Consider the following 117,500-nt stretch of genomic DNA (forward strand, 5'->3'; position numbering starts at 1 on the left):
CTTACAGGGACTACCAGACCTGCTGAGATTTTCCAGCATCCTCTGGTCTTATTCTGGAGTTGGATAAATTCCTTCTCTGAAGGGCATCGGTGAACCAAATGGGTTTTAACGGCAATGGTTTCATGGCCATCACCAGGCCTTTAATGACAGATTTTTATTGAATTGAGATTTCACTATTTGCTGTGGTGTGATTGGAAGCTGGCTGCCCAGTGCATTACCCTCGGACTCTGGGCTCCCAGCCCAGTGACAATACCACCACACCATCAGATTGAGAGCATTTGTGTGATAGTCCCCAGTCTACCACTTTCAGGCCGGTCTCAATATGTTTAAAATCAACCGTTTTAAAATAAATCAATTCAAGTCTACATTAAATACCAGTTGGAGGAATTCACAGTTGCCTGGGGCAGTTTTCTAACACATTACCATCTTTCTATAGATAAGGAATCAAGTATTGTACACAATACTCCAGATGTGGTCTCTCCAATGCCTTGCACACTGGAAACATACTGGAATTTAGAAGAATGAGAGATCAAATTGACAAGATGATAAAAGGTGTGGATAAAGTAGACGTGGAGCGGATGCTTCGTCTTGTGGGACATTCTAGGACGAGAGGTCATAGTCTTAGGATAAGGGGCAGCAAATTTAAAACAGAGCTGAGGAGAAACTACTTCTCCCAAAGGGTTGTGAATCTGTGGAATTCGCTACCCCAAAGAGTGGAGGATGCTGGGACAGTGAGTAAATTTAAGGAGGGGTTAGACAGATTTTTAATTGGTGATGGGTTGAAGGGTTATGGGGAGAAGGCAGGAAAATGGGGATGAGGAGCATATCAGCCATGATCGAATGATGGAACGGACTCGATGGGCCGAATGGCCTAATTCTGCTCCTATATCTGAGGAATTTCTGACCCTTCCTATTTAATAATTCATTCCCTCGTAATAAATGGTAACATTTTATGACATTTCTAATTAATTGCTGTACCTGTATATTAGCCCCTTTTGATTCATGCCCAAGGACAGCCCAATCCCTCTGTCCCTCAGAATGTTGTGATCTCACACCATTTAGTTATTAAGTGTATTTTATATTCATCAGGCCAAAATGTACATTTTCACATCCGCCCATTAAACACAATTTGGCGAAGCTTTGCCAATTCACTGAACTATTTATGTCCCTCCATCGTCCCCTTACATCCTCATCACCATTTATTTTCCAATCTATTGTTGTGTCATCAGCAAACTTAACATCCATATCTGCTCTGTGACATATCACTGTGTAATCTAACAACTAATCCAGTTCCCCTGGATTCCTGCTCTGTAACATATCACTGTGTAATCTAACAACTAATCCAGTTCCCCTGGATTCCTGCTCTGTAACTTGTCACTGTGTAATCTAACAATTAATCCAGTTCCCCTGGATTCCTGCTCTGTAACACATCACTGTGTAATCTAACAATTAATCCTGTTCCCCTGGATTCCTGCTCTGTAACATATCACTGTGTAATCTAACAACTAATCCAGTTCCCCTGGATTCCTGCTCTGTAACATATCACTGTGTAATCTAACAATTAATCCAGTTCCCCTGGATTCCTGCTCTGTAACATATCACTGTGTAATCTAACAACTAATCCAGTTCCCCTGGATTCCTGCTCTGTAACTTGTCACTGTGTAATCTAACAATTAATCCAGTTCCCCTGGATTCCTGCTCTGTAACACATCACTGTGTAATCTAACAATTAATCCTGTTCCCCTGGATTCCTGCTCTGTAACATATCACTGTGTAATCTAACAACTAATCCAGTTCCCCTGGATTCCTGCTCTGTAACATATCACTGTGTAATCTAACAATTAATCCAGTTCCCCTGGATTCCTGCTCTGTAACATATCACTGTGTAATCTAACAATTAATCCAGTTCCCCTGGATTACTGCTCTGTAACATATCACTGTGTAATCCAACAATTAATCCAGTTCCCCTGGATTCCAGGGACCCAGGTTCGAGTCCCGGCTTGGGTCACTGTCTGTATAGTATTTGCACATTCTCCCCGTGTCTGCGTGGGTTTCCTCCGGGTGCTCCGGTTTCATCCCGCAGTCCAAAGATTAGGGTTAGGTGAATTGGCCATGCTAAATTGCCCCTTAGTGTCAGGGGAACTAGCGAGAGTAAATGCATGGCATTATGGGGATAGGGTCTGGGTGGGATTGAGGCCGGTGCAGACTCCATGGGCCAAATGGCCTCTTTCTGCACTTTAGGATTCTATGTACTAATCTTCACCACAAAAGTGATGCACAATCTCCAAAATAATTTGTACGGTGCTGTTTATTCTGAAGTGATTGTGGATTTGAAATTGACTGCAGTAACAGCTCTTTTAAAATGGTTTGGAAAGTAATAGTAACCCCTCGCACAAAACAATTCACTTCTAATTCTTAGCTATCGGCATCGTTGTACGGAACAGGAAGAGGATGAAGAGCTACTGTCAGAAAACAGCAAGACAACCAATGTCTGTACAAGGTTTGAAGAATCCCCATCATGTGTGTAAAGCCATTTTATTCATTATTTCACACATGAGTTAATGTAGCTCAGTTTTCACTACCTTTTCCCAATTGCTTTCACATTTTCAGTCACCATTCATCGATGTGCAGTGTTCAATTTTGTCAAAATTAGACTTGTGGGACATTTGAGACTGTTGTAAATAACTCTCCAAAAACAGCACCTCCCGTTCTCCTGGTTTAATTGGCTGTATTTATTGGCATAAGGGGTCTTTTTAATGGAACAATCTACTGATGCTGAGAGACACCACGGACTCACTCCAGCCTAACTTGTAATCTGACATCATATTTTCTGACTGGATATTGTGGATATTGAGTATTTTGAGGTCAGATTCAGCATGAATAAAATGCAGGGTAAAGCTGAAAGATCTCCCTCATGCCAGTATGACATGCCGGAAATCAAACACTGGTCCCTGTTGCTGTGAGGCAGCAGTGCGAACCGCTGTGCCATATTCAACCAAATGACTCCAGGGGTTCAGAAACTTCTGGGAAAGTTATTGCACCATTAATTATTGAGGCTCGATAGTTAATCTCTGGGTTTTAACACCAGTGGAAGAGTGGAGTGGAAATATTAGAATTGAAAATCAAAGATCAGATCTGCTTATTCAGACCGTAGTGTGATCTTGTTTTAAAAGCTTTTTAACCAGCTGCTCCTTCCACAACCATTGCTTTTTAACCAGCTGTCCCTTCCACAACCATTGCTTTTTAACCAGCTGCTCCTTCCACAACCATTGCTTTTTAACCAGCTGCTCCTTCCACAACCATTGCTTTTTAACCAGCTGTCCCTTCCACAACCATTGCTTTTTAACCAGCTGCTCCTTCCACAACCATTGCTTTTTAACCAGCTGTCCCTTCCACAACCATTGCTTTTTAACCAGCTGCTCCTTCCACAACCATTGCTTTTTAACCAGCTGCTCCTTCCACAACCATTGCTTTTTAACCACCTGCTCCTTCCACAACCATTGCTTTTTAACCAGCTGTCCCTTCCACAACCATTGCTTTTTAACCAGCTGCTCCTTCCACAACCATTGCTTTTTAACCAGCTGCTCCTTCCACAACCATTGCTTTTTAACCAGCTGCTCCTTCCACAACCATTGCTTTTTAACCAGCTGCTCCTTCCACAACCATTGCTTTTTAACCAGCTGCTCCTTCCACAACCATTGCTTTTTAACCAGCTGTCCCTTCCACAACCATTGCTTTTTAACCAGCTGCTCCTTCCACAACCAGTGCTTTTTAACCAGCTGCTCCTTCCACAACCATTGCTTTTTAACCAGCTGCTCCTTCCACAACCATTGCTTTTTAACCAGCTGTCCCTTCCACAACCATTGCTTCGATTTGAAAGAAATGCCATTCAATTGTGGACGGCTCTGGAAGTTTCCATATTCGCGTCTTGCAAGTTATCGATAACCGTTTGTAATCTTGATGTACTATTACTACACTTGCTTTTTGCTTCCTAATGCAAAGCATTTGGTGCCACTATATCTGAATTAATTGGAGAAATGACAGACACGAATAAACACCTAAAAGATTAGCGAACTTTTAACTGCAGTCTGAATCTACAGTTGTGCCAGGAGTATGATTCAAACTTGTACCCAGTTTGTACAGTCATGTTTTTAAATCTGCTAAATTTACAGCTCTCTGAAATAGTGAGAGAATTCAAAACAACAAATGGATTATTGCTCACGGATTCACCACTTCAGAACAACCTGCACGAACTCTGGCTCTGCTCAACTTCCTCCTCCTGGATGTCTTCAATTCGTCTGCAGTAAGTAATGAGAAAAGCAGCTTGACAGAGACTGTACCGTTTGTCTAAGGTTCAATTACAGTGTTTCAACCTATTTCTTTTTGGAAGGCATGAGAGAATGCTGCAAAGTTGTGTCTTTTTCATTTTTGAAGCTCGTGTCAGGGGAAGCTGTCCAACTTGCTGGAGGGTGTTGTGTGACACCATTGTTCCTTGCATTGGGAGCAGCCAGGGAGCTAAATGGCCGCAGTCTGTGTATTAATTTGTCCACCTGCCCACATTTTGTGAGCACTATATTCACCATATGTGTGCCGATGCAGAGTCCAATTGGTGATGTCTGCTCCTCTAACCCTTCAAACTGCTATTGACCATTCCTGATGCTCAATGTCACATCTGCCTTACACTGCGAAGCGGATTTAACATGCTTGATGTTTCCTTGAGCAAAACTGTCACCTTGTGTCACAATTCCAAACTTACATTAAAAGCTTGCTGGGGTGAGAGCTTACTTTATCCATATCTATCTCAATCCACAAATTAGCTATCAGAAGTATTTTAGTATTTCTTTTTTTTTGTTAAAGTAAGAAAAGCTATGTTTCTAACTGAATGCCTAACTGCCCATTCTTCCTGTGTGGGTGTCCTGTAGCTTGTTACAGAGATGGGAGTAGGTGGTCCAAGGGAAAAAATGATTTTTTTCCATGTTCAATTGCTCACCTGCCGAACAGCTGAAACTGATTTGCAATTGTTATGAGCAGCTGGGCATGTGTTTTATGATATCATTTGTGAACGATCTAATTTGGATGCTACCTTTTTAAATTGCCATTCTTGTTCTTCTAGTGATAAACAATGTAATCATTGAAACCATTGGATGAGGCGTTGATGGAAGTAACACAATATGCTAAAACGTTTGGGGTTGGCATGACTAGAGCCACTTGTTGTTCTTTGCAGGACTTTGATTCTTGGTTTGACACAAACAACTGCTTCGGGGACCAGAAGCTGGCTGAGCGATTGCACATGGGAAGCTTCTTATCTTATCTGTATTCTGATGCTGGGACGTCATTAAAATGCAAAGCTATTTTGGGCCCATCGCCCTCAGAAATATTATTCACAAAGTTGTATATTTGTGTGATGAAGTGATGTGCCTTGAGAGTGTTTGGGGCTAATTTGAAGAAACAGCAAGGTTTCTTTTCTTCATTTACTGGGTGTGGATGTCGTTGACTAGACCAGCATTTATTGGCCATCCCATGTTGCCCTTCAGAAGGTGGTGGTGAGCTGCCTTCTTGAACCACTGCAGTGCCTGAAGTTCTAGGTACATCCACAGTGCTGTTAGGGAAGGAGTTCCAGTTTTTTTGACCCAATGACGGTGAACAAGCAGCGATATGTTTCCAAAGTCAGGATGATGAGTGACTTGGAGGGAAACCTCCAGGTGGTGGTGCCCCCAGGTACCTGCTGCTCTTATCCTTCTAGGTGGCAGTGGCTGAGAGTTTGGAAGGTGCTGCCTAAGGAACCCTGGTGAATTCCTGCAGTGCATCTTGTAGATGGTACACACGGCTTTCACTGTTCATCGGTGGTGGAGGGAGTTTGTGGAAGGGGCAGCAATCAAGTGGGCTGCTTTGTCCTGGATGGTGTTGAACTTCATGACTGTTGTTGGAGCTGCACTCATCCAGGCAAATGGAGAGTATCCATCACACCCCTGACTTATGCTTTGTATCTGGTGGAGAAGCTTTGGGGAGTAAGGAGGCGAGTTACTCACCGCAGGATTCCTGGCCTTTGACTTGCCCTGGTAGATTTAGAACTGTTAATTCATTGATTAAAAATGTGATGGCAAAAACTGAGGATCTATATTCTACTAACTGTTTATCCCGAGCAGTGTTAAATTTTGAGTTACTGCGTGTGAATTACAAATTAATTTGACTTTTATGAAGTGATAAAGAACATAAGAACATAAGAAATAGGAGCAGGAGTAGGCCATCTAGCCCCTTGAGCCTGCCCCGCCATTCAATAAGATCATGGCTGATCTGAAGTGGATCAGTTCCACTTACCCACCTGATCCCCATAACCCCTAATTCCCTTACCGATCAGGAATCCATCTATCCGTGATTTAAACATATTCAACGAGGTAGCCTCCACCACTTCAGTGGGCAGAGAATTCCAGAGATTCACCACCCTCTGAGAGAAGAAGTTCCTCCTCAACTCTGTCCGAAACTGACCCCCCTTTATTTTGAGGCTGTGCCCTCTCGTTCGAGCTTCCTTTCGAAGTGGAAAGAATCTCTCCACCTCTACCCTATCCAGCCCCTTCATTATCTTATAGGTCTCTGTAACATCCCCCCTCAGCCTTCTAAATTCCAACGAGTACAAACCCAATCTGCTCAGTCTCACCTCATCATCAACACCCCTCATCTTTGGTATCAACCTGCTGAACCTTCTCTGCACTCCCTCCAAGGCCAATATATCCTTCCGCAAATAAGGGGACCAATACTGCACACAGTATTCCAGCTGCGGCCTCACCAATGCCCTGTACAGATGCAGCAAGAGATCTCTGCTTTTATATTCTATCCCCTTGCGGTATAGGCCAACATCCCATTTGCCTTCTTGATCACCTGTTGCACCTGCAGACTGGGTTTTTGCGTCTCATGCACAAGGACCCCCAGGTCCCTTTGCACAGTAGCATGTTGTAATTTTTTTCCATTTAGATAATAATCCAATTTGCTATTATTTCCTCCAAAGTGAATAACCTCGCATTTGTCAACGTTATACTCCATCTGCCAGATCCTCGCCCACTAACTCAGCCTGTCCAAATCTCTCTGCAGACCTTCTATGCCCTCCACACGATACGCTTTTCCACTTATCTTTGTGTCGTCAGCAAACTTTGTTACCCTACACTCAGTCCCCTCCTCCAGATCGTCTATATAAATGGTAAATAGTTGAGGCCCCAGTACCGATCCCTGCGGCACGCCACTAGTTACCATCCGCCAACCAGAAAAGTACCCATTTATTCTGACGCTCTGCTTCCTGTCGGATATCCAATCCCCAATCCACGTGAACACCCTACCCACAACTCCGTGTGACCCAATCTTCTTCAGCAACCTTTTGTGAGGCACCTTATCAGACACCTTTTGGAAATCCAAAAACACCGCATCCACCGGTTCCCCTCCGTCAACCGCACCAGTCACATCTTCATAAAAATCCAACAAGTTCGTCAAGCACGACTTTCCCCTCATGAATCCATGCTGCGTCTGCTGAATCGAACCATTCTTACCCAGATGGCCTGCTATTTCTTCTTTAATGATGGATTCCAGCATTTTCTAGTTCCACCACTTCTTGCAGACATGACTTACCTGCGATCCACTGGAATTAAGTGGTGGCTCTATTCGTGTAACGAGAATGGTTTCTGCCCAGTCCAGCTGCATCCCACTTAGAATGGATTAGAAATGTTAAAGGGCACAAAGCTAAATGAACATTTACCAGGTGTTCTTGCATTCAGTAAATAGTGCCTGAAGTAAACATGGCATTTAAGGTGCTGGAATAGGCAACTTAGAAATTGATGAGACGAATAGATAATTATTGCCTTTCACTCGATGTAGGCAACTACCACAGGTGTTTTTAATTAGGGTGGACATTTTACCCAGATCTGAATAATTTGAATCACTTCAGATATTACATAATATGGTGAAGGGGGAGAGATTTCTTCCGCTTCATTTACTCTCAATTATTTATTCTGTGGCCATATATTGAACTCCTCAGTTGACCTTGGTAACAAGGCCCATTCAGCATCCCCACGGGCTGTTCCAATTGCTGATCCCGACCTTGATAAGAACATTTCAATTGATGCTGGATCTCTAGTAGAACTGCTTCCTGATCAGGAAGACTTGCTCAATTAAAGTGTTTTTATCACATTTTGGGAGGTGCAGGGTAAGGGAAATAGAATAATTTTTATTTGCTGAAATGTCTATCCACTATTTGAGAAGCTGAAATGGGTTGGGGGAGAGGAGGAATGGTAGGTTACAATTACTCTGATTTATCTCCTCTTCTGTTCACACTACAAGCTCCATTTCCTAACCATTCACTCCAAACCTCTGTCTGGTTCCTGTCTGTCTGAGGCTGAACTAAACTATTTGCAATTGTGATATCCTAATTGAGCCTGAACTACATTTCCAACCCCATATTCTTAATATTACCAATACCACCACCATAATATCGCCCGCCCTTGTTCAAACCCTTAATTAGCACGAGGTTTTCCTAAACAGCCTCCCACCTTGCACCACGTGGAAGATTCAATTCATCAGAACTGCTGCTGACATGAACCAAGTTCTGTCCACTGCTCCATTTGTGCATCGCTGATGGTCAACCTTCAGCTGTTTAGCCCAAAGCACTGGAATTATTTCCCTAAATCTCTCTGCCTCTCCAGCTCATCCTTATTTAAGACACTGCTTTAAAAACTCCTTGGTCACCTCTCAATGGGTTTTTTGGTAGCTCGGTGTCAAATTTGTGTGATAATTGCCCCTGTGATGATCCTGTAGACATCTTATTATCATAGAATCCCGACAGTGCAGAAGGAGGCCATTTGGCCCATCAAGTTTGCACCAACCCCACATATTTACCCCGCCAATCGCACTGACACCAAAGGTTTATTTAGCCTAGCCAATCAACCGAACCCGCACATCTTTGGAATGTGGGAGGAAACCGGAGCAGACACGGGGAGAATGCGCAAACTCCACACAGAGAGTGACCCGAGGCCAGAATCGAACCTGGGTCCCTGGCGCTGTGAGACAGGAGTGCCAAACACTGTGCCACCATGCCACCTATGTTAAAGGCGTTGTAGAAATGTACATTGTTGAGGAATGAAGAAAGTGAATTTAAGGTTACTATCCCCTTAATCCCACTTAGTTACCCCACCAACCTACACATCTTGGGACACTTAAGGGGAAATGTAGCATGGCCAATCCACCGAACCTGCACATCAGACTGAGAGGGTAAACTGGAGCACCCAAAGGAAACCCACGCAGACACGGAGAGAACATGTAACCTCCCCAAAAACAGTCACCCAAGGCCAGAATTGAAGCCGGGTCCCTGGTCTGTGAAGCAGTAGTGCTAACCACAGCCACCATACCGCCCTGATCTAGTATTGTGCAATGAGGTAGGGTTAATTGGTAATCTCATAGTAAAAGATCCACAGGCAAATATTCATATCACAATTGAATTCCATATGATGGTCTGCAAGTGACATATTTCCACAATCATCAACAAGAATCTTGTCCCTATCTAATTGGTTTTAGGTTTGAGAGGAGAGCCTGCTGAGGTTGATCGTGAACATTGAAAATTTTGATTTCTTTCTTTAAATGTTCATCAATGAAATTGGGAAATAAACGCTCTGCAAGAAACATCCATCTGTGGCTTATTGAGAGCATTAACGATTGTGTTAGATTAAGAGAAGAGGCTTATCATATGACAAGGAATAGTAACAAGTTTGAGCATTGGGAGTGTTTTTGAAACCAGTAAAATGCCACAGAAGATTGATTAAAAATGGAATATGAGGGTAAACTATAAGAGCTTTTACAAGTATATACAAAAGAAGATCACCAAGTTACAGGAAGGATTTAAATAAGGTTCAAAGAGTGCAGAGAAGGTTCGCAAGGATGTTACCGGGACTTGAGAACCTGAGTTACAGAGCGAGATTGAATAGGTTGGGACTTTATTCCCTGGAGCGTAGAAGATTGAGGGGAGATTTGAGAGAGGTGTATAAGATTTTGATGGGTATAGATAGAGTGAATGCAAGCAGGCTTTTTCCACTGAGGCTCGGGGAGAAAAAAACCAGAGGGCATGGGTTAAGGGTGAAAGGAGAAAAGATTAAAGGGAATATTAGGGGGGGCTTCTTCACGCAGAGAGTGGTGGGAGTGTGGAATGAGCAGCCGGATGAAGTGGGAAACATTTACCATTTAAGAAAAACTTGGACGGGCTGATGGATGAGAGGGGTGTGGAGGGATATGGTCCAAGTGCAGGTCAGTGGGACTAGGCAAAAAATGGTTCGGCACAGACAAGAAGGGCCAAAAGGCCTGTTTCTGAGCTGTAATTTTCTATGGTTCTATGGTTACTGTATTTTCTCATGAAGGGTTGGATTCCAAGGTCTGATCTGTTCTGTTGCAGAATAAAGCTGTTGACAATCTAATCTGAAGTTGCAGGTGTTTTCATCAAGTGAACATTCAGCCCACACCTGTAGATGTGCTTCAACCCATGGCTTGTTCAGCTGTTTTTGTTGAACCTGTGCTTCAGTCCACAGAACTGTTCAGTGCAGCTTTTGTAACATTGCATTATTTTGCTTGACCTTCTTGGGCATCATCAGTGTGTAAAAAGCATGTATTCTCACCTGAATTAGGTATTGAGACCCTTCCTCCTCCCACATATTAAAGCTGAGGTAGAAAAGAGCCTGCCGCCAAAAAAGGAAGTCAAAATGTATGTCGGCCTGAGCAAAATGCAACGGGAATGGTGAGTGCACAACTTGTGAATCTTAATGTGTTGCATTGTGAAGTACGGCATCATCTTGCAACAACTCATTGAAATTGTCCTGCACTTCAATCAACAATTAGAGCATTTGTAGAACGAAGGGAATAGATTCACCAGTGTAAGCGAGTGTGATTTTACCCAATGCATCAATAATAGGCTGACTCCCTACTATTGACCATCTTGCTTCCGTCTGATCTGTAAGATTTTTGTGTTTGGAATTCTAACTTCCCTCAATCATTTCCATTATTTTTTCCCGAAACAGAAGATCATCATTGAATTCAGATTGGACGATTGCCATTCAAGTGTGATTATTACAGTGCTTTCAAACTACTTTGCTCTCAGCTTTGGGCTTTCTTCTTTCAAACCCCAATGCAGCCCATTATTGATACCCACCTGATCAGGTACTAGTGAGGTGTCCCCTCCAAACTTATTAACCATGTCTATCATGGTTGGTCAAGGAGAACGCTGCAAAGCCCTTCAAAATAAGACTGCACCCGATGTAACACAATGTCATTGCCTCACGATGATGCCAGGATCGCTGCCACGAATATAAAACAGTCACTAATAAATCAAACAGGAATTTAGGAGAAGATTCAAAAAAGAAAGTGGCAGAGTGGTTAGTGTGGAACTCACTACCACATGGAGAGGCATGACATTGATGCATTTTAGGGAAGTTTGTTAAACATAGAATGGAAAAAGAAATCGAAGGTGTGAGGAGACTCTTATCATGAACACTGATCTGGAATTGTTGATCGAAGTGGCCTGTTTCTGCGTTACAAATACTTAATCCCAGAGTACTTCATATTGCTCGCATCCAAGTTAGATGAAAAGGAATATTCCCATCCCTTCAAACCCTGGCCACCTGGAATGAATTGTACTTTATATCAATGAACAAAATGTCGAGTGTGTATTAGTCGTAAGATATGGGTTTCTATATCTGTGAGGCTTAGATGGAGCACCCTGTTCCCTGGTAGGTGAGAGGGGTTGGAATGTGGATCCTAGACTTTGTCCGAGGCACCTATAGAACAAAGCATTCATTTTAGGTTGTAATTGCTTTCTGTTGAGCTCCATTAAAAAAATGAATTTATCTCCAAGTTGGTGTGATGAGTTTTAATTCTGGCCTTGCTGACAGGTACACCAGGATATTAATGAAGGATATTGACATCCTGAACTCCTCAGGAAAATGGACAAAATGCGTCTATTGAATAGACTGATGCAACTGCGCAAGTGCTGCAACCACCCCTATCTGTTTGACGGAGCTGAACCTGGCCCACCTTACACCACTGACACTCACCTGGTAGTTAACAGTGGCAAAATGGTGGTACTGGACAAACTGCTGCCGAAAGTGAAGGAGCAAGGTCAGCCGCAGGCCTGGTCAAGGCTTTTGTTTCCCTTTCTGTCTTTCAATCTTTCTATCGGAAGGAGACATGGAGTGATTTGATAGTTTCGTGGATACTTGAGTAGCTCGGACGGGGTGGGGGTGGCCAACATAAGGCATAAGGCCCAAATTAACGATTGTCAGACCGTAAAGGGAAATTAATTGAAAATATTCCAAAATGTGTTATAAATTAATATGTAATAAACTCTGGAATCAGCAATGGTTTTAGTTATAGTAGGACAGGCAAAGAAGCTTACTGAGATCTCCTTGAGGAGATAACCAAACAAAAACACAATGCAAATTAGGTTTTAGAATATGTTCAACAAATCTGTGATTAGAGAGTAAATATAGTAATAAAGTTCACGCTTTGTGAAATAGATGACATTGTCTCAATGGATTAAGAATTAGCTTAATGTTAATGTTCCTACTTTGGGAGGATGTAGGTTTGGATTCAGATTCGATTGGAAATTCAAAGAGCATGCCAGTCACTCGAACTCGAATCCATGACCAAATTAGTTGAGACTCTGGAGACCAGGAGGAATTGAACAAAAACTACTGTGTAGTCCAATCCATATAGAAGGAAATCGGGTGGAGTGGAAAATCAAACATCCTGGTATATCGATTGGCTGTAAACAACCGCCTGCATGGTTATTTGTGCATTTCCGAGTGCGATGTCAGACTTTGTCATGCTCTGGAGCACTCCTGTACCTGTGCTGTAGACTGATCAAAAATAGAACAGGATTTTTAGTAAATGAAAGGGGTTTGTGATGTTTAGCCTTCGTAAGCATGCAAGGATTTCCACGACAATGTCTGCAAAAGAATTTGAAAATGATCACTGATGACACCATGGCAGCATTTGACCTGTGCAGCAAGGTACAGCAGATTGCATGCTGTGATGTTATGGGTTACAAATCAGCACAGGTTTTAATGAGTTAAAAACTGCTGAAAATACGCAACTAATCTGGTAGCATCAGCGAAGGGTCAACTATGATTCTTCAGAACTCCCCTCTCCACAGATGCTGCCTGACCTGCTGAGTATTTCCAGAACTTTGCTTCCATCTATTTAGCTTTTATTTCACAAGTTTTAGTGACTGTTTAAAACAATGGTGTGTCTTGATCTGAAATCGCATTCTGTTTTAGTCATTCTGGCCTGCCACACGCCATCCACTGGGGCTGGGGGCTCCCAAAAACTGGCCGATTTACCATCAAATATTCTTCATGAGGAGAGTTGGATCACAGGCCTCTGCAATGCTTGATGGGCCCCATCCTCCTTCCGGGGGAATAGTTACAGGAGCCAAATATTCTGAAAATTGGGGGCTAACGTGTTGGGAGAAGGTGAAAGGGATAATTACATGGTTTGGGATTGCAGCTATTTTTTGATTAGGGTTTAAGTTTTGCTGCCCAAACTGCAGCACCGTCTGGAATCCACCTGGAATATAAACCCTTCGAAATCATTCCCATCAATCATGGCAGCTGGGTCACATGGACAGTTCACATTGTATGAATTATAAAATTGGAGTTGGTTATGTGTTCATTTATGCCTCCTGTACTATAACGAGTTTACGAGATTACTCTGCATCCTGCAAGTTACCACTGAAATTTGTTTTCCATTATCCACATCAGTAGATGTAGGTTTTTGAAGCATTTGTGTATCTGCGCTGTGTTCTTGGCTACCGATCAACCGATTACCCTGATGATTGTTCTTCTTTTCCACAGGTTCTCGGTGTTGATCTTCAGCCAAATGACCAGGGTACTGGATATAGAACATAGAACATAGAACAGTACAGCACAGAACAGTCCCTTCGGCCCACGATGTTGTGCCGAGCTTTATCTGAAACCAAGATCAAGCTATCCCACTCCCTATCATCCTGGTGTGCTCCATGTGCCTATCCAATAACCGCTTAAATGTTTCTAAAGTGTCTGACTCCACTATCACTGCAGGCAGTCCATTCCACACCCCAACCACTCTCTGCGTAAAGAACCTACCTCTGATATCCGTCCTGTATCTCCCACCACGAACCCTATAGTTATGCCCCCTTGTAATAGCTCCATCCACCCGAGGAAATAGTCTTTGAACGTTCACTCTATCTATCCCCTTCATCATTTTATACACCTCTATTAAGTCTCCCCTCAGCCTCCTCCGCTCCAGAGAGAACAGCCCTAGCTCCCTCAACCTTTCCTCATATGACCTACCCTCCAAACCAGGCAGCATCCTGGTAAATCTCATCTGCACTCTTTCCAGCGCTTCCACATCCTTCTTATAGTGAGGTGACCAGAACTGCATACAATATTCCAAATGTGGTCTCACCAAGGTCCTGTACAGTTGCAGCATAACCCCACTGCTCTTAAACTCCAACCCCCTGTTAATAAAAGCTAACACACTATAGGCCTTCTTCACAGCTCTATCCACTTGAGTGGCAACCTTTAGAGATCTGTGGATATGGACCCCAAGATCTCTCTGTTCCTCCACAGTCTTCAGAACCCTACCTTTGACCCTGTAATCCACATTTAAATTTGTCCTACCAAAATGAATCACCTCACATTTATCAGGGATATCTTGGAAGATTATTGTATGTGGAGAAACTACGAGGATTGTAGACTGGATGGACAGACGCCGCATGAGGAGAGACAAGTATGTTTTTTGCCCTGTGCTTTCAAAACTGAGTTTGTTTGAGGAAAGTTCTCACCTCTTAAATTGATCTGAGGCTCTATTATCTAAGTAAGAATTCTAGACTTAAGGTTACAAAACTGACTCAAGGTTTTCAAACAAAAAATATGAATATTCAATTTGAATCCAGCATCTATTTGTATTTTTAAAAATGAAACTTTCCAACAATTAGTAAAAAGATTGGTCCCAATCGTTTGTTCAATTCTGGCTTAACTTTTCTCTCTCATCCCTCCAGGATTCTATTTCTGCTTTCAATAGTCCTGGGAGTGTCGTGGTTCCCCAGGACGACAATTCGTTCACATCGGTTTAAAACAGAGAGTCTGAGCAGCGATCTTCCAAGCAATAGACTTTATTTCTCAGCACAAGCGAAAAAGTCGGGATCTCCGGATCAATCCAAAGAGCCCTTGGGCTTACAATCTTTTATGTACATTTCAGCCTCATATCTCAAGATCCTCATCTCCCTTTTACAGCCTGTCCTTGGTTGTTATCTTACCCTACAGCCCGACCTTTCTTTGGCCACCATTAGTTTTAGTTGACCCTTTATCTGTTTTCTTTGCAATTGGTCATTCCCTGTTATATCTCTTTGTCTCTTAAACCATGGTGGTTATAACTCTTGCTCTTATCTGAACTTTTCTGTTTGTCCAATAATCGTGGTTTTGCAGGCTAAGGCCGAATGTGTTTAGAAGAAAAGACATCCTCTCTGCTGATTTATGGTCCACTAATGTGTTTAGAAGAAAAGACATTCTCTCTGCTGATTTATGGTCCACTATTCAGTTGAACCACCGAGCAGTCTTCCTTGTTTTCTTAAGTGACTATTGTTTGCTTTCCTTAATTAGTGATTGCTATATTACTTCTCTAGTTCCTCTAGTTCCTCCACTTTGATCATATCGACTCCACTTGATTATATTAGGTCGGGTCACACGAGGTTACTTTAGGTTATATACCCATCTCACTACTCACCTAAATCTGCTATATCATTTTACTAAAACCTGTGAATCTGAATTTCATACCTAGCTCATACAATATCTAATACAATTTCCCTTACAATCCCCCCTTTGAGGCTTCCCTAGCCTCATCCCAATTATCAAGCTCAAATAATCCCCTTGCTCAATCCCATTTGTATTTTATTTTAATCACTTTTCCCAGGCGATGTGGAGGAGCCGACTATTTTGGTCAGGGATCAGTGTCCCTATTCTAACTTTATCATAATTTGTCTATCCCGGTTCTGATTTTTGGGTTGCTCCTCCAGATTGCCTGCCCCTGACAGTCATCAGCCAAAAACCTTCCCACTCTTGTCTAGGGAAGGGAAAAAGACTGATTCCTGTGTACAGACTAAATTCTCCTGGTTTCCCGCGGACTTCAGCAAGGTGCTATTGTTGTCACAAGGCGATCTTCCACTATTGTAGTTATTTTACAGAGTGACGAGTTTCAACTTCGACCAAGGTCATTGTGAATCCACTCAGCGGGGGCGGCTCAAGATTTTCCCATTCCTCTGTTTTTTCTCTCGAGCGTGAGCTGCTTCGCACCCGCGTCACCATCTGCCGCGCTGCCATTCTGGTAAGGAAGGATCTCAGGGCGGGTAAAAAACAACAAAATATCAATCCCAGAATGATTATTGTTGCGATTGCTACAGCTCCAGCTTTGGCAAACCACGCCCCCCATCTTCCTAATATTCTGTCCAGCCAACTCCATACCTCATGCCCAAACCCAGCATTTTCTTTCACTTCTTTCTTAAGATTTTTTAACTTATTCATGGCTTGTGTAAATGACCCCTCTGGATTAGTGTTACTAGGGATAAATGTGCAGCACTGATCCCCAAACATAACACACACCCCTCCTGTCTCTGCCAGGAGCCAATCTAACGATTTTGCCACGCCATTTTGCTGGTCGCATCCAACTGCTCTCCTAAGGCCTCCAGGGCATCATTCGTATAATTATTAAACCTCTGCTGATTATAATAGATGTAATTGATCCACTCAGTATTCTTGCTGGGTGTGATCCAAACAAAGAGGGATTCAAACCCTGCAGCTATTTCGTTCCTAGCTTTGAACTCATTCGGGATGCCGCGGGGCTGTCCGATTGCGTCCAATTTTATCGTAGGGTCAGGGGTATATGCCCTCTTAACTTTTTGTGATTTAATTTCTCTTTCCACCGGTAGTATCACAATGCTCTGGGCAAGCATAACTCGGGCACATAGTCCCTTCCAATTCTGTGGTAATTTTGCCAATAGCCCTTTCTCCGGGCCACAAAGCCACCAGAGATCGGCCAGTTGATTTTCTTGATAGTCTAACGCATAAGGAGGGGGTGCCCATCCCCCTCCTGAGATGATCAGATTAAGAGCATCGGTTATATTCCAAATCCTTTCACACTCTCCTGTGTAATTTCCCACACTACTTCCTGTGCTACTTTCCCTCCAATAGCAATCTTGGATTTGTAAGTTGGGCTCTGCACTCCATTCCTTTGGGACCGCGTCCACTGCCGTTTTTAGCCACTTTGGACATCTGTGGGTCAAGTTGTAGATGCCCTTTTTTACCCCAGCAAACAGGATGCAGTGGTATTGACACAACGGCGGCTCACCTTTACAAAGGTTATCACATGCGGATCCGGAACAGTTTATCTTCTCATACGAGTAGTTCCGATTCCCTATCATATGATACCGCATATATGTGGTATATGGACGGCAATTTTCCTTTCTCCAGCTTTGTTTCCTGGTTCCACAGTCTCCTGATCCCCATGGTATATCAGTTACTTGGGTGTTAGGTTTCTCTGATGCACATACTACACACTCTTTCCCATCACTGTTTCTCTGACCTGTATACTCAGCCCATTTCCACCATTTGTTTTTCTGCGCTTTTCCCCAAATAGTATTTGTGCTCACTAATCGTTCACGTTTTGTTCGTCTTAATACTCTATCTTCCTGATTCTGCACCCTTATGTCTTCTGTATCCCATTCTCCTTTTCTATGGGTCACGGAAGTCCCTAAGGGAAATAGTTTCCAAGTCCCAGGTGGGGAATGGGGCCCCTTCCCTGTCCTCACCTCCCTCGGCACCTTGACTAATAGGCTCAGGCTGGGCATTTGTATCATCAGCCAGCTCATGTACAGAACTACTTTCATCATCCTCTATTCTTTTTGTTCTTCCTTGGCTCTGTTCCTCCTCCCCACGATTCTCCCCGTGTATTTCTATTTCTTCCTCGCTATCACTTCTGTCCACTCTGTGTACTTCTTCAATTTCCCTTCTCTCCCCCACCCCTGGTACCGTTCTGGTACAATGGTTCAAGTGATACCACAGTGTACTGCCTTCTACTTGCAACGCCGTGGGAGACACTTTGGTGACTTCAAACGGTCCTTCTCGTCTCGGTTCGTTCCAACGTCTCCGGAACTTTCTGATGTATACTCGATCTCCAGGCTTGATCTGATGTTCTGTTACCGGATTCTCCTCCTCCTTGGCTTTTTCCTGTTCAAATATAGTTCTATGTATAACAGTTAATTGTTGTATATATTCTTTTGTGCTTTGATCTAAACATTCTAGCGTAGGACCTCCTGATCCCCTGATCTTAGGTACCGGCATTACTCTTCCTGTCATCATTTCATGAGGGCTCAAATGTGTGATTCTGTTTTCCTGACTCCTGTATTGCATTAGAGCCAATGGCAGAGCATCTATCCAGTTTTTCCCTGTTTCACTGCAAATTTTGCTTATTTTAGCCTTAAGGGTCCCGTTTGCTCTCTCCACCATTCCTTGGGATTGAGGATGATATACACATCCAAACTTCTGCTTTATTCGGAGTGCCGAGAGTGTCTCTCTCAGTGCCCTTCCTATAAAAGCAGATCCATTGTCTGAACTTAATTGCGTGGGTATGCCAAATCTTGGGATAATTTCTTTTGACAGGAAGTTAATCACCGTTCCAGATCCTTGATCTTTGGATGGCGTTGCTTCTATCCATCTGCTGAATCTATCAATAATCACTAACATGTATCTTTTCCCTCTTACCACCTTTCCCATATCCACATAGTCCATGCATAGATGTTTAAATGGTCCTTCAGGAATGGGTATATGCCCTATTGGGGCAGTAATGCCCTTCCTGATGTTATTCTGAGCACACACCTCACACTGACTTAGTATGTAGTCAATCGAGTTTTGCAGGTATGGTGACCAGAATCCTTCCTTCTTGATCTTTCTAGCCACTTCTCCTCTTGCACAGTGGTCCACTCCATGCGCTTCGCTAATTAGTACGGTTAGTAATGATGTGGGTGCTATGACTAATCCCTCCCCATTTCTCCATATCCTGTCCTGTTGTCCCTGTAGTGCTCCTCTATCTTTCCACATTGCCTTTTCAGCTACAGAGGTTTCCTCCTGTAACTGTGCTACATCCTCTAATGTGATGTGAGGTTCGATATCCCCCGTACCTGGCCCTGGGTGCGGCCTTGCTATTTCTACTGGGGCTATCGTAGCCTCAATGCATCCTGACGCTTCTTTAGCTGCCTTGTCGGCTTTGGTGTTTCCCTGTGTGATGCTGTCTGCTCCCTTTTTATGCGCCTGACACTTAATTATGGCTAATTCCCTTGGACCCATCATGGCCCTTATTAAAGCCCTGATTTGACCTTCGTGTTGTATTGGTCCTCCTCCGCTTTTCATAAATCCCCTTTGCTTCCATATTGCCCCGAACAGATGGCAGACCCCGTGGGCATAGGCCGAATCAGTATAAATTTCCACTGCTTCCCCGTTTGCTAACTCACATGCTCTGGTCAATGCTTTAAGCTCTGCCAGTTGGGCTGAACAGGGCTGTTCACATTTCTCTGCTTCTATGACTTCAAGTGTTTCCCCTTTCTGTTCAACTATGGCATAGCCTGCGTGGTTTCCTAAGTGATCCCTGTAACATGAGCCATCTACATACAGTATCCTTTTCCCTTCTGTCACTAGTCCCTCTGCTCTTAAATCTTTTCTCAGTTTCATTAATGTTTTTGCTTCTCTTAAGCATTCATGTTCTTCTCCTTCATGAGGTAATGGCATGTAATCAGCTGGATTTACTCTGTTGCACTTTATAATCGTGATATCTGGAAATGTAGTTAGCATTCGATAATGATGGATCCTAGCAGGTGTCAGCACAAATTTTCCTTGCTCAATCAATTCAGCTACCTTATGGTATACATGTATGTTTATCGGATATCCCATTGTGACCGTGGCTGCCTTTTCGTACGCCCACCAAGCTGCTGCCAGGCCTTGATAGCACGGAGGGTATCCCATCGCTACGTCGTCTAGCTTGGTACTGTAATATGCTACAGCCTGCCTTCGTCTACCCTTGCAATTTTCCTGCATTAACATTGCTGTAGCAAATCCGGCTTCTCTGTTACTCACAAATAAGTCAAAGGGCTTGTCATAGGTCGGTAATGCCAAGGCTGGTGCCTGTGCCATTTCTCTTTTCACGTTTTCAAATGCGTCTGAAGCATCTTTATCCCATTTTAGTTTGGCTTTTAATTCGTCACACCCTGCCTCCTCCATTATCTTTCGTAGTGCCTGCCTTTTTTCGGCATAGCTTTCCACCCATTCTGAACTGAATCCTGTCATTCCCAAAAATGTCATCATTTGTCCCACCGTCCGTGGTTTCGGAACTTTTAGTACTGCTTCTATTTGCTGTGAAGCTATCTCCTTCTGTCCTGCTGATATTTCTCTTCCCAAGTATTCTACCTTTTTCTGGCACAGCTGCAGCTTTTTCCTGGAAACTTTATGACCCCCTTCTGCTAACCTTTTCAATAGTTTTAAACTATCCTTCCTGCACTGTTCTTGTGTTCCTGTGCATAATAATAAATCATCCACATATTGTATCAGTGTTCCTTCCAACTGTATTCCTTCTAAATCTGCTCTCAACACCTGATTGAATACATGTGGGGAATGTTTAAATCCTTGGGGCATCCTATTGTATGTGTATTGTTTCCCCTCGTACGTAAATGCAAAGAGATACTGACTTTCTTGAGCTAGTGGCACACTAAAAAATGCCGAACATAGGTCTATTACAGTAAACCATCTACTTTCAGGTGGTATATTTGTCATCAAGGTATAAGGGTTTGGAACCTCTGCTGGCATATCTTCCACTACCTCATTAATTGCCCTTAGATCATGCACCAATCTCCATTTTTCTCCGTCCGCCTTTTTCACTGGTAGTAGCGGTGTATTACACCTGCTCCGGGTTTCTTTTAATACCCCTGCTTCTATCAATCCCTTAATCGTCCCTCTAATTCCTTCAATTGCTTCTGTCTTGATTGGGTACTGCGGCCTATACGGCCCCTGGCATCCTGTCTTTAATCTGACTTCAACTGGATTAGCGTTTTTGACCCTCCCTACATCCGTGTCCTGTCTGGACCACAACTCCTGCGGGAGGGAGTTCAAATCCTGCTCTAACCTCTCTCTCCACTCCAGTTCCTGTTTCTCGATTTGCACTCCTATTGTTATCTGCTTCGGTTTCCCAAGCATTTTAACATCCAAAATTATTTTCGTCATTTGTCCATTGCTGGACGTCCAAATATCTACATTGTCTGTCTGGACAAATTCTAAATCTTGTGCTCTCAACACCATTGGTCCTAGGTCTTTTGATCTGTATCCCGGATTCACTTTCAATGTGACATGTGGCTCCGCCCCAGATACAGAGAACCATTTGTTAACCCATTCATTCCTAACAATTGTGAGGGCTACTCCCTCTAGTCCGATTAAAATACTTCCTGACTTTATTTCCTGTTCTCGTCCTGCCTCCCTTTCCCATTTCTCCTGTATCTCAGGTTCCTGCCCTTCATCAAATATCATTGTACTGTGTAATTCTGTTCTTGGCCATTTGGCTTGTGGAACCCAAGTGTTTATAAGCTTTCCCCAAACTTCCCATATCTGTTTTTTAACTTGTTCCTCTATATCTCCCAACCAATATACATTAACCCCTTCCTTTCCTGGTATTTCAAGTGGATACATTCCCATCAAATCAATTCCTTGTTCAGTGCATTCTAATTTCAGTCCTAAACCTAGGATTGCATCCCTTCCCAATAGATTTAAAGGAGTTTTATCACATACTAAAATAGGTACATGGGTTGTCTTATTTCCAATGGTAACAGGCACCGGCGTCGTCATTCGAGCTAATGTTACTTTCCCCGAGAACCCCACAGTTTTTACAAACTGGTTTGACAATGGTAAGTGATCCGCATATTTCGTTTGCATGCACGTACATGTGGCGCCGGTGTCTATCATCATGGGGACCTCGATCCCTCCTACTCTAACGTTAACTATAGGTTCCTGCTCTGCAGTTTCTGTTATCTGTACGTACTGTCCTACCATTTCGGGGTTCTCTGGGCCTCCCTATGGGGAATTCTGATGGTTTACCGGCCCTTGAAACATCGGGATGCTGTTTGGCGATCCTTGGATCAGTTGTTGGCCTGTCTGCTGCTGGTTTTCTCCCTGTCTGGGGAAATTCCGCGGGCAATTCCTTTTTATGTGCCCTGCCTCCCCGCACCCCCAACACACACCTGAAGGGCCAGGCAGTGGTCCCTGTCTCGGAGTCTGATGATTAACCTGTCCCTGTCCTCTCTGATTCTGATAGGGTGGCCTACCACCTCCCTGTCCTTTCCCATTTCTATTCCAGTCAGTCTGACTTTGCAGGGCGTATGGGTTTTGATAATTTAGGCCATAGGCTCCTGGGTTCATGGACAGTGGGAAGGCAGAAATGTTATAGGTTATGACGGGCTGGCCTCCATCTCCGCTCCCCCCTTTGATTAGTGCAGGTATTTCCTCTGGCTTTTGCTCCACCATCATTGGTGCTATTTTTCTGGGTGCGAGATCCTCTTTTGCCTTCAGTTTATCCTTGCTTTTGATCTCCTCCAACTGTGCCTGAAGGAGTTTACGTTGTACCTCCTTCAGCTGTTTGTCTGCATTCTTTTCATCTTTGCGATGTCTCTCTACTGCATGGGCAACATAGTCCACAAACTCTCGGTAATTTTTTGAGTCCAAGCCCACCACTTCCTCCAGCCTTGTCTTAGCTGGGGCTGGCAAGCCCTCTAGGATTGCAGCCCGGAACATGGAGTTGGTCAGTGGGTCTATTAGAATGTCCCTCTCCGTGTCCCTTCTCCACCTTTTTAATTGATTCTCCACATACACCGCTGCATTCTCCTCCTCACCCAGTGGCTCTCCCTTTAGGGTTTTTACATCCATTCGATTGGGGTACATATCCCGCAGTGCCTGCCAGATGACTTGGCGGTACTGGTCCATTAGTGTCCCATCCACCGCTGGGTCATAAGCTGCGGTCGGGATGCCAGCACGTCTCATTACTTCCGCCATTTGGTCCATTCCTAGCACCTTTGTCAGGAGAGCTTTGATGTCGCCCAGTGCCATCCTTTTTCCCACCATTCCCGCCTCCAACTGTCCAATCCACCTTCCAGCCCCATCCAAAATATTGGGTAATTCATTAATTAAATTAGGCAAATCCTGACCTGACCAAGGGATATACTGCGGTCTGCCACCCTTCAGAATCACCGGGAATACCCTTTTCCCTCTCCTATCCACATCTGGAAACTTTACAGGTGGGTGCCTTTCCCGCCTTGATTTTCTTTGCACCCCTAACATTGATTGCCTCCCTTCGTCTTCACTACTCTCTTCTGTTTCTCCTTCCGTCTCTCTCGCCATTCTACCTTCCTCTGGGTGCTTCCACCTCCATCCTTGTGATGTCTCACTTGCATACTCGCAAAAATCATTTCCTGTTTTCCCCTCATATTTATTTCTAACATTTTCTCCTCCCTCTTCTCGTTCTTTTTCCTTTTCCATTACCTTCTTTGCCCATTCCAAAAGTTCTACCACCTTTACTTCATCCTCTAACTCCTTCCTCCTGAGATTCAGCTCCTCCAAAACCTCTTCTGTTTTCCTAGCTGCTTCCTCTATACCTTGTTTCTTTTCTCCCTCCTTTCGTGCCCATTCCTCCTTCGTCATCTGTTCTATGTCATATTCTCCCTCAAAATTCATTGTGCCTGATATAACTGGGTACAGTCCCGTGGAGCTCTGTTTCTCTAAGTATGGGGGTGGGGCTACGTTTGGATCTTCCAATTTTGCTTTTTCCTCAAGTTGTACTGGCATCTGCATTCTACCTCCCCTCCATACCCCTCTTCTCTCTTTCCCTTCTTGTTGGAATAGGGCTAATATCTCTAACTCCTTTTCTCGCTTCTCCCTTCTTTTGCTCGATTTATCCTTAATCTTATAGTTCTTTATCATTCCCTTCTGGTCCTCACACCTCTCTATGGACCATGTGCCTTCCTCCGGCCACTGTGTATTGGTCTTATTTGTTCTTTTGGCCCATTTTTTAGAGACGTGTTCTATATCTCCCCTAAGGGCTGGGAACTTATCCCCTAATATCTCCACTGGTGTCTTAACTTGGTGCGCCATTACTCGTCTTTTTGGATCACTGTCGCAATTTTTGTCACTTAGTCCGTCAGAGTTAGGTATCACAGTGATTATTACTTGCTGTATTGTTTTTCCGTGCTCAGTCCCCTGTTTACCTTTCCTTTGGATTTCTTTTGCCAATATCTGTAATTCTAACCGGGGTCCTGATATCCACTTCCCCGTAGTCCCCTGTCCCGGCACTATCTTCCTCTCCCGGGCCAGAGGGTAGTAGGTTTTCACTTGCTCGTCTATGTGTATGAGAATCCTGTATCGGTCAGATCCCTTTATTAATTTCTCTAGGGTTTCCAATTTTATTTCGTCTATCCAATTCCTATCGACTACTCTTTCCCAATTTACATACGGCCACTCATTCTTTATCTCCTCTAAGTTAATTATGTGTGTAATCTTTTTCCAATCCAGTGTTGCTTCCGTTTTTGTTATTTTTCAAAGATTAGTTATTTTCAATCTTGTCACCAGGCAGTTTTGTCAGGGTAATTTTTCAAGTTGTTAGTTATTACCCTACCTATATTCCGACTCTCTCTCTTATTTCTGTCCTTCACGCTGTTTTCTCAGACCAGTTTGTTCAAATTGGTCTTTTACTTCCTCTATTCTAGCTGCTACTCCCCTTTCCTGTGGTTAAAATCCACTCCTGTGCTTTTGGCTACTGTATTAGGTCAGAGAGTGATCTCTCACTGATCTCTCTCCCTCTCGGTTGACGTCCCTTACCCGAGGTCCTGGGTAGGTTTGGACTGGCAGATTTTCCCACACTTACTCTCTTCTGGGCAAGTCGTGACCTGAAAAACCCGCTCCAAACCGCTTGACTTAACCTAATTGCATTACTTTAGCTTTCGGCCTTTTTCCCGTCTCACTTTTTACCCACTCACAGACAATACAGTATTCGCAGCGCGCTTTTGCATGCAAAAATTCTGCTCTTCGGATCAGACTCAGTCTCTCAAAATTTTTACACAATTTGGTTTTACCTGTGCAGGATATCTTTTTGGGTTGGGGAGATCCAGGACCAGCAGAGAGCCGGGCGCACCGGGCCTCGAGAAAACCCCTTTCTGACAACAAGGATTTACATGCATGCAAGTCTGCTTACCTTGTTGACAGAAGGCCGGCTGGGGACTTCTCGGTTCCGGTTGGACCACCGTCTCCGCCACTCCTTCCAGATGCTTTTCTGGGCGATCTCTCACCAACCCTGCTAAGCAGCGCCAATTTTGTCGTGGTTCCCCAGGACGACAATTTATTCACATCAATTAAAACAGAGAGTCTGAGCAGCGATCTTCCAAGCAATAGACTTTATTTCTCAGCACAAGAGATAAAGTCGGGAACGTCCGGAACACTCCAAAGAGCCCTTGGGCTTACACTCTTTTATGTACATTTCAGCCTCATATCTCAAGATCCTCCTCTCCCTTTTACAGCCTGTCCTTGGTTGTTATCTTACCCTACAGCCCGACCTTTCTTTGGCCACCATTAGTTTTAGTTGACCCTTTATCTGTTTTCTTTGCAATTGGTCGCTCCCTGTTATATCTCGTTGTCTCTTAAACCATGGTGGTTATAACTCTTGCTCTTATCTGAACTTTTCTGTTTGTACAATAATCGTGGTTTTGTAAGCTAAGGCCGAATGTGTTTAGAAGAAAAAGACATTCTCTCTGCTAATTTATGGTCCACTAATGTGTTTAGAAGAAAAGACATTCTCTCTGCTGATTTATGGTCCACTATTAAGTTGAACCACCGAGCAGTCTTCCTTGTTTTCTTAAGTGACTATTGTCTGCTTTCCTTAATTAGTGATTGCTATATTACTTCTCTAGTTTCTCCACTTTGATCATATCGACTACACTTGATTATATTAGGTCACACGAAGTTATTTTAGGTTACATATCCATTTTCACTACTTATCTAAATCTGCTTTATTATTTCACTAAAACCTATGAATCTGAATTCCATACTAAACTCATACAATATCCAGTACAATTTCCCTTACAAGTGAATCTGAATTTCATACTAAACTCATACAATATCCAGTACAATTTCCCTTACACACCCTGTGTTACTGACTGTATCTGTACTGATGTTAATCCAGCTCCCTCACACTGTCACTCAGTATCCCCTCTCCCCCAGCACCCTGTGTTCCTCACTGTATCTCTGGGTGTGCAATTCCACAGATCCTTCAAGTTAACGTCACAGGGGGAGAAGCTGGTGAAGAAGGCATATGGCATGCTTGCCTTTATAGGACGGGGCATCGAGTATAAAAGTTGGGGTCTGATGTTGCAGATGTATAGAACGTTGGTTCGGCCGCATTTGGAATACTGCGTCCAGTTCTGGTCGCCACACTACCAGAAGGACGTGGAGGCTTTGGAGAGAGTACAGAGGAGGTTTACCAGGATGTTGCCTGGTATGGAGGGGCTTAGTTATAAGGAGAGATTGGGTAAACTGGGGTTGTTCTCCCTGGAAAGACGGAGGATGAGGGGAGACTGAATAGAGGTGTATAAAATTATGAAAGGCACAGATAGGGTGAACGGTGGGAAGCTTTTCCCCAGGTCGGTGGTGACGTTGACGAGGGGTCACAGGTTCAAGGTGAAGTGGGGGGAGGTTTAACACAGATATCAGAAGGACATATTTTACACAGAGGGTGGTGGGGGCCTGGAATGCGCTGCCAGGCAAGGTGGTGGAGGCGGACACACTGGGAACGTTTAAGACTTATCGAGATAGCCACATGAACGGAGTGGGAATGGAGGGATACAAAAGAATGATCTAGTTTGGACCAGGGAGCGGCACGGGCTTGGATGGCCGAAGGGCCTGTTCCTGTGCTGTTTTGTTCTTTGTTCTTTGTTCAACTGATGTTAACCCAGCTCCCTCACACTCAGTCGCCCCCCCTTCTCCAGCCACTGTGTTACTGACTGTATCTGGACTGATGTTAGTCCAGCTCCCTCACACTGTCACTTAGTAACCCCTCTCCCCCAGCACCCTGTGTTACTGACTGTATCTGTACTGATGTTAATCCAGGTCCCACACACTGTCACTCAGTAACCCCTCTCCCCCAGCACCCTGTGTGACTGACTGTATCTGTACTGATGTTAATCCAGCTCCCTCAGTGTCACCAAGTAACCCCTCTCCCCCAGCACCCTGTGTTACTGACTGTATCTCTACTGATGTTAATAAAGCTCCCTCACACTGTCACTCAGTAACCCCTCTCCCCCAGCACCCTGTGTTCCTGACTGTATCTCTCCTGATGTTAATCCAACTCCCTCAAATTATCACTCAGTATCCCCGCTCCACCCAGCACCCTGTGTTACTGACTGTGTCGCTGCGAATGTTTGTCCAGCTCCCTCACACTGTCACTGAGTAACCCCTCTCCCCAGCACCCTGTGTTACTGACTGTGTCTCTACTCATGTTAATCCAGCTCCCTCAGTGTCACCAAGTAACCCCTCTCCCCCAGCACCCTGTGTTACTGACTGTATCTGTACTGATGTTAATCCAGTTCCCTCACACTGCCACTCAGTAACCCCTCTCCCCCAGCACCCTGTGTTACTGACTGTATCTGTACTGATGTTAATCCAGCTCCCTCACACTGTCACTCAGTAACCCCTCTCCCCCAGCACCCTGTGTTACTGACTGCATCTGTACTGATGTTAATCCAGCTCCCTCACACTGTCACTCAGTAACCCCTCTCCCCCAGCACCCTGTGTTACTGACTGTATCTCTACTGATGTTAATCCAGCTCCCTCACACTGTCACTCAGTAACCCCTCTTCCCCAGCACCCTGTGTTACTGACTGTATATCTACTGATGTTAGTCCTGCTCCCTCACACTGTCACTCAGTAACCCTCCTCCCCAGCACCCTGTGTTACTGACTGTATCTGTACTGATGTTAATCCAGCTCCCTCACACTGTCACTCAGTAAACCCTCTCCCCCCAGCACCCTGTGTTACTGACTGTGTCTGTACTGATGTTAATCCAGCTCCCTCACACTGTCACTCAGTATCCCCTCTCCCCCAGCACCCTGTGTTACTGACTGTATCTGTACTGATGTTAATTCAGCTCCCTCACACTGTCACTCAGTAACCCCTCTCCCCCAGCACCCTGTGTTACTGACTGTATCTGTACTGATGTTAATCCAGCTCTCTCACACTGTCACTCAGTAAGCCCTCTCCCCCAGCTCCCTGTGTTACTGACTGTATCTGTACTGATGTTAATCCAACTCCCTCACACTGTCACTCAGTAACCCCTCTCCCCCAGCACCCTGTGTTACTGACTGTATCTGTACTGATGTTAATCCAGCTCCCTCACACTGTCACTCAGTAACCCCTCTCCCCCAGCACCTGTGTTACTGACTGTATCTGTACTGATGTTAATCCAGCTCCCTCACACTGTCACTCTGTAACCCCTCTCCCCAGCACCCTGTGTTACTGACTGTATCTCTACTGATGTTAATACAGCTCCCTCACACTGTCACTCAGTAACCCCCTCCCCCAGCACCCTGTGTTCCTGACTGTATCTCTCCTGATGTTAATCCAACTCCCTCAAATTATCACTCAGTAACCTCTCTCCCCCAGCACCCTGTGTTACTGACTGTATCTGTACTGATGTTAATCCAGCTCCCTCACACTGTCACTCAGTAACCCCTCTCCCCCAGCACCCTGTGTTACTGACTGTGTCTCTACTCATGTTAATCCAGCTCCCTCAGTGTCACCAAGTAACCCCTCTCCCCCAGCACCCTGTGTTACTGACTGCATCTGTACTGATGTTAATCCAGCTCCCTCACACTGTCACTCAGTAACCCTCTCCCCCCAGCACCCTGTGTTACTGACTGTATCTCTACTGATGTTAATCCAGCTCCCTCACACTGTCACTCAGTAACCCCTCTCCACCCAGCACCCTGTGTTACTGACTGTATCTCTACTGATGTTAATCCAGTTCCCTCACACTGTCACTCAGTAACCCCTCTCCCCAGCGCCGTGTTACTGACTGTATCTCGACTGATGTTAATCCAGCTCCCTCACACTGTCACTCAGTAACCCCTCTCCCCCAGCACCCTGTGTTACTGACTGTATCTGTACTGATGTTAATCCAGCTCCCTCACACTGTCACTCAGTATCCCCTCTCCCCCAGCACCCTGTGTTACTGACTGTATCTGTACTGATGTTAATCCAGCTCCCTCACACTGTCACTCAGTAACCCCTCTCCCCCAGCACCCTGTGTTACTGACTGTATCTGTACTGATGTTAATCCAGCTCTCTCACACTGTCACTCAGTAACCCCTCTCCCCCAGCTCCCTGTGTTACTGACTGTATCTGTACTGATGTTAATCCAGCTCCCTCACACTGTCACTCAGTAACCCCTCTCCCCCAGCACCCTGTGTTACTGACTGTATCTGTACTGATGTTAATCCAGCTCCCTCACACTGTCACTCAGTAACCCCTCTCCCCCAGCACCCTGTGTTACTGACTGTATCTGTACTGATCTTAATCCAGCTCCCTCACACTGTCACTCTGTAACCCCTCTCCCCAGCACCCTGTGTTACTGACTGTATCTCTATGGATGTTAATACAGCTCCCTCACACTGTCACTCAGTAACCCCTCTCCCCCAGCACCCTGTGTTACTGACTGTTTCTCTCCTAATGTTTATGTACTTCAGCAGTCACGGGCATTCAGCCTTGGATCTTCAGGTTAGCGTTCTCCAAGGCGGCCTTCACGACACACGACAGCGCAGAGTCGCTGAGCAGAAAACGATAGCCAAGTTCCCCACACACGAGGACGGCCTCAACCGGGATATTGGGTTCATGTCACACTATTTGTAGCCCCCACAGCTTGCCTGGACCTGCAAAGTTTCACTGGCTGTCTTGTCTGGAGACAATACTCATCTTTTTAGCCTGTCTTAATGCTCTCTCCACTCACGTTCTTTGTATCTTAAAGACTTGATTAGCTGTAAGTATTCGCATTCCAACCATTATTCATGAAAATTGAGTCTGTGTGTTTATAAGCCCTGTCTGTGAACAGAATTTCCACTCACCTGAAGAAGGGGCTTGGAGCTCCGAAAGCTTGTGTGGCTTTTGCTACCAAATAAACCTGTTGGACTTTAACCTGGTGTTGTTAAACATCTTACTGTGTATGGCTTTAGCCAGTGCATTATAACGGTTGGAATGTGAGTCTTTACAGGTAAGCAAGTCTGAAAGGTACAGACAATGTGAGTGGAGAGAGGGTTAAGCAGCGGTGAAAGATGTGTATTGTCTCCAGACAGGACAGTTAGTGAGATTCTGCAAGGCCAGGCAAGTCGTGGGGGTTACAGATAGAAACATAGAAAACTACAGCACAAAACAGGCCCTTCGGCCCCACAAGTTTTGCCGAACATATCCCTACCTTTTAGGCCGACCTATAACCCTCCATCCTATTAAGTCCCATGTACTCATCCAGGAGTCTCTTAAAAGACCCTATTGAGTTTGCCTCCATCACCACTGACGGCAGCCGATTCCACTCGCCCACCACCCTCTGTGTGAAAAAACTGCCCCTAACATTTCCCCAGTACCTACCCCCCCCCCCCCCCCCAGCAACTTGAACCTGTGTCCTCTCATAGCAGCCATTTCCACCCTGGGAAAAAGCCTCTGAGCCTCTCAACACCTTATATACCTCTATTAGGTCTCCTCTCATCCTACGTCTCTCCAAGGAGAAAAGACCGAGCTCCCTCAGCCTAACCTCAAATGACATGCCACTCAATCCAGGCAACATCCTTGTAAATCGCCTCTGCACCCTTTCAATCTTTTCCACATCCTTCCTGTCATGAAGCAACCAGAACTGAGCACAGTACTCCAAGTGGGGTCTGACGAGGGTCTTATATAGCTGCATCATTATCCCCGGACTCCTGAACTCAATCCCTCGATTGATAAAGGCCAGCACACCATACGCCTTCTTAACCACCTCCTCCACCTGCGGGGCCAATTTTAGAGTCCTATGGACCCGGACCCCAAGGTCCTTCTGATCCTCTACCGTACTCAGAGTCTTTCCCTTTATATTGTACTCCTTCATCCCATTTGACCTGCCAAAATGGACCACGACGCATTTATCTGGGTTGAAGTCCATCTGCCACTTCTCCGCCCAGTGTTGCATCCTATCTATGTCCCTCTGTAACTTCTGACATCCCTCCAGACTATCCACAACCCCACCAACCTTCGTGTCATCGGCAAACGTACCAACCCATCCCTCCGCTTCCTCATCCAGGTCATCCAGATAGTGTGACATGAACCCACGATGGCGGTTGGGGCCGTCCTCATGTGTGTGGAACTTGACTATCAGTCTCTGCTCAGTGACTCTGCGCTGGCGTGTGTGGTGAAGGCAGCCTTGGAGAACGCTTCCCCAAAGACTCACATTCCAACCATTATTGTGTAAATTGAGTTGTTGTCTCTGTCGGCCCTGTTTGTGAACACATCTCCCACTCCCCTGATCAAGGAGCAGTGCTCCGAAAGCTCGTGTCTTGTGCTGCCAAATAGACCTGTTGACCTTTAACCTGGTGCTGTGGCCCCGCCCACCATCTCACACCGTCACAATGCCCGGCTGATTGACGGCAGCTCCGGACCAATAGGAGGAGAAGGGGGCGGGGCTGGATTACCGAGCAGGAGGGGCTAGTCCTCCAACCAATCGGAGTGAATGAGGGGCGGGGCTGGGAGTGGAGCATGCGCAGTGTGCGGGATGCCAATGGGTGATTTGATGTGCAGTGAGTGGAATGGCGGCTCGGGGGGAGCGATGGATCCGGCGGGTGGGCGGAGAGGATTCATAACCAGGTTTGTGTACAGCGGAAACTCAGAGAATGAAATCGCCGGTTCCCCGTTTGGACCCAGCGGGAGCCCAGTATTGTTCCCCGTTTCTGCCCCGAGTTCACCGCCGCCATGTTTCCAGCGGGGCTGTGCGCCTGCGCCGCCGCCATCTTTGTGAGGGGCAATGTGAAGTGAGCGTATGCCTAGTGCCATGTTTGTGAGGGGCAATGTCAGGAGAGCGCATGCCCAGTGCCATCTTGGTCTGGGTTTGACCAAAGGGCAGAGGTTAAAGGTGAGAGTGTTTCAGAGGGGATGTGGGGACAATGTTGAGGGGGGGCTGAAGAAGGGGCTTGCAGCTCCGAAAGCTTGTTTGGCTTTTGCTACCAAATAAACCTGTTGGACTTTAACCTGGTGTTGTTAAACTTCTTACTGTGTCTTCCCCAGTCCAACGCCGGCATCTCCACATCATGACAGATTGTTGAGCAGACTGTGTTGCAAATCTGGAACTCGCTGCCTGAGTGGCTGTTGGAGGCAGGGACTCTCTGATTGAAGAAGCTTCTGGACAAACACATCAATACACAAGGTATCGTCGCTGATAGTCCAAGTACATTGATTGGACTCAATTGGTATTGAGGGGGCGAGTTGTGGGGGGAAGTGGGGCAAGGGGGAGGGGTTGAAGGGTGCGAGAGGTTGTGGGGAGTGGGTGAGGGGTTGTGGGGGGGGTTGAAGGTTGTGGGGAGGGGGTGAGGGGTTGCGGGGGGCAAGGGATGAGGGGTGGTGGGGGAAGGTAAGTTTGCTGATGACACAAAGGTTGGTGGATTTGTGGATAGCGATGAGGACCATCAGAGGATACAGCAGGATATCGATCAGTCCAAGACTTGGGCAGAGAGGTGGCAGATGGAGTTTCGTCTGGGCAAGTGTGAAGTAATGCATTTTGGAAGGTCTAACACAGATAGGAAACTTACAGTAAATGGCAGAACCCTTCAGAGTATTGATAGGCAGAGGGATCTGGGTTTCCAGGTACACAGGTCACTGAAAGCGGCAATGCAGCTGGAGAAGGTATTCAAGAAGGCATACGGCATGCTTGCCTTCATCGGCCGGGACATTGAGTTTAAAAATTGGCAAGTCGTGTTGCAGCTTTATAGAAGCTTAGTTAGACCGCACTTGGAATATAGTGTTCAATTCTGGTCGCCACACCAGCACAAGGATGTGGAGGCTTTGGAGAGGGAATAGAAAAGATTTACCAGGATGTGGTCTGGTCTGGAAATCAGCCTCCCACCATTCATTTGTTTATTTCTATGATTCAGGAATCCCAGTGGGTTGTGGCTGAGGCTTTTTTCCAAAGAGTGGGAGCTGAGAACTGAGCTCACACTGGAGACTCTGTGTCTTTTTTCACTGCACCGCCCCCCCTTGCTTTGCTTTGCTTTCAATCAATTTATTGTGTTCCCTCGCACTCTTTCCTGTCCCCATCACTCTCTTCACTATCACTCCCACGCACTCTCAATTTCTCTCTCCAGACCTTCATCCTCCCCCTGCCTCACTCATGCCCTTCAGAGACGGAAATATGCCGTCCTTACCTGGTCTGGTCTACATGCCATTCCAGAGCCACAGCAACATGTCTGACTCTAAACTGTCCTCCCAAATTGCATAGCAAGCCATTTTGTTCAAGGGCACAGTGGGTTAACACTGCTGCCTCACAGTGACACGGTGACACAGTGGGTTAACACTGCTCCCTCACGGTGACACAGTGGGTTAACACTGCTGCCTCACAGTGACACGGGTGACACAGTGGGTTAACGCTGCTGCCTCACAGCGACACGATGACACAGTGGGTTAACACTGCTGCCTCACAGTGACACGGTGACACAGTGGGTTAACACTGCTGTCTCACAGTGAAACGGTGACACAGTGGGTTAACTCTGCTGTCTCACAGTGACACGGTGACACAGTGGGTTAACACTGCTGCCTCACAGTGACACGGTGACACAGTGGTTAACACTACTGCCTCACAGTGACACGGTGACACACTGGGTTAACACTGCTGTCTCACAGCGACACAGTGGGTCAACACTGCTGCCTCACAGTGACACGGTGACACAGTGGGTTAACACTGCTGCCTCACAGTGACACGGTGACACAGTGGTTTAACACTGCTCCCTCACAGTGACACAGTGGGTTAACACTGCTGTCTCACAGTGACACGGTGACACAGTGGGTTAACACTGCTGCCTCACAGCGACACGGTGACACAGTGGGTTAACACTGCTCCCTCACAGTGACACAGTGGGTTAACACTGCTGTCTCACAGTGACACGGTGACACAGTGGGTTAACACTGCTGTCTCACAGTGACACGGTGACACAGTGGGTTAACACTGCTGTCTCACAGTGACACGGTGACACAGTGGGTTGACACGGTGACACAGTGGGTTAACACTGCTCCCTCGCAGTCACACGGTGACACAGTGGGTTAACACTGCTGCCTCACGGTGACACAGTGGGTTAACACTGCTGCCTCTCAGTGACACGGTGACACAGTGGGTTAACACTGCTGCCTCACAGTGACACGGTGACACAGTGGGTTAACACTGCTGTCTCACAGTGACACGGTGACACAGTGGGTTAACACTTCTGCCTCACAGCGACACGGTGACACAGTGGGTTAACACTGCTGTCTCACAGCGACACGGTGACACATTGGGTTAACACTGCTGCCTCACAGTGACACGGTGACACAGTGGGTTAACACTGCTGCCTCACAGCGACACGGTGACACAGTGGTTAACACTGCTGTCTCACAGCGACACGGTGACACATTGGGTTAACACTGCTGCCTCACAGTGACACGGTGACACAGTGGGTTAACACTGCTGCCTCACAGTGACACGGTGACACAGTGGGTAAACACTGCTGTCTCACAGTGACACGGTGACACAGTGGGTTGACACGGTGACACAGTGGGTTAACACTGCTCCCTCGCAGTGACACGGTGACACAGTGGGTTAACACTGCTGCCTCACGGTGACACAGTGGGTTAACACTGCTGCCTCTCAGTGACACGGTGACACAGTGGGTTAACACTGCTGCCTCACAGTGACACGGTGACACAGTGGGTTAACACTGCTGTCTCACAGTGACACGGTGACACAGTGGGTTAACACTTCTGCCTCACAGCGACACGGTGACACAGTGGGTTAACACTGCTGCCTCACAGCGACACGGTGACAGAGTGGGTTAACACTGCTGTCTCACAGCGACACGGTGACACATTGGGTTAACACTGCTGCCTCACAGTGACACGGTGACACAGTGGGTTAACACTGCTGCCTCACAGTGACACGGTGACACAGTGGGTTAACACTTCTGCCTCACAGTGACACGGTGACACAGTGGGTTAACACTGCTGCCTCACAGTGACACGATGACACAGTGGGTAAACACTGCTGTCTCACAGTGACACAGTGACACAGTGGGTTAACACTGCTGCCTCACAGTGACACGGTGACACAGTGGGTTAACACTGCTGTCTCACAGTGACACGGTGACACAGTGGTTAACACTGCTGCCTCACAGTGACACGGTGACACAGTGGTTAACACTGCTGCCTCAAAGTGACACGGTGGCACAGTGGGTTAACACTGCTGCCTCTCAGTGACACGGTGACACAGTGGGTTAACACTGCTGTCTCACAGTGACACGGTGGCACAGTGGGTTAACACTGCTGTCTCACAGTGACACGGTGACACAGTGGGTTAACACTGCTGTCTCACAGTGACACGGTGACACAGTGGGTTAACACTGCTGCCTCTCAGTGACACGGTGACACAGTGGGTTAACACTGCTGTCTCACAGTGACACGGTGACACAGTGGGTTAACACTGCTGTCTCACAGTGACACGGTGACACAGTGGGTTAACACTGCTCCCTCACAGTGACACAGTGGGTTAACACTGCTGTTTCACAGTGACACGGTGACACAGTGGTTAACACTGCTGTCTCACAGTGACACGGTGACACAGTGTGTTAACACTGCTGCCTCACAGTGACACGGTGACACAGTGGGTTAACACTGCTGCCTCACAGTGACACGGTAGCACAGTGGGTTAACACTGCTGCCTCACAGTGACACGGTGACACAGTGGGTTAACACTGCTGTCTCACAGTGACACGGTAGCACAGTGGGTTAACACTGCTGCCTCACAGTGACACGGTGACACAGTGGGTTAACACTGCGGTCTCACAGTGACACGGTAGCACAGTGGGTTAACACTGCTGTCTCACGGTGACACAGTGGGTTAACACTGCTGCCTCACAGTGACACGGTTACACAGTGGGTTAACACTGCTGTCTCACCGTGACACAGTGGGTTAACACTGCTGTCTCACGGTGACACAGTGGGTTAACACTGCTGTCTCACAGTGACACGGTAGCACAGTGGGTTAACACTGCTGTCTCACGGTGACACAGTGGGTTAACACTGCTGCCTCACCGTGACACGGTTACACAGTGGGTTAACACTGCTGTCTCACAGTGACACAGTGGCACAGTGGGTTAACACTGCTGCCTCACAGCGACACGGTGGCACAGTGGGTTAACACTGCTGTCTCACAGTGACACGGTGACACAGTGGGTTAACACTGCTGCCTCTCAGTGACACGGTGACACAGTGGGTTAACACTGCTGTCTCACAGTGACACGGTGGCACAGTGGGTTAACACTGCTCCCTCACAGTGACACAGTGACACAGTGGTTAACACTACTGTCTCACAGTGACACGGTGACACAGTGGGTTAACACTGCTGCCTCACAGTGACACGGTAGCACAGTGGGTTAACACTGCTGCCTCACTGTGACACAGTGGTTAACACTGCTGTCTCACAGCGACACGGTGACACAGTGGGTTAACACTGCGCCCTCACAGTGACACAGTGGGTTAACACTGCTGCCTCACTGTGACACAGTGGTTAACACTGCTGTCTCACAGCGACACGGTGACACAGTGGGTTAACACTGCTGCCTCACAGTGACACGGTTACACAGTGGGTTAACACTGCTGTCTCACAGTGACACAGTGGGTTAACACTGCTCTCTCACGGTGACACAGTGGGTTAACACTGCTGTCTCACAGTGACACGGTAGCACAGTGGGTTAACACTGCTGTCTCACGGTGACACAGTGGGTTAACACTGCTGCCTCACCGTGACACGGTTACACAGTGGGTTAACACTGCTGTCTCACAGTGACACAGTGGCACAGTGGGTTAACACTGCTGCCTCACAGCGACACGGTGGCACAGTGGGTTAACACTGCTGTCTCACAGTGACACGGTGACACAGTGGGTTAACACTGCTGCCTCTCAGTGACACGGTGACACAGTGGGTTAACACTGCTGTCTCACAGTGACACGGTGGCACAGTGGGTTAACACTGCTCCCTCACAGTGACACAGTGACACAGTGGGTTAACACTGCTGTCTCACTGTGACACGGTGACACAGTGGTTAACACTGCTGCCTCACAGTGACACGGTGACACAGTGGTTAACACTACTGTCTCACAGTGACACGGTGACACAGTGGGTTAACACTGCTGCCTCACAGTGACACGGTAGCACAGTGGGTTAACACTGCTGCCTCACTGTGACACAGTGGTTAACACTGCTGTCTCACAGCGACACGGTGACACAGTGGGTTAACACTGCGCCCTCACAGTGACACAGTGGGTTAACACTGCTGCCTCACTGTGACACAGTGGTTAACACTGCTGTCTCACAGCGACACGGTGACACAGTGGGTTAACACTGCTGCCTCACAGTGACACGGTGACACAGTGGGTTAACACTGCTGTCTCACAGTGAAACGGTGACACAGTGGGTTAACTCTGCTGTCTCACAGTGACACGGTGACACAGTGGTTAACACTGCTGCCTCACAGTGACACGGTGACACAGTGGTTAACACTGCTGCCTCAAAGTGACACGGTGGCACAGTGGGTTAACACTGCTGCCTCTCAGTGACACGGTGACACAGTGGGTTAACACTGCTGTCTCACAGTGACACGGTGGCACAGTGGGTTAACACTGCTGTCTCACAGTGACACGGTGACACAGTGGGTTAACACTGCTGTCTCACAGTGACACGGTGACACAGTGGGTTAACACTGCTGCCTCTCAGTGACACGGTGACACAGTGGGTTAACACTGCTGTCTCACAGTGACACGGTGACACAGTGGGTTAACACTGCTGTCTCACAGTGACACGGTGACACAGTGGGTTAACACTGCTCCCTCACAGTGACACAGTGGGTTAACACTGCTGTTTCACAGTGACACGGTGACACAGTGGTTAACACTGCTGTCTCACAGTGACACGGTGACACAGTGTGTTAACACTGCTGCCTCACAGTGACACGGTGACACAGTGGGTTAACACTGCTGCCTCACAGTGACACGGTAGCACAGTGGGTTAACACTGCTGCCTCACAGTGACACGGTGACACAGTGGGTTAACACTGCTGTCTCACAGTGACACGGTAGCACAGTGGGTTAACACTGCTGCCTCACAGTGACACGGTGACACAGTGGGTTAACACTGCTGTCTCACAGTAACACGGTAGCACAGTGGGTTAACACTGCTGTCTCACGGTGACACAGTGGGTTAACACTGCTGCCTCACAGTGACACGGTTACACAGTGGGTTAACACTGCTGTCTCACAGTGACACAGTGGGTTAACACTGCTGTCTCACGGTGACACAGTGGGTTAACACTGCTGTCTCACAGTGACACGGTAGCACAGTGGGTTAACACTGCTGTCTCACGGTGACACAGTGGGTTAACACTGCTGCCTCACCGTGACACGGTTACACAGTGGGTTAACACTGCTGTCTCACAGTGACACAGTGGCACAGTGGGTTAACACTGCTGCCTCACAGCGACACGGTGGCACAGTGGGTTAACACTGCTGTCTCACAGTGACACGGTGACACAGTGGGTTAACACTGCTGCCTCTCAGTGACACGGTGACACAGTGGGTTAACACTGCTGTCTCACAGTGACACGGTGGCACAGTGGGTTAACACTGCTCCCTCACAGTGACACAGTGACACAGTGGGTTAACACTGCTGTCTCACTGTGACACGGTGACACAGTGGTTAACACTGCTGCCTCACAGTGACACGGTGACACAGTGGTTAACACTACTGTCTCACAGTGACACGGTGACACAGTGGGTTAACACTGCTGCCTCACAGTGACACGGTAGCACAGTGGGTTAACACTGCTGCCTCACTGTGACACAGTGGTTAACACTGCTGTCTCACAGCGACACGGTGACACAGTGGGTTAACACTGCGCCCTCACAGTGACACAGTGGGTTAACACTGCTGCCTCACTGTGACACAGTGGTTAACACTGCTGTCTCACAGCGACACGGTGACACAGTGGGTTAACACTGCTGCCTCACAGTGACACGGTGACACAGTGGGTTAACACTGCTGTCTCACAGTGAAACGGTGACACAGTGGGTTAACTCTGCTGTCTCACAGTGACACGGTGACACAGTGGGTTAACACTGCTGCCTCACAGTGACACGGTGACACAGTGGTTAACACTGCTGCCTCACAGTGACACGGTGACACAGTGGGTTAACACTGCTGTCTCACAGCGACACAGTGGGTCAACACTGCTGCCTCACAGTGACACGGTGACACAGTGGGTTAACACTGCTGCCTCACAGTGACACGGTGACACAGTGGTTTAACACTGCTCCCTCACAGTGACACAGTGGGTTAACACTGCTGTCTCACAGTGACACGGTGACACAGTGGGTTAACACTGCTGCCTCACAGCGACACGGTGACACAGTGGGTTAACACTGCTCCCTCACAGTGACACAGTGGGTTAACACTGCTGTCTCACAGTGACACGGTGACACAGTGGGTTAACACTGCTGTCTCACAGTGACACGGTGACACAGTGGGCTAACACTGCTGTCTCACAGTGACACGGTGACACAGTGGGTTGACACGGTGACACAGTGGGTTAACACTGCTCCCTCGCAGTCACACGGTGACACAGTGGGTTAACACTGCTGCCTCACGGTGACACAGTGGGTTAACACTGCTGCCTCTCAGTGACACGGTGACACAGTGGGTTAACACTGCTGCCTCACAGTGACACGGTGACACAGTGGGTTAACACTGCTGTCTCACAGTGACACGGTGACACAGTGGGTTAACACTTCTAACTCACAGCGACACGGTGACACAGTGGGTTAACACTGCTGCCTCACAGCGACACGGTGACACAGTGGTTAACACTGCTGTCTCACAGCGACACGGTGACACATTGGGTTAACACTGCTGCCTCACAGTGACACGGTGACACAGTGGGTTAACACTGCTGCCTCACAGTGACACGGTGACACAGTGGGTTAACACTGCTGTCTCACAGTGACACGGTGACACAGTGGGTTGACACGGTGACACAGTGGGTTAACACTGCTCCCTCGCAGTGACACGGTGACACAGTGGGTTAACACTGCTGCCTCACGGTGACACAGTGGGTTAACACTGCTGCCTCTCAGTGACACGGTGACACAGTGGGTTAACACTGCTGCCTCACAGTGACACGGTGACACAGTGGGTTAACACTGCTGTCTCACAGTGACACGGTGACACAGTGGGTTAACACTTCTGCCTCACAGCGACACGGTGACACAGTGGGTTAACACTGCTGCCTCACAGCGACACGGTGACAGAGTGGGTTAACACTGCTGTCTCACAGCGACACGGTGACACATTGGGTTAACACTGCTGCCTCACAGTGACACGGTGACACAGTGGGTTAACACTGCTGCCTCACAGCGACACGGTGACACAGTGGGTTAACACTTCTGCCTCTCAGTGACACGGTGACACAGTGGGTTAACACTGCTGCCTCACAGTGACACGATGACACAGTGGGTAAACACTGCTGTCTCACAGTGACACGGTGACACAGTGGGTTAACACTTCTGCCTCTCAGTGACACGGTGACACAGTGGGTTAACACTGCTGCCTCACAGTGACACGATGACACAGTGGGTAAACACTGCTGTCTCACAGTGACACGGTGACACAGTGGGTTTACACTGCTGTCTCACAGTGACACGGTGACACAGTGGGTTAACACTGCTGCCTCACAGTGACACGGTGACACAGTGGGTTAACACTGCTGTCTCACAGTGACACGGTGACACAGTGGTTAACACTGCTGCCTCACAGTGACACGGTGACACAGTGGTTAACACTGCTGCCTCAAAGTGACACGGTGGCACAGTGGGTTAACACTGCTGCCTCTCAGTGACACGGTGACACAGTGGGTTAACACTGCTGCCTCACAGTGACACGGTGACACAGTGGGTTAACACTGCTGTCTCACAGTGACACGGTGACACAGTGGGTTAACACTGCTGCCTCTCAGTGACACGGTGACACAGTGGGTTAACACTGCTGTCTCACAGTGACACGGTGACACAGTGGGTTAACACTGCTGTCTCACAGTGACACGGTGACAGAGTGGGTTAACACTGCTCCCTCACAGTGACACAGTGGGTTAACACTGCTGTTTCACAGTGACACGGTGACACAGTGGTTAACACTGCTGTCTCACAGTGACACGGTGACACAGTGTGTTAACACTGCTGCCTCAGAGTGACACGGTGACACAGTGGGTTAACACTGCTGCCTCACAGTGACACGGTAGCACAGTGGGTTAACACTGCTGCCTCACAGTGACACGGTGACACAGTGGGTTAACACTGCTGTCTCACAGTGACACGGTAGCACAGTGGGTTAACACTGCTGCCTCACAGTGACACGGTGACACAGTGGGTTAACACTGCTGTCTCACAGTGACACGGTAGCACAGTGGGTTAACACTGCTGTCTCACAGTGACACGGTGACACAGTGGGTTAACACTGCTGTCTCACAGTGACACGGTGACACAGTGGGTTAACACTGCTGCCTCACAGTGACACGGTGGCACAGTGGGAAAACACTGCTGTCTCACAGTGACACGGTGTCACAGTGGGTTAACACAGCTGTCTCACAGTGACACGGTGGCACAGTGGGAAAACACTGCTGTCTCACAGTGACACGGTGTCACAGTGGTTAACACTGCTGTCTCACAGTGACACGGTGACACAGTGGGTTAACACTGCTGTCTCACAGTGACACGGTTACACAGTGGGTTAACACTGCTGCCTCACAGCGACACGGTGGCACAGTGGGTTAACACTGCTGTCTCACAGTGACACGGTGACACAGTGGGTTAACACTGCTGCCTCTCAGTGACACGGTGACACAGTGGGTTAACACTGCTGTCTCACAGTGACACGGTGGCACAGTGGGTTAACACTGCTCCCTCACAGTGACACAGTGACACAGTGGGTTAACACTGCTGTCTCACTGTGACACGGTGACACAGTGGTTAACACTGCTGCCTCACAGTGGCACGGTGACACAGTGGTTAACACTACTGTCTCACAGTGACACGGTGACACAGTGGGTTAACACTGCTGCCTCACAGTGACACGGTAGCACAGTGGGTTAACACTGCTGCCTCACTGTGACACAGTGGTTAACACTGCTGTCTCACAGTGACACGGTGACACAGTGGGTTAACACTGCTGCCTCACAGCGACACGGTGACACAGTGGGTTAACACTGCGCCCTCACAGTGACACAGTGGGTTAACACTGCTGTCTCACAGTGACACGGTGACACAGTGGGTTAACACTGCTGTCTGACAGCGACACGGTGACACAGTGGGTTCACACTGCTGTCTCACAGTGACACGGTGACACAGTGGGTTACCACTGCTGCCTCACAGTGACACGGTAGCACAGTGGGTTAACACTGCACCCTCACAGTGACACGGTGGCACCGTGGGTTAACACTGCTGCCTCACAGTGACATGGTGGCACAGTGGGTTAACACTGCTGCCTCACCGTGACACGGTTACACAGTGGGTTAACACTGCTGTCTCACAGTGACAGAGTGGCACAGTGGGTTAACACTGCTGTCTCACAGTGACACGGTGACACAGTGAGTTAACACTGCTGTCTCACAGTGACACGGTGACACAGTGGGTTAACACTGCTGTCTCACAGTGACACGGTGACACAGTGGGTTAACACTGCTGTCTCACAGTGACACGGTGGCACAGTGGGTTAACACTGCTGTCTCACAGTGACACGGTGACACAGTGGGTTAACACTGCTGTCTCACAGTGACACGGTGACACAGTGGGTTAACACTGCTGTCTCACAGTGACACGGTGACACAGTGGGTTAACACTGCTGTCTCACAGTGGCACAGTGGGTTAACACTGCTGTCTCACAGTGACACAGTGGGTTAACACTGCTGTCTCACAGTGACACGGTGACACAGTGGTTAACACTGCTGTCTCACAGTGACACGGTGACACAGTGGGTTAACACTGCTGTCTCACAGTGACATGGTGGCACAGTGGGTTAACACTGCTGCCTCACCGTGACACGGTTACACAGTGGGTTAACACTGCTGTCTCACAGTGACACGGTGACACAGTGGGTTAACACTGCTGTCTCACAGTGACACGGTGACACAGTGGGTTAACACTGCTGTCTCACAGTGACACGGTGACACAGTGGGTTAACACTGCTGTCTCACAGTGACACAGTGGCACAGTGGGTTAACACTGCTGTCTCACAGCGACACGGTGACACAGTGGGTTAACACTGCGCCCTCACAGTGACACAGTGGGTTAACACTGCTGTCTCACAGTGACACGGTGGCACAGTGTGTTAACACTGCTGTCTCACAGTGACACGGTGACACAGTGGGTTAACACTGCTGCCTCACAGTGACACGGTAGCACAGTGGGTTAACACTGCTGCCTCACAGTGACACGGTGACACAGTGGGTTAACACTGCGCCCTCACAGTGACACAGTGGTTAACACTGCTGTCTCACAGTGACACGGTGACACAGTGGGTTAACACTGCTGTCTCACAGCGACACGGTGACACATTGGGTTAACACTGCTGCCTCACAGTGACACGGTGACACAGTGGGTTAACACTGCTGTCTCACAGCGACACGGTGACACATTGGGTTAACACTGCTGCCTCACAGTGACACGGTGACACAGTGGGTTAACACTGCTGCCTCACAGTGACACGGTGACACAGTGGGTTAACACTGCTGTCTCACAGCGACACGGTGACACAGTGGGTTAACACTGCTGCCTCACAGTGACACGGTGACACAGTGAGTTAACACTGCTGTCTCACAGTGACACGGTGACACAGTGGGTTAACACTGCTGTCTCACAGTGACACGGTGACACACTGGGCTAACACTGCTGTCTCACAGTGACACGGTGACACAGTGGGTTAACACTGCTGCCTCACAGTGACACGGTGACACAGTGGGTTAACACTGCTGTCTCACAGCGACACGGTGACACAATGGGTTAACACTGCTGTCTCACAGTGACACGGTGACACAGTGGGTTAACACTGCTGCCTCACAGCGACACGGTGAAAAAGTGGGTTAACACTGCTGCCTCACAGTGACACGGTGACACAGAGCGTGAACACTGCTCCCTCGACATGACACGGTGACACAGTGGGTTAACACTGCTGCCTCGCAGTGACACGGTGACACAGTGGGTTAACACTGCTGTCTCACAGTGACACGGTGACACAGTGGGTTGACACGGTGACACAGTGGGTTAACACTGCTCCCTCGCAGTGACACGGTGACACAGTGGGTTAACACTGCTGCCTCAAGGTGACACAGTGGGTTAACACTGCTGCCTCTCAGTGACACGGTGACACAGTGGGTTAACACTGCTGCCTCACAGTGACACGGTGACAGAGCGGGTTAACACTGCTGTCTCACAGTGACACGGTGACACAGTGGGTTAACACTTCTGCCTCACAGCGACACGGTGACACAGTGGGTTAACACTGCTGCCTCACAGCGACACGGTGACAGAGTGGGTTAACACTGCTGTCTCACAGCGACACGGTGACACATTGGGTTAACACTGCTGCCTCACAGTGACACGGTGACACAGTGGGTTAACACTGCTGCCTCACAGTGACACGGTGACACAGTGGGTTAACACTTCTGCCTCACAGTGACACGGTGACACAGTGGGTTAACACTGCTGCCTCACAGTGACACGATGACACAGTGGGTAAACACTGCTGTCTCACAGTGACACGGTGACACAGTGGGTTAACACTGCTGCCTCACAGTGACACGATGACACAGTGGGTAAACACTGCTGTCTCACAGCGACACGATGACACAGTGGGTAAACACTGCTGCCTCACAGTGACACGGTGACACAGTGGGTTAACACTGCTGTCTCACAGTGACACGGTGACACAGTGGTTAACACTGCTGCCTCACAGTGACACGGTGACACAGTGGTTAAAACTGCTGCCTCAAAGTGACACGGTGGCACAGTGGGTTAACACTGCTGCCTCTCAGTGACACGGTGACACAGTGGGTTAACACTGCTGTCTCACAGTGACACGGTGGCACAGTGGGTTAACACTGCTGTCTCACAGTGACACGGTGACACAGTGGGTTAACACTGCTGTCTCACAGTGACACGGTGACACAGTGGGTTAACACTGCTGCCTCTCAGTGACACGGTGACACAGTGGGTTAACACTGCTGTCTCACAGTGACACGGTGACACAGTGGGTTAACACTGCTGTCTCACAGTGACACGGAGACACAGTGGGTTAACACTGCTCCCTCACAGTGACACAGTGGGTTAACACTGCTGTTTCACAGTGACACGGTGACACAGTGGTTAACACTGCTGTCTCACAGTGACACGGTGACACAGTGTGTTAACACTGCTGCCTCACAGTGACACGGTGACACAGTGGGTTAACAGTGCTGCCTCACAGTGACACGGTAGCACAGTGGGTTAACACTGCTGCCTCACAGTGACACGGTGACACAGTGGGTTAACACTGCTGTCTCACAGTGACACGGTAGCACAGTGGGTTAACACTGCTGCCTCACAGTGACACGGTGACACAGTGGGTTAACACCGCTGTCTCACAGTGACTCGGTAGCACAGTGGGTTAACACTGCTGCCTCACCGTGACACGGTTACACAGTGGGTTAACACTGCTGTCTCACAGTGACACAGTGGCACAGTGGGCTAACACTGCTGCCTCACAGCGACACGGTGGCACAGTGGGTTAACACTGCTGTCTCACAGTGACACGGTGACACAGTGGGTTAACACTGCTGCCTCTCAGTGACACGGTGACACAGTGGGTTAACACTGCTGTCTCACAGTGACACGGTGGCACAGTGGGTTAACACTGCTCCCTCACAGTGACACAGTGACACAGTGGGTTAACACTGCTGTCTCACTGTGACACGGTGACACAGTGGTTAACACTGCTGTCTCACAGTGACACGGTGACACAGTGGGTCAACACTGCTGCCTCACAGTGACACGGTAGCACAGTGGGTTAACACTGCTGCCTCACTGTGACACAGTGGTTAACACTGCTGTCTCACATTGACACGGTAGCACAGTGGGTTAACACTGCTGCCTCACTGTGACACAGTGGTTAACACTGCTGTCTCACAGCGACACGGTGACACAGTGGGTTAACACTGCGCCCTCACAGTGACACAGTGGGTTAACACTGCTGCCTCACTGTGACACAGTGGTTAACACTGCTGCCTCACAGTGACACGGTGACACAGTGGGTTAACACTGCTGTCTCACAGTGACACGGTGGCACAGTGCGTTAACACTGCTGTCTCACAGTGACACGGTGACACAGTGGGTTAACACTGCTGCCTCACAGTGACACGGTAGCACAGTGGGTTAACACTGCTGTCTCACAGTGACACGGTGACACAGTGGGTTAACACTGCACCCTGACAGTGACATGGTGGCACAGTGGGTTAACACTGCTGTCTCACAGTGACACAGTGGCACAGTGGGTTAACACTGCTGTCTCACAGTGACACGGTGACACAGTGAGTTAACACTGCTGTCTCACAGTGACACGGTGGCACAGTGGGTTAACACTGCTCCCTCACAGTGACACGGTGACACAGTGGGTTAACACTGCTCCCTCACAGTGACACGGTGACACAGTGGTTAACACTGCTGCCTCACAGTGACACGGTGACACAGTGGGTTAACACTGCTCCCTCACAGTGACACGGTGACACAGTGGGTTAACACTGCTCCCTCACAGTGACACGGTGACACAGTGGTTAACACTGCTGCCTCACAGTGACACGGTGACACAGTGGGTTAACACTGCTGCCTCACAGTGACACGGTGACACAGTGTGTTAACACTGCTCCCTCACAGTGACACGGTGACACAGTGGGTTAACACTGCTGTCTCACAGTGACACGGTGACACAGTGGGTTAACACTGCTGTCTCACAGTGACACGGTGACACAGTGGGTTAACACTGCTGCCTCACAGCGACACGGTGGCACAGTGGGTTAACACTGCTGTCTCACAGTGACACAGTGGGTTAACACTGCTGTCTCACAGTGACACGGTGACACAGTGGTTAACACTGCTGTCTCACAGTGACACGGTGACACAGTGGGTTAACACTGCTGTCTCACAGTGACATGGTGGCACAGTGGGTTAACACTGCTGCCTCACCGTGACACGGTTACACAGTGGGTTAACACTGCTGTCTCACAGTGACACAGTGGCACAGTGGGTTAACACTGCTGTCTCACAGCGACACGGTGACACAGTGGGTTAACACTGCGCCCTCACAGTGACACAGTGTGTTAACACTGCTGTCTCACAGTGACACGGTGGCACAGTGTGTTAACACTGCTGTCTCACAGTGACACGGTGACACAGTGGGTTAACACTGCTGCCTCACAGTGACACGGTAGCACAGTGGGTTAACACTGCTGCCTCACAGTGACACGGTGACACAGTGGGTTAACACTGCGCCCTCACAGTGACACAGTGGGTTAACACTGCTATCTCACAGTGACACGGTGGCACAGTGTGTTAACACTGCTGTCTCACAGTGACACGGTGACACAGTGGGTTAACACTGCTGCCTCACAGTGACACGGTAGCACAGTGGGTTAACACTGCTGTCTCACAGTGACACGGTGACACAGTGGGTTAACACTGCTGCCTCACAGTGACACGGTGACACAGTGGTTAACACTGCTGTCTCACAGTGACACGGCAGCACAGTGGGTTAACACTGCTGCCTCACAGTGACACGGTGACACAGTGGGTTAACACTGCTGTCTCACAGCGACACGGTGACACATTGTGTTAACACTGCTGCCTCACAGTGACACGGTGACACAGTGGGTTAACACTGCTGCCTCACAGTGACACGGTGACACAGTGGGTTAACACTGCTGCCTCACAGTGACACGGTGACACAGTGGGTTAACACTGCTGTCTCACAGCGACACGGTGACACAGTGGGTTAACACTGCTGTCTCACAGTGACACGGTGACACAGTGGGTTAACACTGCTGCCTCACAGTGACACGGTGACACAGTGGGTTAACACTGCTGTCTCACAGCGACACGGTGACACATTGGGTTAACACTGCTGCCTCACAGTGACACGGTGGCACAGTGGGTGAACACTGCTCCCTCGACATGACACGGTGACACAGTGGGTTAACACTGCTGCCTCACAGCGACACGGTGACACAGTGGGTTAACACTGCTGCCTCACGGTGACACAGTGGGTTAACACTGCTGCCTCACAGTGACACGGTGGCACAGTGGGTTAACACTGCTCCCTCATCATGACATGGTGACACAGTGGGTTAACACTGCTGCCTCACAGTGACACGGTGACAGTGGGTTATCACTGCTGTCTCACAGTGACACGGTGACACAGTGGGTTAACACTGCTGTCTCACAGTGACACGGTGACAGTGGGTTAACACTGCTGTCTCACAGTGACACGGTGACACAGTGGGTTAACACTGCTGCCTCACAGTGACACGGTAGCACAGTGGGTTAACACTGCTGCCTCACAGTGACACGGTGACACAGTGGTTAACACTGCTGTCTCACAGTGACACGGTAGCACAGTGGGTTAACACTGCTGCCTCACAGTGACACGGTGACACAGTGGGTTAACACTGCTGCCTCACAGTGACACGGTGACACAGTGGGTTAACACTGCTGCCTCACAGTGACACGGTGACACAGTGGGTTAACACTGCTGCCTCACAGTGACACAGTGACACAGTGGGTTAACACTGCTGCCTCACAGTGACACGGTGACACAGTGGGTTAACACTGCTGCCTCACAGTGACACAGTGACACAGTGGGTTAACACTGCTGCCTCACAGTGACACGGTGACACAGTGGGTTAACACTGCTGCCTCACAGTGACACGGTGACACAGTGGGTGAACACTGCTCCCTCGACATGACACGGTGACACAGTGGGTTAACACTGCTGCCTCACAGCGACACGGTGACACAGTGGGTTAACACTGCTGCCTCACGGTGACACAGTGGGTTAACACTGCTGCCTCACAGTGACACGGTGGCACAGTGGGTTAACACTGCTCCCTCATCATGACATGGTGACACAGTGGGTTAACACTGCTGCCTCACAGTGACACGGTGACAGTGGGTTAACACTGCTGTCTGACAGCGACACGGTGACACAGTGGGTTAACACTGCTGCCTCACAGCGACACGGTGACACAGTGGGTTAACACTGCTGTCTCACAGTGACACGGTGACACAGTGGGTTAACACTGCTGTCTCACAGTGACACGGTGACACAGTGGGTTAACACTGCTGTCTCACAGTGACACAGTGGGTTATCACTGCTGTCTCACAGTGACACAGTGGGTTAACACTGCTGTCTCACAGTGACACAGTGGGTTATCACTGCTGTCTCACAGTGACACGGTGACACAGTGGTTAACACTGCTGTCTCACAGTGACACGGTGACACAGTGGGTTAACACTGCTGCCTCACAGTGACACGGTAGCACAGTGGGTTAACACTGCTGCCTCACAGTGACACGGTGACACAGTGGTTAACACTGCTGTCTCACAGTGACACGGTAGCACAGTGGGTTAACACTGCTGCCTCACAGTGACACGGTGACACAGTGGGTTAACACTGCTGCCTCACAGTGACACGGTGACACAGTGGGTTAACACTGCTCCCTCACGGTGACACAGTGGGTTAACACTGCTGCCTCACAGTGACACGGTGACACAGTGGGTTAACACTGCTGCCTCACAGCGACACGGTGAAAAAGTGGGTTAACACTGCTGCCTCACAGTGACACGGTGACACAGTGGGTGAACACTGCTCCCTCGACATGACACGGTGACACAGTGGGTTAACACTGCTGCCTCACTGTGACACAGTGGTTAACACTGCTGTCTCACAGCGACACGGTGACACAGTGGGTTAAGACTGCGCCCTCACAGTGACACAGTGGGTTAACACTGCTGCCTCACTGTGACACAGTGGTTAACACTGCTGTCTCACAGTGACACGGTGACACAGTGGGTTAACACTGCTGCCTCACAGTGACACGGTAGCACAGTGGTTTAACACTGCACCCTCACAGTGACACGGTGGCACCGTGGGTTAACACTGCTGCCTCACAGTGACATGGTGGCACAGTGGGTTAACACTGCTGCCTCACCGTGACACGGTTACACAGTGGGTTAACACTGCTGTCTCACAGTGACACGGTGACACAGTGGGTTAACACTGCTGTCTCACAGTGACACGGTGGCACAGTGGGTTAACACTGCTGTCTCACAGTGACACGGTGACACAGTGGGTTAACACTGCTGTCTCACAGTGACACGGTGACACAGTGGGTTAACACTGCTGTCTCACAGTGACACGGTGACACAGTGGGTTAACACTGCTGTCTCACAGTGACACGGTTACACAGTGGGTTAACACTGCTGTCTCACAGTGACAGAGTGGCACAGTGGGTTAACACTGCTGTCTCACAGTGACACGGTGACACAGTGAGTTAACACTGCTGTCTCACAGTGACACGGTGACACAGTGGGTTAACACTGCTGTCTCACAGTGACACGGTGACACAGTGGGTTAACACTGCTGTCTCACAGTGACACGGTGACACAGTGGGTTAACACTGCTGTCTCACAGTGACACGGTGACACAGTGGGTTAACACTGCTGTCTCACAGTGACACGGTGACACAGTGGGTTAACACTGCTGTCTCACAGTGACACGGTGACACAGTGGGTTAACACTGCTGTCTCACAGTGGCACAGTGGGTTAACACTGCTGTCTCACAGTGACACAGTGGGTTAACACTGCTGTCTCACAGTGACACGGTGACACAGTGGTTAACACTGCTGTCTCACAGTGACACGGTGACACAGTGGGTTAACACTGCTGTCTCACAGTGACATGGTGGCACAGTGGGTTAACACTGCTGCCTCACCGTGACACGGTTACACAGTGGGTTAACACTGCTGTCTCACAGTGACACGGTGACACAGTGGGTTAACACTGCTGTCTCACAGTGACACGGTGACACAGTGGGTTAACACTGCTGTCTCACAGTGACACGGTGACACAGTGGGTTAACACTGCTGTCTCACAGTGACACAGTGGCACAGTGGGTTAACACTGCTGTCTCACAGCGACACGGTGACACAGTGGGTTAACACTGCGCCCTCACAGTGACACAGTGGGTTAACACTGCTGTCTCACAGTGACACGGTGGCACAGTGTGTTAACACTGCTGTCTCACAGTGACACGGTGACACAGTGGGTTAACACTGCTGCCTCACAGTGACACGGTAGCACAGTGGGTTAACACTGCTGCCTCACAGTGACACGGTGACACAGTGGGTTAACACTGCGCCCTCACAGTGACACAGTGGTTAACACTGCTGTCTCACAGTGACACGGTGACACAGTGGGTTAACACTGCTGTCTCACAGCGACACGGTGACACATTGGGTTAACACTGCTGCCTCACAGTGACACGGTGACACAGTGGGTTAACACTGCTGTCTCACAGCGACACGGTGACACATTGGGTTAACACTGCTGCCTCACAGTGACACGGTGACACAGTGGGTTAACACTGCTGCCTCACAGTGACACGGTGACACAGTGGGTTAACACTGCTGTCTCACAGCGACACGGTGACACAGTGGGTTAACACTGCTGCCTCACAGTGACACGGTGACACAGTGAGTTAACACTGCTGTCTCACAGTGACACGGTGACACAGTGGGTTAACACTGCTGTCTCACAGTGACACGGTGACACACTGGGCTAACACTGCTGTCTCACAGTGACACGGTGACACAGTGGGTTAACACTGCTGCCTCACAGTGACACGGTGACACAGTGGGTTAACACTGCTGTCTCACAGCGACACGGTGACACAATGGGTTAACACTGCTGTCTCACAGTGACACGGTGACACAGTGGGTTAACACTGCTGCCTCACAGCGACACGGTGAAAAAGTGGGTTAACACTGCTGCCTCACAGTGACACGGTGACACAGAGCGTGAACACTGCTCCCTCGACATGACACGGTGACACAGTGGGTTAACACTGCTGCCTCGCAGTGACACGGTGACACAGTGGGTTAACACTGCTGTCTCACAGTGACACGGTGACACAGTGGGTTGACACGGTGACACAGTGGGTTAACACTGCTCCCTCGCAGTGACACGGTGACACAGTGGGTTAACACTGCTGCCTCAAGGTGACACAGTGGGTTAACACTGCTGCCTCTCAGTGACACGGTGACACAGTGGGTTAACACTGCTGCCTCACAGTGACACGGTGACAGAGCGGGTTAACACTGCTGTCTCACAGTGACACGGTGACACAGTGGGTTAACACTTCTGCCTCACAGCGACACGGTGACACAGTGGGTTAACACTGCTGCCTCACAGCGACACGGTGACAGAGTGGGTTAACACTGCTGTCTCACAGCGACACGGTGACACATTGGGTTAACACTGCTGCCTCACAGTGACACGGTGACACAGTGGGTTAACACTGCTGCCTCACAGTGACACGGTGACACAGTGGGTTAACACTTCTGCCTCACAGTGACACGGTGACACAGTGGGTTAACACTGCTGCCTCACAGTGACACGATGACACAGTGGGTAAACACTGCTGTCTCACAGTGACACGGTGACACAGTGGGTTAACACTGCTGCCTCACAGTGACACGATGACACAGTGGGTAAACACTGCTGTCTCACAGCGACACGATGACACAGTGGGTAAACACTGCTGCCTCACAGTGACACGGTGACACAGTGGGTTAACACTGCTGTCTCACAGTGACACGGTGACACAGTGGTTAACACTGCTGCCTCACAGTGACACGGTGACACAGTGGTTAAAACTGCTGCCTCAAAGTGACACGGTGGCACAGTGGGTTAACACTGCTGCCTCTCAGTGACACGGTGACACAGTGGGTTAACACTGCTGTCTCACAGTGACACGGTGGCACAGTGGGTTAACACTGCTGTCTCACAGTGACACGGTGACACAGTGGGTTAACACTGCTGTCTCACAGTGACACGGTGACACAGTGGGTTAACACTGCTGCCTCTCAGTGACACGGTGACACAGTGGGTTAACACTGCTGTCTCACAGTGACACGGTGACACAGTGGGTTAACACTGCTGTCTCACAGTGACACGGAGACACAGTGGGTTAACACTGCTCCCTCACAGTGACACAGTGGGTTAACACTGCTGTTTCACAGTGACACGGTGACACAGTGGTTAACACTGCTGTCTCACAGTGACACGGTGACACAGTGTGTTAACACTGCTGCCTCACAGTGACACGGTGACACAGTGGGTTAACAGTGCTGCCTCACAGTGACACGGTAGCACAGTGGGTTAACACTGCTGCCTCACAGTGACACGGTGACACAGTGGGTTAACACTGCTGTCTCACAGTGACACGGTAGCACAGTGGGTTAACACTGCTGCCTCACAGTGACACGGTGACACAGTGGGTTAACACCGCTGTCTCACAGTGACTCGGTAGCACAGTGGGTTAACACTGCTGCCTCACCGTGACACGGTTACACAGTGGGTTAACACTGCTGTCTCACAGTGACACAGTGGCACAGTGGGCTAACACTGCTGCCTCACAGCGACACGGTGGCACAGTGGGTTAACACTGCTGTCTCACAGTGACACGGTGACACAGTGGGTTAACACTGCTGCCTCTCAGTGACACGGTGACACAGTGGGTTAACACTGCTGTCTCACAGTGACACGGTGGCACAGTGGGTTAACACTGCTCCCTCACAGTGACACAGTGACACAGTGGGTTAACACTGCTGTCTCACTGTGACACGGTGACACAGTGGTTAACACTGCTGTCTCACAGTGACACGGTGACACAGTGGGTTAACACTGCTGCCTCACAGTGACACGGTGACACAGTGGTTAACACTACTGTCTCACAGTGACACGGTGACACAGTGGGTCAACACTGCTGCCTCACAGTGACACGGTAGCACAGTGGGTTAACACTGCTGCCTCACTGTGACACAGTGGTTAACACTGCTGTCTCACATTGACACGGTAGCACAGTGGGTTAACACTGCTGCCTCACTGTGACACAGTGGTTAACACTGCTGTCTCACAGCGACACGGTGACACAGTGGGTTAACACTGCGCCCTCACAGTGACACAGTGGGTTAACACTGCTGCCTCACTGTGACACAGTGGTTAACACTGCTGCCTCACAGTGACACGGTGACACAGTGGGTTAACACTGCTGTCTCACAGTGACACGGTGGCACAGTGCGTTAACACTGCTGTCTCACAGTGACACGGTGACACAGTGGGTTAACACTGCTGCCTCACAGTGACACGGTAGCACAGTGGGTTAACACTGCTGTCTCACAGTGACACGGTGACACAGTGGGTTAACACTGCACCCTGACAGTGACATGGTGGCACAGTGGGTTAACACTGCTGTCTCACAGTGACACAGTGGCACAGTGGGTTAACACTGCTGTCTCACAGTGACACGGTGACACAGTGAGTTAACACTGCTGTCTCACAGTGACACGGTGGCACAGTGGGTTAACACTGCTCCCTCACAGTGACACGGTGACACAGTGGGTTAACACTGCTCCCTCACAGTGACACGGTGACACAGTGGTTAACACTGCTGCCTCACAGTGACACGGTGACACAGTGGGTTAACACTGCTCCCTCACAGTGACACGGTGACACAGTGGGTTAACACTGCTCCCTCACAGTGACACGGTGACACAGTGGTTAACACTGCTGCCTCACAGTGACACGGTGACACAGTGGGTTAACACTGCTGCCTCACAGTGACACGGTGACACAGTGTGTTAACACTGCTCCCTCACAGTGACACGGTGACACAGTGGGTTAACACTGCTGTCTCACAGTGACACGGTGACACAGTGGGTTAACACTGCTGTCTCACAGTGACACGGTGACACAGTGGGTTAACACTGCTGCCTCACAGCGACACGGTGGCACAGTGGGTTAACACTGCTGTCTCACAGTGACACAGTGGGTTAACACTGCTGTCTCACAGTGACACGGTGACACAGTGGTTAACACTGCTGTCTCACAGTGACACGGTGACACAGTGGGTTAACACTGCTGTCTCACAGTGACATGGTGGCACAGTGGGTTAACACTGCTGCCTCACCGTGACACGGTTACACAGTGGGTTAACACTGCTGTCTCACAGTGACACAGTGGCACAGTGGGTTAACACTGCTGTCTCACAGCGACACGGTGACACAGTGGGTTAACACTGCGCCCTCACAGTGACACAGTGTGTTAACACTGCTGTCTCACAGTGACACGGTGGCACAGTGTGTTAACACTGCTGTCTCACAGTGACACGGTGACACAGTGGGTTAACACTGCTGCCTCACAGTGACACGGTAGCACAGTGGGTTAACACTGCTGCCTCACAGTGACACGGTGACACAGTGGGTTAACACTGCGCCCTCACAGTGACACAGTGGGTTAACACTGCTATCTCACAGTGACACGGTGGCACAGTGGGTTAACACTGCTGCCTCACAGTGACACGGTAGCACAGTGGGTTAACACTGCTGTCTCACAGTGACACGGTGACACAGTGGGTTAACACTGCTGCCTCACAGTGACACGGTGACACAGTGGTTAACACTGCTGTCTCACAGTGACACGGCAGCACAGTGGGTTAACACTGCTGCCTCACAGTGACACGGTGACACAGTGGGTTAACACTGCTGTCTCACAGCGACACGGTGACACATTGTGTTAACACTGCTGCCTCACAGTGACACGGTGACACAGTGGGTTAACACTGCTGCCTCACAGTGACACGGTGACACAGTGGGTTAACACTGCTGCCTCACAGTGACACGGTGACACAGTGGGTTAACACTGCTGTCTCACAGCGACACGGTGACACAGTGGGTTAACACTGCTGTCTCACAGTGACACGGTGACACAGTGGGTTAACACTGCTGCCTCACAGTGACACGGTGACACAGTGGGTTAACACTGCTGTCTCACAGCGACACGGTGACACATTGGGTTAACACTGCTGCCTCACAGTGACACGGTGGCACAGTGGGTGAACACTGCTCCCTCGACATGACACGGTGACACAGTGGGTTAACACTGCTGCCTCACAGCGACACGGTGACACAGTGGGTTAACACTGCTGCCTCACGGTGACACAGTGGGTTAACACTGCTGCCTCACAGTGACACGGTGGCACAGTGGGTTAACACTGCTCCCTCATCATGACATGGTGACACAGTGGGTTAACACTGCTGCCTCACAGTGACACGGTGACAGTGGGTTATCACTGCTGTCTCACAGTGACACGGTGACACAGTGGGTTAACACTGCTGTCTCACAGTGACACGGTGACAGTGGGTTAACACTGCTGTCTCACAGTGACACGGTGACACAGTGGGTTAACACTGCTGCCTCACAGTGACACGGTAGCACAGTGGGTTAACACTGCTGCCTCACAGTGACACGGTGACACAGTGGTTAACACTGCTGTCTCACAGTGACACGGTAGCACAGTGGGTTAACACTGCTGCCTCACAGTGACACGGTGACACAGTGGGTTAACACTGCTGCCTCACAGTGACACGGTGACACAGTGGGTTAACACTGCTGCCTCACAGTGACACGGTGACACAGTGGGTTAACACTGCTGCCTCACAGTGACACAGTGACACAGTGGGTTAACACTGCTGCCTCACAGTGACACGGTGACACAGTGGGTTAACACTGCTGCCTCACAGTGACACAGTGACACAGTGGGTTAACACTGCTGCCTCACAGTGACACGGTGACACAGTGGGTTAACACTGCTGCCTCACAGTGACACGGTGACACAGTGGGTGAACACTGCTCCCTCGACATGACACGGTGACACAGTGGGTTAACACTGCTGCCTCACAGCGACACGGTGACACAGTGGGTTAACACTGCTGCCTCACGGTGACACAGTGGGTTAACACTGCTGCCTCACAGTGACACGGTGGCACAGTGGGTTAACACTGCTCCCTCATCATGACATGGTGACACAGTGGGTTAACACTGCTGCCTCACAGTGACACGGTGACAGTGGGTTAACACTGCTGTCTGACAGCGACACGGTGACACAGTGGGTTAACACTGCTGCCTCACAGCGACACGGTGACACAGTGGGTTAACACTGCTGTCTCACAGTGACACGGTGACACAGTGGGTTAACACTGCTGTCTCACAGTGACACGGTGACACAGTGGGTTAACACTGCTGTCTCACAGTGACACAGTGGGTTATCACTGCTGTCTCACAGTGACACAGTGGGTTAACACTGCTGTCTCACAGTGACACAGTGGGTTATCACTGCTGTCTCACAGTGACACGGTGACACAGTGGTTAACACTGCTGTCTCACAGTGACACGGTGACACAGTGGGTTAACACTGCTGCCTCACAGTGACACGGTAGCACAGTGGGTTAACACTGCTGCCTCACAGTGACACGGTGACACAGTGGTTAACACTGCTGTCTCACAGTGACACGGTAGCACAGTGGGTTAACACTGCTGCCTCACAGTGACACGGTGACACAGTGGGTTAACACTGCTGCCTCACAGTGACACGGTGACACAGTGGGTTAACACTGCTCCCTCACGGTGACACAGTGGGTTAACACTGCTGCCTCACAGTGACACGGTGACACAGTGGGTTAACACTGCTGCCTCACAGCGACACGGTGAAAAAGTGGGTTAACACTGCTGCCTCACAGTGACACGGTGACACAGTGGGTGAACACTGCTCCCTCGACATGACACGGTGACACAGTGGGTTAACACTGCTGCCTCACTGTGACACAGTGGTTAACACTGCTGTCTCACAGCGACACGGTGACACAGTGGGTTAAGACTGCGCCCTCACAGTGACACAGTGGGTTAACACTGCTGCCTCACTGTGACACAGTGGTTAACACTGCTGTCTCACAGTGACACGGTGACACAGTGGGTTAACACTGCTGCCTCACAGTGACACGGTAGCACAGTGGTTTAACACTGCACCCTCACAGTGACACGGTGGCACCGTGGGTTAACACTGCTGCCTCACAGTGACATGGTGGCACAGTGGGTTAACACTGCTGCCTCACCGTGACACGGTTACACAGTGGGTTAACACTGCTGTCTCACAGTGACACGGTGACACAGTGGGTTAACACTGCTGTCTCACAGTGACACGGTGGCACAGTGGGTTAACACTGCTGTCTCACAGTGACACGGTGACACAGTGGGTTAACACTGCTGTCTCACAGTGACACGGTGACACAGTGGGTTAACACTGCTGTCTCACAGTGACACGGTGACACAGTGGGTTAACACTGCTGTCTCACAGTGACACGGTGACACAGTGAGTTAACACTGCTGTCTCACAGTGACACGGTGGCACAGTGGGTTAACACTGCTGTCTCACAGTGACACGGTGACACAGTGGGTTAACACTGCTGCCTCACAGCGACACGGTGGCACAGTGGGTTAACACTGCTGTCTCACAGTGACACAGTGGGTTAACACTGCTGTCTCACAGTGACACGGTGACACAGTGGTTAACACTGCTGTCTCACAGTGACACGGTGACACAGTGGGTTAACACTGCTGTCTCACAGTGACATGGTGGCACAGTGGGTTAACACTGCTGCCTCACCGTGACACGGTTACACAGTGGGTTAACACTGCTGTCTCACAGTGACACAGTGGCACAGTGGGTTAACACTGCTGTCTCACAGCGACACGGTGACACAGTGGGTTCACACTGCGCCCTCACAGTGACACAGTGGGTTAACACTGCTGTCTCACAGTGACACGGTGGCACAGTGTGTTAACACTGCTGTCTCACAGTGACACGGTGACACAGTGGGTTAACACTGCTGCCTCACAGTGACACGGTAGCACAGTGGGTTAACACTGCTGCCTCACAGTGACACGGTGACACAGTGGTTAACACTGCTGTCTCACAGTGACACGGTAGCACAGTGGGTTAACACTGCTGCCTCACAGTGACACGGTGACACAGTGGGTTAACACTGCTGCCTCACAGTGACACGGTGACACAGTGTGTTAACACTGCTGTCTCACAGTGACACGGTGACACAGTGGGTTAACACTGCTGCCTCACAGTGACACGGTGACACAGTGGGTTAACACTGCTGCCTCACAGCGACACGGTGAAAAAGTGGGTTAACACTGCTGCCTCACAGCGACACGGTGACACAGTGGGTTAACACTGCTCCCTCGACATGACACGGTGACACAGTGGGTTAACACTGCTGCCTCACAGCGACACGGTGACACAGTGGGTTAACACTGCTGCCTCACGGTGACACAGTGGGTTAACACTGCTGCCTCACAGTGACACGGTGGCACAGTGGGTTAACACTGCTCCCTCATCATGACATGGTGACACAGTGGGTTAACACTGCTGCCTCACAGTGACACGGTGACAGTGGGTTAACACTGCTGTCTGACAGCGACACGGTGACACAGTGGGTTAACACTGCTGCCTCACAGTGACACGGTGACACAGTGGGTCAACACTGCTGTCTCACAGTGACACGGTGACACAGTGGGTTAACACTGCTGTCTCACAGTGACACGGTGACACAGTGGGTTAACACTGCTGTCTCACAGTGACACGGTGACACAGTGGGTTAACACTGCTGTCTCACAGTGACACAGTTGGTTAACACTGCTGTCTCACAGTGACACAGTGGGTTAACACTGCTGTCTCACAGTGACACAGTGGGTTAACACTGCTGTCTCACAGTGACACGGTGACACAGTGGTTAACACTGCTGTCTCACAGTGACACGGTGACACAGTGGGTTAACACTGCTGCCTCACAGCGACACGGTGACACAGTGGGTTAACACTGCTGTCTCACAGTGACACGGTGACACAGTGGGTTAACACTGTTGCCTCACAGTGACACGGTGGCACAGTGGGTTAACACTGCTGCCTCACAGTGACATGGTTACACAGTGGGTTAACACTGCTGTCTCACAGTGACACGATGACACAGTGGGTTAACACTGCTGTCTCACAGTGACACGATGACACAGTGGGTTAACACTGTTGCCTCACAGTGACACGGTGACACAGTGGGTTAACACTGCTGCCTCACAGTGACATGGTTACACAGTGGGTTAACACTGCTGTCTCACAGTGACACGATGACACAGTGGGTTAACACTGCTGTCTCACAGTGACACGGTGACACCGTGGGTTAACACTGCTGCCTCACAGTGACATGGTTACACAGTGGGTTAACACTGCTGTCTCACAGTGACGCAGTGGCACAGTGGGTTAACACTGCTGCCTCACAGCGCCAGTGAATTGCGTTCGATTCTCGGCTTTGGTCACTGTCTGTGTGGAATTTTCACGTTCTCCCCGTGTCTGCAGGGGTTTCCTCCGGGTGCAGCGTATAATGTGACCTCAGTATTGTAATTTTGGAATTCTGCAATCACCCTGTGTACACAAAGATCACCAAAATAGTGGGATTTTTAAAATTCAGCTTTCTCACAGTGGATCTTACCTCTCTCAGTTTCTGCAGGATTGCTGTAATGTCGAAAATGACAGCAGGCATATAAATTGGAAATATTTTATTTTTGAGTAAATGTTTACAGACATCGACAGGCAGAGAGAATGAGGCAGAGAGAAAGAGAATGCGACAAACAGAGATAGAATCAGACTGAGAGAGAGACTGAGACTGACAGAGAATCAGACTGAGAGAGAGACTGAGACTGACAGAGAATCAGACTGAGAGAGAGACTGAGACTGACAGAGAATCAGACTGAGAGAGAGACTGAGACTGACAGAGAATCAGACTGAGAGAGACTGAGACTGACAGAGAATCAGACTGAGAGAGAGATTGAGACTGACAGAGAATCAGACTGAGAGAGAGACTGAGACTGACAGAGAATCAGACTGAGAGAGAGACTGAGACTGACAGAGAATCAGACTGAGAGAGACTGAGACTGACAGAGAATCAGACTGAGAGAGAGACTGAGACTGACAGAGAATCAGTCTGAGAGAGCGTGGGAAAAAGAGACTGAGACACGATCCCAACACGACCCTCAGAATTAATTTGGAGGGTGTGTCCCTCATTGAAGCCCCCTCCCACTAACAGCCTCAGTTTAACCCACCACATCCAGCTGTTTCCACATCCGCCTCGTTTCTCCTCTCCCTCTCTCTCTCTCTCCACCTGTTTCTGCTGCATTTGTTGTCATGTTGGAATCTGTGAAGAAACCACATTTCCACCACTGTTTTCACAATCTCTCTCTCTGTCACCTTTCCTTCATCTCCTTCAATCACAAAGATACACAAAGGGACGCAGAGAGAGCGAGAGAGCGAGTAAAACCCTCAATAACATCCCAAAAGAAGAATTAAAGAGGCTGCTACAGTTTTTATTGAATCATTCATCCCATCCAATTTAGCACAGACACTGTTTGGGGATGAAGCAAATGGAGGAGGCTTCCTGAGGGCCCTGTGAGATTAGAGCTTGAATTGAGGCCTAGTCACAGAGGCTGCAATAAAACTTGGGCCAAAGAGCTGGATTCGCTCCACTCCAGTGAAACACAACAATCCTGAAAGCTGGAGTGACAGAGGCAGTGATATTAAACCCCTGTCCTGACCCCCTGCCCCTGGCAATTCTCCAATTCACACCACCCCATCTAAAAACACAATCCAGACTCTGGAATTGGGAACAAGCCATTTCCAAGGCCGGGGAATTTTAATTTCATCCCTCCCTCCTCCTTCCCAAGTGTTTTACAGTCACTGAGCCAGTTCCATTTTAAATTTGCATGTTTACAAGTTGTAGTTCAGGAAAGGCAGCTGGTTATTGATGCACAGCCAGATCCCATGGGCAATAATTTGACGATATCCGGATGGGACAAAGGGGAGAAATGTAATTCTCCCAGCCTCATGCCTGGTGTAATCCTCCCACCCAGACACTGAACGCCACGTATATTCCGAGTATGAATAGACAACATCTCAGTCACAGAAAGAGATAAACTCCCCTCTTTAAACTGGGAACAAGCTGTGTCCATTCCTTGGAGACTTTTGAAAATCAGCCTCCCAACATTTATTTATTTGTTTATTCAGTTGTTTAATTCTGTAAATCAGGAATCCCAGAGGGCTGTGACTGAGACTTTTTTCTCCAGAGACAGGGAGCTGGGCACTGAGTCCATAACTCCACAGGTCCTTAAAGGTGACGTCACAGGTGGAGAAGGTAGTGAATAAGGCATATGGCATGCTTGCCTTTATTGGACGGGGCATAGAGTATAAAAGTTGGGGTCTGAAGTTGCGGTTCTATACAACGTTGACTAGGCCACATTTGGAACACTGCATCCAGTTCTGGTCGCCACACTACCAGAAGGACGTGGAGGCTTTGGACAGAGTACAGAGGAGGTTTACCAGGATGTTGCCTGGGATGGAGGGTATTAGCTATGAGGAGAGATTGAGTAAACTGGGATTGTTCTCCCTGGAAAGACGGAGGTTGAGGGGCGACCTAGTAGAAGTTTTCAAAATTATGAAGGGCATAGATAGGGTGAACAGGTGGAAGCATTTTCCCAGGTCAGAAATGACAAACACAAGGGGTCACAAGTTCGGGTAAGGGGGGCAAGGTTCAAGACAGATATACGGGCGATGTATTTTACACAGAGGGTGGTGGGGGCCTGGAATGTTCGACCAAGCAAGGTGGTTGAGGCAGACACGCTCGGATCATTTAAGACTTATCTAGATAGCCACATGATTGCTACCTGTGCCACGTGCCAGTGAGGGTAAGAGTAGGATGCTCGGACGGATGAACACGTGGCTGAGGAACTGGTGTAGGAGGTAGGGTTCCAGATTTCTAGGTCACTGGGACCTCTTCTGGGGCAGGTGGGACCGGTACAAGAGAGACGGGATGCACCTGAACTACAAGGGGACCAATATACTTGCAGGGTGGTTTGCCAGTGTTATTGGGGAGCGTTTAAACTAGATTTGCAGGGGGATGGGAACCAGAGTGCCAGAACAGATAGTGGAGCAGGGGTGAAAGTAAATGATGTTAATAGTTCATGAAATATCACAAATAGAAGGGTTGTGTGTGGTGGTAATAATCTTCTGAGGTGTGTCTATTTCAATGCCAGGAGTATTGTGGGGAAGGCAGATGAGCTGAGGGCGTGGAATGACACATGGAATTATGACATTATAGCCATCAGTGAAACTTGGCTGCAGGAGGGGCAGGACTGGCAGCTCAATGTTCCAGGGTTCCAATGTTTCAGGCGGGATAGAGGCAGAGGGATGAAGGGTGGGGGGTGGTATTGCTAGTCAGGGAAACTGTTACAGCAGTGCTCAGGCAGGACAGATTCGAGGGTTTGTCTCCCGAGGCCATATGGGTGGTATGACCACATTAATGGGGTTGTATTATAGACCACCCAATAGTCAGCGAGAATTGGAGGAGCAAATCTGCAGAGAGATAGCAGACAACTGCAGGAAACATAAAGTTGTGATCGGAGGGGATTTTAATTTTCCCCATATAGATTGGGACTCCCATACTGTTAAAGGTCTAGACGGATTAGAGTTTGTAAAACGTGTTCAGGAAAATTTTCTAAATCAATATATAGAGGTGCCAACCAGAGAGGATGCAAAATTAGATTTCCTTTTAGGAAACGAGTTAGGACAAGTGACGGAAGTGTGTGTAGGGGAACACTTTGGTTCCAGTGATCATAACGCCATTAGTTTCAACTTGAGATCCTAAATGAATACTTTGCGTCGGTATTCACAAAGGAGATTGATGTGTTGATTGGGAGTGTCTCGGAGGGGACTGTTGACCCGTTAGAGAAAATCTCCATTACAAGAACATAAGAACATAAGAAATAGGAGCAGGAGTAGGCCATCTAGCCCCTCGAGCCTGCCCCGCCATTCAATAAGATCATGGCTGATCTGACGTGGATCAGTACCACTTACCCGCCTGATCCCCATAACCCTTAATTCCCTTACCGCTCAGGAATCCGTCCATCCGCGCTTTAAACATATTCAGCGAGGTAGCCTCCACCACCTCAGTGGGCAGAGAATTCCAGAGATTCACCACCCTCTGGGAGAAGAAGTTCCTCCTCAATTCTGTCTTAAACCGACCCCCCTTTATTTTGAGGCTGTGTCCTCTAGTTTTAACTTCCTTACTAAGTGGAAAGAATCTCTCCGCCTCCACCCTATCCAGCCCCGCATTATCTTATAAGTCTCCATAAGATCCCCCCTCATCCTTCTAAACTCCAACGAGTACAAACCCAATCTCCTCAGCCTCTCCTCATAATCCAAACCCCTCATCTCCGGTATCAACCTGGTGAACCTTCTCTGCACTCCCTCCAATGCCAATATATCCTTCCTCATATAAGGGGACCAATACTGCACACAGTATTCCAGCTGCGGCCTCACCAATGCCCTGTACAGGTGCATCAAGACATCCCTGCTTTTATATTCTATCCCCCTCGCGATATAGGCCAACATCCCATTTGCCTTCTTGATCACCTGTTGTACCTGCAGACTGGGCTTTTGCGTCTCATGCACAAGGACCCCCAGGTCCCTTTGCACGGTAGCATGTTTTAATTTGTTTCCATTGAGATAGTAATCCCACTTGTTATTATTTCCTCCAAAGTGTATAACCTCGCATTTCTCAACGTTATACTCCATTTGCCATATCCTCGCCCACTCACTCAGCCTGTCCAAATCTCTCTGCAGATCTTCTCCGTCCTCCACACGATTCACTTTTCCACTTATCTTTGTGTCGTCTGCAAACTTCGTTACCCTACACTCCGTCCCCTCCTCCAGATCATCTATATAAATGGTAAACAGTTGCGGCCCGAGTACCGATCCCTGCGGCACGCCACTAGTTACCTTCCTCCAACCGGAAAAACACCCATTTATTCCGACTCTTTGCTTCCTGTCGGATAGCCAGTCCCCAATCCACTTTAACACACTACCCCCAACTCCGTGTGCCCGAATCTTCTTCAGCAGCCTTTTATGGGGCACCTTATCAAACGCCTTTTGGAAATCCAAAAACACCGCATCCACCGGTTCTCCTCCATCAACCGCCCTCGTCACATCTTCATAAAAATCCAACATGTTCGTCAAGCACGACTTTCCCCTCATGAATCCAAGAGAGGAAGTGTTAGGTTTTTTAGGGAACATTAAAACTGACAAAGCCCCAGGGCCTGATGGCATCTATGCTCGACTGCTCAGGGAGACGAGAGATGAAGTAGCTGGGCCTCTGACGGAAATCTTTGTCGCTTCTTTGGACACGGGTGAGGTCCCTGAGGATTGGAGGATAGCGAATGTGGTCCCGTTGTTTAAGAAGGGTAGCAGGGATAACCCAGGAAATTATAGGCCGGTGAGCTTGACGTCCGTGGTAGGGAAGTTGTTGGAGAGGATTCTTAGAGACAGGATGTATGTGCATTTAGAACTGAACAATCTCATTAGTGACAGACAGCATGGTTTTGTAAGAGGGAGGTCGTGCCTTACAAATTTGGTGGAGTGTTTTGCGGAAGTGACAAAAACGGTTGATGAAGGAAGGGCCGTGGATGTCGTCTATATGGATTTCAGTAAGGCATTTGACAAAGTTCCACATGGCAGGTTGGTTAAGAAGGTTAGGGCTCATGGGATACAAGGAGAAGTGGCGAGATGGGTGGAGAACTGGCTTGGCCACAGGAGACAGAGGGTAGTGGTCGAAGGGTCTTTTTCCGGCTGGAGATCTGTGACCAGTGGTGTTCCGCAGGGCTCTGTACTGGGGCCTCTGCTATTTGTGATAAAAATAAATGATTTGGAAGAAGGTGTAACTGGTGTAATCAGCAAGTTTGCGGATGACACGAAGATGGCTGGACTTGCGGACAGCGAAGAGCATTGTCGGGCAATACAGCAGGACTTATCTAGACAGCTATATGAATGGAGTGGGAATGGAGGGATACAAAAGAGTGGTCTAGTTTGGACCAGGGAGCGGCGCGGGCTAATTGTTCCTGGTTTCTCGTTTCAAGGCTTCATTCTATGATCATCTTGCTGGTGCCAGTACAGAGTGAGACTGCGGATAGTTGGGAACCTGTCTCGGGGGCAGGGAATTCATATGGTGTTCGTGGAAGTGGAAATGACTAGGGTTGGGAAGCATTTTCCGATCGGGGCCATTGTGATCTCCTGGACTCGTTTCGATCGCCTCAGGGGGTCGGAGAGGAATTTCCCAGATTTTCTTTCCCCATATTGGCCCTGGGGTTTTTCACTCTGGGTTTTCGCCTCTCCCTGGAGATCACATGGTCTGGAATGGGGGGGTGGGGGTGAGTTAATAGGTTGTAATGAACAAAGCATCGTAGCTGTGAGGGACAGCTCGGTGGATAGGATATTGGTATGTAGATAGGCTGGAAAATTGGGCGGGGATCCTGGATTCAGGATTCAATCCTGGACCGGGGAGCGGCGCGGGCTTGGGGGGCCGAAGGGCCTGTTCCTGTGCTGTATTGTTCTTTGTTCTTTGTTCTTTGATATAGATAGGCTGGAAAATTGGGCGGAGAGGTGGCAGATGGAGTTTAATCCGGATGAATGCAAAGTGATGCATTTTGGAAGAAATAATGTAGGGAGGAGTTATACAATAAATGGCAGAGTCATCAGGAGTATAGAAACACAGAGGGACCTAGGTGTGCAAGTCCACAAATCCTTGAAGGTGGCAACACTGGTGGAGAAGGTGGTGAAGAAGGCATATGGTATGCTTGCCTTTATAGGACGGGGTATAGAGTATAACAGCTGGAGTCTGATGATGGAGCTGTATAGAACGCTGGTTAGCCCACATTTGGAGTACTGCGTCCAGTTCTGGTCGCCGCACTACCAGAAGGACGTGGAGGCATTGGAGAGAGTGCAGAGAAGGTTTACCAGGATGTTGCCTGGTATGGAGGGTCTTAGCTATGAGGAGAGATTGGGTAAACTGGGGTTGTTCTCCCTGGAAAGACGGAGAATGAGGGGAGATCTAATAGAGGTGTACAAGATTATGAAGGGTATAGAAAGTGTGAACAGTGGGAAGCTTTTTCCCAGGTCGGAGGTGACGATCACGAGGGGTCACGGGCTCAAGGTGAGAGGGGCGAAGTATAACTCAGATATCAGAGGGACGTTTTTTACACAGAGGGTGGTGGGGGCCTGGAATGCGCTGCCAAGTAGGGTGATGGAGGCAGGCACGCTCACATCGTTTAAGACTTACCTGGATAGTCACATGAGCAGTCTGGGAATGGAGGGATACAAACGATTGGTCCAGTTGGACCAAGGAGCGGCATAGGCTTGGAGGGCCGAAGGGCCTGTTTCCTGTGCTGTACTGTTCTTTGTTCTTTATGACTACATTAATGGGGTTGTATTATAGACCACCCAATAGTCAGCGAGAATTGGAGGAGCAAATCTGCAGAGAGATAGCAGACAACTGCAGGAAACATAAAGTTGTGATCGGAGGGGATTTTAATTTTCCACATCTAGATCCGGATTCCCATACTGTTAAAGGTCTAGACGGGTTAGAGATTGTAAAATGTGTTCAGGAAAATTTTCTAAATCAATATATAGAGGTACCAACCAGAGAGGATGCAAAATTAGATTTCCTTTTAGGAAACGAGTTCGGACAAGTGACAGAGGTGTGTGTAGGGGAACACTTTGGTTCCAGTGATCATAACGCCATTAGTTTCAACTTGAGATCCTAAATGAATACTTTGCGTCGGTATTCACAAAGGAGAGGGATGTGTTGACTGGGAGTGTCTCGGAGGGGACTGTTGACCCGTTGGAGAAAATCTCCATTACAAGGGAGGAAGTGTTAGGTTTTTTTAGGGAATATAAAGACTGACAAATCCCCAGGGCCTGATGGAATCTATCCAAGGCTGCTCAGGGGGACGAGAGATGAAATCGCTGGGCCTCTGACCCAAATCATTGTCTCGTCACTGGACACAGGTGAGGTCCCAGAGGATTGGAGGATAGCTAATGTGGTCCTGTTATTTAAGAAAGGTAGGAAGGATAAGCCGGGAAATTATAGGCCGTTGAGCTTGACGTCCGTGGTAGGGAAGTTGTTGGAGAAGATTCTTAGAGATAGGATGTATGCGCATTTAGAAAGGTATAAACTCATTCACGATAGTCAGCATGGTTTTGTGAGAGGGAGGTCATGCCTCACTGACCTGGTGGAGTTTTTTGAAGAAGTGACTAGAATGGTTGACGAGGGAAGGGTCGTGGATGTCGTCTATATGGACTTTAGTAAAGCGTTTGAAAAAGTCTCTCATGGCAGGTTGGTGCAAAAGATTGTATTTCATGGGATAAAGGGGGAGGTGGCTCGATGGGTGGAGAACTGGCTGGGTCACAGAAGACAGAGGGTGGTCGTGGAAGGGTCTTTTTCCGGCTGGAGGCCTGTGATTAGTGGTGTTCCGCAGGGCTCTGTATTGGGACCTCTGCTGTTTGTGATTTATATAAACGATCTGGAAGAAGGTGTAACTGGGGTGGTCAGTAAGTTTGCGGACAACACGAAAATGGCTGGACATGCAGATAGTGAGGAACATTGTCAGAGGCTACAGAAGGATATAGATAGGCTGGAAATTTGGGCAAAGAAGTGGCAGATGGAGTTCAATCCTGATAAATGCGAAGTGATGCATTTTGGTGGAACTAACGTAAGGGGAGCTATATGATAAATGGCAGAACCATAAAGGGTGTAGATACGCAGTGGGACCTGGGTGTGCAAGTCCACAGATCCTTGAAGGTGATGTCACAGGTGGAGAAGGTAGGGAATAAGGCATAGGGCATGCTTGCCTTTATAGGACAGGGCATAGAGTATAAAAGTTGGGGTCTGATATTGCAGATGTATAGAACGTTGGTTCGGCCGCATTTGGAATACTGCATCCAGTTCTGGTCGCCACACTACCAGAAGGACGTGGAGGCTTTGGAGAGAGTACAGAGGAGGTTAACCAGAATGTTGCCTGGTATGGAGGGGCTTAGCTATGAGGAGAGATTGGGTAAACTGGGGTTGATCTCACTGGAAAGATGGAGGATGAGGGGTGAACTGATAGAGGTGTATAAAATTATGAAAGGATTAGATAGGGTGAACGGTGGGAAGCTTTTTCCCAGATCGGTGCTTACGTTCACAAGGGGTCATAGGTTCAAGGTGAGGGGGGGGGGGGGGGTGGAGGTTTAACAGGGATATCCGAAGGACGTATTTTACACAGAGGGTGGTGGGGGCCTGGACTGCGCTGCCGGGCAAGGTGATGGAGGCGGACACACTGGGAATGTTTGAGACTTATCTAGACAGACATATGAACGGTGTGGGAATGGAGGGATACAAAATAATGGTCTAGTTTGGACCAGAGAGCGGCGCGGGCTTGGAGGGCCCACGGGCCTGTTCCTGTGCTGTATCGTTCTTTGTTCTTTGTTTTGTTCTTGGTCATGGATGAAGATAGATCTGGTCCTCGGGTTGAGGTTCTAAACCGGAAAAAGGCCAAATTTGAAGAAATGAGAAAGGATCTAAAAAGCGTGGATTGGGACAGGCTCTTCTCTGGCAAGGATGTGATTGGTATTTGGGAGGCCTTCAAAGGAGAAATTGTGAGAGTGCAGAGTTTGTATGTTCCTGTCAGGACTAAAGGCAAAGTGAATAAGAATAAGGAACCTTGGTTCTCGAAGGATATTGGAACTCTGATGAAGAAGAAGAGAGAGATGTATGACATGTATCGGCAACAGGGAGCAAATAAGATGCTTGAGGAGTATAAAAAGTGCAAGAAACTACTTCAGAAAGAAATCAGGAGGGCTAAACGAAGACATGAGGTTGCTTTGGCAGACAAGGTGAAGGATAATCCTAAGAGCTTCTGCAGGTGTATTAAGAGCAAAAGGATAGTAAGGGATAAAATTGGTCCTCTTGAATATCAGAGTGGTCGGCTATGTACGGAACCGAAAGAAATGGGGGAGATATTAAATGGGCGTTTTGCATCCGTATTTACTAAGGAAACTGGCATGGACTCTCTGGAAATAAGGCAAATAAGTAGGGAGGTCCTGGAACCGATACAGATTAAAGGGGAGGAGGTGCTTGCTGTTTCGAGGCAAATCAGAGTTGATAAATCCCCAGGACCGGACAGGGTATTCCCTCGGACCTTGAAGGAGTCTAATGTTGAAATTGCAGGGGCCCTGGAAGATATATTTAAAATGTCGGTATCCACGGGGTGAGTTGTTGGATGATTGGAAGATAGGTCATGTTGTTCCGTTGTTTAAAAAAGGCTCAAAACGTAATGCGGGAAATTATAGGCCGGTAGGTTTGACGTCAGCAGGAGGTAAATTAATGGAAGGAGTACGAAGAGATAGGATCGACAAATAATTGGATAGACAGGGACTTATTAGGGAGAGTCAACATGGCTTTGTGCGTGGTAGGTCATGTTTGACCAATCTATTAGAGTTTTTCGAGGAGGTTACCAGGAAAGTGGATGAAGGGAAGGCAGTGGATGTTGTCTACATGGAATTCAGTAAGGCCTTTGACAAAGTCCCACATGGGAGGTTAGTTAGGAAGTTTCAGTCGCGAGGGAAACATGGAGAGGTCGTAAACTTGCTTAGACACTGGCTCAATGGAAGAAGCCAGAGAGTGGTAGTGGAGGATTGCTTCTCTGAGTGGAGGCCTGTGACTAGTGGTGTGCCACAGGGATCAGTGCTGGGTCCATTGTTGTTTGTCATCTAAATCAATGATCTGGATGATAATGTGGTAAATTGGATCAGCAAATTTGCTGACGATACAAAGATTGGAGGTGTCGTGGACATTGAGGAAGGTTTTCAAAGCTTGCAGAGGGATTTGCTCGCAAAATGGGCTGCAAAATGGCAGATGGAGTTTAATGCAGACAAGTGTGAGGTGTTGCACTTTGGAAGGACAAACCAAGGTAGAACATACAAGGTAAATGGTAGGACACTGAAGAGTGCAGTAGAACAGAGGGATCTGGGAATATAGATACATAATACATAAAAGTGGCGTCACAGGTAGTTAAGGCCGGAAAGAGTGCTTTTGGTACATTGGCCTTTACAAATCAAAGTATTGAGTATACGAGTTGGAATGTTATGGTGAGGTTGTATAAGACATTGGTGAGGCCGAATTTAGAGTATTGTGAGCAGTTTTGGGCACCTAATTACAGGAAGGATATTAATAAGGTTGAAAGAGTGCAGAGAAGGTTTACAAGGATGTTGCCGGGACTTGAGAAACTGAGTTACAGAGAAAGGTTGAATAGGTGAGGACTTTATTCCCTGGAGCAGAGACAAATGAGGGGAGATTTGATGGAGGTGTATAAAATTGTGATGGATATAGATAGAGTGAATGGAAGCAGGCTTTTTCCACTGAGGCTAGGGGAGAAAAAAACTAGAGGATGTGGGTTAAGGGTGAAGGGGGAAAAGTTTGAAGGGAACATCAGGGGGCAGGGGGCTTCTTCACACAGAGAGTGGTGCGAGTGTGGAATGAGCTGTCAGATGAAGTGGTGAATGCGGGCTCACTTTTACCATTTAAGAAAAACTTGGACATGTACATGGATGAGAGGTGTGTGGAGGGATATGGTCCAGGTGCAGGTCAGTGGGACTCGGCAGAACAATGGTTCGGCACAGGCAAGAAGGACCAAAAGGTCTGTTTCTGTGCTGTAATGTTCTATGGTTCTCGGTTCTAACAGACTGGGAATAGATCGGGGCAGGCTTGGAGGGCCGAAGGGCCTTTTCCTGTGCTTAATTGTTCTTTGTTCTGAGCCCACACTGGACACCGCCCCCCCCCCCCCCCCCAGATCCTGTGTCTCATCCCACCATCTCACTTCAACCCTCTGTTTTGCTGTCAATGTCTGTATTCCCCTTACCCCCGCTCTCGATTTCTTTGTTCTGTAATCTCCCCAACGCCCTACCATTAACTCAGTAAATCCTGCCCTGATTCGATCAACCAAAATGCATCATCTCGCATTTATCTAAATTAAACTTCATCTGCCATTTGTCAGCCCACTGGCCCAATTGATCAAGATCCCGTTGCAATCGGAGATAACCTTCACTGTCCACTATGCCACCAATCTTGGTGTCATCTGCAAACTTACTAACCATGCCTCCTAAATTCTCACCCAAATCAATGTAACACGGGACATGGAGAAATCAGACATTGGTATAGTTAATGCTGGTATTTAGCATCATGCTTCAACGCCGCTACCTTTCCCTGACCTGAAATAGATGCTCTATTCAGAAATTATTTAACACTCGGGTATTCCTGGAGGAACAGACGGACGGTGCATAGTGAAACTTTATGCTGTTGATGGCAGCCTAGAATCAGAAAGATTGAAGGAACTCACAAGGTCAATCCTATTTTTGATGTGAGTGGGGTGAGAGAGAGAGTGTTGAGGTGAAGGGGAATTTTGAGGTGAGAGGGTCAGTGTTGAGGTGAGGGTGTTGCTGTGGACGTTGGGAGTGGAGGTGAGAGGCGGTTACTGAGGTGAGAGGGAGTGTGTTGATGTGAGGAGGGAGCTTTCAGATGAGAGGGGAACAACATGGTGTTATATCAATACACACTGATCCAACAAACACTCCCAGGATATTTACTGCAGGGATTAGGTGCGAAGTCAGTCTGTCCCCTCACGCTGCCAGCCAGAGTGCGGAGGGAACGGTGACAGCCCTTAAACACGGAGCAAACATCATCTGCAACATCCCATCAAACACTCCAATGTCAGCGACAGAGGTCCAGTGTCACTCCCACCCCATCTTAACTGTGTGACCAGGCTGTCTCATGGCTGCTAAAGTGAAGGTTCAACTTTGTCAGGCAACCTTCAGGCTCGATATCCGTAAGCTTGCGCCCATCAGACATTTACAAGGATAAGCTGCCTCTACACTCCCATCAAATACCCTCATTGTAGATGCAGCACAGGCCCAGATACACAAACTATCTCCCTCTACACTGTCCAAACACGAATCTCCAGTGCAGGTATAGCAGAGGGTGAGATACACAGTGTGTACAGGTGAGAGGGGGAGAGGGCTCAGGCGAGAGGGGGAGAGGGTTGAGGCGAGAGGGGGAGAGGGTTGAGGCGAGAGGGGGAGAGGGTTGAGGCGAGAGGGGGAGAGGGTTGAGGCGAGAGGGGGAGAGCGTTGAGGCGAGAGGGGGAGAGGGTTGAGGCGAGAGGGGGAGAGGGTTGAGGCGAGAGGGGGAGAGGGTTGAGGCGAGAGGGGGAGAGGGTTGAGGCGAGAGGGGGAGAGGGTTGAGGCGAGAGGGGGAGAGGGTTGAGGCGAGAGGGGGAGAGGGTTGAGGCGAGAGGGGGAGAGGGTTGAGACGAGAGGGGGAGAGGGTTGAGGCGAGAGGGGGAGAGGGTTGAGGCGAGAGGGGGAGAGGGTTGAGGCGAGAGGGGGAGAGGGTTGAGGCGAGAGGGGGAGAGCGTTGAGGCGAGAGGGGGAGAGCGTTGAGGCGAGAGGGGGAGAGCGTTGAGGCGAGAGGGGGAGAGCGTTGAGGCGAGGGGGGGAGAGCGTTGAGGCGAGGGGGGGAGAGCGTTGAGGCGAGGGGGGAGAGGGTTGAGGCGAGGGGGGGAGAAGGTTGAGGCGAGGGGGGGAGAGGGTTGAGGCGAGGGGGGGAGAGGGTTGAGGCGAGGGGGGGAGAGGGTTGAGGCGAGGGGGGGAGAGGGTTGAGACGAGGGGGGAGAGGGTTGAGGCGAGGGGGGGAGAGGGTTGAGGCGAGGGGGGGAGAGGGTTGAGGCGAGGGGGGGAGAGGGTTGAGGCGAGGGGGGGAGATGGTTGAGGCGAGGGGGGGAGAGGGTTGAGACGAGGGGGGAGAGGGTTGAGGCGAGGGGGGGAGAGGGTTGAGGCGAGGGGGGGAGAGGGTTGAGGCGAGGGGGGGAGAGGGTTGAGGCGAGGGGGGAGAGGGTTGAGGCGAGGGGGGGAGAGGGTTGAGGCGAGGGGGGAGAGGGTTGAGGCGAGGGGGGGAGAGGGTTGAGGCGAGGGGGGGAGAGGGTTGAGGCGAGTTTGGAGAGGGTTGAGGCGAGGGGGGGAGAGGGTTGAGGCGAGGGGGGGAGAGGGTTGAGGCGAGGGGGGGAGAGGGTTGAGGCGAGGGGGGAGAGGGTTGAGGCGAGGGGGGAGAGGGTTGAGGCGAGGGGGGAGAGGGTTGAGGCGAGGGGGGGAGAGGGTTGAGGCGAGGGGGGGAGAGGGTTGAGGCGAGGGGGGGAGAGGGTTGAGGCGAGGGGGGGAGAGGGTTGAGGCGAGGGGGGAGAGCGTCGAGGCGAGGGGGGGAGAGGGTTGAGGCGAGAGGGGGGGAGAGGGTTGAGGCGAGAGGGGGGGAGAGGGTTGAGGCGAGGGGGGGAGAGGGTTGAGGCGAGGGGGGGAGAGCGTCGATGCGAGGGGGGGGGAGACCGTCGAGGCGAGGGGGGAGAGCGTCGAGGCGAGGGGGGGAGCGTCGAGGTGACAGTGGGAGTGTGGAGGTGAGAGGGGAATTTTGTGGTGGCGGTGAGGTTCTGTAACACACTGGTTGACGCTGCTGCCTCATGGCGCCAAAGACCCGGGTTTGATTCCAGCCTCGGCTCACTCTCTGTGTGGAGTGTGCACGTTCTCCCCTGTCTGTGTGGGAATCTATCCCAGATTTTGGTAAAGAAAAGTTCAATACAGATACATCTCCTCTTGATACTGCCCTCTGAAACCCTCCCAGAACAGTTACACATGGGATTGCAGACAGAGCAAAGCTCACTCTGCAGTGTCCCATTGAATGGTTCACTGCAAAGGGTGTTTAGTCTGTGTCGAACCCCATTCTGAACCATGTTTCTGTATTTGCCATTGGGTTACTGTAAATTGTGCTTCCATTGAACATTTCCAAGGATAGGGACAGCACTGGGTAAAGTATACGGTCTTGCTGCACTGCCAATTCAAACAGGCTGATAAAAGGGACGTGTATCTTCTGTATCAAACACGTTTCCATCACTGTCCATGAAGTAATCCCAAAACAGCCCCACTGATATTGATATTTTCCATTTGTGCTTTTATAATAACGGTCTTCTGTTAATTTGTTGTTATAGTTTGTGAATTACTCCTTCAGATCTTTCCGAAATACAGTTCAGACATTTGGGAATTCGAATGAATTAATTGCAAACATTTTCTGTTGTATAGAACATAGGAAAGCTACAGCACAAACAGGCCCTTCGGCCCACAAGTTGCGCCGGTCATGTCCCTACCCACCTAGGCTTATATATAGGCTTACCTAGAACCCTCAATCCTATTAAGTCCCATGTACTCATCCAGGAGTCTCTTAAAATACCCCATCGAGTTTGCCTCCACCACCACTGACGGCAGCCGATTCCACTCACCCACCACCCTCTGAGTGCAAAACTTACCCCTCACATCTCCTCTGTACCTATTCCCCAGCACCTTTAACCTGTGTCCTCTCGTAGCAGCCATTTCAGCCCTGGGAAAAAGCCTCTGTGAGTCCACCTGATCTATACCACTCAACATCTTGTATCCCTCTATCAGGTCACCTCTCATCCTTCTTCTCTCCAAGGAGAAAAGACCGAACTCTCTCAACATATCCTCATAAGGCATGCCAACCAATCCAGGCAACATCCTTGTAAATCTTCTCTGCACCCTTTCAATAATTTCCACGTCCCTCCTGTAATGAGGCGACGAGAACTGAGCACAGTACTCCAAGTGGGGTCTGACGAGGGTCTTATATAGCTGCATCATTATCCCCGGACTCCTAAACTCAATCCCTCGATTGATGAAGGCCAGGTGAAAACTGCCCCAGTTAAGTAAATCAGATTGATCAACTGGTTGCAATCAATGCCAAATGGGGAATAATTGTCCCGTGTAGAAGTGAGAACCCGTTCCATATTGTGATTGTTTGCAGTATTGGGACAGTGAGATGACCCGATCCAACACAAGAACACTTTGCAATATCTCCCAGTAACAGTGAGTCTGTGTGTCAGCGTTAACCAAGCGGGGTGACATTCCCGGAGGTGCTGACATCTCACGCAGAGTGAAAACCAGAATTCAATTGGTGGGGATTGCCTTGTTAAATTCAGCTGGGGATTTATTGAGGGAATTTGTGAAAATGCATGTGGAGATCTTATACAATCTAATTGAAAAACATTTCGAAATCCGTTTCTCCAACTGACTGTACAGAACAGAAGAGGTACATTTATAGAGATCTCAAGGTGAATAACATTAGTTCCAGTCACTGAACACTAGCAGTAACTTTTTAATGCATATCATTTTATACATGTTTCACATGCAGTGAATACATTTATTTTAATTCCGGTCTCTGAGCAGTCAGATATTGATACAGATAATTCTGATATTTAGCACCATGCTCCCACACTGCCACCTCTGCTTGACCTGAAATAGATGCTCTGTTCCGCAATTATTTAAACCCAAGTGTATTCGTGGAGGAACAAACTTACATTCTGCATTCAAACTTTATGTTGTTGAGATCAGCCCAGGATCAGAATGATTGAAGGAGCTGAAGGTTTTTGAGACAGTTTGTGTGACGCTGCTGCTGTGTTGCCTTTATTCGTTTTGTAACGTGGGGGTCGCAGGGAATCAGTAGCGACAATAAGAGTGAGGTCAGTGATGTATCTGTTTGTCAGTTGGTAATAAGAATGAAGTTGGTGATACACCTGGAAGGTAAAGACAGTAGGGATGAGGTTAGCCATGCACCTGGATGTGTATTGACACTCAGAGCAATTCAGTAATGTATCTGTGCAGGTTGTGAAAGGAGAGTGCGGTCACTGCTGTTCCTAAATACCTGGTTCCAATAAGAATCAGGTTCTTTCTGCATCTGCAGGGACAGGTGTAGCATCGGGGAAACACAAGATAAAACTCCATCTGCAATTTCCCCAGCAAACACACCCAGGGCAAGGACAGCGGGCGGATGTTTGAGTTGTGTGGAGTGGGGGGCTGTGTGTGGAGTGAAAGTTTATTATGGAAGTGAGGGGGAGAGTGATGAGTTGAGAGGCGGTGTATTGAGATGAGGGGGAGTTTGTTGAGGTGAGGGGGAAAGTTAAAATGAGATGGCGGGAGCTGAGGCGAGACAGAGTGCTGAGATGAGAAGAGAGCTGATATGAGAGAGGGAGAATGTTGATGTGAGACAGAGTGTAGGTTGGCCCCGCGCTCTCCCCAAATTCGGATAATCCCACCAGAGGTAATTGGATCTTGACACGGTTTGTGCCCATCTGCTCCGACTCCCATGTGGTGTGGGACGGGAAATTCATATCTTGGGGATCTTGAGGTGAGGAGCGTCGAGATGAGATGAGTAGTGTTGTGGTGCGTGGGGTAATGTAGAGGTGAGCGGGAGGATTGATGTGAGGGGGGAACATGTTAAGGTGAGAGGGGGAGAGTTGTGTTGATTGGGGGAGTGTTGAATTGAGAGCGCGTGTTCTGGTGAGAGGAATTGATGTTAACCCTCTATGGGACAATGTAAATGTGAGAGAGAGAACTTAGAAGCGAGACGGCTAGTGTTGAGGAGAAAGGGTGTAATGTCTTTGTGATAGAGATTGTGTAGAGAGGGGAAGGGGAGTATTGAGGTGAGCGGGGGTGTGTTGAGGTGAGGGGGTGTGTTGACGTGACAGGATAGTGTTGGTGAGAGAGAGAGAGAGTGTTGGGGTAATGGGGAGTGCTGAGTTGAGAGTGAGAATGTTAATGTTGTCATGTGAGTGGACCTTTAAGCAATTTTGTTTAAATCGTGCAGCTTCCATGGAGGTGTAGATAAGCTGTGGGCAGTCAGGTGGTGGTTTTCTTTTGGTCTTTTAGTTTTGTTTTGGGAAGCAGTTTAGCAGCAAGCTCAGAAGCAATCTCTCTCCCTCTCCCTGTCCTTCTCTTTTGAAAAGGCTGTGTTTTGTGGAACAGACTCGACTGCAACTTCTGCTGAGTTTCTCAAGGGATTTTGAGCATTCAGCCCAGGAGGCTGGACACGTGTAATAATTCGGCATTAACCTCTGTTGTATTGTGGTGATTTGGAGGGTTTTGTGGATTGGATGTTGGCTTTGGTTGGAACACACTAGAGATATTTCCTTCAGAGTTGTACATTATCGAGGTTGTTGTGTTTCTTGTTTGTAATTGTTAAATGTTCTTGCTAATTGTCTTACTATACATGTCAACAATATTCTCAATTAAACTTTGTATTGAATAAGAGTTCTTCCTGGGTCAGGTCACTCCCACCTGAAGTGAAACCTCCCATGCTCCTTCTAGCCAGATTCAAGGTAAAGAGTTACAGGTCACTCGAGCTTCATGGAACAACTGGGAGTATCCAACCTGACTGAGAACAACTGGGGGCTCCGGGATTGAAACCTGTATTTCTTGATTGATTTGGGATTTTTGAACTCAAAGACAGTGAGCGGTGAGCAGATTTGTGTTTCCTTTTCAGGTGTTGTATTCCAGTTTAAATAGGGAGTGTGGTTTGGATTAATGTCTCTTTCAGAGGCTCAGAAGTTTCTGCGGGTGGAGGAAGTCACGCAAGTTACCTGACAGATAGTGACGAAAGCAAAGCTTTTGGAATTGGAAACACATTCCAGTTGACATTGCCTGACAGAGTACAGAAAGGAGAGATAATTGTGGCAATAGCACAACATTTGGAATTGTCAGAAGCTCAGTCAGAACCGTTGGAAATTCAGTTACAAATGAAACTGACTCAATATAAAAAATAATTAAAACTATTTGAATTACAGGGAAAAGAAAAGGAAAGGGAGGAACAGCAAGCAAAATAATTGAATCAATCTGAATTACAGGCAAAAGGGAAAAAGGAGGCAAGGGAAAAATAGAGAGACTTTGAACATTGGAAACTGGCCTTCAAATGTAAACATCGTGTCTGATTGGCGGAGGTAAAGGGTAAAGTACAGTCTGAGGGTAGGGATGAGGATAGTGAGAGAATGAGGGGCAGAAAATACATCAGGAGATAGAAAAGGCAATGTTACAATAATTATGGGGGACTTCAATATGTCGGTTTCTAAGATTCTAAGGTGGACTGGGAAAATCAGGTAGGTCGTGGATCCCAAGAAAAGGAATTTGTGGAATGTCTAAGAGATGGTTTTTGGAGCAGCTTGTGACAGAGCCTACTACGAAACAGGCAATTCTGGATTTGGCGATGTGTAATGAGACAGACTTGATTAGGGAACTTAAGGTGAAGGAACCCTTAGGGAGGAGTGACCACAATATGATAGAATTTACCCTGCAGTTTGAGAGGAAGAACCTGGAATCAGATGAAAAGATATTTGAATTAAATAAAGATAACTACAAGGACATGAAGGTGGAGCTGGCCAGAGTTGATTGGAAAGGGAGCCGAGCAGGGAAGACAGTGGAACAGCAATGGCAGGAGTTCTTGTGAGTTATTTGGGAGGCACAACAGGAATTCATCCCAAGGAGGAGGAAACATGCCACAGGGAGGACGAGGAATCCATGGCGGACGGGGAAGCCAAGGACAGCAAAAACACAAAAGGGAAAGCATCCTTAGTGGCAAGGATTAGTGGGAAGGCAGAAGATTGGGAAGCTTTTGAAAGCAAGGAGAGGACAACTTAAAAAAGCAATAAGAGGGGAGAAGATGAAATATGAGTGTAAGCGAGCTTGTATTATAAAAGAGGAGAGGAGGAGGTTTTCCAATATAAGTTAAGAGAGAGGCAAAAATACCCATTGGATCACTGAAAAATGAGGCTGGAGAAGGAATAATAGGAAACAAAGAAATGACAGAGGAACTGAATAGTTTGCATCAGTCTTCACGGTTGAAGACACCAGTGGGATGCCAGAGCTCCAGGAGAGTCGGGGGACACAGGTGAGTGTAGTGGCCATTACTCAGGAGAAGGTTCTGGGGAAACTGAAAGGTCTGTGGGTGGATAAATCACCTGGACCGGATGGAGTACACCCCAGGTTTCATAAAGACATAGCTGAGGAAATTGTGGTGGCATTGGTGGTGATCTTTCTTTGATAAGGCGCAGCATCGGAGACTGTTATAGAACATAGAACATAGAAAGCCACAGCACAAACAGGCCCTTCGGCCCACAAGTTGCGCCGATCACATCCCCACCTCTAGGCCTATCTATAGCCCTCAATCCCATTAAATCCCATGTACTCATCCAGAAGTCTCTTAAAAGACCCCAACGAGTTTGCCTCCACCACCACCGACGTCAGCCGATTCCACTCACCCACCACCCTCTGAGTGAAAAACTTACCCCTGACATCCCCCCTGTACCTACCCCCCAGCACCTTAAACCTGTGTCCTCTCGTAGCAACCATTTCAGCCCTTGGAAATAGCCTCTGAGAGTCCACCCTATCCAGACCCCTCAACATCTTGTAAACCTCTATCAGGTCACCTCTCATCCTTCGTCTCTCCAGGGAGAAGAGACCAAGCTCCCTCAACCTATCCTCATAAGGCATGCCCCCCAATCCAGGCAACATCCTTGTAAATCTCCTCTGCACCCTTTCAATGGCTTCAACATCTTTCCTGTAATGAGGTGACCAGAACTGCGCGCAGTACTCCAAGTGGGGTCTAACCAGGGTCCTATAAAGCTGCAGCATTATCTCCCGACTCCTAAACTCAATCCCTCGATTAATGAAGGCTAGTACGCCATACGCCTTCTTGACCGCATCCTCCACCTGCGAGGCCGATTTAAGAGTCCTATGGACCCGGACCCCAAGGTCCTTCTGATCCTCTACACTGCTAAGAATGGTACCCTTCATTTTATACTGCTGCTCCATCCCATTGGATCTGCCAAAATGGATCACTACACACTTATCCGGGTTGAAGTCCATCTGCCACTTCTCCGCCCAGTCTTGCATTCTATCTATGTCTCGCTGCAACTTCTGACATCCCTCCAAACTATCCACAACACCACCTACCTTGGTGTCGTCAGCAAACTTACCAACCCATCCCTCCACTTCCTCATCCAGGTCATTTATGAAAATGACAAACAGCAAGGGTCCCAGAACAGATCCCTGGGGCACTCCACTGGTCACTGACCTCCATGCAGAGAAAGACCCCTCCACAGCCACTCTCTGCCTTCTGCAGGCAAGCCAGTTCTGGATCCACAAGGCAACAGCCCCTTGGATCCCATGCCCTCTCACTTTCTCAAGAAGTCTTGCATGGGGGACCTTATCGAACGCTTTGCTGAAGTCCATATAGACCACATCCACCGCTCTTCCTTCGTCATATAAGTTAAGTGCCAATGGTGTTGAGGGTAAGATCCTGGCATGGATAGAGGATTGGCTGACTGGCAGAAGGCAGAGAGTGGGGATGAAGGGATCTTCTTTCAGGATAGCAGCCGGTGACAAGTGGCGCGCCTCAGGGGTCGGTGCTGGGACCACAAATTTTCACAATACACATTAATAATTTGGAAAAACGAAATGAAGGCACTGTTGCTAAGTTTGGTGATGATACAATGATATGCAGAGGGACAGGGAGTATTGCGGAAGTGGGAGGGGGAGGAGGAGGGCTGCAGAAGGACTTGGACAGGTTAGGACAGTGGATAAAGAGGGGGCAGATGGAATACAATGAGGAAAAGTGTGAGGTTATGCTCTTTGGAAGGAGGAATGGAGGCATAGACTATTTTCTAAATGGGGATATGCTGAGAAAATCAGATGCACAAAGGAATTTGGGAGGCCTTGTTCAAGATTCTCTAAAGGTTAACCTGCAGGTTGAATCGGCAGTTAGGAAGGCAAGTCGAATGCTGGCAATCATGTCGAGAGGCCCCGCACCAGGTTCAGACCCACCCAGGTTCAGACAGAGACGCTGTTCAGATTCACACAAGGTTCGGACTCGGATCATGTTCAGATTCACACCGTGTACAGACTCACCTCAGCTTCACAATCATAGAAACATTGAAATATAGGAACAGCAGGAGCAGGCCATTCGGCCCTTCGACCCAGCTCCGACATTCAGTTTGATCATGGATCATCATCAACTTCAATATCCTGACCATCCCTTGTTCCCATATCCCGTGATCACTTTAGCCCCAAGAGCGATACATAATTTCTTCCTGAAATCACGAAAGGTTTTGGCCTCAGCTACTTTCTGTGGTAGCGAAGTCCATAGATCATCAGAGTGGAGAAATTTCTCCTCACCTCTGTTCTAAAAGGTTGATGCTTATCCTCAAACCATGAACCCTAGTCCTCAACTCCCTAATCATCAGGAACATTCTTTCTGAATCTACCCTGTCTAAACATGGTCCAATAATATATGTTTCACTCGAATGAACTGCAATGAATAAAGCCCTAACCGACTGAGTCTCTCTTCATATCACAGACTTGCCATCCCAGGAATCAGCCTGGTAAACATTCGCTGTACTCCCTCTATAGCGAGGATATCCTTCCTCAGATAAGGACACCAAAACTGCACACAGTACTCGAAGTGTGGCCTCAGCAATGCCCTGTACAACTGCAGTGACACATCTCTCTTCCTGTACTCCAATCTTATCCCTATAAAGGGCAGCATTACAGTTGTCTTCTTTACTGCCTGTTGTACATGCGCGCTTACTTTCACTTCCTGATGCATACGGACACCAAGGCCTCTCTCAATTTACACCCATTCAAATAATAATCTGTCTTCCTATTATTGATGCTAAAGTGGATAACCTCACATTTACCCACATTTTACTGCAACTGCTTTGCACATGCCCACACATTGAGCCTGTTCAAATCACACTGAAGCATGTCTGCATGTTTCTCACAGCTCACCCTCACACACCTTTTATCATCTGCAAATTTGGAGATGATACATTTATTTCCATTTTCAGAATAATTAATATATAATGTGAGCAGTTGGGGTCCGTGCACAGATTCCTGCAGAACCCCACTAGACACTGACTGCTAATCAGAAAAAGGCCCATTTATTGCCAACTCTTTGCTTTCTATCTGCGAACCAGCTTTCTATCCGTCTCAAAACATTGCCTGTAATCCCATGTGCTTTCACTTTACATGGCAGTCTGCGATGTGAGACCTTGTCGAAAGCCTTCTGAAAGTCTCAATAAACACATCTGCTCACGTCACTTTCTGAACTGTAATGTCTGGGGGACACCTACCCGCCCTGGACCTGGCCGTAAGGGACCGGGCAGTAAGGGACACAAGACACAGCAATACCTCTCCACCCACTTCCCTAAACTCCCACACTTACCCCAGCTCTCAGTGCTTCACTCTCTGCAGCTTGCACTCTGTGGAGCTCCCTGAGTGGGCACATTTCACAGGCCTCAGTTCGGTAGTTTATATTTGCCCGTGTCCAACACATGAACCTGATTGAAGTCACTGCACCCCCTCCCCCTCTAGGTCTGAGTAACCGCCGAGGGCTGACCACCTTGGAAGCATTTTTTGGAGTTTCAATGCTGGGTCCGGTTCCTGCTGCTCAGCCTCGGAAGTGAGTGGGGTTCAGCAGACCGGAGCTCGCCTCTTCCACCATGAGCGTGTGGCCCGAGTTCCCTTTATCGGGTGACAATGTGATCGAGAGGCTAAACCCACTGTGTCCATTTCAGACTCCGAGGTTCCCACTGGCGGAGATGGGGAACAGGAGCCGGAGAGCCTGGAATTCTTTCCAAAGTTCCCGGTCTGCTGGGAATTGATTTTTCCTGCACGGCTTGGGGCTTCATGGCTTGCAGATGATTGAAGCATTCCCATAGGATGGTATCTCCCAAGCGGACTTGATAGGAAACTGGCCCTGTTCCAGACTCGACCGTGCCTCATAACCACGTGGATCCATTGCCATGATTCTTTAGCAATAACCTATCACCTGCCTTTCGGTGCCTCTCCCGGCTGGTGGGAACGGCACTGGGTGTCAGCTCCCGCCCTCAGAAGGTCAGACTTAACACTGGGTGGAGTGAACTTCCTATGACCAACTCTGCTGGGGCTATTCCAGTTATTGAAGAGGGGAGGTCGGGGGGAGGTTGGAGGGTGTCATTCTGTAATTGAAGATGAAATCTGGATGGTTTGGTGTCCAAAGAGACTGAGGGATGGAATTTTGAACCTGCTTTTACTGTTTGGGCCGCTCTTTCTGCCAGGCCGTTGGATGATGGGTAATATGACACTGCCCTAACGTGTCAAATTCTGTCCAACTTCATCGAATGCACAAATTCCTGACTGATGAAGGTTGGTCCATTTTCAGAAACAAACACCTGCGGGATCCCGGGTGTCATGAAAGAGGTGTGAAGTTTCTCCACTCTTGTCCTTGTGTTTGAGTAACTCACCCTGTGTACGGCCATCCATTTTGAATCAGCATCTACCATTACCAGGAACATAGACCCCATGAACGGACCGGCACTCTCCGTGTGCAGCCACGTCTACGGATGTCCTGGACATTCCCAAGTGTGAAGAGTAGTAATTGGTGGTACTTCTGCCCTTGTTGATATTGCCAACACTGACCCACGGGCAAATATTCGTAGCCATACCTGGCCACCAGACATGGCAACTTGGAGGATCTTCAGTTTGCCACTCCTTTGTGGCCATGGTAATGTTCACCATGGGATGGTGACCCTGGCTCAGGATGACACTCTTGAACCCCAAAGGCGTGTGCCATCTTCCACAGTCAGCTGCTCTCTGCCATTCCAATATGGGTGAATTCAGACTGTAACGGCCTTGTGGATTCCCCCATCAGCACTCGCTGCTTCAATTCATTCAGGAATGGGGAATCTTACGTCCACAGCCGAATATTATTGGCTGCCACTGGGAGAGTTTTGAGAAAGTTCATGATTACCGTCTCTTCCATTGGGAATATGACAAGTGTCTGTTAATCGTAGCCAACTCAAGGCACCTACCTGAACGACTCGGCCTCCTGGAAGGTGTTCCAATCAATAATGGTAGGCGGACAGAAATAAAGCCCACAGCTGGATATGGGCCAATATTATGGGCCGCACCGTCATGCAGGTCCTTCTGGAATTTCTTTGCCCAAACTATCACCGTAGACGAGGTGTCACAGTGGTTAGCGCTGCTGCCTCATAACGCCAGAGACCTGGGTTCAATTCCTGGCTTGGGTCATTGTCTGTGCGGAGTCTGCACATTCTCTCTGTATCTGCGTGGGTTTACTCTGGTTTCTCTGGTTTCCTCCCACTGTCTGAAAGACGTGCTGGTTAGGTACAGTCCATGCTAAATTCTCCCTCAGGGTTACCCGGACAGGCACCAGTGTGTGGCGACTAGGCGATTTTCACATTAACTTCATTGCAGTGTTAATGTAAGCCTACATTTGACACTTTATAAATATTAAACTTCCTCTGAGTATGAATTGTTGAATGTCGCTGGGAAACCTCATCTAGCTGTCAGTATAAGTGCACGTGAATAAGTTCATAATTGGAAACAAGAATCCTCCTGCCAGCTTTGAAGCTAAGTCCTCGATCAGAGGGATTGGGAATTTATCCAGCTGTGAGAAACAGTTTACCGTTTGTTTAAAATTTCCCAGTACAAAGTATTTGTATTCACTCTTGGGACTTGGGTGTCACTGGCCGGCCAGCATTTATTGCCCATCCCTAGTTGCCCATGTTCAGAGGACAATTAAGTGTCAACCATTTTGAGTCACATTTAGTCCTGACCACATAGGGACGACAGATTTCCTTCCCTGGGACATTGGTGAACCAGATGGGTTTTTCCAAAAATCGACAATGCTTTTATGGTCACCAGCTGATTCTGAATTCCAGATATATTTATTCAAATTCCACCATCTGCTGTGACGGGATTCGAACCCGGGTGCACAGAACTTTAGCTGAGTTTCTGTATTAATAGTGTAGTGATAAAACCACCAGTCCATCACATCCACACCCAGAGTGTACACACCCTGAATTCCGGTAACCGAGACACACCATATTATATACGTCTGCAGGGCTCCCGGATTGGACAGCATTAACTGTCTCAAACAGGGAGCTGATATTCCAATAACTCTACCTGATGGTTATCGATAAAGTCATTAAGTATGTCTCTCTCTCTGTCTCTTTCTGTCTTTCTGTGCATCCCTCTCTGTATATCTCTCTCTCTCTCCGCCTGTTTCTCTGTGTCTCTTACTGTCTCTCTGCATCTCCCTCATTCACCTTCTCTCTACACTCTTCCTCTGTGTCTCCTCCCCCCTCAGTCTCACTCTCCATGTCCCTCTCCTTCTCTGTCCCCCTTTTCTTATTTCTCTGTCTTTCTCTCTCTCGACCTCGCTCTGTCTTTTGCTCTTGCTCTGTCCATTGTACTCATTCAGTCTCACTGTTTCAAATTCACTGACGCTCTCTGTCTCTGTTTCTCTCTGCCTCCCTTTCTGTCTCCCTTTCCGTTTTAGTCTCCCTCTCTCGTTACATCCTTCCATCTATATCCCTTTCTCATTCCCTGTCCATCTCCCTCCCCATTTCCCCCAATCTCTATCCCTGTTTTTCTCGCTCTGGGAGAGTCCCTATCTGTCTCTGTTCTTTCTCTCTCTCTCTCTCTCGCTCTCTCTGTTGCTCTCCGTGTATCTGTTAGAAACTCTTTCAAACTGTGTCACGCTCCATGTATTTGTACCCTTCCCTCTCTCTGTCAACCTCTGTCTCTCTATCACTCCCAGTTTTGCTCTCACTGCGCTCTCTCTCTCTTTATCTGTCACTCTCTCTGTCTCTGTGAGGCTGTTTGTTATTTATATTTGAAAGTCCAAAACGAAGATTCAGGGGTCTTCTAGCTGTAGTTTCCTCTCAGGGTCTAATGAGTTGAAGAATTGCAGTAAGGGGAGCTTTCAGCAGATTGATTAGCTGCTGCCTGAAGTGAGTCTGTGTCACAGCATAAATGGCAGTGTTTGTACAACAACTTGTGAGTTGCAACATGAAACCAAATTCCATAACATAGTAATCTAACCATACCGACTGATAGCCCAAATCATACATCCGACGCCATATTGAAAAAACCATTAATGTCGACCATAAGAGGATGAAATTGGCTGAGATAACAAACAGTAAAATGATGGATTTCCTGCGACTCTCCATCTCTGGGTCTCTGGGATTCTCCCCACTGCTGTGAGCCCGGAGTCTCCTGCGGGCTCTGCTGCTCATTAAAATGTGTCTGACGGTGAAAACGTTGAGCAGCAGAATCAGGACGAACGGGACAGTCGGGGTTAGAATGTTGTGGAGGAACTCGATTGTTCCCCAGACCGGAGATTCCACAACATCCATTGTGACATCACAAAACCAGGGGTCGTTCAGCAGCCAATATCTATTTAATAACATAAAATACCAGAAGATGTTCTTTAAACAGCTCAGCACCGTCACTGTTCCCAGAACCACAGCCGCCGATTTCTCACTGCAATATTTACTCTTCAGCTTGGGGCAGCAAATGGCCACAAATCGATCAAAGGTGAAAGTGACGGTGAACCAGACAGAACAGTCAGTGGCTGCATAAAGCAGGACGGCGTGGATGTTACACACGGGGACCGACAGCAGGAAATCAAACTGTTCCCGATAAAGAATGGGAATGTGTCTGAATATCAGGTCGAGGATAACGACCAGCAGATCCCCCGCTGACATGGCCACCAGGTAACGAGTCACACATTTGGACAGACCACAGTTTCTGCTCGTCAGTGTCACAATTGTGATTATGTTCACTGTCAGGAAGGGAAATAAAGAATAAAATTAGACAGGATTCAGGGAAAGAAGTTACCATTTGGACTGAGGATGGGTTAAAATAAAAAAGAATGTATACACATAAAATGACTTAAATCTTTTTTTTAAACCAGCACGTCTTTTGCAGTGTGAGAGGAAAGTGGAGCATCCGGAGGAAACCCACACAGACACGGGGAGAAGGTCCAAACTCCACACAGACAGTGACCCAAGCCTGGAATTGAACCCAGCTCCCTGACGCTGTGAATCAGCAGTGCTAACTACTGTGTCACCGTGCAGTCCATGGTAGCAACACACTGGTATACATTTGGGAGAGAGCTTTCCGGAGAGTCCACAACATTGACCCTCACTCAGCTCCAAGGGTGAGGGAGTAAACCCTGACAGAAAATCCAGACTGGAATCCTGTAGATGGTAATCTGTCGTCTCTCAGACAGTTTACTGACAACCCCTGCAACAGAGCTGGGACCAAAGAGGGCTGGTTTGACCCTTGCCTCTGGACAATACTAACAATTGGCAGAGGGAGATCCTGATGCCTTGACAGCACAGAATCTCTATTATATTTACACAGAACTGTACCCTGGAGAGGAGATCACAGCATTGTGGCCACTGTTAGCACAACACAGGAAAAAATAGTAATCTCACACTCGATTGGCACAGAACACAACTTCCAGTGTTTCTTTCAAGAGTGGGAGAAAGTTTCAGGGTTCAGCGAATCGCTATCGTCCATAATGCTCAGTGCGATTACTGCTGTCCCACGTTGGTCTACTGGACCAGTGCAGCTGCAGTCGTCTCTCGGCAGGAAGGTTGCCAATCTATGCACCAGGTAAAACTCAAACAAAGGCCAGTACCAAAGGAAAAGCCAAGCAGGCTGCCTTAATGCCTATCGTCCGGTGACTCTGATGTCCAATATTATGAAATGCATCAAAAGGTTAGTCATGGCATGAATCAGTTCCGGCTTCCCAGATTGCCTGGATCCACGACAGTTCACCGACATCCACAACAGGTCCACAATGCCATCTCCCGGGCCCGACAGTGAACCCTGGAACACAGACTCGTGTTTATCAACTACAGCTCAGCCTGCAACACCATTAGTCCTACGAAACTCATGTCCAAAGTTCGTGGCGCTGGGCTTGGCTCCTGCCTCTGCAATTGGATCCTCAACTTCCTAATCCATAGAGAGCAAAATTAAGGACAATCAACAACATCTCCTTCACAATCATCCTGAACAGCGGTGCCCCGTAAGGCTGCGTCCTCAGCCCCTTACTATACTCCTTATACACTGGTGACTGTGTGGCCAAATTCCCCTGCAACTCGGTTCCCAAGTTTGCTGATGACACCTGCAGTGGGTCGGAGGAAGAGACAGAGAATCTGGTGAACTGGGGCGACAACAATAATCTCTTCCTCAATGTCAACAAAGCAAATCGACTTCTGGAAGCCTAGTGGAGTACATGCCCCGATCTACATCAATGGGATGAAGTTGAAATAGTCGAGAGCTTCACGTTTTAGGGTCCACATCACGAAAAACCTTTCCTGGTTCCTCCATGACGTCCCTATAATTAAAAAAGTCTCCGAACGCCTCTATTTTCTCAGAGGTTTAGGGACATTTGGCATGTCAGCTGCGACTCTCATCAACTTTTACAGATGCACCATAAATAACATTCTAGCTTGGTATGGCTCCTGCTCTGTCCAAGACTGCGAGAAACTTCAAAGCTTGGTGAATGCAGACCAGTCCATCACTCAAACCAACCTCCCACTCATTAACTCTGTCTCAACCTCCCGTTGCCTCACAAAAGCAACCAGCCTAATTCAGGAATAGCGCACCACGGACATAAACTCTTCTCACTTGTTCCATCAGAGAAGAAGATAGAAAATGTGTGAGGTCATGGACCAACCGACTCATAGAATCATAGAATCACTACAGTGCAGAAGGGGGGCCATTTGACCCATCGAGTCTACACCGACAACAATCCCACCCAGGCCCTATCACCAAAGTCCCACATATGTACCCTTCTAATCCCCCAAACATACATATCCCAGGACGCTCATGGGCAGTTAACATGGCCAATCAACCCAACCTGCACATTTTGGACTGTGGGTGAAAACCGCAGCATCCAGAGCAAACCCATGCCGACACGGGTAGAATGTGCAAATTCCACACAGACAGTGATCCAAGCCAGGAATCGAACTCAGGTTCCTGTGAGACAGCAGCGCTAACCATTGTGCCACCATTCTGCCGACTCAGGAACAGCTTCTCTGCTGCCATCAGACGTTTGAATGGACCCACATTGCATTAAGATGATCTTTTACTACATCCGAGCTATGACTGCAACATTACATTCTGCACTCTCTCCTTCTCTATGTACAGTATGCTTTGTCTGTATGGCACTCAAGCAACAACACTTTTCACTGTATATCCAATGTTATGAAATGCATCAAAAGGTTAGTCATGGCATGAATCAATTCCGGCCTCCCAGATTGCCTGGATACACTACAGTTCACCTACCTCCCCAACAGGTCCACAGACACCATCTCCCTGGCCCAACACTGAACTCTGTAACACTGTAACCCTGAACATAGAGAAGGAGAGAGTGCAGAATGTAATGTTGGACTCAGAGCGAGGGTGTAGAATAAGATCATCTGAATGCGATGTGGGCCCATTAAAACGTCAGATGGCAGCAGAGAAGAAGCTGTTCTTGAGTCGGCAGCATGGTGGCACAATGGTTAGCACTGCTGTCTCACAGGGACCTGAGTTCGATTCCCGGCTTGGATCACATATTTATTATATGTGAAAATAATAAACCAAATCAATTCAAATCAAATCAGTCTTTTGCATCTCAAGCTGAAACATCAGCACGATGTGCCCTGACCTTACCAATGAACTTATGCAGGTTGATGATGTACACGGGACGGCTGTGACCGAGACTGAATTTACAAGGCTGAATGTGGACATTGGGGAGCTGCGAGAAACTGGACTTGCTCACAGTGGATTCTTTCCAGAGGAACACCACACGTTCTTGTAATAGGAGAAATCCCAACAGGCGAGATGTGAGAATGGAACAAAGTTTAAAAAAGAAGCTTCACTGGTGCTGATGGAATCCCAGGAATTGAAATGGGATCCCTGATGCTGTGAGGCAGCAGTGCTAACCACTGTGCCATACTGCCATCCTGCAAGGTGCCCTGGAGATACCCAAGATCACGGCCAGGACACCACCATCACCATATCCGTAATAGGGAAATGATTGGAAAACAATCTGAGGGACACTCTTTCTGTTTCTGTCTTGGCAGAATTAGCAACATGAGTGGATATTTCAAGACTGGATTCACACAATACAGACAGAACGCTGGTGAGCTCAGTACACGTGGTACCTGAATGTTACAATAAGATAGAATCTGTATTCAGACAACTGTCACCCCACAGGGTCCAAACTTCTCAAGCCCATGCTTGTTCTCTTCGGAGCGAGGCGAGCTGTGCCCAGCTTCTAATTTTATCTTTTACTCTTGTTCTGTGCCTCTAAAACTTCATTCTAACTCTTTAAAACTCTCTAACAACGCCTTAATGTAATTTCTCATAGATTTGGCCACACCCTAGCTGTGACTGTAACATTACATTCTGCACTCTCTCCTTTCCTTCTCTATCACAGTATGTTTTGTCTGAATAACCCGCAAGAAACAATACTTTTCACTGCATGTTAATACATGTGACAATAATAAATCAAATCAAATCCAATCTTTTGTTTTACAATTCACTCCCTCCATTTTAATTATATTTTCTTTCTTCCCAACTCTGTCTCTCATTTCGTAAAACGTTTATTGTCATTTGGTCCCTTTGCCTTTTGCACGGTCTCTCGCTCTTTCTCTCTCCCTCTGTTTGTGTATTTTCCTGTGGATCTGACTTGCTCCCTCTTTCTGCTTGTCCCCCGGTTGCCTGTACATCTGTCTTTTTTTCATCATCTCTATCTTCTATTGTTGTTTCCCTTTCTCTATTAATTCCTTGGTCACCTTTGCTGTCAAAATATATCTTTCTCTCGATCCATTTCCCTTTGTCATTCCACTTCTTTCCCTTTCTCCCTCACTTGTTCCCGACCTCAGTCTTTCCCACTGTAGGTGGTCTCTCACCTGCCTTGATGTGGATCTGGGTGACAGATCATCTGTTGCCATTCATGACAAACTGGGATATTTCCACTCATGAACGGGGCAAGGATATAGCCAGAAGATTCTTCCTTTTGCTATCAATTGGCAACTTTGCTCAGCATACAATCCCGACAGTGCAGAAGGAGGTCATTTGGTCCATCGAGTCTGCACTGACTCTCCAAACGAGCATGTTACCCAGACCCAGAATCTGCCCTATCCCCGTTGCCCCAAGCATTTACCTTGCGAATCCCCCTAACCTACAGATCTTGGGACACATCTCATTTTTTGCACATAAAACTGAACATTAGTCCTCTTTAACTCGATACAATCATAGAATCCCCTCAGTGCGGAAGGAGGCCAATCGGCCAATTGAGCTTTAACCAACAACAATCCCAGCCAGGCCTTGTTCCCATGTATTTACCCTTCTAGTCCCCCTGACACCAAGGGGCAATCTTGCACGGCCAATCCATCTAACCCACACAGCTTTGGACTGTGGGAGGAAATCGGAGCACCCGGAGGAAACTCAGGCAGACCATGGGAGAACGTGCAAACTCCACACAGCGCTCCGAAAGCTAATGGTATTTGCTACAAAAAAAACCTGTTGGACTTTAACCTGGTGTTGTTAAAACTCTTACAATGCAAAGGCAGCAGCATTGACTGTCAGAGACATGTCCGTTAGGCTGGCACCAGCATAGCTAGAGCAGGGTTGACCAACATATTCACTGGGCAAACACACGTCAATGTTTTTCTCACTCAAGGGGCCGATGAGTAAATTTCAGAATGATAAAGTTTGGCACAGCAGAAATTTCAATTAAAAACTAAACTGAGATATGAAAAGAAACAACTTGCTGAGCACAATAATGAGTAATAAATAAAGATGATTATTAGAGTTTAATCCTCATCAATCACAAATTGTTTCTCTCCCACATTTACTGCAGATTGGCTCAAAAACCTATCAGCAGCAAACATGGGAAAGAAACGGGATGTGATTGGAGGAGCAGCTCCATGCAGATTCTTCCATTCAAACTGAACTGTGTGACTGAGATTCTGGAAACTCGCTCCGGGGGCCGCATTGAGGGGCTTCGAGGGTCACATTCGCCCCTTGGTCCACACGTTGGACAACCCTGGGCTACTGCATGTGTTTGATGAGTGAGTAACAATTTATGTGTTTGGAAAGAGAGCAAACATCATCAGGGAACGAGTGAAGAAGAGTGGAGACATCCAGGTCTTGCCATCCTTACGCCAATGGAAGATGAAGTGCTGGATCAGGAAGGCCTGGGGCAGAGTGGGTAATTACTGCTGGTGAGATGGGTTGAGTGGGTGGCCTAATGAATGGGCACAGGAGAGCGTCTGGTGAGGACAAAACATAGAGCTTGTTTATCCATCACTGGTCACAGAGAGCAGTCTGAAGGACGTATTGGGATAAGAACAAAATACCTCGGAGCAGCAGAAGGCCATTCAGCCCCTCGAGCATACTCCATCACGGCTGATCTAATTATAGTCTCAACTCTTTTCCCCGTAACCCTTGATTCGCTTCTCAATCCAAAATCATTCTGAACTCAGCCTTGAATATATTCAATGATTCTGCCGCCACTAGTCTCCAGGGAAGAGAATTCCACTGACCAGCCACCATCTAAAAAATAAATTTCTCCTCATCTCAGTCTTAAGGGACTGACAAATACATTTTAAAATCTGTCCCCTTGTTCTGGTTTCTCTTACACGAAGAAACAGCCTCTCAGCAACCACCCTGTCTCATCCCCTCAACGCGGTAACCTTTTAATCTTCTGAACTTTCATAGATATTGCTCCAATCTGCTCAAATTTTCCTCGTAAAATAAACCTCTCCATCCCAGGAATCAGCTGAGTGAACTTTCGCTGAACTCATTCCAATACAATTCTATCCTTTTTTAAGTAAAGAGCTCAACATTATACACATTACTCCAGTTGTGATCTAATGAAGGTCGTGTAAAGCTGCAGCAAAACCTTCTTACTCTTACCTTCCATTCCTATTGCAGTAAGAATGTTAAGAAACAGGAGCAGGAGTCATCCATTCTGTCCTTCAAATCCACTCCATCATTCAATGTGACCATGGCTGATCCTCGGCTTCAACACCATTTCCAGCATTATCCCTGCATTCCTTGATTCACCAGCATTCTAATGGGAAATAAATACCCCTCATCTCAGCCTAAATAACTGCCCCTTATTCTCAGACTGTGTCCCAGGTTTCAGACCCTCCAGCAAGGGGAAACATCCTTTCTACATCTGGCCTATTGAACCCCATAAATTAGTGTAGGTTTGAATAAGTTCAGCGATCATTCTTCTAAAGGCCTGAGAATAAAGTGTTTTTGTTCCTCATAGACAACCCATCTGTCCCTGGACCTATTTTAGTGAACCTTCTTTACATGCCAAGTACATCTTTGCTTCAGCCAGGAGACCAAACCTGTACACAATCCTCCAGGTTGGTCTCAGCAAGGCTGCATTTAATTGCAGGAAGACATCTTTTTCCTCCACTCAAATCCTCTTAGAATAATGGCTAACATACCATGTGTTATCTTAACTGCTCTCATCTTCGCTTTCAGTGCCTCATGAACAAGGACATCAAAATATCTTGAAGTTGTCTTAATGTCTGTTTTTCCTACAAAATTAGATAACCTCACATTTTTCCACCTTGGCGTCCAGCTGGCAATCCTTTGGCCGCTCCCTGAGCCTCTCCACATCCCCTTGAAACATTTTTGCATCCTCCTCACAATTCAGATTTTCACCTAGCTTTCCAGTTATTGCAAATTTGGAAATATTATATTTGATCCCCACATCCATATCATTGATATAGATTCTGAATAGCTGAGACCCAAACACTGATCCCTGCCGTACTCCACTAGTTAGAAGCTGTCAACCCAAAAGTAACCCATTCATTCCAACTCCTTGTTTCTGTCCACTCAATCCACATTGGAGAGCTGGTGCAGACACGATGGGCCAAATGGCCTCCTCCTGCACCAACACTATTCTGTGAAATCTTAGAAAACAGGGAAATGCTGGAATTAAACTCAGCAGGTTCGGCAGCATCTGTGCAGAGAGAGAGAGAGAAACAGAGTTAACATTTCAGCTCTGTGACCTTTCCTGTGAACTGGGGAAAGTTAGAAATGTAACAGGTTTGGAGAAAGGGGCGGGTGGGACAGGGACGAAAGGAAGGTCTGTGAGAGGGTGGAAGACAGGAGAGATTGAATGAGAGAAAAGTGAACCCCCCCCCCCCCCCCAGAGCCAAACTCCCTCAGAGGCTCCCACACTGCATTCCAACAAACTGAACTGGATTGGACTGAATGGGAAGTCATGGGAATGTAACCCTCACTGACTTCATGGATCAAGTACATTTCTGGATGGAAATTAGCTGCATAGACTCCAGCCTGGTTGTTGGTGTGAAACAGGAGCTGATGTCTATCTGTGTGTGTGTGTGTGTGTGTGAGTTCCTGCCTGCAGCTCCCAGAGAGTTTAAAATCCTGCATCTGTCTCTCTGCAGAGCTGCTGGTTAAAGACACATTTCCAGCATTTATCAGACAGAAACTTCACTCTCATTCTCTCCCTCCCCCCCGCCCCCCAGCCAGTGCTTCTGTTAAAAAAAGGCTAAACGCTTTATTTTGCAGCTCTGATCAGTGGTGAGTGATTAACCATGAAGCACAGGGCACACACACACACTCACACACCCGGACACACAGCATTGTAAATCAGAAGTGGGATTTGTAAACGCAGCAACAAAGAACTTTGCAAGATATTGTTTCAGTTCAGGCAACTTAAGGAAAAGTGAACTTTGCAAGAATCAGCAAAGGGTGCAAACCTGTAGCGGATGGAGTCCTGGATGAACAAGTTGTACAATCCACATTCAGACCTGGCCTCTCTCTCTCTCTCTCTCTCTGGCAGTGCAGGGCTGCTGGTTCATTTAAATCCATCTTCTCTCAGCTCCCAGTGCTGGTGATGTGAAGCTGGGATTGGGGGGGGAGGGAGAGCCTTGGGATGAACCATTTGCCTGGTGCTCACTAACCCACACACACCCACACACCCCCCACACACTCAGAGACAGGTTGGTGTTGGACTGGGCCAGGTAGGAGGAGGTGTGTTCAGGTGAGGTGTAGGAGCTGTGGTTGGATGAGGATTGATTGGGGAGGTGTGGGACTCAGTGAGGTTATAAAAAGGCTGGCGATGCATTGTTCTGTCTCTCCACGTGGGTTGGTAAGTATCAGGTAAGCTGTGTCTTTGTGAGTGAGTGAGTCAGTGTGTGCTTGCATGGAGTTCCAGCTCTGATATTGTAACCCCCCCTTTCCCAGCACAAAGCCCCTGTTCCTGGATCTCTCTCCCCACCATGGGAGAGGGGATGGAAGGAGTTGGAGAGATCACCGAGGGAAAACATGTGCGATGGTGAGTATGAACCTCTTCACTTTCTGTCTGCACCTTTCCCGCCTCAGCCCTGCTTTTCTCTCTGTTTGCAGCCTCCTCTCAATCTCCCTCTCCATCTTTCTCTCTCTCAACCTTTCTCTCTCTCAATCTCTCTCCCTCTCAATCTCTCTCCCTCTCAATCTCTCTCCCTCTCAATCTCTCTCCGTCTCAATCTCTCTCCCTCTCAATCTCTCTCCCTCTCAATCTCTCTCCCTCTCAATCTCTCTCTCTCTCAATCTCTCTCTCTCTCAATCTCTCAATCTCTCTCGCTCTCAATCTCTCCCTCTCAATCTCTCTCCCTCTCAATCTCTCGCCCTCTCAATCTCTCTCTCTCTCAATCTCTCTCTCTCTCAATCTCTCTCCCTCTCAATCTCTCTCCCTCTCAATCTCTCTCCCTCTCAATCTCTCTCAATCTCTCTCCCTCTCAATCTCTCTCCCTCTCAATCTCTCTCCCTCTCAATCTCTCTCCCTCTCAATCTCTCTCCCTCTCAATCTCTCTCCCTCTCAATGTGTCTCCCTCTCAATCTCTCTCCCTCTCAATCTCTCTCCCTCTCAATCTCTCTCCCTCTCAATGTGTCTCCCTCTCAATCTGTCTCCCTCTCAATCTCTCTCCCTCTCAATCTCTCTCTCTCTCAATCTCTCCCTCTCAATCTCTCTCCCTCTCAATCTCTCTCCCTCTCAATCTCTCTCCCTCTCAATCTCTCTCCCTCTCAATCTCTCTCCCTCTCAATCTCTCTCCCTCTCAATCTCTCTCTCTCTCAATCTCTCTCTCTCAATCTCTCTCCCTCTCAATCTCTCTCCCTCTCAATCTCTCTCCCTCTCAATCTCTCTCCCTCTCAATCTCTCTCTCTCTCAATCTCTCTTCCTCTCAATCTCTCTCCCTCAATCTCTCTCCCTCTCAATCTCTCTCTCTCTCAATCTCCCCCCTGACATTTTCCCCCCATTCCCCCCCCCGACTTTGCCCTAACCCTCCCCGACATTCCCCCCCGACATTGCCCCCCCCGACATTCTTGCCCGTCCCCGACATTGCCCCCCCCCGACATTGCCCCCCCCCGACATTGCCCCCCCCCGACATTGCCCCCCCCGACATTGCCCCCCCCCGACATTGCCCCCCCCCGACATTGCCCCCCCCCCGACATTGACCCCCCCCGACATTGACCCCCCCCGACATTGCCCCCCCCCCCGACATTGACCCCCCCGACATTGACCCCCCCCGACATTGACCCCCCCCGACATTGCCCCCCCCCGACATTGCCCCCCCCCGACATTGCCCCCCCCCGACATTGCCCCCCCCCGACATTGCCCCCCCCCGACATTGCCCCCCCCCGACATTGCCCCCCCCGACATTGCCCCCCCCCCGACATTCCCCCCCCCCCCGACATTGCCCCCCCCCGACATTGCCCCCCCCCTGACATTGCCCCCCCCCTGACATTGCCCCCCCCGACATTCCCCCCCCCCCGACATTGCCCCCCCCCGACATTGCCCCCCCCCGACATTGCCCCCCCCCCGACATTGCCCCCCCCCCGACATTGCCCCCCCCCCGACATTGCCCCCCCCCCGACATTGCCCTCCCCCCGACATGCCCCCCCCCCCCCGACATGGCCCCCCCCCACCCCTACATGGCCCCCCCCCCGACATGGCCCCCCCCCACCCCTACATGGCCCCCCCCCCGACATGGCCCCCCCCCGACATGCCCCCCCCCCCGACATGCCCCCCCCCCCGACATGGCCCCCCCCCCGACATTCTTGCCCCCCCCCGACATTGCCCCCCCCGACATTCTTGCCCCCCCCCGACATTGCCCCCCCCGACATTGCCCCCCCCGACATTGCCCACCCCCCGACATTGCCCCCCCCCGACATTGCCCCCCCCCCGACATTGCCCCCCCCCCGACATGCCCCCCCCCCGACATGGCCCCCCCCCCGACATGGCCCCCCCCCCGACATGCCCCCCACCCCCGACATGCCCCCCCCCGACATGCCCCCCCCCCTGACTTGCCCCCCCCTGACATGCCCCCCCCCGACATGGCCCCCCCCCCGACATGCCCCCCCCCCGACATGCCCCCCCCCCGACATTCCCCCCCCCCCGACATTCCCCCCCCCCGACATTCTTGCCCCCCCCAGACATGCCCTCCCCCGACATGCCCCCCCCCGACATTGCCCCCCCCCGACATTGCCCCCCCCCGACATTGCCCCCCCCCGACATGCCTCCCCCCCGACATTGCCCCCCCCCGACATTGCCCCCCCCTGACATGCCCCCCCCCGACATGCCCCCCCCCGACATGCCCCCCCCCGACATGACACCCCCCGACATGCCCCCCCCCGACATGCCCCCCCCCGACATTGCCCCCCCCCGACATTGCCCCCCCCCACCAACAGACCCAAAACCCGCTGCTGAATCCCCCCTCCCCTTACTGCCAATGCCCTATAGATTCCCCTCTCAGCTCAATCCCCCCCGAACCCCTCTCCTGAACCCACTCCCAATCCTTTTAAACCCCCCGCCCTCAGTCTCTCACCCCCAAATTCCCCTCTTCCCCCCCCCAGCTTTCCTCCCCGCCTCCAGCTTCCCCCCAAACCCCTCCTTAAATCCCCACTCCAGAAACCCACTCTAAATCCCTCCACTTAAAACCCCTCTAACCCTTCCTGCTGCCCAATCTCTCTGCCCTCCCCCGATCCTCTCTGCCCCTCCCCCCGATCCTCTCTGCCCCTCCCCGATCCTCTCTGCCCCTCCCCCCGATCCTCTCGGCCCCTCCCCCCGATCCTCTCTGCCCCTCCCCCCGATCCTCTCTGCCCAATCTTCTCCAATCCCACTCTAATCACCCCCCACTCGCTCTCTCTCAGGAACTCACCGGCAAAGCCCTCTGAGCCACTCCCAATCCTTCTCAACCCCCCCGCCTCAATCTCCACTAATTCCCCCCCAAAACTCCCCTTTCCCCCACCTGATTCCCTGTCCCTCTGCCCCATCTCCTTTCATCCGAATCTGTAAGCACCCCCTCCCCCCGCTCAATCTCTCTGACACCCACTGCCAATCTGACTCTCAGCCCCCTGAATCCTCCAAGTTCCTGCCCCAATTCCTCAGCCCCCCCCAAAGGCTCCCTCTGCCCCCCTGCCAAACCCAAGCCCCCCTGACGCCTGCACCCAATCCTTCCTCAGTCCTCCCCACCCCAGAATCCCTCTGAGTCACCCCCCCCCCGCTCCGAATCGCTCGACACCCCCCTAATTCGAACCCTGATGCAAGGCCCCACCCTAAATCCCTCTCTGAATTTCCCCCCTCCCAAATCCCTATGAATCCAACCCGCCCTCAACCCTTTCCCTCCACCCCGACTCCCCCTCCCCTCCCGCTAACTCCCTCTCTGACTCCCTACCCCATCCAGACCCTCCCCAGATTCTAAGCCCCTGAGATTCCTCTAGAATCCCCCCTGAACGTCTCCCGAGATCGCCCCCACCCTCGCCACATTCCTCTGCCCCCGAATCCTGCTCCCTCTCCAATCCCACCCCTTCAATCTGTCTGAGCACCAAACCATGTCTTGTAATCCCCGTAAGCCCCCAATCCCTCCTGTATCCCTCAGAACCGCAGAAATCCCCCTCTAAGCCCCCCCTTCCCGAATCCCCCTCAATTCCCCCCGATTCCCTCCCTCTCAGCCCCGCTAAATCCCAAAGTCCCCATGAGGCCCTTAAATCCCCCTGAATCCCTCTAATTCCCTACCACAATCCCTGAGTCTCCCTCTCCACTCTCTCCCTTTAATCCCTCTCAATTCCCCCCCCCCCCACTCCAGCCAATTCTGTCGTCCCTCCTCACAATCCCTCTAAATCTCCCGATCCTTCCCTCTGAGCCCCGTACCCCGCTCCCCCCACTGCCCAAACCATCTTCAAAGCCCCCCAGCTGAATATCCCTCTAAGTTCCCCTCTTTCCCCCCGCCTCCCCTCTCAACCTGGCAAATTCCCACTCCCTCCCTGTGAACAGCCTCTGGACTGACAGATCCCCCCTTTCTAATTAGTACCCCCCCTCCCCCCCCACCGCGCGTCCATCCCCGTCCACCACCCCCCTGTAAACAGCTCCTGGTGGAGTTGGATGTGGAAACTGTGCCCATTTTAAACATTAACGTTCAAATGACTAATTGCCCTGACACTGAGCAGCCTGTGTTATAACATCCCCCACCCCCATCCTGTACAACAGACAGATTCTTCCCCCCCATCTCCATTGCCCCCTTTCTCTGATAACCCCTGACTCTGGTCAGCCTGTGTTATAATATTCCCCCCTCTTGTACAACAGCCTCCCCCACCGGCCCCTTCCCTCTCTGTCTAATAGCCCCTGGCTCTGAACAAGCCCCTGTATTACACACTCCCCCCTTTCAGCAGTGCTGAATCCCTCTGAATTGCCCCCGATTCCCTCCCTCTGCGTTCCTGGGCCTTTGCTGCTTGTGAACAGCAAACCCGTGATCTGGCCCGTCCCCCTCGAGAGAGAGAGATATATAAGAGACAGAGAAGTAGAGATGGAGTTAGAGAGAATGCTGCTGTAATTCAGACGGAATGATTCACAGAGAGGGGGAAGCAGAGATCAGAGAGATGGAGATGGGGAGGATGCGACTGTAATTCAGACTGATTCACAGAGAAGGAAGCAGAGATCAGAGAGAGGGGGAAGCAGATAGAGAGAGTGAAGGAGATAGGGGAGAGATAAGAGACAAATAAAAGCAGAGTTAAAGTTAAAATTTTATTTGTTAATCACAAGTAGGCTTACATTAACACTGCAATGAAGTTATTGTGAAAAGATATAGAGATGGGGAGTGAGAGAGAATGCTGCTGTACTTCAGACAGAATTTTTCACAGAGAGGGAGCAGAGATCGAGGGGGGAGCAGAGAGAGAGAGAGAGACGGAGAGGAGGCTGCTGTGATTGATAAAATGATCCACAAAGAGAGAGAGAGAGAGATGTCCAGAGAGGCTGAGATACAAAGTGAGATGTCGAGATAAATAGAAAGGTGGGCTTTGGCAAGACAGTGACAAAGTTTCAGAGAGAGAGTGAAAGATAGAAGGAGAGAAAAAGGGAAAGATGCTGCCATTGTGAGAGGCTGAGGTATAAAGGATGGGGAGAGACAGGGATTGGAAAGATGTGGAGAAACAGTTCTGAGGATGGGGAGTTGCACAGACAGAGCTTCAGGGAGAGGGATTGAAATCTGTGGGATTACATTGGAGCAGGGATCACTGGGAATACCCCCTCCCCCTGACACACAGACCACTAACCCTCAGTGTAAAATCCCCACCAGTCTATCTGTGAATAAAAATGAACGACAAAGACACGGGGACTTTTATTAATATTTTTCTCTCTGGTTATAGCTCTTGTCCGAGGATTCCTCACGGCAAAACTATTCGCTCTCTGCATCGCCAAAGTTTCCAAAGGAATTCTCCTTGGAAGAGAGAAAGAGAAAATAAAGTCAAATTTGATTAAACACAAAACAAAAGCTGATTATAAACAATAAAAGGCACAGCAAGATCCCAGGACTTGCTGAAATTCACAATCTCACTGGGTGGGTGGGGGGGGGGGGGGGGTGAGGGAAACATTCAGTTTCACCTCCTCATTATTAAACCCTGACAAAATGGGAACACGTTTCAAATGCAATGAACTTCCAACTGCCTCCTGACTGTCCCGATATTGAATTTATTAAACACGTCAAAGCATTCTGGGGGCTTTACTCCAGAGACAGGCCAGTGAATAAACACAGGAGGCCCCAATGAAGTTCCCACTTCTATCAGTCACCTCTCCGCCCCCCCGCTCTGTTTCTCCCTCTCCGTCTCTTACACACTTCCCCCAGATCTATATCTGTCCAATACCCCGTCTCTGCTCCTGTCTCTGGATAACCTGTCCTGATCTCTGCTCTGTTTCTCTATCTCAGGGTGAATCTGGATTGAAATGCTCTCTCTTAAGTTTCTGTCTGACCGTTTAAAATAAAACTCACAATCAAAAGGGAAATGAGAGGGGGGGCGGGAGCAGGAAAACCCACAATCCCACCCTGAAGCGGCTGCTTCACATTTTATTGAACCATTGAATTCAGCCACTTAAACCCTGTTGGGGAATTAAGCGAATGCAAAAGTGCTGCTGAGATTTAGGCCGTGAAGTGCGGCCTAGTCACAGAGGCTGCATTATTCCTCAGGTAGAAAGAACAAACCCCCCTCTCTCCCACCGCCCAGTTAAACAGAACAATCTTCTCCATCCACACCCACAAATCCCAGCGCCCTGTCTGAAAACACAAGCAGGACTCTGGGATTGAGAACAAGCCTTTCCCCCAGGCTCAGGAATTTGAATTTCAGCTCCCTCTCCCTCCCGAGTGCGTCACAGTGAGAGGGAGAGAGAGAGACTGGGAATGCTGCAATCAGGATCCCACAGGGAGTCCCACACTGCAGGAGGACACCCCCCACCCCCAGAGCCTCTGTCTCTTTCCCCCACCCCTCCCTCCACTGACCCCCAACACTCCCCACCCCTTCTCTGTTCACCCTGTTTCTCTCTCTCTCTACCCCACCCTCCTTCCCCTCCATCTTTTTATGTTTAAAGCATGGGGCTCTGTCATAGTGTGAGGAATATGGGGCAGGGGGACAGAGCATGAGTGCACAGCAAGATCCCACACACACAGCTTGAACAGGGCCAGATACAAAGTGATTTTGAAGTGAGGATTGGGGTAAAGTGAGTGGGAAATGAGGGAACCACACATCTCCCTCTCTCTCCCCTCCATTTCTCCCCCCCCGCAAATGAAAATAATAAGTCACTCCAGCATTGGTGCTGTTTGTACATTCGATCTGAACAGGGAACCTTCCACTTCGAGCACAGTCACACCCTTCTCTGATTCCCTCTTTCTCGTGCTGTTTCTCTCTTTCTCTGCCTCTATCTCTGAACCTGTCCAGCCCCCTCTGTGTCTCTCTTGCTTTCCCCCCAGATCTATATATATATCCAATACCCCATCTCTGCCCCGGTCTCTCCTACTCTGGATAATCTGTCCTGATCTCTGCTCTGTTTCCCCGTCTGGGGATGAATGGGGATTAAAATGCTCTCTCTGATAAGTTTCTGTCTGACCGTTTCAAATAATGACGTGTTGTGGGCCCACGTTTGCTATTTCTCAGGGATTTCCATGGGGAAATGGGGAGGGAAGCTCCTCCTGCAAAGCCACATCTCTCTCTCACTGCAATTTGGTAGCAGCCACATTCCAATATCTTCACAACACATCAAATATGAGGAAAATATATTTTCAAACACAACAGCACAGATTCAGCCTCAGTTACACAGTCGCTGCTTATAAATCCCACCTTCTGGGAGGCTGTGAGTGAGGGTCTTTATCTCAGAGTAAAGTAAAAAGTAAAGTAAAGTTTATTTCTTAGTCACAAGTAAGGCTTACATTAACACTGCAATGAAGTTACTGTGAAATTCTCCTAGTCGCCACACTCTGGCGCCTGTTAATGCGCCAGAGTGGGTTAATGCACCTAACCAGAGACTGGGGAGCTGGCTGGGCTGTGAGTGCACAGCGGAGGCTCCCCCACCCCCACCCGCTAACCCACTCCCCTCCAATCTCTCTCCTCTCCCTGCCCCTCTGCCTTTGCTCTCTCTCTCTCTCTCTGTTACCATCCCTTTCTCTCTCTCTCTCTCTTACCATCCCTTTCTCTCTCTCTCTCTCTCTCTGTTACCATCCCTTTCTCTCTCTCTCTCTCCCTCCCTGATAACTCTCAATCACGGGAGAAAGATTGAAGAGAAAGAGATATAGCAGGAAAACCCACAATCACATCCCAAATCCAATGAAAGGGTTGCCCAGGATGTTGCCTGCTATGCAGGGTATTGGCTGTGAGGATTGATTGAATAAACTGGGATTGTTCTCCCTGGAAAGACAGAGGCTGAGGGACGACCAGCTGGAAGTTTATAAAATTATGAGGGGTGTGGCGAGGATGAAGAGTTGGGAGCTTTTTCCCAGGACAGAAATGATAATTACAAGGGGAACAAGTTCAAGATAAGGGGGAAAGGTTGAGTGGAGATGTGCGGGGAAGGTTTTTACACAGAGGGTGGTGGGGGCCTGGAATGCGCTGCCAAGTGAGGTGGTTGAGGCAGATACATTAGTGACATTTAAGACTTATCTGGATAGACACATGAACAAACGGGGTATAGAGGGATACAGGCCATTGGTGTCGATAGGTAAACATGATCGGCGCAGGCTTGGAGGGCCAAAGGACCTGTTCCTGTGCTGTGCTGTTCTTTGTATTAAAGTGGCTGCTGCAGGTTTTATTCGACCGTCGAGTCCCATCGATTTAAACACAGGCACTGTTTGGAAAAGGAGCAAAATGCAAAAGCCTTCCTGAGGTTAGGCCTGGGATAGAGGCCTGGTCACAGAGGCTGCATTATACATCCTGGACAAAGAACAGGTTCCCCAGGCCCCGGCCAGTTCACCAGAACAATCCCCTCCAGCCCCGAAACCTCCCGGACAGGGCCTGGGAGGAGGGAGGGGGGGGAAAAGGGAACCAGTGCTGCCCCCACCCCCTGTCCCCTTCCACCCTCCCCTCACACCGCACGCAGCCCCCATTACAGAATCATAGAATCCGACAGTACAGAAGGAGGCCATTCGGCCCATCAGGTCTACACCGCCCACATTCACATCCAGGCCCCATCCTCATTACTCCATGTGACTTTCTCTCTCTCTCTGTCTCTCTCTCCCTCTCTCTTTGTGTGACTGTCTCTCTGTCTCTCCCGATCTCTCTCTCCCTGTCCAATATTGTTATGAAGTTGCATATATAAGGTTAAAGATGTGGTGTTTGACAAATGTAAATATTGAAAAGAAATGCTGAGAAAACCAAACCGAACCATCCAGCGTTGTGTCTTTAGAAAGCCTGTGTCTTTGTGCTGGGGATTTTAAACTGCAGAAAGCAGGGCTGCAGAAGACAACTTTACAACATTTGTGTCCAAAGCAGCAGCCAGAGTCCCAGCAGAGCAGAACAGGCTTTGAATTGGGTCAATGATTTTAAAACAAGCTCTCAAACACACACAACCAATTGCATTCAAATTGGGGCGTTGGTGACAGCCTCAAGCCACTCAAATTGCAGGAATACTGTGAGGAAATTCTGGGTATTTAAACCCGGGACAGGGGGAAATAACGGGGAGGGAGCGACCTTGCTGCCTCTTTAGATTGAAGGAGGGAGAGTCTGATACTGAATCCTGCAGTAATATATACAGCTTCATCACATCACCATCTAAATAGAAGCAGAAACCAACTCAGAAAGTATTCCAGACCCAAGCAGCAGAAGAAAGTTCACACTTCCAACAGACGCCTGGTGTTATAGTTTGGGGGCGTTTAAGAGATCCGTAGATAGGTTCATGGACGAAAAGAAATTGGTTTAGGTTGGAGGGTCACAGTTTTATTTTTAACTGGTCGGTGCAACATCGTGGGCCGAAGGGCCTGTTCTGCGCTGTAATGTTCTATATTATTTGGGGGTGACTCTATTCTGCAATGATTTATTTCATTATTCCTGAGTGAGTCTTGTCATTGGAACAGCATTCTACTGGGGAGTTTATTCAGTTTGTTCATTGTTTTAATAAGGTTGTCACCCAGTCTAAATTAAAGACCTGTTAGTTGTTCCTGATACAGAGAGTGTCAGATCCTGCTTTAATTTACCAATTCCTCCCACAGTCCAAAGCTGTGCGGGTTGGGTGGATTGGCCGTGTTAAATTGACCCCAGTGTCAGGGGGATTAGCAGGTTAAAAGTGTGGGGTTATGGGAATAGGGCCTGGTTGGGATTGTGGTCGGTACAGACTAGATGGGCCGAATGACCTCCTTCTGCACATCTGTCTAAAACCAGTAGCTTCCTCCTGTCTCACACACACTTACTTAAGATTACGAGGCAAGGTGTATCCCTTTAGGGTGTTACAAAATAGCGCAGAGGGAAACATCACCTCAGCGTGGTAACAATATTTACAATCCCACAATCACACACCCACCCTCCCTTAGTCAATGAATGAATGATTCAAATTACAATGAAGGTAATTCTGCACAGCAAGATCCCACTGCCAGTCCCACGATGGAGGAGGGCAGCCCCAGACTCTGTGTCTCTTTCCCCCTGCCCCTCCTGAGACCCTCTCACACCCCCCCCCACACCCTCTCTGTTTAGCTCTCCCTCCATTTCTCTATCTATCTCTCTCTCTGCCTCCTCCGCCTCCCCAACCCTTCTCCTTCCCCTCAATCTTTCCTGTTTAAAGTTCTGCTCATGGTCACAGTGCGAGGAATAGGGAGCCAGACCCACCTGTGTGCACAGCAAGATCCCACACACACAACCTGGTGAGGGCCAGATTAAATAAATGTTGTGGGTGAGGACTGCAGGAGAGTGTGTGGGAAATAGGATCCACTCCTCTCTCTCTCTCTTCCCAAATTAAATTGACAACAATTCACATTGGTGTTTTCTTTAACATTTTATTGAAAGATGAAATATAGACAGGAATGTCTGGGGAGAGAGAGAGGGGAGGGGTGCTGGGATTGGTAAGAACGCTGGAGAGACAGAGACAGGGAAATTCTATACCCCCCCCCCCCCCCCATCCAAGTAGAAATTCCTGGGAAAAGACAGAGAGAAAAGAATCTGGAGTCACACAGCACAGAAACAGGCCCTTCGGCACACCAGCTCCATGCTGGCCATCAAATCCCAATCTATCCTCCTCCCATTCCCCAGCACTTGCTCCAGAGCCTACGATGCCTCGGCGATTAAAGTGCTTGAATTTACCCGACTCCTTTTCAAGCTTTTTCCTTGAACCCACTTTGCGGTCCCTGGGCCAGATTTTGTTTGAAAATAAAAAGTGCGGTCGCTGTTGCAGTGCAGCCAAAGGCCACAGGCCCAGTGTGTGCACAGCAAGATCCCACAGCAGCAGCAGCAATGTGAACCTGAATCAGATGGGACACAGTCCTCCCCCAACCCCCCACTCTCTCGCCTGCTGTGAGCCCCCTTCCCCACTCACTACCCTGTGTGTGTGTGTGTCTGCATCATCCCAAATCTCCAGAAAGGCTGGAACTCCCTCTTAAAAGTAACCCTTTTTAAAACTAAAATCCCTGTGGTGCACAGCAAGATCCCACAAAGTGCAGTCAGCTGTGTTGAGCGTTTTTTAAATTTGGGAATTGTTTATACAGAGTGAGGGAGCCAGAGAGGGGCTGAGACAGTGAAATCCCTCTCTCAGGAGCTTCAGAATTAAACTGGAGACCCTGTCCCTCACTGAAACCCCCCCTCCCTCTAACAGCCTGTGTCTCTCCCCCTGCATCTAACCCACAACTCCAGCTGTTTCCATCCCTCCCTCTTCCTCTCTCTCCCTGCCTCTCTGTCCACATCTGTTTCTGCTCAAGACGAGACAGGGAGAGAGAGAACAGGGAGAGAGGGAGACGGGGAGAGACAGAGATAAAGCGAGAGAGGCAGATATTTGATAATTAATTGTGTATGGTCGCATTATTGAGTGTGGTTTAATTTGGTGATTTTTTTATACAGAGAGGCAGAGAGAGAGGTGAAGACAGTGACATTCTCTCCCTGGCACCCTCGCAAGTTCAAAGACACAAAAGCTGCAGACACTCACACACACAAACTGGGTTTGGTAAGTTTCCCAATCTCTGCAGCTTCCCATGTGGCCCAGGGTTTGAATTGAAATTTAAAAGCAGCTTGGAGACACTGCAGGATTTTTGAGTTGAGTTTCTCCCCCCCTCACCCTGTAAATATAAAATAGAAATTCCTGGATTACAATATTCCCTTGGACAGCGCAGAGGGAATGAGTGAGTGGTGTGTGTGTGTCTGAGACCTAGGCTGGATTTGGGAATATCTGCCTGCTGAAGAGGGTCAGTGAAACCATCCTGGCTGAATATCTCATCGCTAAAGGGTCACAGAGAGAGATATCTGAAAAATAAATGTGTTACTGAACGCACTCTGGATGCTCCCTCTCTCTCTGTCTCTCTCAGTAACTTCATTGCAGTGTTAATGTAAGCTTTACTTGTGACACTAATAAATAAATTTTAAATCTTTCAACTTTAAAACCTCTGTCTCTTTCTGTCTCTCTCAGTAACTGCAGCGTTAATGTGAGCCTTACTTGTAACAGGAATAAACAAACTTTAAAACTTTAAACATCCTCTCTGTCTCTTTATCTCTGTCTCTTTATCTCTGTCTCTGTGTGTCTCTCTGTCTCTCTCTCAGTAACTTCATTGCAGTGTTAATGTAAGTCTTACTTGTGACACTAATAATCAAACTTTAAAACTTTCAACTTTAAAAACTCTGTCTGTGTGTCTGTCTCAATTCAGACACTAGTTCAGTGCCAGGTTGAGAGGGGGTCAGTATTGAGCAGAATGGGAGGCAGTTTGATACAAAGTTTGCAGAAACTGCAGCGAGTGTTTGTAAACATGTTGGGGTTTGTGGAAAGGTCAGTGTGTAACAAGCTGAGGGAAGGTGTTTCCACTTCACATGTGGCTACTTTTTGGCAATGGGAGTTACCTTTGCATCTGCAGGGAGCTCTGAAGCCTCATGGCTTTCTGCCTGCCTCTGTTTGAACAGTTTAATATGTTTCAGCACTGAGACCTCTGGCCCTTGTTGGGAATATCAGTCTCCCAGAATACCAGTATACCCGACTGCCCACCTCCCCCCCGCCCGCCACCCCCAGCCCCCAACCCTGTGTGTGTGTTGTCCCAAGTCTGGAGACTTCCCCACAGTCCCCTGAAAGGTTTAAACTGCCTCTGAGAAAACACCCTTTTTAAAACAAAATCCCCAGCAACATCCCACAAGCTGCAGTCAGCTGTGTTGAGTGTTTTGTAATTTGGGAAAAGTTTATACAGAGAGAGAGAGAGAGGCAGAGAGGGGCTGAGACAGTGAAATCAAACCCCCCCGGACAGCCAGAATGAAAATCACACAGCACAAAATCCCAGGATTGCCCCTTTCCAGGTTTTACTGAGAGATTGTCCAACTAAATATTAATTCCTGGGAAAAAGAGGGAGAGATAGAATAAAGAGAGGCAGATAGCGGAAGGAAATGGAGAGAAAAGCAGAGAGAAATAGACAGAATGGGGGAAAAGCTGTGGAGAGGATGAAATGAAAATCTGAACATCTGTAAACTGAATTGTAAAGGCCTCTGTAAATTTTATTCAACAATTAGGTTCATTGCTCTGTCTCCGACCCCTGTTATTTTAGATTTAAAACAAACTTATAGACAGTTTCAGACATAATTGACTCTTTGCCACCCACCAAAGAGTTAACCTGTTTCTCACTAATTGCAAAGAGAAAATAATTAAAGTACCAGAAAATATTTAAATTAAAGAGCACAAGAGACCAGAATTCCCCTTCTGAGATTTTACTGAGAGATTGTCTAACTAGATATGAATTATTGGGGAAAAGAGAGAGAAAATTAATTAAATACAACAAACCATTTAAATTAAATCTCACCGAAACGCAGGATTCCCCCCTCTCAGTTACACAATCTCTCAGAAACATCAGAATGGCATGAACAGAGAGAGAGAAATCTACAAACAGAATCTCCTAAAACTGAATCAAATATCCACAACCCCCCAGTCCATCCCTGTCTCCCTCTCAGACTGCAGGAGCTGCTCATCTCCCTCTTTCAGTTTGGGAAGGGGCTGCTGATTCCTTCGGGACACTTTTTAAAATCGCCCTCCCGGGATTGATTTCTACAACTCCCTCCATCTCCCTTTCACTATCTCCCTCTCTTTTCTCCCTCTGCTCCTGTCTCTCTCACTCAGTGTAAAGATGGATGTCCCTGTCTAGATCCTTGTCCCTGTCCCCTCTCTTTCTCACTCGTTGTCTCTGTCCATAGCTGTTTCTTTCCCTCTCTCTCATGTACTCTGCATTGAAATGAGCGATGCCATATTCCTGTCTCCCTGTTTACAATAACACAGTTTTTGTTGATTAAAGGTTTAAAGAGACACAAAGGAAGATGGAGCCAGAGAGAGAGAGATAGACAGATATGGAAGAATGCTCGAGAGAGAGAGAGATAGACATTCTGGAGAGTGATGGACAGATATGGAAGAACACTCGAGAGAGAGAGAGAGAGAGAGAGACATTCTGGAGAGTGATAGACAGATATGGAAGAATGCTCGAGAGGGAGAGAGAGACATTCTGGAGAGTGATGGACAGATATGGAAGAATGCTCGAGAGAGAGAGAGAGAGATGAAGGGAAAGAAACAGGAAGGGAGAGAAAGCTGAAGATAGGGGGAAAATACTGGAGAGAGAGACAGAGAGAAAAGCAGAGAGAAATAGAATGGGGAAGAAAGTTGTAGAGGGGAAGATAAATGTAAAGGCTGAACTTCAGAAAATTGAATTGTAATGTCCTCTGTGAAACGTATTTAACATTCAGGTAAGTCAGTCTCTCCCATCCCTGTTACTTTGGATTTGCATCAAACTTTTAGACAGTTTCATATTACAGATATTTAATTTACTCTCTGCCACCCAGCAAAGGGTTAACCTGTTTGCGACTAATTGCAAAGCCGGGTTATTTTAACCCCAGGGTTTTAAACTCCAGCCCCCCCCGACACCCCACAATCGAACCAGAACTGGTTCGTCCAAGAAAGCGAGATTAAAATTAAACCTGGATCAGGGTAATAAAGAGACAACAACTCACTTGCAGCCTATAGAACAGGCCTCAGTCCATCCATCCTCCTCTGGAGAAAAGCCCCTTGTCCAAGGATTCCGAGTCCCATTGCAGTCTTCAAAATTCAAATCCCTGGGGAACAGAGAAAATAATTAATTAAAATACAAGAAAATGTTTAAATTAAATAGCACAAGAGGCCAGGATTCCCCCTTCTAAGATTTCACTGAGAGATTGTCTAACTAAATATTAATTCCTAGGGAAGAGATCGAATATAATTTATTTAAATACAAGAAAATGTTTAAATTAAATAGCACAAGAGCCCAGGATTCCCCTTTCTCAGTTACACAATCTCTCAGTAAAACCTAAATATTAATTCTTGGGTAAAAGAAAGATAAATATATTAAAATACCAGAAAATGTTCAAATTAAACAGCACAAGAGCCCCAGGATTCCCCCTTCTGAGATTTTACTGAGAGATTGTCTGACTAGATATGAATTATTGGGGAAAAGAGAGAGAAAATTAATTAAATACAAGAAACCATTTAAATTAAATCTCACCGAAACGCAGGATTCCCCCCTCTCAGTTACACAATCTCCCAGAAACATCAGAATGGCATGAACAGAGAGAGAGAAATCTACAAACAGAATCTCCTAAAACTGAATTCAAATATCCACAACCCGCCAGTCCATCCCTGTGGTGCACAGCAAGATCCCACAAAGTGCAGTCAGCTGTGTTGAGCGTTTTTTAATTTGGGAATTGTTTATACAGAGTGAGGGAGCCAGAGAGGGGCTGAGACAGTGAAATCCCTCTCTCAGGACCCTCAGAATTAAACTGGAGACCCTGTCCCTCACTGAAACCTCCCTCCCTCTAACAGCCTGTGTCTCTCCCCCTGCATCTAACCCACAACTCCAGCTGTTTCCATCCCTCCCTCTTCCTCTCTCTCCCTGCCTCTCTGTCCACATCTGTTTCTGCTCGAGAAGAGACAGGGCGAGAGAGAACAGGGAGAGAGAGAGACGGGGAGAGACAGAGATAAAGCGAGAGAGACAGATATTTGATAATTAATTGTGTATGGTCGCATTATTGAGTGTGGTTTAATTTGGTGATTTTTTTATACAGAGAGGCAGAGAGAGAGGTGAAGACAGTAACATTCTCTCCCTGGCACCCTCGCAAGTTCAAAGACACAAAAGCTGCGGACACTCACACACACAAACTGGGTTTGGTAAGTTTCCCAATCTCTGCAGCTTCACATGTGGCCCAGGGTTTGAATTGAAATTTAAAAGCAGCTTGGAGACACTACAGGATTTTTGAGTTGAGTTTCTCCCGCCCCCTCACCCTGTAAATATAAAATAGAAATTCCTGGATTACAATATTCCCTTGGACAGCGCAGAGGGAATGTGTGAGTGGTGTGTGTGTGTCTGAGACCTAGGCTGGATTTGGGAATATCTGCCTGCTGAAGAGGGTCAGTGAAACCATCCTGGCTGAATATCTCATCGCTAAAGAGTCACAGAGAGAGATATCTGATCAATAAATGTGTTACTGAACCCACTCTGGATGCTCCCTCTATCTCTGTCTCTCTCACTAACTTCATTGCAGTGTTAATGTAAGCTTTGTGACACTAGTAAATAAACTTTAAATCTTTCAACTTTAAAGACTCTCTCTTTCTGTCTCTCTCAGTAACTGCAGCGTTAATGTGAGCCTTACTTGTAACAGGAATAAACAAACTTTAAAACTTTAAACATCCTCTCTGTCTCTTTATCTCTCTGTCTCTTTCTGTCTCTTTATCTATGTCTCTGTCTCTGTGTGTCTCTGCCTCTCTCTGTCTCTCTCAGTAACTTCATTGCAGTGTTAATGTAAGCCTTACTTGTGACACTAATATATAAACTTTAAAACTTTCAACTTTAAAAACTCTGTCTGTGTGTCTCTGTCTCAATTCAGACACTAGTTCAGTGCCAGGTTGAGAGGGGGTCAGTATTGAGCAGAATGGGAGGCAGTTTGATACAAAGTTTGCAGAAACTGCAGCGAGTGTTTGTAAACATGTTGGGTTTGTGGAAAGGTCAGTGTGTAACAAGCTGAGGGAAGGTGTTTCCACTTCACATGTGGCTACTTTTTGGCAATGGGAGTTACCTTTGCATCTACAGGGAGCTCTGAAGCCTCATGGCTTTCTGCCTGCCTCTGTTTGAACAGTTTAATATGTTTCAGCACTGAGACCTCTGGCCCTTGTTGGGAATATCAGTCTCCCAGAATACCAGTATACCTGACTGCCCACCTCCCCCCCGCCCGCCACCCCCAGCCCCCAACCCTGTGTGTGTGTTGTCCCAAGTCTGGAGACTTCCCCACAGTCCCCTGAAAGGTTTAAACTGCCTCTGAGAAAACACCCTTTTTAAAACAAAATCCCCAGCAAGATCCCACAAGGTGCAGTCAGCTGTGTTGAGTGTTTTGTAATTTGGGAAAAGTTTATACAGAGAGAGAGTGAGGCAGAGAGGGGCTGAGACAGTGAAATCAAACCCCCCGGGACACCCAGAATGAAAATCACACAGCACAAAATCCCAGGATTGCCCCTTTCCAGGTTTTACTGAGAGATTGTCCAACTAAATATTAATTCCTGGGAAAAAGAGGGAGAGAGAGAGAATAAAGAGAGGCAGATAGCGGAAGGAAATGGAGAGAAAAGCAGAGAGAAATAGACAGAATGGGGGAAAAGCTGTGGAGAGGATGAAATGAAAATCTGAACATCTGTAAACTGAATTGTAAAGGCCTCTGTGAATTTTATTCAACAATTAGGTTCATTGCTCTGTCTCCGACCCCTGTTATTTTAGATTTAAAACAAACTTATAGACAGTTTCATACATAATTTACTCTGCCACCCACCAAAGGGTTAACGTGTTTGTGACTAATTGCAAAGCCGGGATATTTTAACCCCAGCATTTTAAACTCCAGCCCCCCACACATCCCACAATCGAACCAGAACTGGTTCATCCGAGGAAGCGAGATTAAATTTAAACCTGGATCAGGGTAATAAAGAGACGACAACTCACTTGCAGCCTATAGAACAGGCCTCAGTCCATCCATCCTCCTCTGGAGAAAAGCCCCTTGTCCAAGGATCCCGAGTCATGTTGCAGTCTTCAAAATTCAAATTCCTGGGGAGAAGAGAAAATAATTAATTAAAGTACAAGAAAATGTTTAAATTAAATAGCACAAGAGCCCAGGATTCCCCCTTCTAAGATTTCACTGAGAGATTGTCTAACTAAATATGAATTCCTTGGGAAGAGATAGAATATAATTAATTTAAATACAAGAAAATGTTTAAATTGAATCCACAAGAGCCCAGGATTCCCCTTTCTCAGTTACACAATCTCTCAGTAAAATCTAAATATTAATTCTTGGGTAAAAGAGAGAGAAATATATTAAAATACCAGAAAATGTTTAAATTAAATCGCACAAGAGCCCAGGATTCCCCTTTCTCAGATTTTACTGAGAGATTGTCCAACAAAATATGACTTCCTGCGAAAAAGAGGGAGGGAGAGGGAGGGAATAAAAAAGAGAGACAGATAGAGGAAGGACAGGGAGAGAAAGAGAGAGAGAAATAGACAGAATGGGGGAAAAGCTGCAGAGAGGACACAATGAAAGTCTGAACATCTGAAAACTGAATTATAAAGGCCTCTATGAATTTTATTCAACAATTAGGAACAGCGCTCTGTCTCCCATCCCTGTTATCTTGGATTTAAAACTAACTTTTAGACAGTTTCATATTACAGATATTTAATTCACTCTTTGCCACCCAGCAAAGGGTTAACCTGTTTGTGACTAATTGCAAAGCCGGGATATTTTAACCCCAGGGTTTTAAACTCCAGCCCACCCCACAATCGAACCAGAACTGGTTCGTCCGAGGAAGCGAGATTAAAATTAAACCTGGATCAGGATAATAAAGAGACAACAACTCACATGCGGCCTATAGAACAGGCCTCAGTCCATCCATCCTCCTCTGGAGAAAAGCCCCTTGTCCAAGGATTCCGAGTCATGTTGCAGTCTTCAAAATTCAAATCCCTGGGGAACAGAGAAAATAATTAATTAAAATACAAGAATTCTTTAAATTAAATAGCACAAGAGGCCAGGATTCCCCCTTCTCAGTTACACAATCTCTCAGTAAAATCTAAATATTAATTCTTGGGGAAAGAGAGAGAAAATAATTAAAATACAAGAAAATATTTAAATTAAATAGCACAGCAAAAACCCAGGATCTTCTCTCAGTTACACAATCTCTCAGTAACACCCAAACACAACAAGTCAGTTGTAAAGCAGAGACTAAAGAGTTAGGGTGGCACGGTAGCACAGTGGTTAGCACTGCTGCTTCACAGCTCCAGGGACCTGGGTTCGATTCCCGGCTTGGGTCACTGTCTGTGTGGAGTTTGCACATTCTCCTCGTGTCTGCATGGGTTTCCTCCGGGTGCTCCGGTTTCCTCCCACAGTCCAAAGATGTGCGGGTTAGGTTGATTGGCCATGCTAAACATTGCCCTTAGTGTCCTGAGATGCCTAGGTTAGAGGGACTAGTGGGTAAATATGTAGGGATATGGGGGTAGGGCCTGGGTGAGATTGTGGTCGGTGCAGACTCGATGGGCCGAATGGCCTCTTTCTGTACTGTAGGGTTTCTATGATTCTATGAGACAGTTCCCTCCCTGTGTGTTTCTCTCTCTCTCTCTATTCCACTCTCATTCAGATCTCGCTCCCTCTGATATGAAACATTAAATCTGGATCAGGTTAATAAACAGACACAACTCACTCAGGGTGAAGCCTGAGCAACAGGCCTCAGTCAGCCCTCCCTCTGGAAGAAGCTCCTCTCCTTCATCCTGGTCACAAACATTCCCGTCCTTTGGATCCTCGACACATCCCCAGTTTTCAAAATTCCTCAGGAGAAAAAGAGATAAAAATTGGTTAAAAAGAGAGAGAAAAAGAGACACGGCCATTTTAACAATAAGACACACAACATATCACAGCGAGGAGTCCAGCATTTCCATTCAAGTCCATTCAGCATCATGTCCACACAAGCAAAGCACAGGTCAAAAAGCAGATTGACACACACACACTGACACACACACACACTGAATCAGAGTGGGAATGTTTTCAGTGCAGGGGGATTATTGGTGTGGGGACTGAAGGCTCTCAGATTCACATTTATCCTGAGTGTGCTGGATGCAAACCCCACCCTGAGTCTCTGACATGTTTACAATGTCTGTCTCTCTATTGAGATGCTAATTCACCCCCCCTCCCCCTCTCACCCCAGAGGAGTTTGTGGCAATGTCAGACTGACTCTTGATATGTTAATGCAGGCCGGCAATGGATTCTGCAAGTTCCTGTCTTTAGTTTCTTTAGTCTAGTTTCAAACTTTATTTCTTTTCCCCTGTAGGTCGTGTTCGTCCATTTCAAAAACCCCCTGACCCCCCCACAGCAGCCCGGAAAATCCTTGCAGCCGCTCCCCACAACCCAGCGAGTGGAGGGGGAATGGGGATGTGTGAGTGAGTGGATTGGGGGGATTGTGTCAGTGTGTGTCTGTCTATCCCCCCCTCTCTGCTCACACTTCCTGCCCAGCCTGCTGAAGACAGGGAAAGAATGGGAGTTGAACAAAGCCTCCTCTCTGCCTCCATTTTCAAAGGATTTGCCCCTTTCTCACACCAGTTTTGTCCATTGAGCTGTCCCTATCAATTGGAAAAAAGTTTTATTTATCTCGCTGTGAGATATGAAGTCACTAATTACGAAATACAGGCAAAAACATCCCATTATGAGACAGGGAGCTTCAATGGGATTTTAAACTGAAATCCTCGGATGTCAATTCCTTAGGTTAAAAGTTTCTAATTCATTAATATGGATTAAATTAAAAGCGGCCAGTATATTCTCACCAGCTGCTTTCTGTTAACTCTCCCCCTTATCACCGGTGGTTCGCACTGCTGCCTCACAGCGCCAGGGACCCGGGTTCGATTCCCGGCTTGGGTCACTGTCTGTGCGGAGTCTGCACGTTCTCCCCGTGTCTGCGTGGGTTTCCTCCGGGTGCTCCGGTTTCCTCCCACAGTCTGAAAGACGTGCTGGTTAGGGTGCATTGGCCGTGCTAAATTCTCCCTCAGTGTAACCCGAACAGGCGCCAGAGTGTGGGCGACTAGGGGATTCTCACAGTAACTTCATTGCAGTGTTAATGTAACCCTACTTGTCACACTAGTAGATAAACTGAAACTTAACACTCATGCCCTCTCCCGCCCGCACTCACTCACTCTTATACACTTACTCAC

General features: G+C 48.6%; 1 long non-coding RNA gene and 1 pseudogene across 1 annotated transcript; both read left to right on the forward strand.

Moving 5' to 3' along the window:
- Window positions 1–5,194: 5,194 nt before the first annotated feature.
- LOC144486510 (SWI/SNF-related matrix-associated actin-dependent regulator of chromatin subfamily A member 5-like) lies at window positions 5,195–15,133 on the forward strand (annotated as a pseudogene).
- A 16,772-nt stretch (window positions 15,134–31,905) lies between these two features.
- Window positions 31,906–89,877, forward strand: LOC144486508 (uncharacterized). The gene is made up of 3 exons (XR_013496277.1): window positions 31,906–32,000; window positions 32,418–32,556; window positions 88,223–89,877. It is a non-coding gene; the product is annotated as an uncharacterized LOC144486508 (long non-coding RNA).
- Window positions 89,878–117,500: the final 27,623 nt, after the last annotated feature.

Source organism: Mustelus asterias, unplaced genomic scaffold (genome assembly GCF_964213995.1).
Source record: "Mustelus asterias unplaced genomic scaffold, sMusAst1.hap1.1 HAP1_SCAFFOLD_375, whole genome shotgun sequence".
Lineage (NCBI taxonomy): Eukaryota > Metazoa > Chordata > Chondrichthyes > Carcharhiniformes > Triakidae > Mustelus > Mustelus asterias.